Source organism: Lycium barbarum, chromosome 10, assembly GCF_019175385.1.
Source record: "Lycium barbarum isolate Lr01 chromosome 10, ASM1917538v2, whole genome shotgun sequence".
NCBI lineage: Eukaryota > Viridiplantae > Streptophyta > Magnoliopsida > Solanales > Solanaceae > Lycium > Lycium barbarum.
In genome coordinates this window covers 27445329-27589507 of record NC_083346.1, presented here as the reverse complement: position 1 = coordinate 27589507, position 144179 = coordinate 27445329, and the positions used below count along the sequence as shown (strand labels likewise).

Sequence of the window (144179 nt, the reverse complement as noted above, 5' to 3'; positions counted from 1 at the left end):
TCACAAAAATGAGATTATAATAAAAAATTCACAGATAAAATAGTTTCCTGCGAATTTACCTGTCAAGAGAAATCCGTTGGGAAAACCTTTGTTGGTAACTTTTTCTTGCGGATTACCTCGAGATATGTTATCTGCAAATAATTTACCTGGGGATTGTAAATCCGTATGTAGGTTACTTGCGGATATTCCGCAAGGAAAAAAAAAACACAAGTAAATTATGGTAAAAACCTATGAAAGAAAGGAGTTTTCTTGGGGAATTTCATGGGTAAATATCCACACGTATATCCCCCAACAAAACCCCCAAGTAAATTTGCAAGAATTATTCGGCTAAAATTTTGTAGCCGAAAGGAATTGTCCTCGGGTTTGTTTTTTATCAAAATTATTCTGCACAAAATACATCAAAAAAAATGTTTGTTTATAAAAAAAAAATGATTAGTTTTGAAGCTCAATTGAGCTAACATAACCAGTACTACTTTTATACCCCAAATGAAAGTGTCTGAATCTATGCGTTGCACTAGAAATTGAAACAACTCTCTGAAAACCAAGACTTATGTGATTCTCCCTCATGCGCTGCTGATTCAAGATGCAATATGATAAACCAAGATGTTGTAAAAGATACCATAAGCAACAACAATTAAATCAAGCAGCAAATTCTTTTCTGATAAAATATACTAAAACCTGTTACTTGATATGCAATTATTCACTATCAATAGAATAATACACAGTATGAAATTTCTCTCTTCAACTCCTTAACGTAACATTACCAATTTGAGAACACAGATACTACACTAGTCTCTCTTGAAATAGATAGAAATAGAAAAGGTAAAAGACTGCATAAAAAAAAAATCAAGATCATGACAGAGATAAATTTATGTGTATGGAGAGGTACTATTGAAACACCCCCTGGTAAAAAATAAAGGTGTTAATCAGCGAACTCCCAATATCAATATATGGTAAAAGACTACATACTAACTCCTGTTGTCCTGCATATTCTAGGGACACCTTAGCAAGCAGTGACAATTTTAACATGGTTATATAGATAAATAATCTTATAACCATTGTTAAAGCAATCAAACAGAAATAAAAAAGCAAACCACTAGATTTCCTAGAGCGACGATCTTCAATATTTAAAACACTAGCTATTGTTGCTATCTTTAGTAAATGTCTTGGCTAAGAATTAGAGATGGGTGCTCAAAATGAATGCAAGATTAATGAACATAGTATGAGATTAGGGAGTAGTTAGATACGAACTAGGAGATGAATGAAATGAATCAACCCAGTGTTCATTTATTTCCTTGTTTTTCATTCAAAGTCTACTCCATTATTTTCCAAAGAACTTGATCAAGATTGTTATAAACCAGGAAAAAGGATGTATGCTTAACAGATAGAACTTACTGAAGGTTTAGTTAAGAAGATGCAAGATGTTTTAAACTTAGAACTTCTTGAAAACTCGCTAACATTTAGTTAAAAGAGATGCAGGAAATATAGTTGGAACTTACTGTAAATGTACAAAATCTTAGTTCGTTCACAGTGACTTATGCTTTCAAGTAAGAACTTACTGAAAATTTACTAGAGCTTTTGTGACAAATTTAAAAGTGGAACACACTCTTTTGTTGGTGCATTGTAGATGAATGCTGCACCAGAGGTGCTATTACGGTCCGCTGGCACGCTGTGTGGGTTCCGAGGAGGCTGATTAGGTGATGAGGGAGGTGCATGAAGGGATTTGTGGCAATCATTCCGGAGCAGATTCATTGATGAGAAAGCTAATAAGGGCTGGGTATTACTGGCCAAGAATTGAGGAAGACACAAAGGCCTTCATAAGGAGATGCGACAAATGCCAACGCTATGCGCAGATGCTTCATCAACCGGGAGAACATTTTCATCCGGTCATTTCCCCATGGTCGTTCATGAAATGGGGGATGGACATAGTCGGGCCTTTGCCTTCTGGCCCGGGTCAGGTAAAATTATATTAGTTATGACTGATTACTCCGTCCGTCCCAAAAAGGATGATATACTTCATTTGGCACGCACTTTAAGAAATAAAGGAATATTTTTTAATCTTGTGGTCTAAAATAAGCCAAAGATATTTGTGTGGTTATAATCATCTCATTTTGCGTAAAAGGTAATGATTAAAGTTAAATTTTTGCCAAATAAGGAAATGTGTCATTTTTTTTTTTGGGACGGACTAAAAAGGAAAGTGTGTCATTCTTTTCGGGACAGAGGGAGTATTTTTCTAAGTGGGTTGAAGCAGGTGCCTACAAGAAGATCCGAGAGAAGGAGGTGATAGATTTCATATGGCAGTACATAATTTGCCGGTTCGGGATTCCAAAGGAAATAGCCTGTGACAACGGCCCTCAATTCATAGGGTCAAAAAAGATCACCAACTTTCTGCAGGAACTGAATATAAAAAGGATCAACTCCTGTACTTACCATCCAAGTGCGAACAGTCAAGCAGAGTCAACTAACAAAATTATTATATAGAATCTGAAGAAGAAGTTGGAAGATGCGAAGGGTTCATGGCCATCTAAGTTACCAGAAGTGCTTTGGGCATACCGCACCACGACGAAGTCAAGCAGCGGGGAGATGCATTTTTCCCTTGTGTACGTTGCTGAAGCCCTAATTTCGATCGAAGTAGGCACTCCTAGCTCATGGTATTCCCGAGCAAATGAGCAATACAATACAAACGCGTTGTTGATTCAATTGGACATGCTCGAGGAACACTGGTGCCTTGCTTATGTCTGGATGGTAGCGCAAAAGCAACAGATGGAAAGATACTACAATCGGAGGACCAACCTCCGATACCTTAAGTGTGGGGACTAGGTTCTCCGAAGAGTGACCCATAACACCCAGGATATTAATGCCGGAAAGTTAGGCTCCAACTGGGAAGGCCCATACAAAGTTGTTGGGATCGCCGGCACGGGATCATATCAATTGAAAGATCAAGATGGAAAAAGGCTCTTTAGTAACTGGCATGTTAGTCACTTGAAGATATACTATACTTAGTCAAGGGAGGAAGGATTCCTTGAAAATATCCGATGAAAATACACGCTGCACTCTTTTTTCCTTCATCCAGTTGTTGTCCAAATTGGGTTTTTTCGGCAAGGTTTTTTAATGAGGCAGCGTATTAAAATCATATTACGGTAAAAGATGACTGGTGGCACAAAATCAAGTGTTTGGGTCTTCATTCTTTACACCCAAACACTGGAGGGGGGGGGGGGGGAGAATATATCCCTGCCACTATAAGAAAAGTGTTTATATGGATCATGAAACGATTTGATTGTCATCCTCTTGTAAAGGAAATTTAAGGGTCAGAAAAGCTTCAAGATATAAGCACCCGCATGTTAGGGACTGTGTTACACCTCATATCTTAGAACTAAGGTTAGACTCGTATCGTTATATTTTTAGCGAAAAATTTGAAAGTTTGTACATACTATAAAAGTGGTTGGCAGGCCTAATTCGGGCATCCGTAACCCCTTGATTCGTTGAGAATTTATAAAAGATTCCTTAGTGAAAGTTGTAGTATGTAGAAATACCTTTCCAGGCATATAAGGACCAGGCCAATTGGAGTTCAGAGCAAGGAGATATGATCGTCTCAAAATTGTTAATAGAGAGGTTCTTAGGATTCGGTAGAATCGACTAAGTTTTCGATACGTCTTCCTTCCAGACCAATTTCGGGAAAATTCGTTGATAATTTGTGAAAACTTAAAACATGAAATTGTATCCCTTTGAAATAACTTTCCAACGGTTTATTGTGGAGCCCGAGCAATGCTCTATGCTAGGAGTTATACCCATTTTACTGAACACTATCGACTGCGTGTAAAAATGACAAGGGAGCTCGCCGAGCTCGCCCCAAAGCAAGGCAAGGGCTCGCTTTGGACCGCGCTCAGCGAGGTAGGGGTCCAAAAGTGGAAAAAATTCATGAAAATCATCTAAGTGCAAAATGGACAAGAGAGCTTGCCGAGCTTGCCCCAAAGCGAGGCAGGGGCAAGCCATAGACCGCGCTCGACGAGCCTCGGGGTCCAAAATGCCCCATGCTATAAATTCAACACTTAACTTGAAATTTCAGTTATTAGAGATTACAACTTCGTTCTAAAGCCCTAATCAAAAGTTTTCCTCCCCTCCTCATCCTCCCACGTCAAGGTAAGGTCGCTCTAACGATTCCTAAGTAATTCCAACATTTATTCATTATTAGTAACATGATTCTTCAACCAAAACATAGGATTTCCAAGTAGTAACATGATTCTTCAACCAAAATATAGGATTTCCAAGGTAAATCCTTTTCAAGCGATTCAAAGCTAGAGTTTTGGTGTTCTTCGTCAGAAAAGCAGTTTAGCTCGTTGGATTGGAGCGATTACAGGTATGTGAGGCTAACTATCTACGTTAGGGAATGTCCATGATTCTCCCTACGCCTCATTCTACGTGTTTATCAGTAATTTAACTCAGAATACAGTTTAGCCCTAGTTTCTTGAATAGTTGTAGAACTACTATCTCCTAGGGTTTTAGTTTCATAATTCGTTCATGGTTATCATTTTGAATGTCATGAACTCAGTTACGTAATAATTATAGACTTGTGTATTGACGTCACATGAGTCTCAGTCAGTGTATAATCAGACATTGGCTTAAGTTCCATAATCAGAAACAGTTATCAAGCTATCAGCTATAGCCGAGTCTCAATCTTGTAAATTGTTTAATGTTGAACACATGTATCTGTATTTTTGGGCCCTAGGCCACAGTTTATGCATACGTATTTCTTGGGCCTGAGGCCACAGTTTTGTGCACAGTATTTGGGCCCTAGGCCACAGTTTATATTTACAGTCATACGGGTGATTCTTCATTCAGAAAACAGGGAGTATTCTTATCTTTGCTCCACATGTTCAGTTCAGTTATCAGTTTCATACTTACAGTCTTTCCTTCAGTTTGCTTTACATACAAGTGCAATTCAAATGTGCTGATGTCCCTTTTTAATGCTTGGGGACCTGCATCGCAACGGTATATAGGTTGACGATTCAGCTAGCTAGGACTGCCCGTATCAGCTGCTTGGTGAGCCCCAATTCCTTCGGGGCGTTATCCTGCTTTTAGTCTTTCTAGTATTTTAGATAGTTATCTTTTCATTATTCTTAAAGGCTTTATAGACATAGTCCAATCAGTCAGATATTAGTAGACTTTTGATGTGCTAGCCTTGTGGGCTATTGATTCAGACTTTTACAGTATTTTCGCAATTAATATTATTTCAGTCATACTTTTAGCATATCAGCATGTGTTAGTCTTATTTCCTTATTTTAGTATGTTTTGATATCACATGTTGATTCAGACAACCTATGGATTCGCTTTTGTTACACCCCGTAGTTTTGTACGTTAAGATTTATAAGTGTTGGATGTTTTAAGTCTGGATACTGGAGTTACTTTCAAGGATATATGAGAATATGTGCACCAATTTTTTTGGGTTATGAGGGTTTAAGTTCATATAGTAAGTAAATTAAGGGAATTAAGTTTTTGGAATTTTGGAAAAAAATATGAGGGGCAATTTTGGCCCAACTTTGAGGAAGAATATCTTTTAGTATATGAGGAGTTTTGAAGCAAAACAATAGCCTAAATTGAATTTCATGAAGCCTAGTTTCCAATGCAACAAACTGCTCGTCGATACGACGTCGGAGTAGAGAATTATGGACGTTACAAGTTAGGCAGGCAGAGTAGGGGACTGCATTGCGCGAATGCACGCTGCTACAGTGCTACAGTGCCAACCGACTTTACTCCACTATATAAGGGGAAAAACCCCATTTTTTCTTCATAAAAATTTCCCAAATGTTCCAAAAAATTCAGCAAGCATATGAGGGCATATATACACCATAAAAGTGAGAATTTTGAGTAATTTTGAGTGACGGAGTATTAATCGAGGTCCGGGTAATGTGTAGTTGCGATTATAGTATTGTCTTGTGAAGGAGTTGGCTTGGATTCAAGGTGAATATTGAAGATATTTTTTCTCTAGTGAGGACAAGGTATGAATCTTCCCTTATTGATATTGATTTCAGTTTATTTACGAAGATAGAGTTATTAAATTATCGTATAATGAACTGTTGATGGAGAAATTGAATAAACATCGTGTGGGATGTTTATGGAGTATCTTGGTGTTGATATTATTTTTGTTGATGTTGGTATTGTTGTTATTGTTGTTGGCTGTCGGTATTGTAATTTCGGGCTAGGCATATAAACAGGGGAGATGCTGCCCGAATTTCGGCAGATTCTAAATAGATTTAAATTGAAGGCTTAAGACGAGCGTATGAGGATGAGCCTAACAGTAATGTGAATTGTTTTATATGTAGATTACGAGACTATGAATGATCTTAAGTAAATTGCAAGACAGGAAGTAAGTTGGAAAGTCGAGAAATAAGCGTCCAAGTATGTTAAGGCTAGTCCCTTTCTTTCAAAAGGCATAATTCCTATGTTATAATTCCATACATATTTTCCATAACCCTCTTACTTCTAGAAGTTAGAAGTTCATGATTCTTAAAAGCTTCTTATGATACTAAAGATGAGATGTTTTCTATGATGAACATGATGATGATGATTTTAATTCTAGAAATTCCAAAGCTTATGATTTTAATGCTATTATGAGATTATTGAGCTTATTTCATGATTATCTCGATTTTCTTCATTGTTGTTGATCTCACCTTATGATAATTGTTCCTTCAAGGTGAGATATAGCGATGATGATTGTTCCATAATATAAATCGGATGTCACTGACCTTACGTCACTCCGATGTATTTATAGCTTTTATTTGGCTCTCATGCATGCTTTATATATATATGTATGTATGTATTTTCTCACACCGAGTCGTGATATAGTCGGCCGGGTACGGCACCTATTGTGCAACCACTGATCAATTGGTATGGTATTACACACCGAGTCCCGAAAGGGCCGGGTACGTTACACACCGAGTCCCGAAAGGACCGGGTACGTTACACACCGAGTCCTGAAAAGGCCGGGAACGTTATGATGATGATATTATATATGTGTATGTATGAAAAAGTTTTTTTTTAAGGCTAAGCATGCATGACATCCGCCTTATGAGGCATCCAGATATACAGGTTATCTCTCGTATTCCATGTTACCTTTCATATCTATATTATGTTGTTATTCATGCCTTACATACTCAGTACATTATTCGTACTGACGTCCCTTCTTGTGGACGCTGTGTTCATGCCCGCAGGTTTAGGTAGTCAGGCGAGCAGTCCAGCGCAGTAGGATCTTCCCTCAGCTGCAATCAGTGCGCTCCACTTGGTTCGGAGCCGCAGTCTATTTTGGTATGATATTTTGATTTGTACATATGAGTATGACGAGGCCTTGTCCCGTCCTTCCTGCAGTTTATATTTCCACAGAGGTCTGTAGACATTTGTATATAGTTACCAAGATATGTAGCCTTGCTGGCTCTATGATACTCGTGATGTTGTAGCAAACTTGTTGGTTCGCATATGCACATATATGTTGGATTACCGGATATTTTTATGTTGGGCCCTTTCTGCGTGCAGGTATTCTTTGAGTTATGGTATCTAATGTTCAAGGTAACTGTTAAGTCAGGTGGTTCCCAGCCTATGGGTCGGAGCCCATCATGCCCCTCGTTGGGGTGTGACAGCTTGGTCACATGCAGTTAGGCACCAAGTGTCGTATTACGCCTAGACCATGGTTCGGGGTGTGACAGACTGTCTCGGTAGAACCAAAATCCACACAAATATGTAACAGGACAGACCACACTAGATGGCAGCTGGGCAATACTTTGCATTTGTTTTCACATTTGTAAAATTTTATGAGAAATCGAAAGAATTTCCTATTTATATACCAACTCTAGTCATGGAGTACGAAGTTTGTTCAATATTTTGGATGTTACTCAAAACATACCAAAAACTTGTGCCATAATGAATAGGAGACGTCATCTTCTAAAGCACTGTAAGCATAAGGGCCCTCTCTTATAAAAATAAAAACTTTAGTTAGAAGAAGGTTGAAGCTAGCTGAATAAGCTTCCAACCACCAAAGTTAACCAGTGAAAGAATACAGCCTGGACTCTATAATTTAAAAGGCTACGAAGGCCTAAGGAAAGCAAACAAGCAAGCACCTTTTCAAGCAAAGAGTGTGTCACACCCCACCCTTGGTAAGGCGTGACTGGCACCCGGTACCCTACGGGAACCTAGCGAACCAACTTATAACGTGCATCCTTCTTGTCTCGAATGGTAAAAATAAGGCTAAGGGCTAAATATGAACATAATATCATGTATAACTATATGTACAATGGACCCATGACGCCAACATAACAACCAACATAATATAACTAAGTTGTACACAAAGAACTGTCTGCAAAGCCTCTATGAACATGACTGAGGTATACAAGTCGGGACAGGGCCCCCGACATACCCTTAACATAAGTTATGTATGTATATATATATATATATATATATATATATATACAGACCTAGACTCGTCAATGCTCCAGGAAGAAGTGGAGCCCACCAATCAAAATGGTACCTGAAAGCAGCCTACTGCGGTAGATCCTCATCCCGTCTGTCTACACCTACGGGCATAAACGCAGCGTCCACAAGAAAGGACGTCAGTACGAATAATGTACCGAGTATGTAAGGCGGAAATGTAACATAATCAACGTACGCTGGAAAGAAAGAGGATAAGAATCAACTTGGCACTTCTGACTTACCGATGAGAATCTAGTACGCATGTCTCTTAATACTCTCATATCTTTAATTGCATCTATGGACAATACTGTATCTCTAACTTACTTACTGTCCTAGCGCTAACTGCCCAACTGATCAGTGGTAACTACCCGACCGACGGTAGCTCTGTGGTAATAACTGCCCGTCCGATTATCACCTGACGGTAGAGCGCAACTGCCCGATTGATCAGTGGTAACTTCCCGACCGGCCGTAGCATGGTGGTAATACATAACTGCCCCCAACTGGTCGTAGACCAGTGGTAAATACATATCTGCCCAACCGGCTATAGCACGGTGGTAACATCTACCCGATTGGTCGTAGACCAGTGGTAATTATAATCAAAATCCTAACTAAACTTCTACAAGTAATCTCTATACACTTCCCGTGGTCATCACTTAACTCGTAGGGTCTACATAATCACATAAGACTTATAAGCACAGCTCAGGCCATTAGTACTTCTTCCCGCTTAACTAGACTATAACCAAATCCTATGATACAACATGAACCTCTCTTCGAACATTAAATACCTCATTAGAGATCCTCTACTAGCACTCTATTCATGTCCTATAAAACATTCCTTAAGAACCTATTCCTAAACTCATTGGATAATTATTATAGAACCGCCATCATGAACACGTCTCACCTTCAAGGAACAAAGTCATAAGATGATATCAACATCAATGAATAACATCAATAGCCATGAAACAAGCTCAAGGATATCACAAGAACATCGGGAACTGTAAGCTTTGGTACTTTTAGAAACAAGGTTATTGAAGATGTCATATATAGGTGCACAACAAAGAAATCATGCCTTAAGAAAGAAAGGTTTAGCCTTAACATAACTGGAAGCTTACTTTTTGACTCTCCAACCTACCTCCTGCCTTGCAATCTAGTTATGATCGTTCGTAGTCTCGTAATCTATATATAAGACCATTCATAGTATCGTTAGGCGCACCATCATACACTTATCTAAAACCTTTAATTAAAATCCATTTAAAATCTGCCTAAATTCGGGCAGCATCTCCCCTGTTTATATGCCTAGCCCAAAATCACAATCCAGCAACCAACAATAACAATACCAATATCAACAACAATATTTCCAACACCATCATGTTCCATAAACATCCCACACAATGTTTTCCAAGTTCCACAACTAACCAACTCGTTATACAACTATTTAACAACTTTATATCTGTAAATAAACCGAAACTAACATTAATAAGAAGAGATCCATACCTTACTCCCGCTAGAGCCGCAATATCTCCAATTATCACCCTTAATCAAAGCCAAGATTCCTCGCAAAATGATATTATAATCACAACTATACGCTATTCGGACCTGATTCCGGAGATTTCACTTAATTTGCGCTAAAATTCTATGGACGGAAGTTGGGGGATTGTTCTTGAGAGTTTGGAATATTTTTGAGTGTTGGATGAAAAATGAGGGGTAAAGCTCCTTTTATAAGGTGATAAGATCGTTTCTATACGGTAGTTGTTACTATAGCAAGGCGGTTACTGTAGCGCGTGTTTCTGCTCTGTCAGCCTAACTTGTAACGTCCATAATTCTCTACTCAAATGACGTATCGATGAGAGGTTTGTTTTGTTGGAAACTAGACTCGACGAACTTCATTTTAGGCTTTTGAAACACCTTAAAACTCCTAATATACTAGGAGATATACCCCTCCAAAGTTGACCCAAAATTCTACCAATTTCCAAATTTTCGACAAACTTATTTTCTTCGATTTTCTTGGTCCCGGAACATTTCGAAACTCTCTATACATGATATTTATCATTAATCATACTATACAATATACTTAATAATCCTTCGTTCCTCATAATCCAAAGTTGTTTTACTTAGCCATAACTCGACATACTTACGTTCAAATTTAATAAGTGCTTCTCTGAAAGTACGGGGTGTAATAGAGTGATTCAACAGATAATGAGAATTTTCGCTCAAATGTATTTCAAACATCAAATCTAAAGCCTGAATTAGAAGGTGATAATTGACAAAACTGTTTTCTAGTTTAGAAAAACTGGCTTACTTTTTTCCTTCAAAAGGAGTTTAAGAAAGACTAAAAGAAAGTCATTATTGTCCGAAGTGCCTAAGGGTAAAAGGTTGTCAAGACTTACGTTAAACTTAAAGTCGTGAAAGCTATTTTTCCCTTTTGGAGGGAAAACACTTTCGTTTCATAAATAAAACATAAGAAAGCGTGAGTTTTGTACTAACAAAAATCAACAAAGTCAAAAAAGGCGGTTCATACTTCATTATAATAGTTCGGGCCCAAAAGTGACCTAGCGGGGGGCATTACAAAACCAAAGAGCAAAAAAATGCTTTTTCAAGGAGTGAGGCTGAGGTAGGAATGTCACACCCTAATCTTGATAGGGCATGACGGGCACCCGACTCTCATCAGAGTCGAGCGAACCCTTAGACATTCGCTCTATCAAAACCTGTCATTTCAAAAACTTTTAAAACGTGGAACTTTTTCACATAGAGATCATTATCTTTATAATGATTTTGAAAACTTTCAATCAATTGAGTACTTTAAACCAATTGAAATCGTCTAAAATACATACTCTTTTAAAATCTACAAATGATTCGCACTTCTCGACGCCCTATCCACAGGACACTGTCTGCAAAGTCTCTAACATATACAAGATACCATGACATAAGTACTTTGACCCGGCAACACTCCGAACTGAGATGGAGCTCGCCAAACCAGCTGGTAGCATGAGAACATCCTATAGCCAATGTCTTCCACTCATCTGTATACACCTGCGTGGCATGAAACGCAGCGCCCCCAGGCAAAAGGGACGTCAGTACGGGCAATGTACTGAGTATGTAAGGCGGTAACAAATCATAACCATAGCTTGATTTAGGAGAGAAGAAATCACAATCAAACTCAATACCTGCAGCCTTCGCTGGAAGAAGCATAAATGTATACACGAGGTCTCAAAACAATCCTTAAGTAAATAATGCAAGCGAACACACATTCTTTAAGTAAATGATGCGATCTAACACACATGCCGCTTCCGACATGCTAACAAAACAGTCCCTTCGGACGGCCGCTTCCGGCATAGTAATGATGGCCCCTTCGGCCATGCCGCTTCCGGCATAATAATAATGATGGCCCCTTCGGGCATGCCGCTTCCGGCATAATAATAATGATGGCCCCTTCGGGCATGCCGCGTCCGGCATAATAATAATGATGGCCCCTTCGGGCATGCCGCTTCCGGCATAATAATAATGATGGCCCCTTCGGGCATGCCGCTTCCGGCATAATAATAATGATGATGGTGTCAACACAACTTAATCCACGAATATCATTACAAAGAAATGATGCTATGGAGTGTAAACATGAATCATAATTGAAACGAAATAGTAAAATCTCGCACCCCCTTCGGAGTGGTTTTGAAAATCAACTTTATGTTTCTTTTAGTACAAAACTAATTTTCTCGAAATCATTAGTAAGCCATAAGCACGTTTCAAGTCAATCCGAGTTAGCATAAGAAAGTTATGGACATTATTCATCATAGAAACCTCCATGAACGTTTCCAAAACAATCCGAGACCGTCTACGAAAGTTAGGGACATTACTACTTACCAAACTCTTTTTTAAAAAAAACAAGAACTCTTTATGCTTTGCTTGTTATTCAATCGTACAATAGGCTCGACTATACTAAGTATACTCATATCAAGAAGTAAATAAGAATCATTAACAAGCTCGGAATCAAGAATAGAGTTACCCCAAGATACATATCATAACTTACTTAGCTCTAGGACATGCCAAAAGAAAGAAAGGGTAGGTCTTACATACCTTGTCCACTTCCTAAGCTAATCCGAACTTAGGTCGCGGCTTTTCCAAGATCCTTACTCTTTCACTTCTCAACTTGATTAGGGTTGGTAAATTGCACAAATGAATGCTTTGCTTGAGCCAACCACTACTCCACGTTGTTAGGGACGTTCCAATTGCTTGGAATACTAGAAGAAAATTATTTTTCTTGATCAATCCTATGGCATCATTTTCCTCTAGCCATGGCCGAATATGGCTCTTTCTTTTTCTTGAAGTTTCTCCAAATTTCTTGAGTTGGAAAAGATGACTAATAATCTTGCTTGGTCATCACCCACCTATATATATATATATATACACATGGCCTACACATAATGGACACAAGCCTCACCTCATGGCTTGAGGCGATTGGCCAAGCCATGGCTGGGGACCACACGGCCATGTGCCTTATCATGAACTCTTTTTTTTTTTTTGCATTTCCCATTTTGCCCCTAGCCTTCCACAATATTACCATAAACCACCTTGTGAATTTCCCTTTTTACCCTTAGCCTTTCTCAACATTTCCATACTAATGAGCAACTTGTATATTAAATAACTTTGGAAAATAGTCTTGCCCTCAACTCACCACGACTATCTTGAAATATCCGAATGTATAAAATACGGGTTATAACAAGGAAGCTGAGGAGACGCGAGGGCTTCGGGAGCATCGCCAGTAGCAGACGGATTTTCATGGAGCTCGACCAGGGGAAGGATGTTGCCATCAGTTAAAGCATCATTATCCTCTTCCTTTTCTGGAAAGGGCTCTTCGGGGGTCTCCATTGATTCAAGTTCCAACCTCGAGGCTTGATCAATTTCGGCATCAATATCAACGATGCTCCCCTCTTTCACTGCTTCAAGGGTCTTTCTCTTTATTTTATAGCCATTATGCATCACAGCCAAATTGTGACTATCAATATTGGATTGGATCTTGGCTTCAGCGATTTCGGCAGCATGGATGAGGTTGTCATTGGTTTAGTGGAGAACATCGTTGGTCCTGGAAAGCTCCACATTTGCATCTTGATGCTTTTTATTTTAGGCAGCTATGACATCCATCCGGGACCTCAATGATTCGTTCTCCTTCCGAACAGCTTCTACTTCGGCACTTTTGATTCGGAGGTAATCATCTAGGGATTGCACATCAGCTTCGAGACCGGACAGGCGCACTGTTAGCTCAGCCACAAAATCATTATCCTCATTCCGTTTCTTTTTCAAATCCTCCACCCGGTATTGGGGGATGCTGGCTTGCTGACTATAAGCCTCTTTATCTACTTCCAATTGCGCAAGTTTACTTCCAACTCGTTAACTCTAGCAAGCTTAGTTTCCACCACTATCATCAGCTCCCTGGCAGAGTCCTTATCGAAGGCAAATGCTACCCTCTCCTCAATTATCCTCTGAAGCCCTTCGTTTCAGAGGAAGTTGGACTGAAAGGTAATTTGAAATGTCAGAATGCAAATAGGAAGAAAAACCTTAAAAACATACAAAGAAAAGAGAAAGTTACTCGAGCGGCGGCGTACGTACTGACGTTACTAATGCACTCTGAAGAGACTGCACGCGTCTTCCTTCGGTCCTTCTCCGAAGCCACATGCTTCATATAGTTGGCCACTCTCACGGGCTTGGATAGCAAATGGCACTCGGCCAAAATCTGGAGAGTGACGATCCTGAACTCGTTGGTTTTTCGGTCAGAGTCGGATACTCATTCACCAGCTCTTCACTTTGAGGGGAAGGATGGTGATCTGGGGAGGGTGATCTCCTTTGTTGATCCGAGGTTGGGAGAGTTTGAATAGCTGGGTTGGTTGCTGATACTGAATCCTCAGAATCCGGTATAACAGAAGGAATGCAGGCAACTGAAGAAGACGGTGGAGTATTTAGGATAGTGGCAACGGAGAAAACATGGGTGAATAAAGCTCTCGTCCGAGAGGCCCTGTGGCCCACAACATCCATCTGTGCAAATAGCAAAGACTCTTCGGCCCTTCTCTTTCTTTCCAGGGGCTGATCTTTATCCTTAGGCCCCTCTCTGTCTAAATCCACCACAAGAGAAGATCCGGTGGTTGGAGTAGATACGTTGAAAGCATGGAGAGGGTTCCAATTGGTCCCCACGGGGCCTGTTCGAATGATTTTTTAGGTCCGTTTAGCACTGGAACGGGGACTTGATGAAGAACCCTTGTAGAGACGTTTTCATTCTTTCGCTTTTTGGATGTCCGGAGTGCTTCGACCGCATCATCCAGCACCTCGGTGAGAGGTACAAAAGGAGCAAATTCGGGCAAACGTGGTAAAACTTTATGGTGAATTCTTTTTGGTGTAAGGGGTACCCAGAAGAAAAAAAGAAGAGGTTTACTTACTGTGGTTGATAGGGATCATATTTCGATCCTCGAAAAGCTTTTTCCACGTACGGGTTTCCGGAGTGGAGATGTCCATAATACTCTTAATCCAGTCCACAAGATTGATGATTTCGTGGGGTTCGCGAGTAGTGGCTGACTCCCTTTACATTGTATTCATCTGAAACTTTATAGCAAATACTTGTATTATGAGTTGACGATCAAAGTATATACTCCTTGTATTTTGTACCTCATCTTGATTGTACCATGTATGTATTATTTTTTCAGCTATGGAATATATTTTTGTTGTTTGTATTTTTGTATTGATTGTATTCTCATGGGTGTATTCTTGTTTGACTGTACTTTTGTTGTTATGTACCCATGTATACACCCCTGTATTTTTGTTATCTAGTGTCCTTGTATACACTCATGTATTTTTGTATTTTTACCTTGGTTGTATTCGTTGTGCGAATGAATACAATTGACACATGTTGTATTCATTGCGCGAACGAATACAGTAGATACATGCTCCTGGCAAAGGAAAATTTGCTACGAATGGTAATTAGGCAAACTATAGTTATGTATGTTAATTAGGCTCTAAACTGTAGTGCCTTATGAAAATTCTCTTGGCTTGGGTCTAGGACTCTTCTTAGATCCTAGATCACTTGCAATATACCCCTATACTTATTATGATGTCCAACCATATGGCACTAATTTGTAGTCCCCTTTGGCACGCTAAACGTTAATTCTAACCATCATTGGTGCACTTTAAAATCTCAAAACCGTAACAAAATCAAAATAACAACGAGTCGTGTGAAAACTAACAATTTCAAACCTTAAACGACGATAAATCATAAAGAAAAGAAAGCACATTAAGAGAGGCATAAAACTTTAATATGGTTTTGTCAATTGATCAGCATATGAAAAAAAAAAAACTAATACAAAAGAGAGTCTAAAAACTATCGAGAATAATGTCCCCCTAAACAAGACTCTTTTAATTACATTGTGAATGCTCTTGTGTTGTTGTTTGAGAAGGAAGGGTCTTCAATTTATAAAACTCAAAAAAAAATCCTACCAGAAAGGATTAGTCAAATATGAAAGAAACTTTTTTCACCAAAAAAGATAATTCTACTTATGGTAGAAAATCAGGACAAATCTTAACAATAATTAGAAAAGTTGACATCTATTTAATAATTTAAACAAGCTCACCACATGTATATCTTAAATAATGTGAAGTCATGGAAAAAAAAAACATAAGCACACACCTAGAATAAAATTGACATATAGCCACTTTTACGGTTGCTATTTGAAATAAGCTATGGTTCATCGTTTTTGCTTTTTCTGAATTCCTAGATAATGTGCTGGAGTTTGAACTTTCGACTTTATATAACTTAACAATTAGCCCTATTATGTGCATTCGCTATCAAAAATTCGCTAATTTTTAATGGAATCCGTCGAAAATTGGCTCGCCAATTACGTTTCTGCTTTTTCGTCGGAACCCCCTTGCCAATGATCTAATTTCCGACGGAACGCCCTTGAGCAATTATTATTTTTCTGGTGGTGATTATGCGATATGAAGGAGATTTGAGGGGGCTAAAAAGAGAACAAAAAAAAAGGCTCAAATCATTCCATCCAAAAAAAAATACCAATTAATAATTTGAGCAACGTACCAATGAAACATCTGACGGAAGAAATTACAACGAAAAGGATTAAATATGCCATCGAACTATCGGAAATGGTTCATTTATGCCACTCGTCAATAGTTTGGCTCATTTATGCCATCATCGTTACCAAAATGGCTCATCCATACCATTTTTCATTAACGTCGGTTTTACAATACCAGATATGAAATGTGGCCTCCAACTAGAGGTCCACGTCATTTAATTAAACCAGCACAAATTAAATCTTAAATTAAACTAAAACCCGACCCACCCAAATCCTTTTAACCCTAGCATTTAGAGGTTAAAGTGGTTACCTTTACTAAGAACATACTTAATATATGAATGTTAACTTTAAAGGTTAAACAAATTGTAATAACAAAAATCAATTGTTAACCACTTTAACCTCTAAATGCTAGGGTTAAAAGGATTTGGGTGGGTCGGGTTTTAGTTTAATTTATGATTTAATTTGTGTTGGTTTAATTAAACGACGTGGACCTCTAGTTGGCGGTCATGTTTCATATCTAGTATTGTAAAAGCGGCGTTAATGAAACATGGCATTGGATGCGCCATTTTGTAACAGCAATGGCATAAATGAGCCAAATTATTAACGAGTGGCATAAATAAACCATTTTCGGTAGTTCGACGGCATATTTGAGCCTTTTCCAAAATTACAATTGTTTCCTGACTTCTGTCATTCACTACTCACTACTTCCTCCGTCTCAATTTATTTGATATTTTTTTAATTTCGAGATTCAAACAAATTGTTCTTTGATCATAATTTTTTCATACTTTTCTAAATATTTTGAATTATCAATTATTGTGACTTATAGTAGTTTTTACGTAGTTTTCAAATGTTTAAATTTTATTCCAAAATACTTAAAGATTTCATGTCCGAATTCACGATTAAAATTAAACTGTTTAACTCTCGAAATCTGATTTGTGCAACACAAATTGGGATAGAGGAGTATTAAGAAATGTAATACTGACATCACTTCTATTTTAAAGAAGCAATTTATTAAACTTCAGCAAACAATCCCAAAACTCCAGCATAGAAGTAAAGACCCGACTTATTAAACTTTAGCAAATATGCACTAATTTACAAATTACATTACTAAAAGTTGACTATTTTCCCACTGAGTTTTTTACTGAAAAATGTTTAGTGTCTATTTTCACTGAATGTTTGTGGAAAAAAACTTAGATAATAGTATTTTCACACGAAAAAATTAGAAAGTTTTTCAATATTTTAATGAAGAAATTTGTTTTCACCATGCGTTTTTCCAATGAATTGGTTTGGTGAGAATGAGATAAAAAAGTTATATTTTATTGCATAAATTTTTCACTGAATGTCGGTGAAAATAACCTTTATAGGAGTAATTTCTAGTAGTGTAGAACATTATTTTAAAAGGCGGTGTCAGGACTCGCCCCGGGGCTCGCCTCGAGGCAAGGCAGTGGCAAAATGCCTTGGGCTAACGTGCGCCGTGCGGGGCTTAGTTCCTATGAGGCTTACGCCCTAAGCGCCCAACCGTACGCCCTAAACACGCCTAACACCCAACACCCAACACCCAGGGCTCGCCTAACAGTTCTTACACAAATTATATTTTAAATTCCTTAATTAAAATCATTCACCCTCATAATTGTTTAACAAAATAATGATACTTAATAGTTTTTCATCTATAGAAATAGAAGATTGGGTGTAACTCATATAACAAGTTGTAGTATTGGATATTTACTATTTGAGAACGTCGTGAGGGTGAATATCACTTAATTTAAAAAAAAAAAAAAACACATAGCGGAATTATACATTTTCACTTGTCATTAGTCATAAGTCCTATGTATCAGAATTATCATATAATTTTATTTTTTGTTCATGAAGAAGTTATGTTTTAATTGATAAATTTTATTGATTATTTGCTTATAGTGAGATAAAATGAATAGTATGATAGTAATAGTGTTTTAAGAAACTATGTTTTTTTCCGTGTTTGAAAGTTAAAATGTTAGAATTGATTTGCATTTCATAATAGCTTTTATTTCATTGTATTGTTTATACTTGTAAAATTATGTTATATATAATTATAAGTTATAAGTGGTGTATAATAGATTGCTTTGATATTTTATTGTGAGGATCAAGCGCGCACGCGCGCGCATATATATATATTTCATTTATTTACAGTTTTTTTTTTATTTTTTATATAATTTTACCTATTTAAAAATATTTATTATAATTATATATTTTTTTTAAATACTAAAAATTAAATACCCATGGGGCTTACGCTCAGTGCCTCGCCCCGCCTTACGCCCCGCCTTTTAAAACACTAGTGTAGAAAGGCACCCCAGCCTCACTTATTTATCTTAGCACAAAAGCCAGCACTTTTTACGGAAAGGCATGAAAGTTATCCATACAAGAACTAGCTTAGTGTGAGTGCACTTGGTGGTGAGGAATCTTTGGGATCAGCCTGCAATTTCACTTCTTTCTAGGCTACTGCTTTCTTTCCAACTACATCATCTCAGCATTTCAGTCTTGTTTAGAGGAAAAGATATAATGAAAATAAACTTGAAAAAGGCTAAAGAAATGGGGCCAAGTACAAAAGCTAAAGCAAAGTCATCTACCCTGTTTAAAAGCAATGAGTTCGATCCACAGAGACAAGATCTTTTAAATTTTATTTACCACCTGCAAAATTCAAATTAAAGTAAAGAAATACTACTGATATCATTGACTCATTACACTTTTTTTTCCAAATTATATCTAAAGAAGAGCCCTACCTTTCCTTCCACAAAGCTTATTGCTAAAATGGAAAGAAACAAAACGATGGAAGAGATAAGAATATTTTGGAAGAATTTTCTTTGCCTTTGTATTGACAATATTACCTCCTTATATGCAAGTACATAACCGCCTAAGCTAACCCTATCCTAATAGGATTACGGTATTTCCTTACCCTACAATTTCTATAATATCACAATTATCATAATTACCATATTTACATTTAATATCCTCCTCAAGTTGGAGCAGGAGGATCCTGAATGCCCAACTTGTGAAGAATCGAGGCCTTAAAAGTACTCTACTCGACTAATATACGATTATGTTAGTTTGTAATATCGTTAAGATAACTAGCCAATATTTAATTATTTTTACATTTTTTTATACCCCTCCCCCAGGGGCTCTCTTTTTGCTCCCTTTATGACTCGAACCCACAAATTTCAAGTTGGAGGTAGATAGTGTTTACCATTTGAGCAACCTCTCTTGTCAACTAGCGAATATCATTTACACCCAAAATCTATCTTATGATCACCTAAGCCTTATATATTAACAAATCATTTGTGGTGAAAACAAAATATTTGTTTTCCATGTTTCTTAAATATTTAGTATGTCGTAATCATCAAGAAGAAGGAAGCAGCCTACTCTCATAGCCATTAGAACAAAAGGTGATCTCATGATGATTAGGCTGAGTCGGAATTTTTAATTTATAGATTAGTTATGCCTATTAAATATTGTTTGTTGGCCACTTTTGAAAAGAAAGGTCGAAGGGATACATAACACATACTTTTTCTTCTTTTTAAGAAAAAGTTGATACCTACAAGAGAATAATGATGCGAAATACAGGATAAAGGACATTTAATCAAGACTGTATTCCATTGACCAGGCCCATGCTAACCTTCATGATTGGGACAGAGGAAGTAATGAATAAACTTGTGCATAATCCACTCAATATTTTCAACTTTTTTACATAACAAGCATCAAAGTTACTTAAAATCCACATACCTTAGTCATACAAGTTACTAGGATTAAGTGCTGAAAGGAAAAGGTTGCAACAAAACATCAAATAAGCCCACATATCTGAAAGAATATCATGATCAAGTTTTAACAGCCATGATATTTTATTTTTTCCCTTCCCCGAGGAGTTCTCCCTTTTTTGCTCCCTTGGTGATTCGAACTCACAACCTTCGGACTGAAGGTGAAGAGTGTTTATCATCTGAACAACCTCCTCGTGTCAATACTTAATAGCCATGAACTATATAACAAAAAAGCCAGAAATGATTGACCACCACCACCCATGGTGGCGGAGCCGCTTACCACTACTGGAGGAGAATCCACGCTCCGAGTAACGTGCATAGCACTTGGCCAAGAACATGTCACCCCAAGGTGAGGACTCACACTCGCTTTTCAAATGTCCGATCGCCTCCGACAAGCAATCTTGACACTCACCTACACTCAAATCTTGTGTACACTGTGCTACACCCTGTATTTTCCCGGATCCACCCACCCTAAAATACAGTCCCTCTGCTGATAAGTAGGTCAATACGGCGTCGCGTCGGGTCAATGTATCAGGATCGCCACCACTGGAAGAAGGTCCACATTTGTGCATGACTATAGCCTTGTCTTCAGCACCAAGAAATGAAATATTATCGTACTTGACGAAACATCCATCCAATTGTAACGCGCCACCTACCGTGTAGATGCAGAGAGTACCGACTTGACTCACTGCGTTAGACACACAGTCTCGGCAGTCAGAGTTGCTCAAGTCGCCACGGCATTGGAAGAGGCCATAAACGATGTCACTTTGAGTTGAACCAGGCAGAGATATTTTGAAGTTGTTGAAGTTAGCGTTGGAGGCTGAATTCACTAAGGAAGTGAGGACCGAGTTGACGATTGACTCGTATATTGTTGTTCCAGGGTTATATTTCAGTTGTGAACAACCACCATAAATGAAGGTTGTTATAGAAGCAATTGATGGGCACGTCAAATAGAAGACGCCTAAAGTATGAATAGATATAATAACATGAAGATGAAACATCTTAGTATACAGCTTCATGTTGTTCATCTTTTTCTTGTTACTTATATGTAGGAGTGAGAGAAAGGGAGTTTTACCAAAGAAAATGAAGCAGTGTGAAGTATTTGTCTTTGTATGAATACGTACGCTTTCTGTTTGGCGGAGAGTCTACGTGAGGGAGTGAGTGAATTCTAGAAGCATGTATATATGATTGCTAGAATTATGCTTTTGAACTATATTAACTTTATTTGTTTTAGTTTTTAAATAAATTTTACTCCTTCCGTCCCAAAAAGATTGGCACTTTTCGTTTTTGAGAGTCAAATTTTTTAATTTTGACCGTGTGTTAAAACATAGAATCTTTAAATTTTTTGAAATAAAATTTACATATTTGGAAACTACGTAAAAAATACTATAAATCGCCATAATTAATAATTTAAAATATTTAAAAGACATATGAAAAAATTATGATAAAAAAACAACTCATTTGACTCTCGAAAAGCAAAAAATGTCGAGACTAGGGGTGTTCATGGTCCGGTTTGACTTGGTTTTTGGTTAAAACCAAACCAAACCAAACCAATTAAGTCGGTTTTTTCTAATATTCAAACCAAACCAAACCATCATAGTACAAATTCTATCGGTTTCGATTTTATCGCTTTAGTTCCGTTTTTGCAGTTTTTTTCGGATTTTAAGAATGTATTAATACAAAGAACCTTTAAATCAAATGGTAACTAAATACGGCTTTGACCGTGATCCATTCAAATCTAAGAATCTTCTTAATTAATTCATTAACTTTATTTAGGTATAGGCCTATGGCTTGGGTATAGGAATTACAGAAACATAACATCTACGTTTTCTAGTTACCTCCCTACATATAGCCTTTTGATATTACGCAGCCCCTCAGGAATTTTTGTTATCTAGACTCATCGTGTTTATGAAGCATTGAGAAGAAAGCACAGAAGTTAAAACGAAAAATGATAAACAGAAAGACAAAGTCATCTACTAAATCTTTTTAAATTCCAATTGCCATTTTCTTCCCCTTAATTTGTTACGGATAAAATGCTAGCTTATCAGTAGTAATTCAAATGGCATGTAAATGAAGAACCGTAAAACTGAATAAGGCGAAAATTCTATTTTACCTTTAGCAAATTTCTTTTTATTTTACCTTAAACTTAAATGGGCTACACTTTTCTTACTAATTATTTGAATTTGTATTGGATTTGGAATGAGCCACATTATATATATATATATATATATATATAATATTTTAAATATGTATATATCTATCGGTTTGGTTCGGGTTTTTTTGGTTTAACACCAAACCAAACCAAATGTTATCGGTTTTTTAAAATTTGAAACCAAATCAAGTCAAACCAAACTGGTTTTCGGTTTATTAAGTCAGTTTGATTCGGTTTACCGGTTCGGACCGATTTTTCGGTCTCATTTGAACACCCCTAGTCGGGACGGAGGGAGTAGTTAATAATTTTGTTGGATATTAAGTTTGGGTCGATGGTCACCCACATGTGACCGACCCATTTAGAGGAGATTAAGGGTGGGCATGGTATGGTAGATATCGATTACCATACTGAAATCGAACTTTTTTATACCGCAGTTTCGGCATTATGATATTTGGTGCATTTTTAAAAAGTTTGGTATTTGGTATGGTATTCGGTATTCATAAAGAAAATACTGAAATACCGAATACCATACCGAAGTATATAATTACATCTATAATTCATATATCTTAGTATTATAATACTAACAAATATATAAACTATTATTATTAGAAAATTAATTGTTTAAACGTTGAAACTCTGACTACTCTATCTTGATTTAAATGTCTTTTTTGTGTAATTAATTTACGAAGGGCATTGCTTGTACTTTCTTTTGAATATTTTTTCATGTGTAAGATGTTTAGTACATAATAATTGAGACGTTTCTTAAGTAGCGAAAGTCATAATTCTTCATGATATGAGTATATGTAAGTCGAAGTCGGATAAACTATGATACCTATTTACCGTACCGTAAAATACCAAAACTGAACTTCAAAATACTGAACCATACCGAATTAGTTTGGTACAGTAATGATATAGTATTTTTAAAAACCGAATACCGAAATTACCGTATCGAAATTTCAAATACCATACCATGCCCACCCCAAGAGGAGATAAGCCTAAGGAGGTTACCTAAGAAAGTTAAGCTACCACACGTTAGTGGGAGATAAAGTAACCTATGTAAAGCAATATTTTTCACTCTTAACATTAAATTTGTGGTCTTGAACGGTAACCAGTAATATTAATCATGGCGACAATAATGTCTTTATGTATCAGTTGATTACCGGCGCTTGAGAACACTAATTTGGTCATTAGCAGTAAGCACACTACTTTCAGACTGAGCCCGTTTGGATTGGCTTACAGCTTAAAGCTGTTTGCAGCTTATAAGCTGAAAAAAATAAGTTGGGGTAGTCTAACTTATTTTTTTCGGCTTATAAGCTGTTTTAGATAAACTAAGTCAAATGGATCCAATTATTTTTTTAAGCTTATTTTAAGTATAAAATGACTTTAAGCTGGCCAGTCAAACACTCAAAAAAACTGAAAACAACTTATAAGCCAATCCAAACGGGCTCTAAACAAGATCAGTTCCACAGAAACTAAGGCAAACATCCACACACATGATTGCAACAATAGAAGAACACAAAGAAAGGGTCTTTAAGAAATTGGAAGCACAAACATTAAAAGCAAGATTCAATGACAGTGGAATCACACTTTTTGGGGCAATGGGTGCCTTCTATATTTAGTCGACTGGATTATTATAAGCACATTTCTAACTTTGACACACAGAAGCTATCTTCAAAAGGGTCAATTTCTAATAATGTAAAGCAACAACCACACTACCAGAGCAATAGAAAGTTATAAAAGAAATTAAAAGTTATTGTTTTGTGTATCCAGGGGTGGATGAAAACCAACCTGTTTATTGGTCTCCCCAATATACATTACCCTCCAATTAGTGTTGAATCAAACTTTAAAGGTATCAATTGATACCACTTGAAACAAACTCACAATGACCACTAAACTTGACAATATAGTTATAAAAAATGTTAAAACCATGACATGAAAAAAACAAAGTGAAGAGCTGAAGCCATGGACAAATTAAAGGGGATTAAGGGATTTGTTTTTTGCAAAGTAACCATAGAGAAAATGCAGGCTTTCCCACCCTTTGAATGCTTACAAAATGTTTACTATCCGAGCAAAAAAGATAGGATACTTACAAATGTTTACTATCCGAGCAAAAAAGATAGGATGCTTACAAAATATTCAATAATCCAAGCAAAAAAGATTGCTTACTCCTTTTAACCGAGCTGATTTAGTACGTTTGGGATATTAAACCCAAGCATCCGTACCTACTACTAGACAATGTAGATCAAAAGTTCGCATTTTGTTCAAATTGTGTTTTCTGAAGGTTATATTTTGAGTACGATACTCAAGCTTATATTGGATCTTTTCAATTATCAGTCTTTGTCAGGCATAGATCATTCTTACTTTTTATCGTTGTTTCAACCATTGAGATCTTCTTGATCACAATATTCATCATCATGGTCAAAGTGTGCACATTCTCCTCCCGTCAAAGTTGAGAGAGTATCTGCAAACTCAGCAGATGGCACGATACACTTTCCTGCAGAGCTTAGGTCTTCCTGGTCACTACGCAGTCTAGTTTTGACAAGGTAATGTGTCACAGATTTGTAACCAAGACGCATTACCTTCCTATAAATTGCACCAGTTGGTGCATACCCCTTTTCGCGCCTGCATCTACTGCAATTACATATTCCTCGGCAGACAGGGCAAATCCAGTTTGCATTTGCATTTGCTTCAATGACATTCTCTCCATACCTCATGTAAAGACAATCTCCACATAATTGTCCTTGAACCAGCTTGCAATTGCTGCACTCAGTGTGTTGACCAAGAGTTTTCTGTCTGCACTGATGGCATGACTTGCCATTATCAGGATCATATATGCGCTGGCCATCTTCATCATAACCGTCAGAATAGAGAACCCAAGCATTCTGGCAATCACCTAAAAGCTTTTCATGTTCCTCTGTGTAGAATTCGGGGTTTTCACCTTCTTCTATATTAATCTCCAAATCCTCTGCTGATATCTTCTCCGTCTTGGGAATCTTATGTTCTTTGTAACTAACTGGAGGCTTATCCTTCAACCTAAACACGTAAACATCATTTGATAAAGAACATATCTTTCAGGATTAGAAAAAAGGTTCTACTAGAACGAAAGACCGACATTCCATGAAAAGGTAACCATAGGAAAAAACCATACACAGACTGAACATAAGCAAGCATTTGTTTGGTTTCATGAACTATAAAAACAAAGTTAGGAAAAGTACAAACCTTTGCAATTCTCTTTTCCTTTTTCTCGATGAGTCAAATATATCAATTGAATTTAGATATCCATTGCTAGGAATGTATATCGTTATCGCATCTTAATCAGGCCTCATTGGCAAAACCTTTTCATTTACTGGTTGGTTGGTTGAAATTGTATTCCTCGTAGGAATGTTTTAACACGAAAAGTAAACATTTTCTTCACAAGTATCACAATCTTTTTCCACCCTTCACATAAAGAATGTGGCAAACCTTTGATACTCAAAACTGTCACCAACATCCCCTGCTCAGACCACATCTGGAATTAAGAGTTGTTATTTACATTTATTCCTAGCCAGTCAAATACCAAAATATCTATGACTAAGCATTTTTCAGCATAACTCTTGTTATAGAAAATATTTTATGTCCATAAGACTGCAATAGGGACCAATCTAACACATTTTTTTCTTCTACTTTTTGGAAAATCAAAAGGACAAGATCAGGGGTGTGTTTGGTACAACCGGAAAAAGTTTTCCTATTTTCTCTTGTTTGGTTGCACTGTATATCTCCTCAAAATAGGAGAAAATGTTTTCGTTAAAATTTAGCGGAACACATTTTCCGGATCAATAAAAACACACAAACGCATCCCCAACCCACCCCCCATACTATCCACCCCACCTCCATCCACCACCCTACCCCCCCCCCCCAACCTCCACTAGCCTCACCCCTTTTACGCCATCGTCAGAAGTTGCACTCCGAATTCCAAAACCTCATAGTGTTTTGCTTTGAATACATACAAATGCTCTTAAAATGGTGAATAGAGATACATATATAGACACGGCAAAAGGGTGAGTAGAGAAAAACAGCACATGGATGGCCATTGATAAAGCAAAACGGAAAGCAAGTAAGTACCTAAAAGAGCGGCGAGGTGGGTCAGTTGACAATGTTGTCTGGCGAGGAGTGAGTGGTTTCTTGGAAGAAGGCGCTTTTGCATTTGCAGTCTTGAGGTTCTTGGATAGTTGTACAATCCCAAGTTTCTGCATTCTCTCTTTGTTCTCTTTGATTCTCTCTGCTCTTTGCTTCTCATACACTGCTGCTCCTGCTCCTGCTCCTGCTCCTGCTCCATCATCATTGGCACCTTCACCTTTCGCCTTCACCATTGTTTGGTTTTACCCTTTTCTGTTACTCTGACAAAACCTTGAAAATAATAAGAATTTGGATTTTGGACAAACCCTTTGAGTTCACAAATTCAAAACCCGCCTTAGACGCTAATAATACCGCGCGTTCTAATATTTAGGGGGGAAAACAAATTTTAGTGGATAATAATAACACTTTTGGTCCTTCAATTACGTGTAAATTCTGATTCCGGTCCTTGTGATTTATGAATCGGCATATTTAACTTTCAATTAATTAAGCTTCAGTTTGGCCATAGATTTTGAAGTTGAAATTTGAAACTTTGAGTTTTTGAAGTTGTAATTTTTGGAACTTAAGTTGTGTTTGGACGTGTAATTTACTTGGAAAAAATTGAAGTTTTATGAATAGAAGTCCTCAAACCCAAAAACTGGAACTTGAAAATTTTTTGAAGATAAAATTTCAAAATTTGATCCAAAATTTATGACTAAATAGATTTATGAAGATAAATTTTCAAAATCTATGCCAAATATGTCTGCTGTTAGCCTCTTTATGTAGGAAAATGTTATATTTAGACTATTTTTAGAAGTACATTACTCTCAAATATGGAGTAATAATACAAGTATAACACAACACATGAGTAACTACAATATGAACCAGTTTTTTTTTTTTTTTTTTGATTGAACAATATGAACCAGTTAACACTTAAGAAAATATATGACTAATCACAAGCAAGGGGGTCAAAAATAACGTTCTAAGTAATTGAAAGTTAAATGTGCTTATTCAATATTATAAAGACTAAAATCATAATTTACTAATAACTAAGGGAACCAAAGACTATTAACCCAATTTTATTTTGGCCCTTTATATGTTCCTTTTTTTAGGGCCTGTTTGGAAAGCCACCTAGGTAATTAAAATTGGTGTAATTACACAGTTTGTCCTGTTTGTTTGACCAAGTAATTACTTGATTAGGTGGGAATTGAGTGTAATTGAGAGAGTGTACTTCCACTTTCCAATTCTCAGGGGGGGGGGGGGGGGGGGGGGGGGGGGGGGGGTTAAGAATTGGGTGTAATTACACCCTGTAATTACAAGGTTACTTTTTAATTTCTTTCTTTTTTTGTTTTATTTTAATTTATTTTTATTTCTATTATGTTAACTTCTTTTTTATTTTTAAAATATTTTTCTTTTTATATTATTGATCTTTCATTTCCTTTTTCTCACTCCCAATCTTTATCCTTTTTTCTCACTCCAATCTTTACTTCTTGTGATTTCTATGTAAGTGCACATATTTTTTTTATTCATTTAGTATAACTATGTTATTATTTTAATTTTTGAAACTTCACATTTAGCATTCGAAAGAGTGAATCATTAACAAACTTGGCAATAATGAGTGATGTTATTAAAGTAGAATTTCGTTGTGAATGAGATTATAGAATTATATTTTTTGTTTCTTTTAAACTATATTTACTTAAGTTACGTTAGAACTTACTTATGTAATGTTGAAGTTTGACATAAGAGTATTATGTTAAACTTTATTTTTTGGATTTTGAATTTAGGTTAATATTTTTTATTTTAATTTATTTGCTTTAGTACTATTGACTTGTTATTTCACATTGCATGTTGTTTATTTTTCACTTACAATTGATAGTTTTTTTTTGTCAAACATTTGAATAATGTTATGGCATTATATATTTATAAAAATGTTTTTTTTTTGTCAAACATCCAATCCATGATGTTCTCTCACAAGAAAGTCTGCTTTTTAATTTTTATAATTAATTAAAAGTAAAATATTATTAATAAAAAAATATATCAATTTTTTTTACTTACAAATATATGATTATTAATTAATATATCTTCAAGCAATAATGTGTTGTTAAATGCATAATTTAATATCATTTATAAAGGCACATATTTTTCAAATATTAATTTTAAATTTTTGATAATTAAATTTTATTTTTAAATTAAACTAACCGTGTAATTACACTTGTGCAACCAAACAGCACGCTTGTAATTACACTGTAATTACGTGATGACAAACAAACAGGTCATTGTAATTACAATACTGTGTAATTACTAGGCTGTGTAATTACTACCCTAGTAATTACACCGATTCCAATTACCAGGTGGCTTTCCAAACAGACTATTAATAATTACTTTTATGCGTATATATAAATACAATTTATAGTATATATTTGTTTATATAAATGAGAATTTCATGAATTTATAAATAGAATTAACTCAAATTATCTTGTAGGATCGTAAAAAGCAAGGGCCTATTTGGACAGCCACTCATGTAATTGGAATTGAGTGTAATTGGGTGTAACTCTACCATTTGGCATGGTTGTCAGACCAAGTAATTACATGGTCATGTAATTAGGTGTAATTGGGAGGGGTAATTACACTCTCCAATTCTCGAGGTGTGGGGTGGGGGTGGGGGGTTTACTTTTTAATTTTTTTTCCTTTTCTTTTATTTTAATTTCTTTTCTTTTTAATTTATTTTTTATTTTTACATTTAATTTTTTTTTTAATTTTTTTTTTTATATTATTTATCTTTCATTTTCTTTCTTCTCATTTCCAACCCTTGCTTCTTGTGATTCCATGTAGTTGCTTGTATTTTTTTTTTCCTTATTTTCTTCATTTAGTGTAACTACGTTATTATTCTACTTTTTGAAATTACACCTCCTAATATTATAAAAAATGAGTAATTAACAAACTTGACATATAACGAGTGATGTTATTAAAGTAGAATTCCGTTGTTGGATGAGGTTATAAACTTATATATGTTTTCACTTCCTTCTGAATTATATTTACTTAAGTTATGTTGGAACTTATTTTATGCTATGTTGGAATTTGACATAAAAGTATCATGTTAAACTTTTTTTTTTTTTTAAATTTTGAATTTAGGTTATAGTTTGGATTTTAATTTATTTGCTTTGGTACTATTCACTTGTTGTTTTACATTGCATGTTGTTCATTTTCCACTTACAATTGATAGATTATTTTTTTGTCAAACATTTGAATAATGTTATGACATTATATGTATAAAAAATCTTTTTGTCAAACATTCAGCCCATGATGTTCTTACAAAATGTGTGCTTTTAATTTCTATAATTAATTAAATTAAACATTATTAATTAGAAAAATATATACTATTACTTTTACAATATTAATTACAAAGATGTGATTATTAATTAACATATTTTCAAGAAAAAATATGTATCTTAAATACCCAATTTAATATATCATTTATAAAGGCACATATTTAACAAGTGTTAATTTTTATTTTAAAACCAATCTAATTGTGTAATTACACATGTGCAACCAAACAATATGTTTGTAATTACCATTGTTTTAAAAGGCAGTTCTGGGACTTGCCTCGGGGCGGGGCACTAGCAAAACGCCTCGGGCTTACGTGTGGGGCTTAGTTCTGTGAGGCTTACGCCCGACTGTACACCCCAAACACACCTACTGCCCAATGCTCGGGGCTCGCCTAAAGTACTTACATAAATTATGTGTCAAATTACTCAACTAACATTATTTGCCCTCATAATTCTGTATTAAGTGAATGATGCTTAATAATATTCTTCATCTATAGAAATAAGGCGATTGAGAGTAACTCAAATAACAAACCGTAAGTATTGCATATTACGATTCGAGAACATTGTGAGAGCGAATATCACTTAACATTTATTTTAAAATAAATAGACCTTGTCATTAGTCTTCACATTTTTGTCCTATGTCTAAAAATTATCATAGTTTCTATTTTGCTATTTGGAAGTAATTTTATTTTTATTCATGAAGGAGTGATGTTTTAATTATAATATGATACAATTTATTGGTTTTTTTTAGGGAGGTAAATTGCATAGTATATATGACATTAGCATGCTTTAAGAAATTGTGATCCTTTTATTGTTTGAAAGTTAAGAGGTTAGAGGTTAAACTATTAATATATTTTTTATAATTATTGTGTTACTATACTATTTTACTACATTAAAAATTTAAAGATCCATGGGGCTTACACCCAGTGCCTCGGGGCTAACGTAGTAACGCCTCGCTCCGTACTAAGTAAAATGCCCTGCCTTTTAAAAAACTAGTAATTACACTGTAATTACGTTACGATAAACAAGCAGACCCTCATAATTTCTATACTGTGTAATTACTAGGCTGTGTAATTACTACCCTAGTAATTACACCAATTCCAATTACCAGGTGGCTTTCCAAACAAACCCTAAATGTGAAACAATAAATTTAAAACATGTGATCATTGAAAAGAACATATTGTTTTCACTTTTTAAAATTATTCAAAAAAATAAATTCACAAGATTTAAGTTATATTTAACAAAAAATTGATTTTCTTAATAATGTCCACAAATTGATGTCATTTGTTCGCAAGTGCAAATCTGACTTTTTATGTTTTTTCATTTGAAGTTATTTCATTTTTTAAATCAAACAGTAATTAATAGAATCTTTGAGTGAGAATTATCGTTGTACTTAGAACTGAGATCGAATTATATAAATTATGTGTTTCTTACTTAAATACAAACCATAGTATTAAGATAGAAGTTTAATTGGTATGAAATGACTTTTACTTTTTATACCATCATTGACGTGAAAAAAAGTATAAATGAGTCAAATCCAGAGACAAAATCAAACATGTTAGAAACAAGTCAAGTCCAATACATAACCATATTAACAAGTACGAGCTAAAGTATAAGATAATCAATAATGACGAACCATGACTTTACAATATGTACAATGCGACTTCTCTTGTTTTATAAGAGGATAACACCTCGTACTTTTCTAAATCAATATACCACTTTATAGTTAGTTTGCTCAATGTATAACTATAACATAGAGTCCCCTTACTCTGTGATTTAATCATTTTAACATTTCTTTATATCTAAATTCATTTATCCGCATCTAAAATAATTCGACCATGTACGTTACGTAGCTCAATAACACATCATCAATAAGAATTCTGGTGTTTTCTTTTATTTTATGTGTTTCATTTCTTGTTTTATGTTTATTATTCTTCAGTTCTACCGTCTTTTATTTTAATTCACTATGCTATCAATTGAGAGCCAGTTATTATTTTATGCAAGAATTGAGTAGCGTGCATGTTAGTATTGATTAATGTGCTATTCAAAAACATGATTACTTCTACAATCGAATCTAATTAATAGATGAAGGTCCGGTTGTCCTCGAATTAGGCCAATATGTTGTTATCAGTTCTGCAATCTTAAGATCTGAGTACTGTTCTAGAGCACAAAAATGTCCCCAAAGTAAACACATTACACAAACAAACAAAAGAAAAATAATTACTTGCAAATTCGTATAGTAGAGGGGTTCATCTTTTTTACCTTAGCTTTTTTCCTTGAATCTATTATAAATTGACGTAGTTACAACTGCTAGAATAAGTAAGTATTATTTACCACTGCTAAAGAATAAATCTATTCACGACAACGGCATATACATATACATGGATTTGATTTATGATAGACCTTTGGGGCATTTTAATGTTAAATATATTATATTATATTGCTAAGTTTATAGCATAAGTGTTCATAAAGTTGCAGCATTATCATTCACGTTCTAGGCCATTAAAAAGGATGAATCTCGGTCTTTATTTTCTTTGTAACCTCCTCTCATAACTCACCCACATTCATCCTCTTTATGTGTGTAACTTATGTAACCTCTAAATAATAATTCTTCTATTTATCTACCAACTTTATTACCCTATTCATATCAAATTAATTCAAGGATGATTTTCCTAGCTATAAATAGTTAGTCATCCATAACTTGTGGGGTGTAGAGAAAAATATATATTTTTGGAGAGTGCTTGAAAAGTGAGGAAAATAAAAGAGAGTTTATTAGTTGAAGAAAGGTGTTCTTCTTTTTGGTGGAGCTTTGGACTCAACATCTTGTCCAGAGTTTGTTAAGTTATACGACGTGATCGGGCTGTTATATCCTGGAGGGGACAAGTCAGAAAGATTACTGCTGGACCGGTAGATTTGCTGCAGTGGGCTTGAATCTCCTTAAAGAGAGCGAGCTATTCGCGCCTCAGCCGAAGATATTTTTATTTCTTCATTTTATTTTTCAATTGTAATTGTAGTTTCATTGTATTATCACCAACAATTTTAAGGAGATTCATATGGCTACAATTGAAAAATCCGCGGATGTCAAAGTGGGAGATCTAAACAAGCCATTTCGGTTCAACGGTACTCATTTTAAGAGATGGAAGGGTAAAATACTTTTCTACTTAAGTATTCTCAATGTTTCTTATGTGTTATCTGAGAAGAATCTAAACAAAGGAGATAACTCTTCCATGAATGATGAAGTACTTATTTCTCTTCAAGAAAGAATTGAAAAGTATGATGAGGATTCTTACAAGTGTCGGTATTATCTTCTAAATTGTTTGTCAGATAATTTTTATGATTATTATGATAGAACTTACTCTACTGCAAAGAAAATTTGGAAAGCATTGCAGAGTAAATATGATACCGAGGAGGCTGGAGCGAAAAAATATGCTGCTAGTAGATTTTTTCGTTTTCAAATGGTGGACAACAAATCAGTGGTAGACCAAGCTCGAGATTTTATAATGATCGTTGGAGACCTCAGGTCCGAGGAGATAAAAATTGGAGATAACCTTATTGTTTGTGGCATAATAGATGAACTTCCACCTTCATGGAAGGACTTTCAAAAAATTATGCGCCACAAACAAAAGGAAACCTCTCTTGAGACGTTGATTATGCGAATCCGCATGGAAGAAGAGGCAAGGGGCCAAGATGCACTTTTGCAAACGGAAGAAAGCAACTTACAACCCGTCACAAACAAGATAAATTTAATTACTTCAAATAATGTTGCTCCTAATGCTAACAAAAATACCTCTATGAAGTCTAAGAAGAAAATATTCAAGCAAAATAATGGTAGACCTCCCAAGAAAAATAATGGTGGTAATAACCAAGCACAAAATCAACAAGCACAAAATGGAGGACCATGCTTTGTCTGTGGCAAGAGTGGGCATATTGCTCGATTTTGCAAGTTTTGGAAACGTGGTCCTACACCTCAGGCGAAAGTTACCGAAGAGCCACTAGTGGCGGTGATAACAGACATAAATATGATTGAAAATGTTGATGGAGGGTGGGCTGATTCTTATGTAAACCGTCATGTAGGCTATGACAAAGATTGGCTCAAAGTGTATACTCCATTTGAGGAGCCCAAAACCATCATGCTTGGTGATTCTCACACTACTCAAGTGTTTGGAAAGGGAGATGTCGAGTTGAGCTTTACCTCAGGAAGGGTGTTAACTTTAAAAGATGTACTTTTTACTCCTTCCATGAGAAAAAATTTGATGTCTAGTTTTCTTCTTAATAAAGCAGGCTTCAAACAAATTATTGAGTCTGATCAATATGTAATAGTGAAAAAAGGTATTTTTGTGGGAAAGGGGTATGCTTGTGATGGGATGTTCAAGTTGAATGTTGAAATGAATAAAGTTGAAAGAAAAACTGAATTGTTAGAGTTAATTCATACTGATATTTGTGAACTTGGAGGAATTTTAACTCGTGGAGGAAATAGATATTTTATTACTTTTATTGATGATTTTTCTAAGTATACATATGTTTTCTTGATGAAAAATAAAAGTGATGCTTTTGAAAATTTTAAAATTTATCTCCATGAAGTTGAAAATCAGTTTGGAAGAAAAATAAAAAGAATTAGAAGTGATAGAGGCCGTGAATATGAGTCTAATGAGTTTAATTCTTTTATTAGATCATTGGGAATAATTCATGAAACTACTCCACCTTATTCTCCTGCGTCTAATGGTGTAGCGGAGAGAAAAAATAGAACTTTGGTTGAGTTAACAAATGCCATGCTTATTGAGTCGAGTGCACCTCTAAATTTTTGGGGTGAAGCTATTTTAACTGTTTGTTATGTGTTGAATCGTGTGCCTCATAAAAAGACTAAATTAACACCATTTGAGTTGTGGAAAGGTCATAAACCATATTTGGGATATCTAAGAGTTTGGCTTTGTCTAGCTTATGTAAGGCTAATGGATCCCAAAATAAGTAAATTGGGTAAAAAAGTTACTACTTGTGTTTTTCCTGGTTATGCTTCAAATAGTACAACCTATAGATTTTTTAGTCTTGAAGATAATATAATAATAGAATCAGGTGATGCTATTTTTCATGAAAATAAATTTCCATTTGATTCTAAAAATAGTGGGGGTCATAGGACTGAAGAAAATATTTTGCAACTACCTAGTTCTTCTACTTCTGTTTTGAAAAATAAAGAAAATGATGATTTTGAAATACGAAGAAGTAAAAGAGCTAGAGTAGAAAAATATTTTGGTCCTGATTTTTATGTTTTTAATGTTGGAGATGACCCTATCATCTTACAAGAAGCTTTATCTTCACATGATGCTATTTTTTGGAAAGAGGCTGTAAATGATGAAATGGAATCACTTATTTTCAATAAAACTTGGAAGTTAGTTGATTTACCACCGGGTTGTAAAATAATTGGGTGTAAATGGGTCCTTAGAAAAAAGTTAAAACCGGATGGTTCTGTTGATAAATATAAGGCTAGACTAGTTGCTAAGGGTTTTAAACAACTAGAAGGCCTAGAATGTTTTGATACTTTTTCTCCGGTAACTAGAGTTACATGCTTTTAATTACTATTGCTGCAATTTTTGATTTGCATATTCACCAAATGGATGTAAAAACTGCTTTTTTAAATGGGGACCTAAATGAGGAAATATATATGGAACAACCCGAAGGTTTTGTTGAAGCAGGCCAAGAAAGCAAAGTGTGTAAACTTGCTAAATCCCTATATGGCTTGAAACAGGCACCAAAGCAGTGACATGAGAAATTTGATTCCTGCATGATTGAGAATGATTTTAAAACAAACGAGTGTGATAAGTGCATTTACCTTAAGTCTTGAAATAATTCACATGTTATAGTTTGCCTATATGTTGATGATTTATTGATCTTTAGCTCAAACATGAATGTTATTGGTGAAACTAAAAATATTCTTAGAAGCCATTTTGACATGAAAGATCTTGGTGAGACAAATTTTATTCTTAGAATAAAAATTACTAAAACAATGATGGAATTTTCCTTGACCAGTCACATTATGTTGAGAAAATTTTGAAAAAATATAACTTTCTTGATTGCAAGCATGTTGTAACTCCTTTTGATTCAAGTGTTCACTTGTTTCCTGTTCAAAGTGAAAATGATGTGATAAATCAAAAGGAATATGCTAGCTTAATTGGAAGTTTGAGATATGTGACTGATTGCACTAGGCCTGATATTGCGTATGCAGTTGGAGGACTTAGCAGGTTTACAAGCAAGCCAGGTAATGAACATTGGCATGTCATAACGAGAGTTATGAAATATTTAGTTGGTACAAAATCTTATGGCTTGTTTTATAAATCCTGTTGTACTTGAAGGCTTTTCTGATGCAGATTGGAACACTTTGGTGATTCCTGTTCTACCACTGGTTATATTTTTACGTTGGCAGGTGTTGCTATTTGTTGGAAATCAAAAAATCAAACTATTATTGCTAACTCTACCATGGAGGCTGAACTAATTGCTTTAGCTTCAGCTAGTGAAGAGGCGAATTGGTTGAGAGATTTATTATTTCAAATACCTTATTTTGAAAAACCAATTCCTCCTATTTTAATTCATTGTGATACCACCGCTGCGATTGGTAGAGTTCAAAACCGTTATTATAACGGTAAATCCAGACCTATAAGGAGAAAACACAGTACTGTGAGATCATATTTGACAAGTGGTACCATTAACGTTGATTATGTCAAATCTTCTAGATCCACTAACCAAGGCCTTGGCAAGAGAAAGGGTCTAGAGTACATCGAGGGGGATGGGATTGAAGCCCATAAATTCATGAGTCGTATATGAGGAAACCCAACCTGGAGACTAGAGATCCTATAACCAGGTTCAATGGGAAAAACGAATCATATGATGACTTATTGAGAAAAATGCACTATTTTATTTATTCCTTCCCTATGGTGTGAGTGCATTATTCTGTAACAGTCTGTGAAGGTTGAGTTTATAAACTCTTAATGAAGTTCTGTAGCTCGTGTGAGTGGGTTGTTAAGTTACAGAAGCATCCTTGACAGATTTCACCTATGTGAGTGTGGAAGTAGGCCGCTTCCTATGAGAATTGGGCTTGTTCTCAAAAGCATTCATGAAACCGGGATAGCACAAGGCCGTAATGTGCTGGTTGTGAAAGCTCATGTCAACACCTTGATTATTATGTGTAAGCAATAATTCTTTATTTCCCTTAAGCAGTCATAGTTCAAGTCTGAGACCACTACAGCTCTGGAGTAAAGATTATTCTTTTACTAAGTGGAGGTTCAATACAGAGCACACCTTCATTATGCATAATAGTCTCTCTTCAACTAGTAGGCATAAGTGTCCATAAAGTTGCAGCATTACCATTCACGTTCTAGGCCATTAAAAAGGATGAATCTTGGTCTTTATTTTCTTTGTAACCTCCTCTCATAACTCACCCACATTCATCCTCTTTATGTGTGTAACTTATGTAACCTCTAAATAATAATTCTTTCATTTATCTACCTACTTTACTACCCTATTCATATCAAATTAATTCAAGGATGATTTTCCTAGTTATAAATAGTTAGTCATCCATAACTTGTGGGGTGTAGAGAAAAATATATATTTTTGGAGAGTGCTTGAAAAGTGAGGAAAATAAAAGAGAGTTTATTAGTTGAAGAAAGGTGTTCTTCTTTTTGGCGGAGCTTTGGACTCAACATCTTGTCCCGAGTTTGTTGAGTTATACGACGTGATCGGGCTGTTGTATCCTGGAGGGGACAAGTCAGAAAGATTACTGCTGGACCGGTAGATTTGCTACAGTGGACTTGAATCTCCTTAAAGAGAGCGAGATATTCGCGCCTCAGCCGAAGATATTTTTATTTCTTCATTTTATTTTTCAATTGTAATTGTAGTTTCATTGTATTATCACCAACAATTTACAACTCAAACGTAACACATATTAACAAATAGCTCTAACTCAAACATTGAACTAAAAATATAAATAAATGGTTAGCTACTCCAATCCTTTTTTGTTAAAGCTGTATCTTGGATTTTCCAAGTCTTCTTTCTTCTGAAAGCAACTTGGAAGAAGACTTAATTAGGTAAATGGCCCCTTATCTCATGCGGCCTAGATATCTTTGGGTTTGGACGGCTCAAAAACTGTTTGATGAAATACCTAGTTCATGTGAGCTTTCGTGGAATGTTTATTGTGCTCATATGGGTATATATATATATATATATATATATATATTTTAGGTCAATCGGGACCATCTTCAATACATTTCTTTAGCAGCATTGCTTTGGTTTTGGAATGTTCAATTAGAATTGTAGATCACATTTCAAGACATCGTGACCTTAAGCATTCATTGTGACCCAAATCTGAATGGTGTTTTTATATATATATTTTTTGGGGGCAACATAATCTCAATGTACACTTAGACTATTGGTTTGATACAGGGCAAAATTATATTTCACACCTTACTTGTACTGTTGTGATGTGCATGTACAAGAGAAATTGACACAGTCTTGAGAAATGTGTCAGGCTCTTATGGCACAATCTAGAAGTGCTTAACTTATTGACTTCAATTCCCTTCGTGCGATTGTAACGACCAGTTTGGTCGTTTAGGATTTTTGACCCTTTTATCCCTATTGACCTTTTCCCTAGCTCTGTTAGAGCATGTTCGACTTAAAGGGATGGGTAGCGCAGTTCCCTAGGCGATCCAGATTGGTTTTGAGGAAATTAGAAGTTTAAAGTGAAAAATCGTGTACGAATAGTTGACTTTTGGGTAAACAAAACTTTTTGGAATTTCTGTCGATTTCATGAGGTTTGGAGAGTCGTTTATAACTTGGTGGGGTGATTGGTTTGGTTCCCGAGGCACTCGGGGGTATTTTGGACTTTTGGTTGGAAACTTGTTTTGGGGCTTGATCGGGTCAAAATGATCTATGTTGGGAATTTTGAGAGTACGGGAGAGTTCGTAGTGGCATTTATAGTCAGTTTGCATATTTGGTTTGTATCCGGAATGTTCTGGATGAGTCTCAGGATTTCGGCGTGTTGGAGTCAAAAACCAGATTTTCTGGTTTTAGCAGTTGCTGGTGTCCTTCTTCGCGATCGCGAAGAAGGCATCACGGTCACAAGCCTGAGGGAAATAAGCCTTCGCGATCGTGTGGTGTGGTCCCGCGATTGCGTGGAGGCGCGTGTGTGAGTGGGTCAGTCGCGGTGTTTTGCGATCGCTGGCCATGATCTCGCGATCGCGATGGTTTCGTTGGGAAGGATCAGATTTTCCTCTTCGCGATTGTTACGGTTCACTTTTACGCGGGTGCATAAAAGCTACTTCGAGGTTGTTGGTGCTATAAATTGGATTTTAGTTTTTAGAGTCGCCACCTAATTTATTAAGGGAAATTAGGAAAACCGGGTAAAAGATTTTTCAAGCAAGAGCGAAATCTTTTAGTACCAAAGTTCGAGGTAAGGGTTCTGGTGATCCCCTAGGGCAGGTTTTACGTACCCTAGTATTAAAGATCCATAGAATACGGTTGACCTACAAGCTTCAATGTGTGATTAATTGTGAATATTTCCAAAAGGGTTTCTTTTCTTGCAAAACTGTCATTTATTCATATCATTAATCCGAGAATGTTTTGGCAAAAAAGTCCCCTTAGAAAAGGGGTTTTTGGGGTTTGAAAATCCACGTAAGTATTCAACTCACTTAATTGCCGGACTAGGTGTAACGACCCGTTTGGTCATTATTGCATTTCTGACCCTTTTGATCCTTTCTCGAGCTTGGTTAGCTCCTTTTTGACCCGAGGGGACCGTTGACATGCTTCCCGAGGTGTTTACATTTAGTTCAGGCGACGTTTTGTGAAGTTTGAGCTTAAAGTGAAAAAGAGTTGATTCAAAGTTGACTTTTGGGTAAATGGACTTTTTTTCGAAAATTCGTCGATTCCGAGAGGTCCAGAAGGTCATTTAGAACTTGTGTGTATATCTGGTTTGGTTCTCAATGCACTCGGATGCATTTGGGACTTGGGTTGGGAAATTAGAATTAAGGTATCAAAGGTTGACTTGGTCAACAAGACCTCCGTTGGGAATTTCGAGGCCATGAGCACGTTCGTAGCATGTTTTTATGTGTGTCTATGTATGTGGTATGTGAGCAGATGGCCTCGGGAATTAGTCAAAAAATCGGATTGAAGTGTGAAACTTGGTGTAGTTTCTGGTGTCTGGTGCCCGCTTTGGCGGCACCAGCACCGCAGCAGCGTTACCGCTGGAGCGGTCACCATGCCGCTGGAGTGTTCATCCTGCCGCTGGAGCGGTCATGGCCATTGGGCTTAGCGGTCAAGGCACCGGTAGGGCGGCGCCACTGAAGCGGTCTGAGTGACCGCGGAAGCGGTGATCGGGCAGTGATTGGGGTATTAAATGATATAAAACCACAAGTGTTTTCATTCATTGTTATTCCGAAAGTGGTTCATATTGGGAGCATTTCTAGAGGATTCTTAAAGGAGATTCTGTGTGGTAAGTCCTCCTAACCTTCTTACTAATTCATTATTCCTAATCATCTTAGAATTCCTCTTTCCTTGTTAGTTCCTTAGTAATGGAAGATTAAAAGTGGGTTTTGATGGATTTTCTATCTAGGCTTATTAATGATGAAATTGTTGGAGTTTATGCAAGATTATGATGTATCCACGGTTTTTAATCATATATCTCCCATTATTAGTGTTGGATTCTTGAATCTAAGAGTTAGGGGTTATACCCAAAATTGGGGGTTTTACTTGAAATTCAAAATTAGATGAATCCTTGAGTTAAATTAGCAATTAGTTGTTGGGTTATGATCACCTAGTGCTTAATTTGATATTTTACTCCCGAATTTCCCGTTTTGACCTTGTGGCCCCGTTTCCCCAAATTCTAGGGTTGGATTTGACCTAAATTGAATGATAGCAATATTAGTATCATTCTTCATGATTTCTAATCTAGATTTCGAATATGCCTAGACTTCTTTGATATTGAGGCTCAGTGGAAGGGCAAGGCTAAAGAGTGATTGATTGGTGTTTGTTGTTCGGCCATCCAGGTAAGTTATGGCTTACCCTTGGTGAGACTTCGTGTAGCGAAGAATATATTTATATGATATTGTCGGAGAAAACATGTAAACCTTCGGGTATGAAGTTGGGTTGGATATTGTCTTAGGTTGGGCCCTGTTGCGTGATTGGGGCTAGTCACCCCGTTGTGTTGTGACTTGATTGTTCTATTGTGTTGGCTTAATGCCACGTGCTGTTGGTAGATATTGGATTTGTTGTTCCTTCTAGATTGTGATATTATAGCACCTTACGGGTTGACGTTGATATGAGAATAGAGTTCTATATGACTTGTGTAGTCTTTCATGATATTGTTGGCGTACCCATGATGGTACTTGTGACACTGATATATTGTTGGCGTACTCATTGTTGGTATTTGTGCTATTGATCTGATTATTGATGTTGATACATGCATTGCACACACTCTCATGATATACTGTTGATACATTGTGATGAGTTGGGCTCGGTTTTTAAATGAGAGTGACGTGAGAGTCTGATATCAGATGTTAGTCACGGAATCATGGATTAAGTGAGTGCATGGACTCCGCGGGTCCCCCAGAGTGGTGCCGGTGAGAACCTCCCTGGGCAAAGATCCGGGTCTTGTCTGTCTGTTGGGTAAAGATCCGGAACGAGTGGTACTTAGAATTCGCGAGTCACCTTGGGTTGTGCTACCCAGACGTCGATACTTCCGTCTGGAGTACATGTGTACACAACATTTGCATGGCATTGCATTGCATTCATACATTATTGCATTGCATTGCATCACGGCTTACATTGAGATGATTTGGTGTTTTTACTTTTGATGTTGGATTTGGATTTGACACATTGAGACTTGGCACATTTGGGATTAGATGCTCTACTTAGGCGATGAATTGTACTTGGCTTCGATTATGTTTGATTTATACTTGTTGATTTATCTGCCTATTTTGCTTTATTGTCTGAATTATGTTAGCTATACTTAGTCGGCCTATGATACCTACCAGTACTGTGGTTTTGTACTGATCTGCACTTGCTGCATTTTTTTATGAATGCAGAGTACCAGGTTGGGTCTTCCTCCTTCTCCTGTGGCTGATAGTCGCCTTTAGTTTAGCATCGAGTTTCCAGGGTGAGCACGAGTCGTTCGCCGCCTTGAAGACTCCTCTTATTATTATGTCTTACTTTTCTACTCTGAGACATAGACAGATTGATGTATTATTACATTATTCCAGACTTGTATTTATTTCTTCTAAATGCTCTTGTATGAGTTAGATCAGACCCTGGGGGTGTTTCCTTATTTCCGCACTATTCTATTATATATTATTGTGAAACTTACGTAATTATTCTTTTCCACTTGCTTGATTTATTATTCATGTCTTTCGTTATCGTTGGGTTGAGGGTTCTCTTACCGAGGTGGAAAAGGTAAGTGCCTGCACGACTTAGTCAAAATGAGTCGTGACACTAGGACACCCCTGGGATTTCTCCCAAGTAGAGTCGCTACTATTCTAGTCCTAATAAAATTAGTTTAGTTCTTATGGGTTTTTAATTTATATGAAAATATGAAGTATTCTCCTTTGTATATATATATATATATATATATATATATATATATATATATATATATATATATATATATATATATATATATACACGTTTTATATATAAAAAAGGAGAGTTTTTCTTTTATTTATACCAATTTTAGCATATTTGAAGCCATAAAGGTCAAACCATATTCTACACTCAAAGTCCATCATACTTCATTTTGGTCTAAATTATTCCTCTCATTATTTCAGTCCAATAAGGTGTTGGGCTTCCAGGCCCAAAATCTTTTCCAAAAATGAGTCCAAATCAGTCTTGATACGGTCCGCATGTAAAGTTTGGGCTTCCTAGCCCAAAAGTGTATCTTCCTCCAACAGTTTACAAATCTTTGGTCTTTACATAGTCCAAACTATTATAGAAAATCTTTTCAAGGCCCAAATCAGAACCAGTCCACTTTTGTATCATGCAAAATTTAAAGTTATGAATTAACTAAAAATCAGAAATTTGCTCCAAGTCCCGAAAAGGTTTTAACCAAAACAATTTTGTTATCCAGTTCGTCTATGAGTCAAAAGCCCATTTTTATATTTGGTTTAAGTAGACAAAAATTCAGAGGTTAGGCCTAAGGACAAAAAATTAACCTAGAAATTCATTTGTTTTATCTTGGTCAGAATTTTTTTTTTTAAAAAAGCGAGGCTAAAGGCCCAAATTCTTATCGTTTTTATGTTGAACCAGTTTTACAGTGAAAAACAGTATCAGTTTCATGCATGGATATAGAATTAAGCGAGTTTGAAATTCGATTTAGGCGACTTCCTAAAATACTAAGTGTGATTTTTCTAGGTTCTACACATGCATAGGGGTTTCACTGTTTACACAGTTTGTTTACATATACAATACATATACATAACAATATATAACATAAATGAAAGAAGAAGATTGAACTGGTGGGCCTACCAAGCCCACCAGCCTCCATTTTCACCCATGGATGGGCTTTCAGAAATATTAGCTTCCTTTTTACTTCTCCTCCGGACTCGATCAGGAATGGGGTTGGCCCTCTTGGCCCAACAGGTTTTAATGCAACGAGACGACCCAAGTGGCCCACGTTGAATCACATAGAACACAAAGAGGATAAAGATTAGTGGGTTTCTAAATTCACTAAGAATGTTTAAGCAAACCTAAATAAACATCAAACATAGAAAAACATATATGTTTAACATAAAAGATGTCACAAGTTTCCAAACAAAAATCAATATGATTCAAAGATTGGAAACAGCAAAAGCAATGCCCATATAAATCCAGTTTCCACTTAAACCACATTCAGACACTGGCCCGTATGATAACATGTCTGGACGAGAAAGAAAAAAAGATAGGCCCAACTCATTGGCTTTCATAGCAAGTGCCAGAACCCAACCCAAAGAAATATATGAGGTATACTTCTTGTATACACCAAGGTGTATACAAGACAAGTATATTCCATATACTCCCCATATAACAGCAACTGTTTGCAACACATAGCAGTAGGAAAATATAAAGTTTCAGGAAAAAGAGACTCCAACTCAAATAGGATATACCACTCATAGTTAAAATGCTACAATCCAGACCCTATGGCACAGTAGTTTTAAAATCATTTGAAGAAGACGGTCTTATATCCTAAGAATGGTTTGAGAACCTAAATTATTTTTTACTAAATTTCTTAACTCTAAGTGTGATAATACAGTCATAAACCAGTTGATATGCTAAACCAAACTCCTATGTGATAATATGATTAAGCCAAACAGATTCTTCAAGCATACAAAACACCATTTTTAAGGCAGTATCTCTAAGCCATTTTTACCAATTAGCAGACAGTTGTATCATGAATTTTACACATACTTCTACTCATTCTAGTCTCTAAGGGTCCCATGAGGTGTGTTCTTACACAGGGGAACCCCAACAACTTGAAAGGAGGATGACTAGGCTGAGTTTAGCTAGAAACTCCAAGCTTTGTCCACTCTCTTTCTAGTCCTAGGTAAGTCACACCCATGATCCAAACAAACCTCAAGTGACAGCCTTTAATAAGAGCTTAGGACTATAACCAGTTCTCTACACATGACCAGAATCTTAATCACTTATTTAAATATCCTAAACTTACAGTGTTTCAAAGTTCTAAGTGGATGAGGATACATTCTTTTCAACAAGTTAACACTTTAACATAATACTAATCCAGGTTTGAAACAAGTAAACTCCAAAGTTAATATACTGAGGTTAACTAGAGCAAGCTAGGAATTGCTGGTCCTAACAACAAACGGTAAAAGGCTGAAGACACACAGAAACATTTTTTAGTTTTTAGAGGCAGTACTTAGTCTCAAAATAGGGGAAACATGTTGGCAGAGAATATAGGTATCCATATTATGTTTCAATATACCAAACAGTACCAAACAGGAATAAAGAAACCAAATCTTCCATATTTTAAATTAAGTAGAGCAAGTATCACTTTTAAAAGTATCCAGGGACAAAATTATACAGATTCAACCATAGTTATCACTAGTTTTACAATGATGTATTATATTAAGGGGGTGATGAACAACAAGGTCAATGACTCATTAAGGAAAATAGGAGCAAGATTAATCAGTCAAGCACCAACAAGTTCCAATGCATAACGTAGTGTCCCAACAATTATCAAACTCAACTTCTCAAATAAATAAGTAAGGAAAGATGAAATGATACTACACAGCTTGACAAAGTATCAATACATTTTAAAACAAGATTAATGTCTGCGGCATATTTAAGCGAAAGCATCCCCTAAACAAGATTTAACAAAGGTATGAATATTTAACCTTAATAAATCATACAAAAAATAATTAATTACTAATCTAAACCAGAACCAAAACTAAACAAAGGGATAAACATTAAGCAAAACACAGATTATCTAAAAATAAAGGCAAATTTGAATTTACAGAAATTCACATAAAAGACTGGAATAAATCACACATAACAAAAAATGCAGAAAATAACAACAATAATCACATGTAACAAAAATGCAGAAAATAAAAAATTAAACTAAAAGGGAGTAAGCAAACCTTTTTGATGTGCAACCTATTGTCGAGAATGGACTTTGGAAGATGCCTCTTTCTCCTCAAACACTAAATTTCTCACAGCCACATAGACAAAAGAACAGAAATAATATTTAAAATTTAACTTAACTCAAGAAAAGTTAATGTTTTTTGACAGCAAAATATGCCAAAAAACTTAAGTGTTCTGAGTTTCTTTCGTGAATATTGTGATATTTGATGTTGCGAACTTGTCAATAATGTGATTTGGGGGTTCTAAAAATCTCAAAACCCCATCTTTTTCAATCGATGTGGGATAATCAACAATTGTTTCCTCACACCGTTTCAAGGGTCACGATTTCAACATTCAAAAGTTTCCACGGCCAGAAATCGATCCAACAAACATATAGAGGACCAGATTTGACCCCAAACTTGGTCAATCCAAGAGGTTCTTCATGAACTAATGAAAACCAAGCATTTCAAACACATGCAAACAAAACCCATTAAGATTTACAGAATTTTAGAGATGTTGAAGTGAAAAAGGTGAGAGAGAAGGAGGAATAACACCTTGTTTGGGCGGTGTTTGGTGAGACACGAGTAGAGAATTAAATTTTCTACTTGATCTGGTCACACCAGGCCTGGAGAATGGTTAGTCCACCTGCAAATTTGCCGGAAATTGCAATATGACGAGGAAAGAGAGAGGTCGCCGCCTGCCGGCTCAAGGTTTCAACAGAAACCCTAGCAAACGAAGTGGAAATGACCCTATAGGGTCTGTATGGCCTCGTTGAAAGGGTTTTTATATTTAGGTGTTTTTGGGCCGGGTCGGTCTCCAAGTGGACTGGGCCTGGTCCGAAAAAGGAAGAAAAGAAAGGAAAGGCGGGCCTAATATACATGTATACTCGTGATATACATGTGTATATGTATACACGAGTGTATGTCCATGTATATATGTATATGGGAAGGATATTGGAAACATTAAACATATAGCCAAAATGTCTATTTGCTGGACACTTCAATTCTAGCTATATTGACCCAATTAAAAACTAAATTTGCAAAGATGGCCTTAATTAAATTTAAACCATAAGTTGGACCAAACTTAATTATGTTCACAATTAAAATAAATAAAAATGACTTAAGTTAACTAAATAATGAATTTTAACTATTTTAATTATGGTCCTAATTGGCTAATTAATTGATTATTTCAAATACAACCGTAATTAGATACCAATAGGAAAAATTTGCAAATATGATCATAATTAATTTACTTTAAATTAATTATGATTAATTTGAAACTTATGCAAACTACTTAGTTATGCAGAAAATCCAAGTTTAAGGGGTAAACAGGTTATTTATTTTAATTAGCCAATTTCCTTGAATTAAATGGAGTAAAACAAATGCTTGCTAATTTAGGCAATAAGATAAGTGTTATAATTTGCAGTTAATATTTGTAACAATATGTAAAGCATTTCCCAAGCGATCTATAATATTTAGAAATTATTTTACCAAATGATAATGGTAAACTATTATCTGAATATTTTTATAAAAATCATTTTGGCTTCAAGGAATATGTATTTCAACTCCATTTGATATTCAAGGATTATGGGTTATTACAATAAATTATGGGAGGTAAAAGATTAGGTGTTAACAACTGCCCCTTTAGTGTTCGAGGATGGCAAAGTCGTCCTTGAACAACGAAATTTGACTAACCCTAATTTTTGACTGATCCATTTCCATATCACCTCTAGTTTTTATGCAATTTTCAAAATATGTGGCCAGATCCTGGTTTCTGGGTTTCGTACATATCTAGGTTGCACAAAAAAAGTAATGCTTGTATCAATTCAAAGGCCAAAAAGATTAAAAAGTCCATTGAGGGTGCGTGTCTATATAAGACTTGAATTTTGTGACCTTAAGTATGCCAGGTTATATGAGAATTTAGGCCACTTGTAGTTCGACTTAATTTATACGACAAACAGAAAAATGCAAATTTAAGCAAATTTTGGCTTGTTTGGTTATGAGACCTGGAAGTCCAGTGTAACTAGTTGGAGTGTGACTGGCTCTCTGATTTTGAGTCCGCCTACATATCCCTGGTCTTGGGAATCATGTCACTTGTAGTTCGACTCGATCGGAAAAAAAGGGTATCCCTTATGCGGGAATGCCTTTGTGGGTGTATCGGTTTGTGTCCGACTGATTTGCGGAAAACTTAAAAACAAGCAAGTAGAAAGTAAGTAAATAAAACAAACAAGCAATTTGTGTGGCTGAGTATAAGCGAGAGAAATCTTCCAAGTCCTGGCCGAAGAGCTTCACTCTCATGGGCACCCTATCTCGACCGGTTGTGTAAGAAAAAGTTTCACGTTTGCTCCACATATGTCTAGATCCAATTTGATCAGTCGGCTCCATCTGGCTGCTGTAAATATGCTTCCACCTGCTGAGCAATGTTGGTTGATTTTGATGATGAATACTGCGATCATCTGACCGGGTTTACATCGCCTTTAATCTTTGGAGCGAATACTGCAGCCGTCTGACTGGATTTACATCACCTTTAATCTTTGGAGGGAATACTGCGGTCGTCTGACCAGATTTACATCGCCTTTCCCTCCTAATTGTGCCCCGTAGCTTGTATGAATGACCCTCTCGGCATGTTTGTACGCATATAGCCCTCTTGGCATGTTTGTACGAATGGCCCTCTTGGCCTGTTTGTATGAATGACCCTCTCGGCATGTTTGTATAAATGACCCTCTTGCATGTGTGTATGAATTGCCTTCTCAGCATGTTTGTCTGAATGACCCTCTTGGCAGCAGAAAAATAGATATGCAATGACCCTCATGGCAAAATAAGAAGAAGTGATGGCCCTCTCGATAATAGGAAAATAGATATGCAATGGCCCTCATGGAAAATAAGAAGAAGTGATGGCCATCTTGGCAATAGGAAAATAGATATGCAATGGCCCTCATGGCAAATAAAAAGAAGTGATGTCGATAGATATGCAATGGCCCTCATGGAAAATAAGAAGAAGTGATGGCCCTCTCGGCAACAGAAAAATAGATATGCAATGGCCCTCATGGAAAATAAGAAGAAGTGATGGCCCTCTCGGCAACAAAAAAATAGATATGCAATGGCCCTCATGTCAAATAAGAAAAAGTGATGGGAATGACAGACATGGCCCCTTCGGCTAAATCGTCTTTCTTTCATCCTTTATGCCGGTTCTGACCCTCTTGGTCAGGTATGCCGTATTATTTTACTATGACCCCATTGGCCGGTGATTTTGCCATTATGGCCTTTTGTTCTTTGTGGGCCCTTATGGCCAGGTGTTTTCCCTTTGTGACATTCACATATTTTTATAGCCCCCGTGGCTGGGTATTTGCTTTTATGGCATTCGAATCCCTTTATAGCCCCCGTGGTTAGATATTTTGCCCTTGTGGCTTTAAACCCCTTTGTATCCCTCGTGGCTAGATATTTTTTCTGAAAACCTGATCTCTACAGCGGTCTTGACCTTCTTTGGTGAACTGTTTCCTGCACATGAAGCAAAGTTAAAAAAAGGATTGCCTTCCGTCGTCCTGAGGACCTGTATTAGAAATGGGTTAGTTTTTCCCTATTTAAAGTTGATTAGTGTCTCCGGCGCTGTCGCATCTTCGGCTTTCTGGACTCGAAACCCCTTTGGCTCCTGTATTCGAAAAATGAATTTATTTTCGTTATGCAGAAAATCATTTTGTAAAGTTACCATAAAGATATCTAATTTATAGGGAACTAAATGCGTTATTTTTTTGAAAGTTGTAAGGTTAATTGTCATGACATGTGCTTGGAATGAGGGATATCCCTTCTTCTGTGACTGGGGTTCTTTGCTTCTTCGCGCGGAATTTTTGAGACCTTTTCTCAAAATGCTGCCCCAGTTTAAATCTCGATCGACGATCTCTCGTGTCGATCTTCTCAAAATTTTGTCCCACATTATTAACTGTATTGAATAAATGAGAAATTTTGGGATCTTCTCAAAATTTCTGCCCCAGTTTAAAACTCTGGGTTAGCTGACTCTTTGTAGCAGATTGATGGCGTGAATTTTTGAGATCTTCTCAAAATTTTGCTCCGGTTGGACGTGCGGCAATCCTTGCGTCCTTTGTGAAGTCCCTATCTCTGAGGCTTTCTAGGGGTTTCTTGGGTTTTTCTTTTGGTGCGACCGAGCTCAAAGAGCGCCTACTTATCCTGTCGCAGCAGGAATCAGGTCGAACGTAGTTCAGAATAATTGTAAACGAGTTTTTGGATTTTACTAATAATGCGACTGGTTTCCAAATGGACTGCCTACGTATCCCACTATAGGGAAGTCAGGTCATTGCGTAGTTCATATTACAAAGTTGTTTTGTTTTTCCTATCTATTACAAAACGATTACAAGAAAAAGGAAATAGTTAATACAAGCAAATAACATAACGATTATAAGAAAAAATACTATCATAGACTAAACAATCTTGTCTTCATGCATAGTGGCGCTTGATTGCATCTGAATTGATTGGCTTTGGCCACTCTTGTCTGTCCATTTCTGTCAGTACTACTGCTCCTCCGGAAAGTACTTTGCGGACCACACAAGGACCTTGCCAGTTGGGAGCGAATTTCCCTCTGTATTCATATTGATGTGGGAAAATTATTTTGAGCACCAGCTGCCCAATTTGGAAAAGCCGAGTCCTGACTCTCTTGTTGAAGTCTCTTGCCATCCTTTGTCGGTATAGTTGACCATATGACAAGTTGGTATTTTACCAACTTATTTCTCCTTTAATATTAGATTGTTGCTATGTTTTGGTTGACAAAATAGTGCATTTAATGTTGTTTACTTCCATTTTATAGGTTCATATGATTGAGAAGAGGTTTGGAAGAAACCAAGTGAAAAATAAAGTCAAAAAGAGGCCAAATGGAAGAAATGACAAAAATGGACAATTTTGCCAAAACGGGACAGGTTTGCAAAAAATGAAAATCAGGGACTGTTTTGGTCTAATTTTGAGTGGGAAAATTTTGGGACTACAAAAGCAAGACTTGAAGGCATTATTTTTCATCTTTGACCATTTTTACACAAGTTTGGGAGCTAGGGTTTTGCTCCACACTTTGGGGTTGAAGATTTGAAGAATTGGGTTGAGAGCTTTCTTAAACTTTTCTCCATTTCTTTACATTTGTAATGAATATCTAAATGTGCAGTATTTATTTTCTTCACTTGAATCTTGTTTATGGAAATATTTTATGATTAAAGTGTTGGATGAAACTCTTGTTTTTCTTATGTGTTGAATGATTTTTATTGCTAATGAAGCAAGTTAATGTGGTTTTAATTAATCTTGTTCTTTAATGTTTCTTAAGGGATTAGCTAACCCTAAGACCCGCCCATTTACTTCGATTTGAGCACGAGAGAGGAAGATTGAGGTTGGGAAAGATTAATTGATAAGAATTTGGGCCTTTAAAACCTATCTAATAACTTGAGCTAGAGATAGGAAAGTTATTTGAGATTATATTGATTTTCATATTTTGCACATTCTAAGGCTTGAGAAAGCTTAGTAATGAAATTCATCAATTTGGTGGAGAGACTTTCGATGAGATTTTAGAAATCATTATCTAATTAGCATAAACTCACTCATAGTTGTAAAATCGCGAAATACATTGGATCCTTACTTGAGCGTAATTTCCTTTGTAACCATACTTGTGGCCATTGATCATTTTACCCGCTTTCTCGTTAGTTTTATCTTTTTTAGTTATTAAAACAAAATTAAATATTGAAAAAGTGTTTGGCTTAGCATAGTTGGTGATAATTCTTTACTCGTTTAAATCGCCTAGTATATTAATCCCTGTGGGATCAACCCCGACTCATAGTTGGGTAAATTATATTGCATACGACCATGTACACTTTCTCTTTGAGGAGTGGATTTGGACGTTATCAATTTTGAACTCTCTCTCGCCAAAATTGATAACGTCCAAACCCACTCCTCAAAGAGAAAGTGTACACGGTCGTATGCAATATAATTTACCCAACGTACACGGTCGTATGCAATATAATTTACCCAACTCTGAGTCGGGGTCGATTCCACAGGGAACAATCTACTAGGCGATTTAAACAAGTAAGGAATTATCACCAACTACGCTAAGCCAAACACTTTTTCAATGTTTGATTTTTTTTTTTTAATAACTAACAAAGATAAAACTAACTAGAAAGGGGGTAAAATGATCAATGGCCACAGTATGGATAAAAAGGAAATTACGCTCAAGTAAGGATCCAAAGTATTTCATGATTTTACAACTATGAGTGAGTTTATGCTATTTAGATAATGATTTCTAAAATCTCATCAAAAGTCTCTCGACCAAATTGATGAATCTCATTACTAAGCTTTCTTAAGCCTTAGAATGTGGAAAATATGAAAATCAATATAATCTCAAATAACTTTCGTATCTCTAGCTTAAGTTATTAGATGGGTTTTAAAGGCCCAAATTCTTATCAATTAATCTTTCGCAACCTCAATCTTCCTCTCTCGAGCTCAAATCGAAGTAAATGGGCGGGTCTTAGGGTTAGCTAATCCCTTAAGAAACATTAAAGAACAAGATTAATTAAAATCACATTAACTCACTTCATTAACAATAAAAATCATTCAATACATAAGCAAAACAAGAGTTTCATCCAACACTTTAATCATAGAATATTCCATAAACAATATTCAAGTGAAGAAAATAACTCCTATACATTTATATATTCATTACAAGGCAAGGAATCAAAGAAATGGAGAAAAGTTTAAGAAAGTTCTCAACCCAATTCTTCAAATCTTCAACCCCAAAGCGTGGAGCAAAACCCTAGCTTCCAAACTCGTGTAAAAATGGATAAAGATGAAAAATAATGCCTTCAAGTCTTGATTTTGTAGTCCCAAAATTTTCCCACTCAAAATTAGACCAAAACAGCCCCTGATTTTCATTTTTTGCAAATCTGTCCCATTTTTGCAAAACTGTCCAGTTTTGGTCATTTCTTCAATTTGGCCTCTTTTTGACTTTATTTTTCACTTGGTTTCTTTCAAACGTCTTCTCAATCATATGAACCTATAAAATGGAAGTAAACGACATTAAATGCACTATTTTCTCAATTAAAACATAACAATAATCTAAGATTAAAGAAGAAATAAGTTGGTATTGGTAAAATACCAACCTATCACCGTGACGTACGACAACCATCCTTTTCTCATCAATTAAAACCAATTGCTCATATCGAGCTCGGACCCATTCAACATTGTCCAATTCTTCTTCTTGGATGATCCTTAAGGAAGGTATCTCGACCTCGGCGGGTTTAACCCCTTCAGTACCATAGACCAGCAGGTATGGAGTTGCTCCTATTGAAGTTCTGTCCTTAGTACGGTATCCCAGTAATGTATAAGGCAATTTCTAGTGCCAACCTTTGTAATTGTCTGCATTTTCTCAATATCCTCTTGATATTCTTGTTGGCTGCTTCTACAGCTCCGTTCATTTGTGGCCGACAGGCTGTCGAATTTCGGTGAGTGATCTTGAATTGCTCACAAATATCCTTCATCAGATGGCTATTCAGATTGGCCCCATTATCAGTTACGATGAACTCGGGTACGCCGAATCGGCATATGATATTGCTTCGCACGAAATCGGCTACCACTTTCTTTGTTACTGACTTGTGTGATGTTGCTTCCACCCATTTGGTGAAGTAGTCAATGACGACTAAAATGAATCGATGCCCGTTTGAGGCTGCGGGTTCGATGGGTCCAATGAGGTCCATGCCCCAGGCAACGGAAGGCCATGGTGAGCTCATAGCATTAAGCTCACTCAGAGGAACCTTGATTAGATCACCGTGGATTTGGCATTGATTGCATCTTTGCACATATTTGCAGCGATCACTTTCCATGGTCATCCAATAATATCCAGTTCGTAGAATCTTCTTTGCTAGTACAAATCCATTTATATGGGGTCCACACGTCCCAGTATGTACTTCCTCTAGAAGTTTGATGGCTTCGCTGGCATCTACGCATCGAAGCAGACCCAAATTCGATTTCCGTGTGTACAACACTTCTTTGTTTTGGAAGAAACTATTTTCCATTCTTCTGATAGTTTTCTTTTGTCCGCTCGTGACTCCCTCGGGGTATTCCCATTTCTCCAGGTATATTTTGATGTTATTGTACCATGGCTTGCCATCCGGCTTTGCTTCTACATGGCAACAATAAGCATGCTCTTCTTTTAAGCTTATCCTCAGCGGGTTAATGTGACTGCTTTCGGGATGTTGGATCATTGACGCTATTGTGGCCAACGTATCAGCAAACTCATTCTGAGCTCTTGGAGTATGTCGGAACTCAATCTTTTCGAATTTCTTGCATAGTCTTTGTGCCAAGTTTACATATGGCAAGATCTTTTCATTTTTGGTGGCCTATTCGCTTGTACTTGATGAATTAGTAGGCCGGAATCTCCAATGACCAGCAATTCGTCGATGTCCATAACCAGTGCCATTTTGAGACCTAGAATGTAGGCCTTGTATTCAGCCATGTTGTTGGTACAACGGACCTTGAGCTTCGTGGCCATTGGGTAATGTTGCCCATTTTCTGATATTAAAACTGCTCCTATCCCGGAACCTTTGTAGTTGACTGCTCCATCGAAGAACAATTTCCTTCCTGTGTATAGTTCCGTTTCTTCCTCTTCTATGGCCAATATTTCTTCGTATGGGAAATAAATGCGGAGGGTTTCAAGCTCTTCATCCACAGGACTTTCAGCTAACAGGTCGGCCAAGGCTTGTCCTTTAACGAACTTTTGTGCTATGTATACAATGTCTAATTTGCTCTACAGCATTTGCCATTTGGCCAACTTCCCGATAGGCATGGGCTGACGGAAGATATACCTTAATGGATCCATCTTGGATATGAGGTGGGTGGTGTAAGAAGACAAATAGTGTCTCAATTTATGGGCCACCCAAGTTAAAGCACAACTGGTTTTCTCTACTAGCTTATATCTTATCTCATAGGCAGTGAACTTTTTGCTCAAGTAGTAGATGGCACGTTCCCTTTTCCCTTCTTCATCGTGTTGTACTAACACGCAACCGAAAGCATTTTCAGTAACTGATAAGTAAGCAACAGTGGACTCCCGGGCCTTGGTGGTACCAAGACCAGTGGATTGGACAGGTATCTCTTGATAGTATCAAATGCCTTTTGGCACTTTTCTGTCCATTTTGAGGGAACGCCTTTCTTTAAAAGCTTGAGGATGGGCTCCACAATGATGGTGGATTGAGCTATGAATTGATCAATGTAATTTAACCTTCCGAGGAAGCTTATGACTTCCTTCTTGGTTTTGAGAGAAGGTAATTCTTGGATTGCTTTGATCTTTGTCGGGTCTAGCTCTATGCCCCTTCAGCTGACTATGAACCCCAGTAATTTTTCGGCCGGTACTCCGAATGCACATTTAGCCAGGTCAATTTTAAGTTGAACTTTCGAAGCCTATCGAAGAATTTCCTCAAATGAGTAGTATGCTTCGAATTTTCCTGTGACTTGATAATGACATCGTCCACGTATACTTCAATTTCTCTATGAATCATTTCATGGAAAATGGTGGTCATGGCTCTCATGGTACACTTCAGAGGTTAGGCCTAAGGCCCAAAAATTAACCTAGAAATTCATTTGTTTATCTTGGTCAGAATTTTTTTTTAAAAAAGGCGAGCTGAATGCCAAAATTCTTATCGTTTTAACCATTTCGAAATCCACTTATGTTGAGCTAGTTTTACAGTGAAAAATAGTACCAGTTTCATGCATGGATATAGAATTACGCGAGTTTGAAATTCGATTTAGGCGACTTCCTAAAACACTAAGTTTGATTTTCCTAGGTTCTACACATGCATAGGGGTTTCACTGTTTACACTGTTGGTTTACATATACAATATATATATCTAACAATATATAAAACGTAAATGAAAGAAGAAGATTTTACTGGTGGGCCTACCAAGCCCACCAACCTTCATTTTCACCCATGGATAGGCCTTCATAAATATTAGCTTCCTTTTTAGTTCTCCTCCGGACTCGATCAAGAATGGGGTGGGGCTTATTAGCCCAACAGGTTTTAATGCAACGAGACCACCTAAGTGGCCCACGTTGAATCACATAGAACACAAAGAGGATAAAGATTAGTGGATTTCTAAATTCATTAAGAATGTTTAAGCAAACCTAAATAAACATCAAACATAGAGAAACATATATTTTTTCACATAACAGATGTCACAAGTTTCCAAACGAAAATCAATATGATTCAAAGACTGGAAACAGCAAAAGCAAAGCCCATATAAATCCAATTTCCACTTAAACCACATTCAAACACTGGCCCGTATGATAACATGTCTGAACGAGAAAGAAAAGAAGATAGGCCCAACACATTGGCTTTCCTAGCAAGTGCCAGGACCCAACCCAAAAAAATATATGAGGTATACTTCTTGTATACACCAAAGTGTATACAAGACAAGTATATTCCATATACTCCCCATATAACAACAACTATTTGCAACACATAGCAGCAGGAAAATACAAAGTTTCAGGAAAAAGAGTCTCCAACTCAAATAGGATATGCCACTCATAGTTAAAATGCTACAATCCAGACCCTAAAGCACAACAGTTTTAAAATCATTTGAAGAAGACAGTCTTATATCCTAAGAATGGTTTGAGAACCTAAATTATTTTTTACTAAATTTCTTAACTCTAAGTGTGATAAAACAGTCATAAACCAGTTGATATGCTAAACCAAACTCCTATGTGATAATATGATTAAGCCAAACAGATTCTTCAAGCATACAGAACACCATTTTTAAGGCAGTATCTCTAAGCCATTTTTACCAATTAGCAGACAGTTGTATCATGAATTTTACACATACTTCTACTCATTTTAGTCTCTAAGGGTCCCATGAGGTGTGTTCTTACACAGGGGAACCCCAACAACTTGAAAGGAGGATGACTAGGCTGAGTTTATCTAGAAACTCCAAGCTTTGTCCACTCTCTTTCTAGTCCTAGGTAAGTCACACCCATGATCCAAACAAACCTCAAGTGACAACCTTTAATAAGAGCTTAGGACTATAACCAGTTCTCTACACATGACAGAATCTTAATCACTTATTTAAGTATCCTAAACTTACAGTGTTTCAAAGTTCTAAGTGGATGAGGATACATCCTTTTCAACAAGTTAACACTTTAACATAATACTAATCCAGGTTTGAAACAAGTAAACTCCAAAGTTAATATACTGAGGTTAACTAGAGCAAGCTAGGAATTGCTGGTCCTAACAACAAACGGTAAAAGGTTGAAGACACACTGAAACATTTTTTAGTTTTTAGAGGCAGTACTTAGTCTCAAAATAGGGGAAACATGTTGGCAGAGAATCTAGGTATCCATATTATGTTTCAATATACCAAACAGTACCAAACAGGAATAAAGAAACCTGATTTTCCATATTTTAAATTAAGTAGAGCAAGTATCACTTTTAAAAGTATCTAGGGACAAAATTATACAGATTCAGCCATAGGTATCACTCTAGTTTTACAATGATGTATTATATTAAGGGGGTGATGAACAACAAGGTCAATGACTCATTAAGGAAAATAGGAGCAAGATTAATCAATCAAGTACCAACAAGTTCCAATGCATAACTGAGTGTCCCAACAATTATCAAACTCATAACTTCTCAGATAAATAAGTAAGGAAAGATGAAATGATACTACACTGCTTGACAAAGAATCAATACATTTTAAAACAAGACTAATGTCTGTGGCATATTTAAGCTAAAGAATCCCCTAAACAAGATTTAACAAAGCTATGAATATTTAACCTTAATAAATCATACAAAAAATAATTAATTACTAATCTAAACCAGAACCAAAACTAAACAAAGGGATAAACATTAAGCAAAACACAGATTATTTAAAAAAAAATGCAAATTTGAATTTACTGAAATTCACATAAAAGTCTTGAATAAATCACACATAACAAAAAATGCATAAAATAACAACAATAAATCACATGTAACAAAAATGCAGAAAATAAAAAAATAAACTAAAAGGGACTAAGCATACCTTTTTGATGTGCAGCCTATCGTGGAGAATGGACTTTGGAAGATGCCCCTTGCTCCTGAAACTCCAAATTTCTCATAGCCACACATACAAAGAACAGAATAAATATTTAAAATTTAACTTAACTCAAGAAAAGTTAAGGTTTTTTGAAAGTAAAATATGCCCAAAAACTTAAGTGTTCCGAGTTTCTTTCGCGAATATTGTGATATTCGATGTTGCGAACTTGTCAATAATGTGATTTGGCCAAATCTCAAAACCCTAGCTTTTTCAATTGATGTGGGACAAATAGCAATTTTTTTCTCACACCGTTTCAAGGGTCATAATTTCAACATTCAAAAGTATCCACGACCAGAAATCAATCCAACAAACATATAGAGCCAACAAACATATAGAGGACCAGGTTTGACCCCAAACTTGGTCGATCTAAGAGGTTCTTCTTGAACCAATGAAAACAGAGCATTTTAAACATATGCAAACAAAACCCTTTAAGATATGCTGAATTTTAGAGACATTGAAGTGAAAAAAGTAAGAGAGAAGGAAGAATAGCACCTTGTTTGGGTGCTGTTTGGTGAGAAACGAGTAAAGCATTAAATGTTCTACTCGATCTGGTCGCACCAGGCCTGGAGAAGGGTTGGTCCACCTGCAAACTTGCCAGAAATGGAAATATGACGAGGAGAGAGAGAGAGGTCAAGCGGCACAAGGTTTCAACAGAAACCCTAGCAAACGAAGTGCAAATGACCCTATAGGGTCTTTTTAGCTTCGTTGAAAGGGTTTTTATATTTAGGGGTTTTTGGGCCTGGTCGGTCCTAAGTGGACTGGGCCTGGTGCGAAAAAAAGGAAGAGAAAGAAAAGGCGGGCCTAATATACATGTATACACATGTATATATATACACGAGTGTATGTCCGTGTATATATGTATATGGGAAGGATATTGGGCACATTAAACATATAGCCAAAATGTCTATTTACTGGACACTTCAATTATAGCCATATTGACCCAATTAAAAACTAAATTGGAAAATATAGTTCTTAATTAAATTTAAACCATAAGTTTGATTAATCACAATTAAAAAAAAAACAAATGACTCAAGTTAACTAAATAATGAATTTTAACTATATTAATTATGGTCCTAATTGGCTAATTAATTGATTATTTCAAATATAGCCGTAAATAGACACCAATAGGCAAAATTTGCAAATATGATCATAATTAATTTACTTTAAATTAATTATGATTAATTTGAAACTTATACAAACAACTTGGTTATGCAGAAAATCCAAGTTTAAGGGGTAAAATGGTTATTTATTTTAATTAGCCAATTTCCTTGAAATAAGCGGAGTAAAACAAATACTTGCAAATTTAGGAAATAAGATAAGTGTTATAATTTGCGGTTAATATTTGTAATAATATGTAAATCATTTCCCAAATGATCTATAATATTTAGAAATTATTTTACCAAATGATAATGGTGAAATATTATCTGAATATTTTTATAAAAATCATTTTGGCTTCAACAAATATGTATTTCAACTCCATTTGATATTCAAGGATTATGGGTGATTAAAATAAATTATGGGAGGTCAAAAATTAGGTGTCAACAGCGATCGCGAAGGCCTCACTGTAGCAACAATGGATTTAATCCCTAGAATCCGAGAGTTCATTTCCATTTCCAATTTCTATGTTCTTGAGTTTGTTTTCAAGAATTTTCAAGAGGCTTCTACTAATCTAGGCTTTGGGGTAAGTTCCTACTCCTAATTTCATGATTTTTCCTTAATTCCTATCATCATTAATGTTTGTAATCGTGTTTGGTTGGGGATTAGAGAGTTAAAAACCCTAAGTTAAAATTGGGGATTTTGGGATATTAATGAAATTGAAGGCTTTATTGTAATTAGAATTTCATGAAATTAAGGATGGTGATTATCTAGACTTCGGGTAGTGTATGTTTACCTTTAATTTTCCATTTTACCCTTGTGGGCCCGGGGTCACTTTTTTATGGTTTGTTTTGGGATTTTTTTCGATAGCATAGCAATATCAATATCGTTAGATTCGTAGTCTAATATAGATCATTTGAATCGATAGACTTTGAGCGTTAGGAGGTAATCTGAAAAGGGAAAGCCCAGGTCTGACCATTCGAGGCTCGTATTCGGCAATCGAGGTAGGTTATGGCTTACCTTTGTTAGACTTTGATTAGTGAATCGCATGTGTTATGTAGTTTTTGATGGGGAAATCATGATAGGCCTTCAGGCATGGTTGTGGTGTTAAATCCACTAGGTTGGTATGATTTCTGATTATGTGGGCTTGTCTCCATTGTTTATGCAATTATTGGCATGTGGTGTACTTGACTATGTGGTTGTGGTGATACGGGATGTGTTGGTTTTACTTGTTGTAATTGGGATTGATTTTATGATACGTTTCCATGGTAGTCTTGTTTATTCGTGCAAGGATTGAATTGGTTGTTGTGCTGTGTTGTGAATATCGTCTCATACTTATTGGAATTATTACATGTGATACTTCATTCTTGCACTGATACATGCATAATGATGAAAGAGTTATGAAAATGGTTTCGAAATTAAAAGAGTTATGGAAACGGTATCGAAATGGAAAGAAAGGGAAAGATGAAAGTAATATGTGATTATTACTATGATCCGAGGTTTATACCGGATATGTTGATAAAGCTACAGCTTGTAGTCCATCCGGGGTGGCTACTACATGGACTCCGTGGGTCCCCATGGGTCATGACTGTTGAAGCGACAAATGCTTACAACATGTGTGTACAGGTTTGAGTATTGGCCATTGCATTGCACGACATCCCACGTCATTGCATTGCACTTCTTATTATCATATCATACATTGATTCATTCAATTCGTTGATATGTGCTTATGTTGTAGCCTACTTTGAGGAATTTCTGACAACTTGGCAGACTTATGGATTTGAAGCTCAACCTTAGGCTGAGACTTGGCTATTTGTGATATTTTGTGTCTGTTAATGATTGTTGATTGTCCTATCTGTTGACTTGTTGATTTTTATATTTCATATGCGTGAACTAATCTTAGTCATATGCGTGAACTAATCTTAGTCAGCCTATGATGCTTACGGGTACGTGTGTGTACTGATACTACTCTTGTTGCACTCTTTCTGAGTGCAGAGTTTGAGGCAGGACCTTCGTCGAGACCCCGATTCTAGCCCTGAGGCTATCTTGCTTGAGATTTCAAGGGCGAACCACCTGCTAGCCTGCAACCCTGGATTCCAATCTATTATTGTCTACTATTCTATTCACTAGACAATATTTCTTTATGTCCAAACTGATGTATTATTCCTAGACTTGTATTGGATTAGTTGTTCTTGTACTGGTGACTTCACATCCTTGGGGAGATTTATTTGACTTACTATTCCACACATTGAGTATTTATGATATGATTTAGACTTATTAATGTTTGCTCGTTTTATTTCTATTTGATTCTTAAATTGATTAAGTATTGATTAAGGGGATGGTTCGCCCACGAGGGAGGTTAGTGTGGTGTAACACTCCGTAAATCTGGGTTAGGTGTGAATGTGTAAAATTGGTATTAAGGTGAATTTTTAGCTATATAAATTCTTTCAGGATTAATTTGGGTGAAAGATAGTCGTTTTGAAGTAAAACCAAATGGTGAAGCTCGTAAGAGTTCTTAAATTCGTCTAAATCTGAGGTAGTCCTCACTTATGCCCAGTGTTCGGGTAGTTACATTAGAAATATGAGAAAACTCAAAGCATAAAAGTTGTATATCTTTGAAATACCTTTCCAGTGATGTATGGTGGAGCTCAAGAAGAGCTATGTGCTAGGAGTTATGCCCATTTTACTGAACGTCATCAGTGTAGTGGAAAATTTAGGTGTGCGCGTTGCCAAATTTTCAGAAAACTCAAAATTGTTACACCGCCGAAAAATATGCCATGCACGGCACGGGCCGTGACGCTCCACGCACCGCTCCAGGCCATTTTATGCCTGAAGCGATTTTTCTCGAATTTTATAAAAGCCTAACTTCTTAAAACCTTTCCCCACTTTGTTTTGGTCGACTTTTTGAGAGAAAAAAACCCTAAGGCTTCGCTAAAACATATAAGCTAGGTTCTTGATCGATTTCCATCATTGCAACATTAATCTAACATCAAATTAACCTAGTTCGATCACAACCATGGATTCTTGAAAATCGAAGAAAGAGAAGTTGAAGGAAACTTTGGAAAATTTCTTAAAGTTATGTTCTTTGATCCTGACTGAGATTATTTAGAGAATTTGGATTAGTTTAGGGTATTATAAACAATAATAATCCATGGGTGATTCATGGGGGATTCAAGAACACGTTTTGGGGCACGAAAAAAACCCTAATTTTTTTGATAAGGGTAGGAACTCCAGGAATTTGGTTAAAGTTCTAAACTTTATCATTAATAATCATTGTAGAACGAATTGTTGAACTTGAACGAATACGTTGAGCGGGAATTGAGGTATTTCTACTTTTGGAAACCATCTTTTGATGTATGTCTACTTTTGAAAACCTACTTTTAATGTATGTCTACTTTTGAAAACCTTCTTTTTGATGTATGTCTACTTTTGAGAACCTTCTTTTGATGTATGTCTACTTTTTGATGTATGTATGAATAGACTTTAGAAATCTTCCTTGAAGTATGTATATTTTCAAATCTTCTTTTGAAGTATGTCTACTTTCTTTTGAAAACGAATTTGGATGTATGACCATTTTCGAAATCTTTGAGAATCCTACTTGATTGTTTGTATAAGTTGAACCCTAGTTTAGTGGTAGATCTTTTTTGAACTTATTTTTGAATTAAAGGTGATATTTAAACAAGGTCATGCGTGTGTAGGATCAAGTCTGCATCGAACCTTATACGAATTATAATATTGTGATAAATGTGTTTTGCCTTTGAATGGGTTTTCTTGAACTTGAAATTGAATAAGTGATTTGAATAAGCTTTCTAAATTAGTACAAACTTGAAATACCTCTATTGTGAGAAAATGACTTGATAAGTGAATTCGGCTATAAGCCATGATTGATTATCTGGCCGATATGTCATGACTTGTATTTGTTTATGTTTGGGCCTGTATGGGCAAGCTGTTCTAGTCTAGAGGACGATTAGTCGTTATCGATCCTAACGTATCGCTTTTGAGTATTGTTGTGCTAGTGCGGAGGACGATTAGCCTCTGTGGGAACATTGCCCCGGTGTATCTATTGCTGTGCTAGTCCAGAGGACGATTAGCCTCTGTGGTATCGTAACCCCGGTGCATCGAATGGTTGTTCTCCTGTGAGTTGGCATGTGATATTCTTCAGTTGCCCGTGAGGTGGCATGTGATATTTCTTTGGCTGCCCATGAGTTGGCATGTGTTGATATTTTGGTTGCCTATGAGTGGCTTGTGATGATCTTGAATTTGTAAGTGAAAGCCTTGATGTGGCAAACGGTAAATGAGTTAAACTGAAGTTATTCTTTGTTATTAGTTTCTCTCTGATAATTTTGGTTAAGTTTGATGTTTTACTCTGCTTCTGGATTTTTAACTGTTACACAAGTACTGCTTTACTGAGTTTTACTATCTTATTTTGTTTATTAACTATTGCTCCTTAGACACTCACTAAGTACCCCAAACTCAAGCATACCATTGTTGTTTTGGATAGTATGTTAGCTAACGAAGAAGAGCAGGTTCGTGATATGCGTACGGAGTAGGAGAACTTGCTGCTTTTCGGACTTATTGGTGAGCCCACATACTTGTTCGTGGGACACCTTTCTACTTTAGTTCTTGTTTTGAGTTTTCGGGCTACGTCCCGAAGTTAGATTATTCATTTATTTATCCTAGAAGCTCCATAGATAGTTGTCAGAATTGTGGGTAGATTGTTGAAGTCTCGTATGACTTGTTGGGGTGTTTGCCATGTTTTATGACATCTTACTCTATTAAAATTTCGCTAATTTTAATAAGTATGAGTATGCTTTCGGTTAGCCATAAATGACTGTTTTAAAAAAAATGTCGAAGGATTATAAAAAGAGATTAGACATTTATCGATTTTATAAGGTGCTTCCGGTGTTGTCATAGCATCGAATGCCGTTGCGCCCAGGGTGGATTTTGGTCCATGACATGTGGGTGCCATCACGACTGTGATTTGGGTCGTGACACAAATAGACCACTCCCGTTGTTGTAGATATTGAGAATACCATACAAGACAATTTGGAAAGTATCTTTCCCCATTGTGCTTCTTCTATAGACGTGCTTAGATCATCCACTTATTATAAATCAGAGAGTTGCTCTTTGTATATTACGGAGCTGTTGCAATAGCGTCTGAAGCTATTCCATGAACTTTAGCCAAGGACAGTGGTGTGACTGATCCTTACAATGACTATGTTGCACTGGAAAAAAATGCATTTTGTGCAATTGCATTACCATTATGAGTAGGATTTGAATTTGTCTTGAACATAAATGGAACTAATGTAGCTAAGCACTATGTTCTGAGAATGCTCATTGGAGTTCATATTTTGCTTGGTTTACTTGTTGCATCATTGAAACAATTTATTGCAACTGGCTAAAGGTTGAATTGGAGAATGCAAAAATTTCAGCAGTTCAACTCTTTTCATTGCAGAACATTGAACTGTAAGTGATGTTGCACTTGTGCATCATGAAGCTGTTTGAAATTTTCCTAGCTATAATCACTATAGTTTCATTTCTGAAAACTTGTTTGACTGGATAGTAGATCAAGTGAACAGAGAATTTGCTTTGTGAATTGAAGCTTCTGGCCAAGAATTCATTTTGATTGATAACGCAGGCATAAAAGAACATGACAACTTTAAGATCTTAGTCCTTTCCTGCATTTGTAAAATTTTACTAGTTTAACAGATAACTCTGTCATGTTAATGGATGGAAGAGATGAAAACATAGTGGAGAAGCTCTAGCCAATCTGCCATAAGTAAACTACTTTGGAATATTTGCACCAAAAAAGACAAATTATGGGTGAAGTGGATCCACTGCTATTATGGGAGGAATAGAAGCTTGCTTCAGGATGTACCAAAGCAAGCTTCATGGATAGTGCAGAAAATCCTACAATCTACTAATTATTTCTCTTAGGCAGGGTATGATCTTGATGATATATTGCATATAGACCAGTTTTCAACAAAGACATTCTATCTTAAGCTAAGGGGCTAGTTTCAAAAAGTGCATTGGAGGAGACTGATTTGCAACAATTATGGCTTACCAAGATGGGTGTTCACACTTCAACTGGCTGTGCAAAATAGATTATCAACCAAGGACATATTGTTCAAGTGGGGGATTATTACTGATAAGACCTATTCTCTATGTGAACTGCATGATGAGAATATATCTCATCTATTTTTCTCTTGTGATTTATCTGGCCAGGTGTGGAGGAAGCTGTCATCATGGGTGGATTTGAATAGGGGGTTGTTGACTTGGGAGGAGGACCTGAAGTTGGCAACACAAAATGCAAATGGAAGGCCTGCACAAGCTGAGATTTTTCGAATGTTGTTAGTTGTAGTTGTATATCATGTGTGGACTGAAAGGAATAGCAAGATCCTTAAAAACCAGAGGCAATCACCTGCTGGTATACTTAAGAAGATTATTTAGGATGTGCCCAGTAAAGGAAGCAAGTGGAGAAAAATTGCCAAGTGGCTAGATGATCACAATTTTTATGCTTAGCTAGGTTGCTATTGTAGTTGGTGGTGTGCTTTTGTTTTGAATGAAAATTAGCAGGCCTGGAAGACTGGGACTTTTTCCAGTAGCTAGGCCATACTCTGTACTCACAATGTTTTCACTTTGTAATACAATGACTTTATTTACCAAAAAAAAAAAAAAATGCTCATGGTTTTGGAGAAAAACTAAAATAAGTCCATAGAAACGTTGTTATCCACAGACTCCTATGTATATAGTTACATCTGAACAATACTATTTACCACTGCTAAAGAATAAATTTATTTAATACAACTACATATATATATATATATATATATATATATATATATATATACACATCATGAATTTGATTTACAACTCAAAGATAATACAAATGAACAAATAACTCTAATTCAAACATTGAACTAAAATAACAAATGGTCAGCTACTATAATCTTTTGTTTGTTAAAGTTGCATTGGATTTCCTAAGTCTTCTTTCTTCTAAAAGCAACTTGACGAACCTTTTCAAAGCTTCTTCAGTCTAGCCACAATGTTCACATGGTTCAAGTAGATCTGTATGCAAATCAATTCTTGAAACTGTTTTTCTCAGCAGATTCATCTAATTTCAACTAATTTCTTCATGCAAACCTCTGTTAATATGTCAACGGAGAAATCTGTCCACCCTGTGTGTCATCCTGAATGTGAAGGTAATAATTTTCGGAATGAAATGCTTGGAGGGGGGCACATTATGAAAATTAACCATACCATCAATAACGTGAGTAAGAAGGTCTAAGATTGGAGGTGAACCACCATAGATGAACCATTTGCGAAGACCCCATTTGGTTGTTGTTTTAGCATTGTACTTCGATTTCATCTTTGCTGATAATCCTGTACCTAATGAGATCACTAAAAATCGACCATAATCCTCCGGCTTTGCTGGAAAGAAATTTGAGTTCCCATGGATAATTTGCTTGGTTACTTCGGTTGTTGTTATAAGGGCCTACATATATACATAACAAATGTGATCAATAGTTAGTCCTAATTACATGAATTAATCATGAGATCGAATTAAGAAGATCAGAAAAGATAATTAGATTTTTACCGAATTTTGTCTTGCAACTTCACCATCTACAAGAATTCTTGAAAGTTTCCATCTTTGTTTTGGTTCTTGAAAAATGAGCTGGAAGATACGTTGGCGTTACGGATGTGCTGATGCGTATATCTGATAGTTAGACATCCATTAATGAAATTTCTTTGGACTGCACGAAACGTACATATTAATGTATAAAAATTACATAGACTTGAAGTCAAGGATGAACTAGCTAAAAGTAAGAATGTTGTTTCTTTTCAAGAATCACATCAATTATTAACATAAATGAGAGAATACTTATATAGCTAGGAACCATTCTCAATAGTAGAGAAGACTGTTGACTGCAAATTCTTGATATCAAAAGTTGGAATAACAATGTTGGTTAAGGTTTCAGGTAGTCGAGTCTCACCTAGTTTCTCCTTTATAACTTTGTGAAAGTATATTTTTCATACTTTGGTCTGAGTAAAATTAGTGGTCAAAAGCCAAATTTTAGTAAGAGGCCTTAAGTAACATACACAAAAATGATAATTACTGTCAGTTCTTTTTTGCATAGTTGTTCTTAGTGTAGTATTCTTAAAAGACATTAAAGCATTTAACTTTACATAGTAATATTATTATTTATAATAGTAAGGACTAATTCAAGTTGGTAAGATGTTAGCCATGTGCTTGCAATATATTACCTTAGATGTTGTTTTGTTTTATTTTTTAATTAAAATGAAAATTTGGGTAGTTTAATTTAAAGTTCTAAAATTTTTTTGTTAAAAAATAGATAAACTTTTTCCTTTTTCATTTAAATTTTGTACTTTTTTCTTTTACAATCTTCAATATTGTCTAAGTGAAAATAAAATCATAAACTTTACTATTCAAAATTTTTGGAGACTCAAAATTTAGGGAGCCTAAAGCAAAGGCTTTACTAGCCTCACACTTGAGCAGCCCCTAATAATTTTTTCAAAGCTACAAAAGTTATATTACAAATATCACTTGTCTTAATTTACTAGCCTCACCCTTAACGCGCCCCTTATATTTTTAAAAGTATAACAGTTATATTACAAATATCACTCGTCTTAATTACTCAATTTAGAAACTAAAGAAAAGAATAATAATGATATAACTAAACAATAGGCAAGCATTAGACTTTTAAGACCCATTAAATTCATATCACAGTCAGTCGTACTCCGTCCGTTCATTTTTAATTGTTTAGATTTGGTACACCTCTTAAGAAGCAATAAATAAAGTGACAATTTTACTATATCACCCTAATTATTATAAATAAATTAAATAATTAAAATCAATCAAACATACTTTAAAATTTGTGCAGCTACTAACAGTTCCTTGAAGTTTTCAACCCAATAATTAATCTAAAAGTAAAATAGGTATAAAATAATAATTATCTCTTAATTTTTCAAACTGAACAGTAAAAAATGAACATCTATTTTAAGTATACTGGACAAGTAAAAATGGATGGAGGGAGTAATAAATAGGGGTTTAACCAAAAAAAGCATTGTACTCCATCCATTCACTTTTACTTGTCTACTTAGGACTTTTCACGCTATTTAAGAAATAATAAATGAAGTGCATAATTTACCAATGTGCCCATATTAATTAGTGCATATTTTTATTGGATTTGAAAAATGATTTGAAGTGAATAATTAATACTATGGGTAAAACAGGAAAAATAAAATTATCTTCTCTTGATATGCTAAAAGTGACAAGTAAAAGTGAAAATCTATTTTTGGAATAGTGGACAAGTAAAAGTGAACAGAGGGAGTAATAAATAAGGGTGATATCTGTTGAATGAAGTGTTCCTTCTTGACTCGTACAATAATCATCTCTCTTTTTTTTTTTTTTTTTCCATCAGGTATCTGGTATCCGTATTGGGCCCGACTAAATTTGGATTCGCGCCGGAAAGTCTCAAATTGGGGGTAAAGCACTCCCTAACAAAGGAGACTCCTTATCCACAGAATCTCAAACCCAAGACTATGGTTAAAGATGAAAGAGTACTTCCACTCCACCACAACCCTTGTTGGTAATCATCTCTATTTCCGAACACATAATGTTCAATTCCACTATATAATGCTTCTGTCATTCATTTCTTACTAAAAAGATTCTATTATAATACTTACAGCGTCTCGAAATATTTCTTACTTTTCTCTTTTGAAAAGCTAATTTGACTAATCTTCGAAGCTAAGTTGAATTTGATCAACTAGATATTTTGAAATCAAAATTTAGACATTCAAAAGGGTTAATTAATACATCGACAACCCCTTGAAGTTGTTGGTAAATTTCATTTAGACATTCGAATTACAACTTGTTCCAATGGGGCACCTGAACACATGATAAAGTGTACCTATTAGACACCTTCAGTTCAAATTTTGAAAAATAATTCTTATCGTGTTTTCCAGTGTCCATACATAGATAAGTTAATCACGCAAAATATGTCACATCCTTTAATTACATGTATTAACCTCATAAGGTTTTACGGCTTATTGAGGCCGTTGTGTATAATAAAAGGAGGTAGCACATTTTATGTAGTTAACTTAACTACCTAAAAGACCTTTTTTGTTTAATTTGAACCGAAAATGTTTAATATGAACACTTTATCATTTGTTCAGTTGCTCAATTGGAACAAATCGTATAGTTCGAGTGCCTAAAAGAAATTTATTGACAAATTTAAGGGATTGTGGAATTTAGCCCCTTAGATCGAAGGTGCTGTCGAATTTCCATATGATACTATAAATTGAATCTTTTCATGTCAACTTAATGAAAAAAATACACTTTACAATTAAATTGCATTCTCCAGTAAGCGGCAAAATCAGGCGGACAATTATTTCAGCATGAATATTTTTAATTTTCTTACTTGCAAGTTTCATGAAATAAGAAAAGATAACATGATTTTTTTCCGAATGGGGAAAATCTGTGAACGTAGGTTTGATCATTTTCCGCATGTCTGCCCCTCTCCAAGTATTTAGCTAAACAAAATAGATACAATTAATAATATTTTAACGGTTGGTTTTTGTGTCGCAACATAATATGGATATATTAAAAGTACATCAGATATGCTAAGAGGAAGAGCGTGTCATGGCTGAACTATCTTTGGTTGACCAATCACCTACATGAAATAGATTCTTCTTTAATTTTTATAATCATCATTTGAAACGGCAACAAACAATTAATCTAAGACATACAAATTACTCGTTATTTACCTTCTCCAAAAAAAAAAAAAAAAAAAAAACATTTTCTTTAAAACAAGAAATAAATGAGTGGGTGGAATGGAACTGCCGAATTTGTGCCTTACAATTCCAAAAATAGTGATTAAAAATTACTGCATCACGTTCCACATAACCACGTTACAAAAAATGCCATGCAAATGGACTTCTAGAAAAACGTACCGAACTTATTATATACGAAGTAATAAATCAAGAGAAAACCAACATATGAAAGAAGACGATAACTTCACGCCAAATTACCATTCAAGACCATCCAATAAAACCGCGTCTTAACAAGAAATCTTTTAATTTTATTAAGACATCACGTACATAGTTTATTCCACCTAATGCCATCAATAGGTCATAAAAATTGATCACGCTTATACATACACCCTCACTATATATATGTTTCAACTATTTCATTTTTTCCAAACATTCCTCACAAAATTTCACGACAATGGAGATTTTTTCCTTGAAGATGAACAATATTACTAAGGTGGAAAAAATATTTCCAATGTTCAATATTCCAAAAGCTGGAAAGAACAAATTGAGAATCACATCAAGTATTCAGGCTGGAAAATCCAATAATTTGTATGAAGTTCTCTCCCTATGCTCGGAAAATGATGTAGGAATTAATGATATAAAGAGAGCTTATAGATGCATGGCTCTTCAATATCATCCTGATTTTTGCCATGATCATTCAAACAAACAAGAGTCCACGAGACGATTTATTGAGTTGCAAAAGGCCTATGAGACTCTCTCCGATCCAATTTTACGTGAAAATTATGATTATCAACTAAGCTTGAGGGATTCTAAAGGAACAGGTGGGAGAAAGTCTACAGAAAATAGTAACATTGTTCATAAGGATGTGTGGGAAGGGCAACTCAATGGGTTGAGAAGAAGATCTTTGCATATGGTGGAGAAAAAGAGAAGCAGCTAATTGTTGAAAGAGGCCATCATATCTTGGACCGATCGATATCAATTACTCCTATATTTTTTTCTTTCAATTTTTGGTCTTTCTTTATTTGATTAATCAATTCTTTGATAATTTTCCGCCACTCTTATTCTTTTTTAACGAATAGGATTATCAGGAGCTCATTCTTTCTAGCATGTATTATTGTCATTTAAGAGTGGTTATTCTTGAAATTTATCTTTAAGTGAATCGTGTTCTTTCACTTCTTTTACTCCCTTTTGTTGTGAATATTACCAAATGTATTTTAGATCATAACTAAAAAAGAAAAGCTCTACTTGTAAAATGAAAATGCATCTAAAACTTGGAAAAGGAATTGTCTTTGGCTATTGTCTAGACTCCCAAGAAAATATAGCGGCATATATATATATATGTATATGTACACACACACACACACACACACACACATATATATATATATATATATATATATATATATATATATGTTACATGAACTCTAATAAAGATCTCTTTATTTTTTTGTGGTTAACTGTTGTAAACTTGTCAAGCCCCGAACCATGGCCTAGGCGAAACACAGCACGCGGTGCCTTACTGCGTGTGACCGAGCAAATCACATGGTTTGCTGAATCATCATGAGGCATACATGAGCGGAATATATCATGACACATGATGGGCTTTAAGAAAACACATGAATTTATAATAATTAATAAAATACTCGTTTAAAACATGAATGCGGAAATACTACGAATTAAGCCAAAGATGGCTAAACAACTCTGAATATCTGACATAACATAACTGATTAGTCTATGAAACCTCTATCATGAGTCTGGATCGTAAAACATACTTGCTGGGACAAGGCCGCCAACATACCTTTAATGCATAACTAAGTAGAAGATAAATGGCTGACTAAACCCCGAAGGAGATGGGCCTCACCAATAAGCAGATACGAGTGAATCCTACTAAGCAGATGCGTCGTCCTGTAAATCTGAACCTGCATCGTGAAATGCAGGCCCCCGGGCAATAAAAAGAGACGTCAGCACATTGAATGTACTGGTATGTAAGTCAACTGAATGAAATAACATGGGACATGGAAATAACATGATAAGAACTGAAGTTGAAACTGAAACATGATTATGGACGTGAATACATATATATATATAACATCAATAAAACATTATAAGTAGGGAGAGCAATAAATATAACCGATAACATGGTCTGGTACATGCATCCTACCAGCAGAACACTCACACCTTGTCAGGGAAATGAGATTTAATTATAACATGAAAGGATCCAATCATTATGAGAAATCGTCCTTAACATGGGCGGAGCGATCCTCATCCTACGGGGGCTAACGTAGTTTCAGGCTGCTTGAAGCCTTCTTGGTAATCTATGCAACTCCCAAAAACATGAACATGATATAGTTTGCTAAGAAGCCTATGGGTTTCATGAAAGCATGGATTGTATTTAACATGAATGTATCTTGTATCATGGCATGAAAATAATCATAATGTAATTCTATGAAAACTGGTAGACATGTAGGATATTCATGAAATAAGCATTATATTTAAAAACTTGCATGTAAGAACCCATGGATTGCAAAGTATGAGTTTTCATGGATTACGGACATATTCTCAATAATCGGAATGATGTATCAAGAACACAATAATGGATTAATAATAATAATTCAACACATAGTATAACATAGTACATGGACCTAGGGTTATCATGAGCATGGCTAAAACCTTAGTTTTTGGAGAACTTTCGTATAGTCATGGAAGAATGTGACGTGGGGAAGAACAAAGATGTTCCCACACACAGATAGTAACCCTACATACCTGGTACTGCTCCAAACTTGTATTAAAATCTAACTTTGAAGAAGAATTCCAAAGCTTTAGTTTTGAATTCCTTTGAATGGGTTTTCTTGAAAACCCTAGGTTAATAATGATGAATTCTTGCTTAATGATCATGAACGCATGTTGGAATTGACTTGGAATGCATGGAATAGGCTTACCTTAGAGTATCTTGAAGGTTGGGAGAGAAGAGCTTCGTCCTTAGGGCTTGAGAGACTTCTTTAAGGTTCTTTTCCTAAAAAAAAATTGGTTTAAAACGTAGTGGGAATGAATATAACGAAGTTAGGCTTTTAAGAAATCGTGTTTGGTGCACGACCGAGCAGCTGGAGGCCCACTTCGCGCAAGTGATCGCGCAGCTGAAGGGCACTTCGCGCAGACTGCGTAGTATCCAGTAAAATGGGCATAACTTCTAGCAGAGAGCTCCATTTGAACTTCATAATATATGGTTGGAAAGCTATTTCAAAGACCTACAACTTTTATTAAGGAACCTATTCCAAATTATCAACGAATCAAGGGGTTATGGGTACCCGAAGTAGGCTTGTCAACCACTTTCACAACACGCACAAACTTTCAAATTTTCCGCCAGAACTCTAACGATACAAGTCTAAACTTTGTTGTAAGATACGGGATGTTACAATATCTCCCCCTTGGGATCATTCGTCCTCGAATGATCCGTCTTGGTTAATAATGGGACTGGACATGGCTTTGAATACATGATCAAGAAGGAAACATGACATAAAACATAAGAGCTCGATATGATTATGTAACATCCCGTAAATCCGATTTAGGTGTGAATGTATGAAAACTAGTATTAAGTTGATATTTTAGCCATATGAATCCATTCGAGATGAATTCGGGTGATAAACAGTCGTTTTGAAGTCAAACCAAAAAGTGAAGTTCTTAAAGCCTTCTAAATTCGTCTATGTCTGAGACAATCTGTACTTATGGATAGTTTTTGGGTATTTGCGTTAGGAATTTTAGAAAACCCAAAACATGAAAGTTGTAGTTATTTGAAATACCTTTCCAACCATATATTATGGAGGTTAGAAAAAGGTCTGTACAAAAAGTTATGACCGATTTACTGAAGACATGCAAAATGAAAATCCCGATTCTTGTAGGATTAGGTTTTAAAGCCCAAGCCTTTATGATAACTTATAAATACAACCCAAAAACGTCTAAAGAGAGGGGTTTTCGACCAGAGGCTTCTACCAACCCCCTAAGGTGAGTTTTTACTCAAATCCCTAAGCCAATTACATTAACTTAACACTAGATTAACATCGAATCATTATATGAAATTGCTAGATTGTGGAAACTTCATTAAAGGTCAAATATGGGATGAAGCTTTGGGATTTCTTCAAAAAGGTAAACCCCTAACTTTGATGGATTATATGAAATTTTTATTATGTTTTAGACATTGAATGGTGAATATAATCATGAAATAGGATTGATTTAGATGCACTCTATTAAAGACAAAACCCTAGTATTTTTGTTGTAGAATTCCCTCTGACCAGTCAGCTTTAATTAGTGTTTCCTGCTTATTTAACCGTTGGATCGAGCCCAAATTTTAACTGAGTGGTTACCACATATAGGTCTTAAATTTGAACGGTGTCGATCGGATTTGGAGGTCCGTAGAAGTGCGTTTTGAGCTATGAACAGTAGCTACGAAATTGATAAAACCCTGTAAATCTTAGTTGCACAATCATCAAATTGGATGTAGAGTGACTCTTTGAAGTGCAGAGGTTAAGTTTGGAATATATGAACGGTATTTAAGGTATGTCTCTTTTTAAACATACTCTTTTGAACGGTTTTATGAACTCCTTGGTCGTGATTTGTGTGCGTGAGGGACAAGCCCACATTAAACCTTGGTTATACTATATTATATATACATATTCATGATTGTATTCCTCTCTAAAGGATGGTTGAAAAATTGAGATATAAAACTTGGTGTTTGAATTCGAATTACCCCATGAGGGATGTTTAAACTTGACAATTGGAAAGCTTGATTATCTCATGGGAATGCTCTATAATAGATTTTGTTGAACTTGAAACTTGGTTTAAAGAAATGAATTCGGTTTCTAAAAAATTGAATGACTTGATGTACCCCTATAATGGGATGATGAAAATGATCCTTAATGAATAATTTGACTATCATGATATGACTTGTGATTCGGCTTCCATGCCATGATTTGAGATTCAGCTTCTATGCTATGATTATGAATTTGCTGTTTTGCTATGATTCTCTGTTGTTTGTGTTTGGTCATCCCTTCGTTTCACTTGTTTGGGCCTGTATTGACATGTGTTATACTTTGATTAGCCTGTGAGTGGATTGTTTCGTATCTTGTTGCCTGTGAGTGGCTTATTGATAATAATGAACTTGTTCGCCTGTAAGTGGCTTATTGATAATAATGAACTTGTTTGCCTGTGAGTGGCTTATTGAAAACAATGAACTCGTTTGCCTGTGAGTGGCTTCTTGAAAATCTTGAACTCGAACTAGAAAGACTGGAATTGTACTTAATGACATAATGAGTTGGAACTGAATTGTATACCGATTTATGGTTTCTCTATTGATGGTTATGAAGTTGTTGGTTTATTCTTATCCCTGGATTTCCAACTGTTTTTTTTTTCTATTGAACTTGTATCACTGATCTTATAGAAATACATATTTTGTTATATTACTTATTGTCCTCGAGACACTCACTGAGTACCCAGTACTCAGGCATACCATTGTTGTTTTTGATGGTATGTTAAGTAATGAAGAAGGGCAGGTACAGACAGATCTCGCGGATTAGGAGTACTTGCTGCTTTCCAGATTATTGGTGATTCCACACACTTTAGTTTCAAGTTGTGTCCCGAGTTAGTTTAATGTTCATAGAAGCTTCATAGACAAGTGTCATAATGTGGGTAGTTGTGAAGTCATTGCCTGACTCATTGGGTGTTGCTACGTTTGATGATAACTTATTTATATTAGATTTCCGCTGATTTTATTTCATAATTATGATCACGATTTGTTTAGCTATTTATGACCTGTTCAATTAAATAATGAAAGATTATAGAAATGGACTTGATGGTTATTTATCTATAAGGTTCTTCCGATATTGTTCACGACGCCGGATGCCGGTCACGTCTAGGGTGGGTTTTGGGGTGTGACAGATTACGTGGGAACATGATCATGAATCATGAGTACTGAATACGTGATTACATAGAAACATACACATGGGAACATGAAATTGAGTAGTACCTACATGAATGAGAATCACGAAACATTTGTCCTCGATTTATGAATAGTGGTGAAGAATTACTACTAACTCTGAAATTTTCAAGAATTATGGCCGGACTTCCTTCGTAATTCAGACTTTCACAACATTTCTCAAACGCCTTCCAACTAACTAAAGTACCAACTTAAACCTCATAGGGTATCTTAATACGCATGACGTGATGTAACGTGATTACTGAATCTTGAATGTGGCTAACATGAATATTGAGCTGGCCTGAACACATGGATATTGGCTGAATGATTACATGATTACTATATATGGGGTTTGGAAGAGAATTTGTAGGCACGAATGACATGATTACCGGAAAGTAGGCACGAACATAACATGATTACCTGGGCGTGAGGACCAGGACGTGGGACATAAATACATGAAGACTGACTGGCATGAATACATGAGTGCTAAACTGTCATGAGATACGAATACGTGTAAACATGGATATCATAACATGAGATCTAAATGTCAAAAACATAATTGTTACAACATGAGGGTTTAATACTAAGCGCGGGTAGGATCTGAACACTTAGAGACTTGGTCATAGATATTCGTATATCACCATCAAGATAGACATATGAGATATGAGTACGACTTAGGCTTGAATAAAAGTGCAACCTGATGTGAATGAGACAGACTTGAGTCATATAACATGAGTATGATCCTAACATAGGTATTCATGAAGCTCTAGCGTAGGCATGACATGAATACATCGAATCTGAGTAGAATACTTCTGAGATAAGTACCATAAAATACCTGAAAGGATCTTACTTCGAACTTGGAACATACCTTACTTCGAACCTAACCTTGTTTGCTCTGAAACATAGATATGAATACCTTGGCTTACCTTGCTTATTATCGTGAAAGGATCATAAAGGAAAGGAATTTGTTCATATGAATCATATGAGACACTTCATTTCAGAGCATAAACGTGACACAGGTACATTGAATGATAAAAGACGTAAAACGGAACATATGTATATGAGAACGTGGTTAGTATGGCATAGAATGTGAATACGTGAGTAGAATGGCATGGTGCATGGGGACATGAGAAACATGGCATTTACATGAGTACTTCGAAGTTATATATCCTGGCGTTTGGACATTAGGTCATGAGTATTGAAGTGAGAATAAGACATAAGTGTGACTTGCATAGAGTACAATTTGTAGGCTTCACTCTTGGGTACTTAGAGACACAGGACACGGATAAGGTATCACCTTTGGAACTTAGATGTACTTACAGAATGGGACATGGTTCAACATAGCTTACTCTTACCACTGTGAGTAAACGCCCTCATTATAAAATAAGGTTCATGGAGGAAGGGATTATAGGCATGAGTACTTCATGCATCAAGCACCCAAGAGATGAGTATAAAGTCACCTTGAATATAAACATGGCATAGGTACTTCGGAAAAGAGAAGGGCATCCTTTGTGCCAAGCTATGGGTTGGTTTAAAACATTAGCCAGAGGAACATAAGCACGAATTACATCGAATCGTGGGTAGGTCATCCATCTTGATATACTTTCATCATTACCTATCACAATCATTGTTACGATACCGCTACAAGTGGGATGTATGAAGAGATGAATTGGGGTACGAGTACGTGGCAACGTGGATAGCATAATCATTGGGGTCAAAATAAGACATTTACCTAAGGCATTCTCCTCTTATTCAAAGGATAGGTGTAGACCGCATAGGACTTTTTGCCTTTAAACACTGACATTACCTTCTCCCTGATCCTTATCAAAATCATCATCATATTCAAAAATCAATTAGAAGCTAGAACATGGACATATAAAGTACGATAGATACGTGTGACATGAATATGGTCTTTAACTTTGAACATGAGTACAACCTGATGTGCGAAACATGAAAGGACGTTTCCCTTGCATCGTCTACTTTCGTACGGAGTCTTAACTCTTATATCTAAAATGTGGAGTGTAAAGCTCTAATAAGGGCATGATATAGGTATGCTAGGCATGCGTAGAGTACGTCTGGGCATTGGTACTACATAGTGCATGAATTATTCTGGAATTGGAAATGTTACACTCTTAAACCCCCCATTCGCCATAAAACTTGATCTCATAACATCTAATACTAGATCTCAACGGCGTGACAAAAGACGAATTCTACACGTTTTATCTTAACTACATGAAACTGTGTTCCTCTGACACAATCCTCTAACGCCTATCAACTTATGAAACACAAAATCTATATCGACACCTTATCATATGATCTACCCCTTAGTTCAAAAGAAGACGTCTAAAGCATGTGGATCCCTTAAGTTAGCGAAAAGTGGTCATCTAATCATTCCGCTGGTTTTCTCTAAATTTTATCCTGCCTCTAAGACTATCTCCATAAAACTTGTCTCATTATTTCCTTACCTACCTCATCTATTACCTATCATAATAATATTCTTATGGTAACTTACAACCTGCCCTCTAATTCGGCCTAAACCACATAAACAAGCTAGAACTATGTCAAGAGACTCGATATTATCTGATCACATCTTCTCGTCGAACACTACCATCTTTCAGTCACTTACCCAGTCACACTCTACATCTTTAAAGGAAAGATTAAAATACTCTACTCTGACTAACTTACCATTCCCTTTTAAACACCTACTAGCATCATATTTTTTTATTATGTTTTGAACGCTAAAGTGAAACGTTGATTATTCCTAACTTCCCTCATCATATGACCATATTCTGCGGTGGTACACTATCTTTTCTGTCCTATAGACATGGATCACACTTAGGTAACTTTCTTCAGTCTTAAATTATAGATTGGAATACTTAACCCTGAACTTTCTATACACTTTAAAATCATATCACACTAGACACATCTGGGGGTAAACACTTAATCACCTAACCTTAGAAGGAACTATCACATCTTATCATCTTATAGTAGTATCTACACCTTGCAGTAACTTACTAACGTCCTACTCTCTAGGGCTGATTTGAATAAGTTTAAATAATTTAAAACTATCCCAAGAAATTCAATATCGTTTGCTCGTGGTTTTCTTATCGTACTTAGTCCCTTCTTAGTCATGTGCATAGTGCATATGGCAAAAATATATTTATCCTTGAAAAAGTCAAGACTTTCTAATATTACAGGTGGTTGGCTCTTAGGATATTTCCTGCTCAAAACTACCACGGACAATTTATATTTATTGCAGCTAACTTCATAACATGTTACCCTGTAGGGTCTTAAATCTGAACTATCATCCTTATACCATAGCTTCATGGTCAGATAATCCAAATAAACTTATTTTGTAATGTATAAAACCTACGTATACTATCACTACAAAAAAATGCTTAAATTGCAGCGGTTTAATAGCGGGGGTCAGCTACAACCCCCACAAATTTCATTAAATAGCGGGGGTTTACATGTCCGACACAAATAAAAGACACTAGCGGGGGTTTGGAACCTCCACCATCTGGGAAAAAAAATAGCGCGCAACTTTTCCCTCACTTTTTTTTTGGCTCTTTTTTCTCTGAAATTTTTTACCTTATCTTTTCCCTCTCTCTCAAAACCCTCTGCCTCTCTCACTACTTTTTATTTCTGCAAATATGATACAAATTTCGAACTAGACCAAACAGACTCAACAAAACCATTAGACTCATTCTAATGAATTGTATTTGTAACTTTGAAATATCCTTTCTCAAACGTCAAATGAAATTGGTTCAAACATGGGTACGAAATTAGTTTTAAATAGAAGCTGGAGTTTTTGAACGAAATTGGTCCAAACATTGATCTCAAAGGTAAATTTTTCCTCAAAATTCTCAATATTCTCAACATTCTACAAACAAAAGGGCACGCAACTTTTAACTCAAATTTCTCAAAATTGATTTTTTTGTGTGAATTTTTCTAATGTGTCCCTCACTTTTTTTCCACCTTTGTCTTCTACTGCTACTACTTCTACTAATCTATCTATTATCTCAAGTATCTTCTGATTTTTGGTATTTCAGTATATGGGTTTTCCCCTTTCTTAATGTTTTCATGTGATTATATGTTCAAACACCTATGATTTTTTAAAGATTGACACTTCAATCGCTGATTAATGAATAATATGAGTTCACTAATTTTTTGGGTTTACCAGGTTCTTCTTCACATTTTGATCGTTTTGCTGCGTGTCTTCACTACTCAGTTTAGGTGATCTACACAGTTATTAGGTGAGATTTTTTCCCGATTTCCTCTTTATTTTCCATCTTTTCTGATTATCAGTGTTATTTATTAGATTTGTCATTGTGCTGAGTTTTAAATTGAAGAATGCTCTTTTCTGTGTTTTGAGTCTTCCATGGAAGATTTAGCTTACTTTCACCTAAATTTTTTGGCTAATTGGTGATAAATCTCTACACCTCTGTTGTGCGTGTTCAGCTGCTTCGCTGTTTTCATGGTTTATTCTTTATTTTAAACTGTTTTAAGCTTTTCAAAGTGTAGTAAGAATGGAACTGCTATCAAACTTGCCTTGGAGGTGTTTGACAAATTGCCTGAAAGAACAAACTTTTCGCTGTGTTAGGACCCTCTTAAATCCAGATTGTTTAACCAAAAATAGCTTTGAATAGGATATTTTAGAAGAGAAAAAGGGACACGGAAAAGAGAAAACTTACATCTATAATCTTCATATTACTATATTCTCCCCCAAAAAACCATGAATTGGAAGGGAAAAAAAGATGCAAAAGAGGGAGGAAGGAAGAAAGAAATACATAAAACATACCAAAAAACCATGTTAGATTATGTATGTTCTCTGTTAGAATTAATTATTTTTTCATTTTCTATTATGTTCACTTATGGTAATAGGCAACTCATTTTCTTTCTCATGAATTCTTATAGGTGATATTGTTACACACTAATCTAATTTTTTAATGGATAAATCTTGGATTGGAATGCCAAGGAACACACCAGAGTATGTGATTGGTTTGAATCAATTTCTGAATTTTGCATTTAACAATGCAGCTATAGGAGATAAAATAAAATGTCCATGTCCTAAATGTGGTTCTAGGAAGTGGCAGACCAGGAAAATAGTGTTTAATCATTTGATTGACAAGCCGTTCCCTAAAAATTATGTCACTTGGTTTATGCACTGGGAAATGAATGTATTGCATAATTCCAGAAATAGAGAGGTCACTCAAGATGTACCACCCACTGAAAATCCTGTAGAATTATTGATTAATGAAGTATTTGGGGGCTTAAGGCATGAGGGTGTTGATGTAGGTCCGTCACAAGTGGTGGGAGAAGAAGAAATGTTACATGATATGCCTGCTTCAAATAACAAAGATTTGTTTGAGTTGCTTGGAGATGGACGTCAAGAATTGTATGAAGGGTCTAAGTACTCAAAGTTGGAATTTTTATTAAAGCTTTATCATATAAAGTGTTTTTCTGGGTTAAGTGACAAGGGAATGACTATGATACTAGATCTACTCAGAGATGCATATAAATTTGCAAAGATTCCTAATTCTTTTTATGAGGCCAAGAAAACCATCAAGAAGTTGTGTCTTGATTATGTCGAGATAGATGCTTGTCCAAATGATTGCATGTTATACTGGGAAGATGATGTTAATGCAGAAACATACAAGTATTGTCACACTTCTAGATGGAAGCCCGAGAATGAGAGCAATAAAGATCATGCACCTACTACAAGTAAGAAACAAAAGAAGAAAAGGAAAAATCCTGCAAAAATTTTGCTACTTTCCATTAAAACCAAGATTACAAAGATTGTTCATGTGCTCTAAGATTACTGAGCATATGAGCTGGCATGCGGAGGATGGTAACAAAGATGGAACCATAAGAAATCCTAGAGATGGTGAGGCATGGAAGAGGTTTGATACAACTTTTCCTGAATTTGCTTCTGATCCTCGAAATGTTCTATTAGGTCTAGCTAGTGATGGTTTCAATCCTTTTGGGATAATGAGTACTAATTATAGCATTTGGCCTGTGGTTTTGGTTCCATATAACCTTCCTCCTTGGTTGTGTATGAAGCAACCAAATTTCATCCTCTCAATGATCATTCCAGGTCCACGTACGGCAGGGAATAACATAGATGTATACCTACAACCCCTTATTAAGGAGTTGAATGAGTTATGGAGGGAAGGTGTGGACACTTTTGATTCATCAAAGGATGAAATATTTAGAATGCGAGCAGCTCTTATGTGGACAGTTAATGATTTTCCTGGACTTGTTATCTTATCTATTTTGAACACACATACTGGCCTTGCATGCCCCTCTTGTAATTTTGACATAGAACCTTGTCGCCTTCGTCATAGTAGAAAGTGGTGTTTTATTGTCAATCGTCGGTTTTTGGGATGAAACCATAAATTTAGACTGATGAGGCATCGTTTTGATGGGAATGTCGAAGAGAGGACCCCTCCGAAGAAGTTATCAGGGTCAGACATCTTGCAACAAGTGAAAGATATCAGTGTCACATTTGGAAAACAAACAGAATTGAATGGTAAAAGGAAACGAAATGGGAAAGGGAGTGTTGGAGAAGGTGCAACTCAACAATGGAGAAAAAAAGGCATATTCTTCGATCTTCCATATTGGGAGTTTAACTCGTTGCGCCATAATTTAGATGTTATGCATATTGAAAAAAATGTATTTGACAATATTATATACTCTTTTCTAAATGATAAAGAAAAATCAAAGGATCATGTTAAGGCTCGAAGAGATCTACAAGATATGGGTATAAGGCGTGATCTTTGGCCGGATGAGAATGATGAATGTAGGCTTGGTGCATTTACAATTCCAAAGGAGAAGAAAGTGACCTTTCTTAAGACTTTAAAGAATATCTCAGTGCCGGATGGTTATTCAAGTAATATATCTTGTTGTGTTTATTTGGATCAGAAAAGGATCTTTGGACTAAAAAGTCATGATTGTCACATCCTTATGGAACAATTGTTACCGATAGCAATTCGCAATGTGCTTCCAAACCAGGTTGTTGCAACTTTGGTAGAGCTTTCCTCGTTTTTTAGGCATCTTTGTTTGAAAAGCTTAACCCTCGCAGACCTTGAAAAGCTACAAAATCGAATTGTGGAAACTCTGTGCCATCTAGAGATGTTGTTCCCTCCATTATTTTTTACTATAATGGTTCATCTAACTGTTCATCTCGTGGATGAAGTAATACAAGGTGGCCCGGTGCATTATCGATGGATGTGTTTGGTTGGAAGGTAAAATATTTCTTATTCAAAATATTTTAATCGATCTTGTATGGTTTCTTAATTATTCTTACGGTATGTATATAACACCTAGTAATCCTATATCATGATTATAGTCTGTTCTTGTGTATCCTGTTTGTTTGATTTTGATTTCAATTTATCAGTTTTATGTTTTATTGCTTTTGAGAATATGAATTAGTGTCAATGGAATCGCTTCTAATATTATATAAAAAAAACGAATTGAAAAAATCGAAACCCAACCGAACCGAACATTAAAAAATCGAAACCGAAAGAACCGAACCGAAGTAGTTGGGTTCGGTGTTCGGTGTCCACCTTCAAAAAATCGAACCCGAAATATCCAAACCGAAGTTTGATAAAACCGAAGCGAAAAATCGAACGCCCACCCCTAGTCACAACTATACGCGGTCAAGACCAGAATTTGGGAATTATACCTGATTTAGGCTAAAAGTTGGTGTTGGGAGTTGGGAGGAAGTCTCCAGATTTTTGGAGAATGTTTGGGGCCTGAATGAGGGAAATAAGAGAGGTGCCCCCTTTTTATAACGGTCCAGGTTATGCCTGGACCGACTTAAAATTTACTCAGAGCGTTCGTGCCACCACGTGGCGCATTCGTTCTGGGTTGCGGGGTCTTGCCCTGCGCGTTCGCGCCACCTTCTGGCGCGTTCGCGTAGGGTTAATTTCCTGCCTTGATAGTCGATCTTAAAACGCTCATAATGTGTGATTCCGATATCGTACGAGGGCCCACGACCTATGTTTAGAAATCTATTTCAATTATCTACAACTTTCATTTTTAGTGTGCTTCCAGAATCCAAACTTAATGGCGTTTTGTCCTTTTCAAGTCAGATCGTCCGAAACCATCTCCTTAAATTATCCCTTTGGAGGGCTTATGCCCATATTTGGCTTAAGGGCCCTTCTTAAGACTCGCTCAACTTCTCATGTACTACTCATATTACTTTTCATATGTCCTTTATAAAACCCCGACATGTGGGACCCACCTTAACTCTCTGATTTCCTTGTCCTCCAACCCTTCTATGACCGCTCACAATAGTCCATCGAGACCACAACATCGAAATACAATCTTCGACCTTTACTTCGCAAAATTACAAACACACGGAAAAGAGTATAATTTTGCCATGGACAGCAGCACCTATACATATTTATCACTAACTTTCCAGCCCTTCAACGTGAACAATTAACCCTCAAATACCATAAAACAATAACGACAACATTAATCAAATCTAATCTACCATTGCTAAATTGGAACAACACCAACACGGTCCAAACAGAACCTTAATGTTAACGTATATAATTTTTTTGCATCCAATTCCACTCAATAAGGGTTAATCTCTCAATTACAATACATCTACTCCAACTACACCATAAGAGAAAGAAATCTTACCTTAATTTAATTAGGACAGATCCTATATTTCACTATAAATGCTTCTTCTAACACCTTATTATTTTGTTTATAGATTGTTAGGTCATTAAAGTCCCTTGTAGGGAACATATCACAACTAGAAGGTTCCATAGCTGAAGGCTACATAGTTGAAGAAGCTCTAAATTTTTGTTCTCGTTATTTTGAGGGAATTGAGTCAAGGTTAAATTGTCCTAAACGTGTAAATGATGAACCAAATTGTAATGAGGCTTCTGAAAAGTCATCTATGTTCCCCCAACAAGGTAAACCTGTTGGAGGTTCCACAACAGAACCATTGACTCTTTTGGAGAAAACACAAGCTCATCGATATGTGTTACTTAATTGCGCAACAGTGAAGCCATTTGTTGAGTAAGAAATTTAAATTGATTTGATTTATAAGAAACATTTAGAATAATTGGATTTAAATTGATTCATATAACACCTTTGTAGTGAATTTAGACATCACATCAGAAGAAGTAGAGGCCGAAAACTTTCACCAACAGAGGTAGAGAGGAGAGTTAGTAAAGAATTCCCTGATTGGTTTCCTAAGAGAGTAAGTGAATATTATTAGAATGTTTCCTGATTGGTTTCATAAGTTTTCTTGTATCAATTTATATTTCTAACATAAATGTGTTGTCTATTTAGATAATGAATCCGGATATAGCAGACACTATCTCCGATGATATGAAGTTCTTAGCACAAGGTCCAGCACAAGATGAAAGAAGATTCATTGCTTATAACATTAATGGATTCAAATTTCGGACTTTGTCTAGAGAACAAGAATTAAAAACTCAAAATAGCGGAGTCTTTCTTGTCTCTGACACTTCTTGTGTTGCATCTAGTGCAGATAGATATGCAAGACAAGCAGACCTGCTATATTATGAGAGGTTGGAAGATATTATTAAGCTTAATTACTATGGCCGATTCAGGGTTGTTCTCTTCAAATGTCAGTGGGCTGACACTACTCGAAACAGAGGGTTCAAATCAGATGTTTGGAAGTTTAATTGTGTCAACTTCTCTAAATTGATTCACACTGGTGATCGTGAGGATGACGATCCGTATATTGAAGCATCACAAGCAAATATGGTCTATTATGTTGATGATGAAACTGATAAAGGATGGAGTGTGGATGTACATCTAAAGCCAAGATATTTGTTTGACATGGGAGAGGTTGATGAAGAGGAAATATACGAGAATGAACCATATCGACAACAAGAATTTGGACAATTTTTTTATGTTGATTACGAGAATATCCAAATTGCAATAGAGGAGAATATGACTGAATAGATATATCATTACTTTTTTAGTTCCCTTCGTCACCTTTTTTTCCCGCTTGATTAGGAAGGTTTCATTAGTGTTTTTTCCGGAACTTACTATCTTTTGGTTAAGAAAGTTATCTTTATTCTTTATGGAATTTTTGAGTTGCTTGTTATTTGGGTTCTGCATAGGATTTAGAAAGTGTTTGACCAGCTGTTATATTGTGGATCTTAATATGTTCAAACATTTCTTGATCTTTCTAATTTACTACTATTTTCAGCAGCTATATTCAATCTTGACGTTTTGCCGTGGATCTGCTTACTAACTTCATTGCTTCCTGCTGCAGGATTCATTATTGAATTGTAGATATGCCAAGGTTCAAGCGTTTGCAGAAGAAGCAAAATTCAGTTCAGTCAGTATCTCATCCAGTTGCTGAATTAGGACCTTCTTTTCTTCAATCAACGCCATGCATGCCAACACATCTGACCATGTCATTTCGGGCAACAACACATCTGGCCCCATCATTTCAGCCTACATCGCAGGCAACTCCAACATTTCAGCCGACATCACAGTCGTCTCGATCAGTTCACTCAATATCCCATCTAGCTCCGATGGATCAGGCCGCACCACAGCCGGCTCCAGCAGTTCACCAAGCATCACAACCATATCAATCAGTTCATTCGACATAAAATTTGGCTTCGACAGATCAGGACTCACCACAACCATCTCTGTCAGTTCACTCGACATCACATTTGGCTTCGACAGATCAGGACTCAACACAGCCAGCTCCAGCAGTTCAGCCCGCATCCAAAAAGCGTTCTAGGTCGCATTGGATTGTAGACGCAATAGGTAAATACTTTTGACTATCAGTACATATTCAACAGTCCCTTCTAAGTTGTTGTTCATCTCTCTCGTGGCTTCAACTGATCTCTTTTCTTATTATAGATTCAGAAGAAAATATCAGGAAACTCAGAGTGAAAGTTAATGAAGTGATCAATTTAACGTGTGAAGAACATATTGTGGTTGATTTTGATTACTTGGATGAACCATTTGGAGATAGACGCGGGCTTCTTTCACGCTTTTGTGGAATTTTGGCGTGTGACTGCTCTTTATTTCCAATCAACTTTGAGAAATGATTAAGTTTACCTATTTCATACTTCAACCGCGTCTTCGATCAAATTATAAAGGTATAAGCTCTATATTATTACAACTATATCACTGTCTCTTTTTTGGTGAGAAGCACAACTATATCAAATTATAAAGGTATAAGCTCTATATTATTACAACTATATCACTGTTTCTTTTTTGGTGAGAAGCACAACTATATCAAATTATAAAGGTATAAGCTAACCAATGTTTTATTCTTGAAGCCCAAGTTCTTCTTTAGGACAACCGAGTCAGTTGCAATGGGACATGTCTATAAATATATTGGAAAGAAGTGGGCTGCAAATAAAAATAACTTGTGGAAGACACATGAAGACCTGCTTAAAAGTAAAACTGAGATTATTGAAAGTGTGCCGGATGGGATTCCACGTGATCAATGGATTTCTTTTGTTGATTACCAATATAAAGATTCAACAAAGGTACTTATGTAACTGCTTATACTAGTCTTTCTAATTATATAATTATTTGTTTTTCTAATTGAGTTTCAAGTATATTTTTATAAGGCAATGCGATTAAGAAATGCTGAAAATCGAAAGAAACAGACTATACCACACACAGGCGGCTCCAAAGCCAATGCTACGAGAAGGGCTGAAATGGTGAGTAAATTAACTTGTTATGTAATTATTTCTATGTAGTAAATAATTCTGATTTGATTTTTATTTATAGATGGCTCAGACTGGACAAAGGCCTGGACGAGCACAAATATACCTTGCTACTCATAAGAATCAAGATGGAGTATATGTTAATGAAGCATCAAAAGAAATATGCGTAAGTTTCTGTGAATTCTCAGCTTATCTCAAGAAACAAATTGTCACACCCCGACTTTACTAGGGTGTGATGGGCACCCGACCCCATATCTGGAGCCGGGCGAACCCGCTGACTCTTGTTACGTATAGAAACCCTTGAATCAGTAAAGAAAGAAATACATAGTAAGCTCTCCAATATTTTTTTTTCTTTTCATAAGTAAGCTCTTACATCATGTAAGACTCGTGACATAAAACATAATAGCATATCGGCTGCTGGAGCCGCTTACAGACTGACAACCCAATACCCATTGCTTTGTCTGCAAAGTCTCTAACATAGAACAGAACATCATAGCATATACTTGGACTTGGCAATTCTCCGGGACAAGTGGAGTTCGCCATCTCCGCTGGAACATCTTTAGTAAGGTCTTCTAATCATCTGGGAGTACCTGCGTGGCATGAAACGCAGCCCCCGAAGAAGAGGGGTCAGTACGAGTAATGTACAGAGTATGTAAGCCATGAATAGTGACATAATAAAGGAATATGCAGTATGAATAATAACAGAATAGACATATGGAGCTTATCTTGGAACAGAAGTAACCTGTACATATGAATGCCTTTCTGCGGATGCCATGCATGCTTAGTTTCTTTTTCAGAAAAACGGTGCTTCTTATTTACATGTACAGAAAACAGAACATTTCAGAAAACGGTGTCCTTTATTTACATTCACAGACGCCGAGTACATCGGCTCTCCCACCCCCTCCCCAACAGTGTCCCAACATATTATATATATATCACATATACAGACGCCGTATCCGGCTCTCCCATATCCCGCGTCCGGGAATCCCGCGTCCGGGACGAAATCCAGCTGAATCAGGTGGTGATATAACAGTGGCCCTTCCCCTTTCCCCATATACATATACATATACATATTCACATTCATATACATATACATATGGCATACAATTGGCATGCATGAGAGCCCAAAGAAAGTCATGTGTCCATCGGAGTGACGTAAGGTCGGTGACCTCCGATTACGTTATGGAATAATCATGGTCACTTTGTCTCACCTTAAAGGAACGAGTATTTTAAGGCGAGACTACCAACGGAAAATAGCCTTAAGAGAGAGCATAGAATGAAATCATGGGCATTATATCCGTCAATTCATATGCTTTGAAGTCTTTTAGAAACTAGTGTCATAGCTACGGAATAAAATTAAGGTTCAAGAACTAGTATAACACTTTCATATTCACATTGGATTTTTAGCTCAAGGCTCTTAGTCGTGGAATCATTCTTGTCGTACTTATCATAGGCATATTCTCTTTTCTGACATCATCGTTATCATTATCGTCATGGAAGTATTCTCGTTGGGATAGGTACAGTACTTGTCATTTGGTAATGGAATAAGGATCGAAGGTTTTTTTTGGATTCAGCTTCAAAGTAAGTCAAGCGGAACAATAAGGTAAATCCGGGAACCAGTGGGCCCACCTCGGATCAAATGAGGCGGCGTACCAAATTTACATATGTTACATGTCATGGCGTTACTTGTGAGGGTTTTAGGGTAGTCGGGTCCTATTTATGCGAGTTCTAGAGGTTTAGGAAATTCTTCCAACATTTTGCACACTTTTTAATTCAATTCTACTGAATGAAAAAAGGGATACTTTAGGCGCGGATTCCGGAGAATAGAGTTGTCCCCGAGGCTCGTATTCGACCTATTATGTCTAAGACATGCCAAAGAAGGAAGGGTGAAGCCTTACATATCTTTTCCGCTCCTTTTGCTTCTCCAAACTCAAGCTCCAAATTCACCAAAATCTACAAATTGGTCACATTTACCAAACCTTAATTAGAGCATTTAGAAGTGGGATTTTAAAGTAACATTTGTCTGCCGAAATTTCGGCAGCATTTCCCCTGTAAATACATCGTCCCCAAGAATCTATCTTGGCCAATTTCAATCAACAACAATCCGGGAATTCAACCCGACCAAACTATCAACACAATGCCAACAATCATACCAACAATTTCAATAATTTTACTCAAAACACCTTCTAACATTAATAACTCGTTTCACATAATTCAACGGCGTTTTGTTTAGATTCCAACCAACTACCACAACATAATCTGCAACCTTCCAAATTAAATGAAACATCAATAACACATTTCTTACCTTTAACTTCAAGAACCACATCAACAATCTACACGTCGACGACTTCATTTCAAACTACCAAACCATCATTTTCATCAAAGAATCCACATTAACAACAACTAGAATATCAAATAAAATCAATTTACCATAGCTACCAAAACAGCCCCTTAGTCGGCCACAACTACATCATGCATATTTCCATGGATTTTCATTTTTTTTTCATGCATTACAACAACAACCAACCTACTACATAAATTTAGTTCATTATACTTACATTCAACAACACATACAAGGCCACACACACACCATGCTCGGCTACAATTTCAACATCCATATTTTCTTATGAATTCTATTCTTTCCCACATACTACAACATACCAAACCATTCATAACACAATCAAGGAGATGAATTCTTACCTTTCCTTCACAACTTCTCAACTTAGCTAAGGTTGGAGTTTTGCACCAAAGAATAATTCTCTTGCTTCAACAATTATACCATGTTGGAGAGCATCTTTGAATTAGTAGAAATACTATGAGAAATAAATTTTTGGGGCAAGATTTTTGGTCTTCTCTTTCTCCTCCTTCTTGGCCGAATTGGCCCCTCCTCTTTCTTCTTCTTCTATATTTTTTTTCCTTTCTCTACAACTTCTTGATTTAAAAAGATGACCTCTCCTATCTATATATATACTTGGCTTCTTCAAGCATGTGAGAAGCACATGCTCTCTTTATTCATTTTTTTTTTCTTCTTCTAGAGCTTTCATCCTTTTTCTTGAATTCTCTTAAATAAAAGATGACTTACTTGTTTCATTTTAGCCACCACTTCTTTATATATACACTTAGGCCCATTAAGTAAGAATGTGGACACTTGGCCATCCTTTCTTTCTCTAGAGAATTCCCTTTTTTTTTTTTGAATTTTTCTTAGAATAAAAGATGACCTAATATCTTACCATGTACACTTTGGTCCCTCAAGAACTTTCTTGAATGCCTTGTGAAATTCCCATTTTGCCCCTCGACTTTCCTCAATATTACCATTTACTATTTTGAAATTTCTCCTTTTTGCCCTTAACCTTTCTCAATATTTCCGTCCAATAATATTCATAACTAACTTGTGCACAATTTTTTTTTTGAAAATGGTCTCGCCTTTAACTTTCCACGACGACTTTGAAATATCCAAACGTGCAAAATACGGGCTATAACACAAATCATGAGGATTGGGGAGTAGGGCAGATAATTGAAGTGAGCTAATGCTGATTTTTGTATATGAAAAACTGATCGGTGGTCATCTGATTGAAGTTTTTTGTTCAAGGTCTTTAAGCATAAGCTATAGCTATGAATATTAATAAACTGGAGTAGTATTAATATAACAATATGATCTGATTCTATGCTCTCTGTTTCATTGTTTGAAGTTATTTTTTTCAAATGTCCTTAGAATCCCATCTCTTTGCTTTGTATCATAAGTTTAAGGAATCAAGTTAAAGTTTTACCATTTTATGGGTTAAAAATTAATGAACTCACATATTCTGCTTCATAGTTAAAAGCCATGTCTCTTAAGTTCTGTCTTCTTTAATTTCATGCGTTCCTATTGGTTTATTTGTGACAATGAGTTTTGTATGTGTAGGAAAAAATTGAGTTAGCTTTAAGCCAAAGCACCGTAGACGAGTCTCAAATTTCGCGAAATGATGCCGTCGGCAAGGTGCTAGGAGAAGAGCACTCTGGGAGGGTGAGGTGCTTGGGATTAGGACCTGTCCCCAGTAAAGTTTTTAAACAAGCAAGACCTCGTTTCAGCGGTACAAGTGCTTCAAGAAGTGAAGGTTCATGTTCGTCCCAATGTCAACAGAACCATAAGAAAATGATAAATGCTCAGGAAAAAATGATGAATGCTTTCAAGGCATATATGATAATGAAAGAAGGGACGATACCAGAACAGTTTGCGGGGTTGTTTGCTTCTTCTTCGGCGGTTTCTCCTACAACAGTAAGTAAAGTTCTTCATTTCTTTTTCATTTAATTGGTCTGAAATTTTTTGGATTTGATTTCTCTTTGAAAAATGACGAGATTGCTGTGGCTGTTATTGTATGTTGGTTTATTTTGTGTCCGGAAAAACAGTATCGGCATTCAGATGATCCAATTGTAATATGATGGTCCTTTCCTATCCACTGTTGGGATGTATGATTCAACTGTGTACAATCCTTTCTCAATGCCTGCTTAAGGAAATCAAGTTTTTAGTGATTAGGAAAAAAAAAAAAAGGGAGACTTCTCTTTGTGTCAATGAAGTCTGGTTTGTTGTGTAACAAATTGAAGCTGTATAAGAAACAAGAAAACAGAGAGTAAAAACAGAGTAGTACATTCTGGTTTGTTGTGTACTAAAATAATAGATAAGAGTTCCTAGTCCTGAGATCACTCACTAAAAGTTAGATGTTAGCAATTCCGACATCTCAGCAACTTGTTCCTAGTACTAGTGTTGTTCTTGGATGGATAAAGAAGAAAAACACTGCTGATTTGACGAATTGGGAAGCAAGAAAAGGTGTTATTGAGAGGAGAAAGGGATTTAGAGGAAGTGAAGAGAGAGCGTGAAGAAGATAATGATAAAGCCATTGTTCTTCCTAGAGCCCCAACATACGAATACTTCATTTCCCCCCTTTTGGCTAACGCATCTGCTGTTAGCTGCTGTGAGTCATGTGGTTTTTGTGGAGGAGGTTTTGTTTGCTCGTATTTCACTCACACTTTTGGAACGGCTAAGCAGTAAAATTAATACTATCTCTTTTGGCCACCAAATAAAAAGTCAAAAAAACTATACTGCAGTAGTATACTACTATTTTGTTAGATAAATAAAGATAATTTTACTGTCATGTACCAAAATAAGACCTAATTACCTTTTTTTTTTTTTAATAGATACTGCTACTAGTAGCAATTTAAGAGAATATATGATAGAGCTATTTTCACCCAATACCCGAATTACCAAACCGAACTGAGAATTTTGGTAATTCGATATTCGGTAATAGTATTCGGTGCGGTATTCAGGTGTAAAATTTCAGAATTATGGTATTCGGTTTCTGGTTCGGTACGAGATATTAATACCGTTTGGTATTTACCGAATACCGAATTATTTATTTAATAAAAGTCCATCCGTAATTGTTACCCATCTATTTAGATTTGATTTTGAGGTTGTTTAGCAGTTGATCATTAGCTGTTTAAATTGATTCTTGGGTATAAAGTTTGATGAACAAGTTTAAATACTATATATTAAAAAATCATTAGTATGTATAGAAATTTGATTTTGAGGTGTATGGTGTAGTATGAATTGATTCTTGACCTTAAATTTTGACGAACTACTATGGATTAATAAAGAAAATAGAATCATTTTTATGTTTAAAGATTTGATTTTGAGGTGTTTAAAGATTTGATTTTGAGGTGTTTGGCTACTGACTTATTTTCTGTTTGAATTGATTCTTGACCTTAAATTTTGATGAATTAATATAGAAAATAGAATCATTGTGTAAAGATTTGAACCTCCTACTGACTGTTCATGGTACTGGAAGAAGATATGCTCCATTAGAGATAAATTTAAAGCTGGATATGCGGGCAATGGGTGGATAACACAGAGTGGTAGCTACAAAATTCATAGTGGCTATCAATGGAGGAAAGGAGACCAAGAAGCATGGTATTGTGAGAGGTGGTGTGGAATAAACTCAATATACCAAAACAGAGTTTCATTTGCTGGATAGTAGGATATGACAGGATCCTTACAAGATCAATACTACAAAAAATAGGGGTGTGCCATGATAACAAGTGTTTCATATGTGAGGAGCAGGAGGAAAAAACTGAACACCTCTTCTTTCAGTGTCATTTCTCACAGGAATGTTTAAGGCTTATACTTTAATGGTTGGGCCTCGGGGTGCAAAATCTGAACCTTCGTGGCCTATGGAGGAGAATGGCAAGGAACATTAATGGGAGGAAAGGCAGGGCATTTGGGACTGACTAACAAGGAAAGAGTGTCGTATAAATTTGGAACGAGGGAGTAGTATTTATATGAAACTGATTGTAGCTAGTGTGAGATGAAAAAGAGGTTTAGTTACTTTTGAATGTGATTGATGCTTAATTCTCTACTATGTTTTATTTTCTACTGTATGAGCAGTTGGATTTTCAAATTAAACTTGAATAAAGAGTTGTGGTGTTATCAAGATAGTAGCTAACTCTATTTCTATGCTTTTCATTATGCAGCCAAGTGATGCGGCGAGTGGATCCCTTTCGCCCATGGACGCAAGAAGATCATGCGGTGATAGTAATCCTAGTGACAACCGTTGATTTCATTGTATTGTTTGGTAGGAACGGGTGTTAGAATGCTGGAGTGAATGTATTGTGTTTAAATTTAGTTTTTGAGTGATCTGATAATGCTACTTAAATTTTTAGTTTCAAAAACTAATGGTACTTTATGATAACATTTGTGATTTTACGATATGCTATCAATGCCTCTTAAAGTTTTAACGTTTTTTTGCTTTGATTATGATTTCTAGCTTAATTAGTGATTTTGTAATCGATAATATATAAAAAAAAATCAATGAATTGTTGGGGGATATGAGACTGCCAGGACCTTTAAATATAAGCTAATTGTTTTAAATATATATATATATATGTATTGCGAAGGTTCTAAGCCGCCGCAATTTGTCATTGAGAATTATTTTTAAAAGATTAAATTTTAAAATTACGGGGGTCAACTGCCGTAAAATAACCGCCGCAAATTAGTTCTGGCGGTCAGCAAAAAACCGCCACTAATTGATTGCGACAGCTGTTATTGTGGGGGTTTGACAACTGCCGCAACAACACATTGCGGGGGTTTCAAACCGCCGCAAACCTTAAAAATAACCCCCGCAATTTAAGCGTTTTTTTGTAGTGTATCATACCAAAACTTTTCCTTAAAATGGTACTATCACCTGATAAACACACCATGCGCCATTTAGCGAGTCTTGGTCTCAAATTTTTCTTCTCGCCGCTTACACAGTCGATACATTCGGAATTCGATAGAAAGAGGATGTTACTTATTGCTCTAAGCTTCATGGCACGAGTTAGAATAATTCCTGATGACTCCATATGAAAGCAACACATTGATAATGATTAGCTTTACATCTTCCTCATCCATTGAGGCGAGGCATATTCGGTAGAATGGAAAACAACACACGAGTTCAAGTGATTTCTTAGAACATAGCTTTATTGCACGATCTAGAGTTGAAAGAAGTGAGACAATTCTATATGTCATGGTGATCAACTGTTTACATATGTGGTGCGCACACACATATAAAAGTGACCCTACTGGATACGATTTCATAGACTCCCTAAGACACTTGAACCTAGTGCTCTGATACCAAGCTTTGTCACGCCCCGAACCACGGCCTGGGTGAAACATGGCACTCGGTGCCTTACTGCATATGACCGAGCGAGCCACATGACTTACTAAATCATCATGAGGCATACATGAGCGGAATATATCATGACATATGATGGGCTTTAAGAAAACACATGAAGTCATAATAATTAATAAAATACTCGTTTAAAACATGAATGAGGAAATACAACGAATTGAGCCAAAGATGGCTAAACACCTCTGAATATCTGACATAACATAACTGACTAGTCTATGAAACCTCTATCATGAGTCTGGATCGTAAAACATACTTGCTGGGATAAGACCCCCAACATACCTTTAATGCATAACTAAGTAGAAGATAAATGGCTGACTAAACCCCGAAGGAGATGGGACTCACCAATAAGCAGATACGAGTGAATCCTACTAAGCAGATGCGTCATCCTGTCAATCTGAACCTGCATCATGAAATGCAAGCCCCCGGGCAATAAAAATGGACGTCAGCACATTGAATGTACTGGTATGTAAACCCACTAAATGAAATAATATGGGACATGAAAATTACATAATAAGAACTGAAGCTGAAACTGAAACATGATCATGGACGTGAATACATATATATCATGAATAAAACATTATAAGTAGGGAAAGCAATAAATATAATCAACAACATGGTCTGGTACATGCGTCCTCCCAGCAGAACACTCACACCATGCCAGAGAAATGAGATTTAATTATAACATGAAATGATCCAATCATTATGATAAATCGTCCTAAACACGGGCGGAGCGATCCTCATCCTACGACGGCTAACGTAGTTTCAGACTGCTTGAAGCCTTCTCAATAATCTATGCAACTCCCAAAAACATGAACATGATATAGTTGGCTAAGAAGCCTATGGATTTCATGAAAGTGTGACTTGTATTTAACATGAATGTATCTTGTATCATGGCATGAAAATAATCATAATGTAATTCTATGAAAACTGGTAGACATGTAGGATATTCATGAAATAAGCATTTTATTTAAAAACTTGCATGTAAGAACCCATGGATTGCAAAGTATGGATTTTCATGGATTACAGACAGATTCTCAATAATCGGAATGATGTATCAAGAACACAATAATGGATTAATAATAATAATTCAACACATAGTATAACATAGTACATGGACCAAGGGTTATCATGAACATGGCTAAAACCCTAGTTTTTGGAGAACTTCTGTATAGTCATGGAAGAACGTGACGTGGGGAAGAACAAAGATGTTCCCACATATAGATAGTAACCCTACATACCTGGTACTGCTCCAAACTTGTATTAAAATCTCATCTTTGAAGAAGAATTCCAAAGCTTTAGCCATGAATTCCTTTGAATGGGTTTTCTTGAAAACCCTAGGTTAAGAATGATGAGTTCTTGCTTAATGATTATGAACACATGTTGGAATTGACTTGGAATGCATGGAATAGGCTTACCTTAAAGTAACTTGAAGGTTGGGAGAGAAGAGCTTCATCCTTAGGGCTTGAGAGACTTCTTTAGGGTTCTTTTTCTCAAAACAATTGGTTTAAAATGAAGTTGGAATGAATATAACGAAGTTAGGCTTTTAAAAACTCGTGTTCGGTGCGCGGCCGCGTACCTGGAGGCCCACTTCAAGCTGGTGATGGCGCAGCGAAGGCAGTAACACTGCCTCTGGTGCGCGATCGCGCAGCTGAAGGGCACTTCGCGCAGACTGTGTCGCGTCCAGTAAAATATGGATAACTTCTAGCATTGAGCTTCGTTTGAGCTCCATAATATATGGTTGGAAAGATATTTCAAAGATCTACAACTTTCATTATGGAACCTTTTCCAAATTCTCAAGAAATCAAGGGGTTATGGGTGCTTGAAGTAGGCTTGTCAACCACTTTCACAATACGTACAAACTTTCAAATTTTCCGCCAGAACTCTAACGATACTAGTCTAACCTTTGTTGTAAGATACGGGATGTTACAAAACTAAAGGGAGCATACATTCTTTCCAAGACTTGACTAGGCAATATTAATGGAGAATTGACATATAGGTACAAGTTTCAGATAAGATTGTAATTTTTTTAACCCAAAAGTATTTAGCAAAATTTAGGCCTAAAAAATTTGGTATTAGCTAGCCAAATTTTCCTGCCAGAGCAAAAATAGGGGAGAATATCTTTCTCTTTCCTTATCTCACGTTATTGTGTCCTTAAAGGATGTAATTTTCCCCCCTATCTTGTTACTGGATATCCCTAAAATTAGGGATACAGTTATACAGGAACCCAACAAATAAAAAATCTATTGCAGCAATTATTATTTTAAACCAAAACTTATTGGAGAAAAGTTTTTAGTTTTATCCAAACCCGAGAGCTACTTTAGATATAATTTTTTCATGACAATTTTTTTTTTTTTTTTTTTTAAAATAGATTGAAATGTCACTAAGCTCTCAACAAGAACGACAATCACATTTTAGTGTTAAATAAGCTGAAATTAATCATATGAATCGATAATGATCCTATTTTCTGATACTTAAGTTTTATTTTTCCTTATTCACATTAAATCCCTAAAACTAGGGATTCAATTATTTTATTTCCCTTATTTCACGTTTTGCAGCAGCATTGAAATTATTTCTATATCAATAAAGTTTTTTCTTTAACTTCATACATTTATATCACGATTTGTGTAGAACTCATTCTGCATATTATTGTATATTACGCATTATACTAATGTATACACGTGTATACGGACCATAGATACTAATGCATATCAATTTTTTTAGGTAAATACAAACCAATGTATACCAATGCAAACAAATGTATACAGATTTGTTAAGTGAATACTGATCAATGTATACTAATGCATAATTATAAAGATACTAATGCAAGTAAATGTATACAACTTTTATTAGATGAATATATGTATACAAATACACATGTATACCAATTTATTACATATCAATAGAAATGTATACAAATTTGTTTGGTGAATACGAACCAATGCATACAAATGCAAACAAATGTATACAGATTTGTTAAGCAAATACAGATCAATGTATACCAATGCAAAATTATATAGATACCAATGCAAGTAAATGTATACAAGTTTTATTAGATGAATACATGTATACAAATACACATGGATGCCAATTTATTAATTGAATACATAACAACGTATAACAATACAATGTATACAAAATTGTTAGGTGAATACGAACCAATATATACCAATGCAAACAAATGTATACAGATTTGTTAAGTGAATACGGATCAATGTATATTAAAAAATTATAAAGATATTAATGCAAACAAATGTATACCAGTTTATTTGATAAATACAACCCAATGTATACCAATGAGATCAAATGTGCTCTTCTCCAAACATGAGTAAATACACGACAATATTCCAAAATAGAAATGGAAATGTGAAAGTAATCTACCAAGAAACTTAAAATGGGTATTCTATTATATGGATTTCTCTTAAAATGAATGAAAGAATTACTGGGTTCTCGCTATTGGATGAAGAATGCGAGCATTATATTTTAACAGAACACCAAATTTGGGATGAAACCAGAAATCACAGAAGTTCTGAAGAAAAAGAAAGGAACAGAGCGCCAAATTTGGGTGCGCCGTCAGGATTTGAAGAGACGAAAAAGAGGAGGGCAAAGAGGCGAGATTCGAGGTGAATTAAACTTGAGAAAGCCGTCAGAAAAATTCGAAATCTCGCAAAACTATTGAAAAACTTAGAATCTATATATCAAAAACACAGTATCAACAACATTGACATGGATATAGCGTAAAATTTTGGATATATTTTGATGGGTTTACGGTTTTGATTGAGAAATTTAAGGAGAGGTAAGGAAAGAGAATGTAAAAAATGAAAAAATGAAGAAAGATGCGTCAATGTGAAACTTCAGATATTGAGAAGTTTATGGGTCATGTAATATAAAAATTGGAAAACTTACACAAATACAAGATTTAAATATGCAATTTTCAAAAGTTACAACTACTTTCAAAAAATTACATTAACTTTAACTTTAATATACTATCTTTCATAACCCTAAAATATATCTCCTAATTAAGTACACAATAAAATCTAATTCTCTCACCTAAAAACTTATCTTATCAATCAAAAGGTTGCTCTAATCTTCAATTTCATGCCTCTCCTTCCATATCCATCTCCTCAAACTCTTGGAAATACAATTTCTCAAACTTTGCTTTTATATACATAGTCAAAGTCTTATGATCTGCACTACTCAGTATTTCGTATTTGTGGTTTTTTACTTAAGCTTTTCAATTTTTTTTTTCTAAGCATGTCTTATCACCTTTTCACACTATTTTATATATGGTATATTCAAATTGGCAAGTGTAATTGAAAAGATGATAATAAAATATTTTGTGGGTATAACAGTAATAATTAGTATATTTATTATATATATATATAATATACTACTCAAATTGGTAAGCGTAATTGAAAAGATGGTAAAAAAATATTTGTGGGTATAATAGTAGGAATTAGTATATTTAAGTTTGTAAATTATTTAAAGTATATACTATATAGTATAATAATACCTTCTGTATATATGTAGTACACGATATTACAATATAACTAATAGAAGATAGAGTATATGAGCAAATTGTTCAATTCATGGAATATTTAGAGGATTAGATGATAATGTTTCCTTATTGATAGGTAGAAAAGGATAATTTGTAGGGACATAGTACTTAAATAAAGGAAAAAATATAGCCTATCAAATTTAATTACCTTATTTACACGAAAATTACCATCTCTAAAAATTTTCTCCTTTACTCATTTATGAGGTATATATTGTAGATTCTGTAAATTAGAAAATAGTTGTAGATTATATAATTTAATACTTATTTTCTAGTAATTGTGTAAGTTCTCCTATAAAAATAATAGCCCAAAACGTGGATTTTGGCTATTTACTGCCAAGATTTGAAAGTGTTGCTATTTGTTGCCAATAATATCCTTACGTTGATACGCTGTGCCAAATTCCCAATATTATTAATCTGTCCTCTGCTATTTTTTCTTCTGTTTTTGTTCCTAAACCTTAAAGAGTTGGTAGGCCATATTCACTCCTGACAATAGATTTGGGAGCATATTTTGAAGATTTATTTTTAAATCTTTGTTCGGTCATAAAATTTTGACATATTTTGAAGATAAATCCTCAAATCCTAAATTCTGGCTCAAATATATTTTTGGGTCAAGATCTATGTTTGACCTTTTTAAAACTACCCCAAACTTTTATATTTTATAAAAAGAAAATCATTTATTTATGACCAATTAATTCTATCTATCATGTTCCTCCATTAAAGCCTTATCTACCATATTTCCACAATTAAAGCAGTCTCTTTTATAAAGTGAACGAGCTAAGCTAGTTACTACCGTTGTATTTTTATCTTGAATGGATGGATTTTGTATTGTAATTTGAATTGTAATAGCTAGTAAGTGTGTTATTAGCAAGTGTTATTAAAATATTGTGTTCTGCATAATTTGAGATTTGCATGTATGTTTTGTATGGTTGGGTAGTCTTAATAGTTTTTAGAACTTATGGGTATAAGTAATATTTCATGTTTTTCAAACCAAAAAGTGAAATATATTTTGTAAAACTATGGCCAAACACATTTTCAAAACTTGAAAAACTTCACCCAAATCAAGTTTTTCAATTATTTTTTTTGGGAACCTATGGCCAAACGCTAGCTTAGAGTCTAGCCTTCTCATATTGGATTAATCTGAATCCAATATTTTTGATGTGAAGCATAATTTATGTGTAAAAGTCAACTCAAATTGCAACAAATAATTGATCTGGATCCATAACTTTAAATATATTAATTTAATACTAAAAACCTTAATAACTGAAACTCATAAAAATTAAACCTTAGATTGAGCAGTCTTCCACTATTGTAAGTAGAAGCAATTTATGCCCTAATGAAAGCACATCTGTCTAACAAAAGTCCATCTAAGGCTAATAGCCCATTCAAAATCCGGCCCATTAAGTCTTGATTAGCTTTAATTCCCGAAGCTTACATGATTCAATGGATGAATTGTTATTCTAGTTTCTACTACGTAGAAGAGCCAAGTTGAGGACGATCACGGGCAAAAGAGTCATTTTGCTGTATTACTCCAACACTCGCTCAACATATGTTTAGAAACATCCGTCTCTTTCAATTTTCCAGACTTCTGATGAACTTTATCTTCACAGCAGGTTACAATGTTAGGTCTGCTAATCTTTAAATTTTTTTCCCAATTCTTCTTCTTCTTTATTTCCTTCATCTTTTTTCACTCCTGGCCTTTTTGGGTTATCTTCAGATTCCCAATTTCATGATTGTTATCGTTCTGTCTTTCCATATATGGCGAAATAAAAGGGAAGGCTTTGTTATGTACAAAATGTAAGAGTGTGACTGGAGTAGATAAAGATAAACAAACAAAACAAAAAAGATACTCCTATGTGATAGCAGTAATTTCATTTGCTTTAGACTTCTTTTTAAATATCCGAAAGTGTCTCTTCATTTACTCAGATATGCATCTTAATTCTAGAAGCTTGTCCTTTAACCAGAGGTAAAAATGTCTAGGTTTCTATCTTCTCGATCATCCCTCTCAATCTCCATCTCCTTCAATCTCTCTTCTATGTCGGTGTCATCTAGATTAAAGATAATCATGTGCTCTACCTTGACCCTCCTTTTCTTCTTTGTTCTCGAACTTACTCTGTTTTCATCTCCTTTGCTCATTATTACTGATCTATCTATTAAATGGGATGCATTGGCAATTGATGATAGCGACTATGACTCTTTGATTCTAGTTTGTGGTGAGCTCAATATGCTTCTTCTATTTTGTTTTAAATTCTTGATTTAGAAATTTTTTGTGGCCTTTACGTTCTGGGCCATGTTTGCTCAAAACCAGGTCCCTATGTCGATTTTCTTTGTCTCCTTCTTTCGATTAGTTTTATTGAACTATACTTTCTTTCTTATATCTATTAAGTGAAAAGAAAACTCGAAAATCCATCTAATAACAAAAGATTTAGAGCTTTCATAGGATAGATGTTACTGACTACTTATTGGTGATGTCTGTATTTGCACTTTGCTACCGTAAGCTCCTCAACATAGTTTAGTTTCTTTTTGGCTTAATACCCAGATGGACCCTTAAACTTGACATGTTTTGTAAGATAGGCATATAAACTTATAAGGTGACCAGATAGACACTTAAACTTACTCAAAGTGTATTTTTTAAGTTTTTCAGTTGTTTTGAAAACAAAAACTATATTTTTCAAACACTCACAATTTTCATGGCCAAACAAGCCCTAAATATATCACAAAATATTTTTTTTAAAATGCAAAAATAAGGCAAACGCATATACATGAGACTATAAATGTGCACTTAAATCAATAAATACTCGCTAATCGCAATTTTGCAGCTTTCAAGTAACTCGGTTTTTTTTTTACACTTGAATAATTAAAAAACAATAACTTTAACCAATAAAAATCCTTAAAAAAAAGAAATTTCAAATTAAGAAATTTCTTTTTTTTAAGGATTTTCTTCTCGGCTTTACAGTTTTCTTAATTTGAAATTTCTTTTACACTTAAAATACTGAACTTAGAAATTTCTTAATTTGAAATTTCTTTTTTTAAGGATTTTTATTGGTTAAAGTTATTGTTTTTTAATTATTCAAGTGTAAAAAAAAATCCGAGTTAATTGAAAGCTGCAAAATTGCGATTAGCGAGTATTTATTGGTTTAAGTGCACATTTATAGTCTCATGTATATGCGTTTGCCTTATTTTTGCATTTTTAAAAAAATATTTTGTGATATATTTAGGGCTTGTTTGGCCATGAAAATTGTGAGTGTTTGAAAAATATAGTTTTTGTTTTCAAAACAATTGAAAAACTTGAAAAATACACTTTGAGTAAGTTTAAGTGTCTATTTGGTCACCTTATAAGTTTATATGTCTATCTTACAAAACATGCCAAGTTTAAGAGTCCATCTAGGTATTAGCGTATCCACAATTTAAATTTTATGAGTTCAACCTTGAAAGTTCTTAGCAGTAACTCATTATATCTTTAAAGTTATGGGTTCATGTTTCTATTTATTGGTCATGAAAGTCAGTGCAATATTGGTCACTTTATCTTTGAGCAAAATCTTTCTTGCCAATATATTAGCCGTCAAAATTTCATGATGCAAAATCAACCACCAATTCTATCAGTTCAATTGTACTGAAATATAACTCAATAAGTATGTTCTTCATCTATGTACTAGCCAATAATAATTAGACCAATGAGTCAAGCTTGTCATAAATTCATTGATCGAGCAATGATCTGAAGTTCTGATAATAAAATGGGAAAGCCAATTAGGAAGTCCTGAAATAATGTGAGATCTCACTTTTGTTTATTTATACAGAATGATCCACATCAAGCCTTTGTTCTGTCAGAGGAAAAGAAAATGCACTTTTAGACAAATGTGGAACTTCTCAGACCAAGTAACCACAATTTCCATATGATTTGGTAGTGTAGCCTATGCCCTTAGCTTACTGAATACTATTACGTAAAAGATATTGTTTCAGTTGTCTTTTTCTAAGTTTCTCCAATCACGCTGAAAAGGTTTCTATTCTTGCCTTACTGAAGTCTGGTTGTGGTAACCGTGGTACATGTGATATAGGAATTAACAAAAAAAATTGCAGTACTCAGTTCATAGGCTCTATGTAATGTGGCTAAGATGCATGTCCATCAAGTTACATCCTAGCAGAGCTGTCACCTTATATTTATCAAGTTGTCTTGTTCTTATGATGTTCTTCATAAGACAAGTTTCTTCAATCTACTTTGATTTGATGTTTTCTCTGCTATTGAAGAGTTTGTTATGTTACCACGATCAAGCTAATCATGTATAGTTCTCATTGCTGATTATTTTGCCGCACAGATGGCTCAAAACTAACAAAAGTGAATTATAGCTCACTCTAATGAATTGATTCTTGGCTGTTAATATGGAGCAGATATGCAGTTCTTCTTGAAGTCAGATGTGAAGAGGTGTTGTTTATGAGGAGCCAAAAAAAGTGCATTTGGAATTTGGGGTCGAGGGCAAGAGTTGATCACTCATGAACTCAAGAAGAAGAAGAAGGAGCTCAAAAGAAGGACTAAATATTGAATGGGCTAGTGGCAAGATATAGAACAGAAGTAAGTGGTGAAAGCTATGAACACGATTATGTAGAGGAATGCAAGGAAGAGGAGGCGTGGGAGCAATAGTTCTGACTTTTATATTAGAACATTGTTATTGATGAGCCCTTCTTACATAAATACAAGGTTAAAAAGCTTTGATTTAGAGTATAAGGAGGAGAAGAAAAGAAGACAAAAGATTTATTGGATAGGGAGTGGAAAGGAAGAAAAAACACATCAAGTTGAGGATAATACCATTGGTGATACTTCCAAAGGAGACAAACTGATGGTAAATCTACGACTACTACAAACTTTGATTAGAGTACTAAGAGGAGGAGAAAGAAGACGATGAGTTATTGAATAGGGATTTGGAAAAGAAGAGTAAAACACTCAGGTTGAAGATGGGTCTGATGTTATACCTACCGATGATACTTCAGTAGGAGACAAACAAACATAAATCCACTTCAAGCGATGGGACTGCCCTGACAGTTTTTTGCTAACACAGACAAAAGGCAAGGAATTTTTAAGCAGTTGCTGAAAGTTCTGCTCTAGATTTAATTATATTGCTTTCAATTATCAATGATAGTACCATTTCTCAAGGAAATTATGCCCTGTACTTAACTGTAATTGCTCAAGGTCGTCACAAGTTGTTGATACCAACTCTTTTCAACTCAGCGTGAAGGAAAGTGTTTCTATTTTCAAAGCCCTTCATACATACAACAATACATTCTAAGAGCTAGAATACATAGAATTTTTATCCATTCATTGGTATGTCTCCTTGTCTCTGTCTTTATGTTCTTTTCTGTCGACCTATTCCATCAAACATGCACTTTCAAGCTAAAATAGTACAAAGTTCATCTATTATTTCTACTCGCCTGAATTCCTTTGGATTTCTACTTTATCATAGTTGTCTTAGAAGGAGTAGATGATATATTTTCATTGATATTCCAAAACTTTTCAGACTTTTCTTTTTGTTTCATTCTTCAAGTAGTCACTGTGAATGAACTTAGTCTCACTTAAATTCACACAATCATGCTAGTTGAATGTGCGATTCAAGTAGTAGTTGAAATTTGCTTGTGTTAATAGTAGAGAATGGAAAAGCTACATTCTAGCCAAAGAAGCATTGAGCATCAAGGAAATGGTCGCCATGTCCTTTCCGAGAAGATTAGAGAGATTTTAATACTGTCTTATAAAGATCGAGAGAGATACAAACATATGAGATCTCAACTTGTCAAATGAAAGCAAAATAGTACAAATTTTACTGCATGTAATCTTTATCCAAATGGATTTTCAGTGGTGTGCTTCATTATTACTTATGTATGAACTACCTCATCCGGAAATGGTAGTGATTTATGTGCTCATAACTGAGCCAATCTCAAATTCGTTACTAACATCCCAGATGACCAAATGATTGATTGTTGTAATGTACCCCAAAAAACCTTCAAGAGTTTATAATGTTGGGCCCGTGCTCATGACTCATCTAGTCTAGTAATATAAATCAAGCACACATAAATACGACTGGATTGAAAATATAACCCAGAAAATTCATCGATTTAATAGCTGAAAATACTATAACTTTATAATTACATGAAAAATGAGCTTCTATAAGTACTCATTAGTAGTACCACACTATATAAGCAAAGATGTGTCTTAAGTAATTTGACATATATACATTGAAGAAGCTCATCGGTCAAATATAGAACCCAACAAGGTTGGGGTTAAATCCCATAGAGAATACAATGAAGAAATGAACTTGTTAAGTGTAACGCTCGACCATTAGTCTATATTTCTAAAGAAAAAGGTATGAATATTGTTTGGTTTGTAAATTATCACACTAATTGCTAGAGAAATATTTGTTGATTGTAACTACTTGATAAAGGGACTAGGGTTGTGGTCCCAAATAAAAAGTAATGCAATTGTGTATCGACTCGACTCACTTATGTGCCCAGATGTAATAAACAATGGGTTAGTTTGACCTTACCAAAAGTTTTCCAACAAAATATTGATAAATTTCATTGCTAAGGTTTTCCAAGCCTTAGAATGTGAAAATAGGGACACCCATTTAGTCTCAAGTTAGCTATCCTATTTCTAGTTCAAACTATTAGATGGGGTTTAAAGCCCCAAATCCTTGCTATTAAATTCTTTTCCTAATCTTTACTCTCTTTTCCAAGCAAAATAAAGATACTTAGGTATAAATAATATAGGCCACCATTAAGAGTCATTAAAGTATGAAGAGTTAATAGAAAACATCCATGACTCATGAATAAAGCTTGAGTATAAAAACTCAATCACGTAACAAACACATTTTTGGTCCCACAACCTTAGCTAAAGGGATTAGCTAGTCATTCATTAAACTAAAGACAAGAAATGATAAAGTATTCAGGGTGCTTACAAAGTTGTTGGAGAAGATGACAAAAAGAGGAATCTCAATTAAAAGCTTCACCAACAATATTTTGTCTTCAATGCTAAGAACAATAACTAAAAGTTTGGAATCTTGAATAATGAGCTCAAGACCCTAGACAAAGTATTTATAGTCTGTAACGACCCGCCTGGTCGTTATTGGACCTTCCGCAGCCCGTGTATGAAAACCAAGTGTATCATCATAAGATTGCTCCACGGGGGAGTTTTAAGTGTAATACTTAATCGTAATTGAATTAGATGAGAGTTAAAGAGTTGTGGGCCTGGGGAGGATGTCTTCGCCGCTACGGGCGAACGACCGCTATAACGATCCCACTGTAGCGGACTATGCAGACCAGTACCCGCGTTTAATGACTTTATTTTGGGATTTAAACCCTTTTGCCCACAAAACCCTTTTTCTAAGCCATCTTTAGGGTATTCCCAGAGTAAAACACTTGATGACTAGGGAAAAGTATCCATTCAAACATCCTTCGCGTTATCTGCCTTAAGTATTTTTCTATCACGGTTTCTGGCTCAAAGACGGGATGGTGGATATTCCATGACCGTTCGTGATAGCTGCTCGGCAATGAGGTAGGTTATGATTTACTTGAGTTAGATGTTGATTTGTAGATCGTACATATGCCATAGAATTGATGGAAGAAAGCATGATTACGTCTTCGGACACAGAGTTCGATTGAATACTGCTTAGGGTAAGATACATGCTAATTTCTGTAAGCATCGTGCCATTAAGTAAATAAGTGAACGAAGATGCGTAATTAATAGGCCCAAACAGGGAAGAAAAATGGTGAGTGTGGTTTGTTATTGATTCTAGTTAGCGTGGTGGGGTATGTGCAATTACTGAGTTGACCATAATGGAGCTCGTTGTAACATGGGAGGGGGCGACCTGTTGCTAAATTATAGGTGTGCTCATTTGGCAGTCATGTTGTCGTTATTCTATGTACCAAGCATGCGGGAACCGATATATTTACTTCCTTGTTGATTCGGAGTGATTCCTTATTCACGTTATTGATCAGTCGAGTCCGAGTCATGGTATGGCTATTGTGTAATGAATTGTATTCTTATTGTATGTATCTTCGGGTAGTATCCACAATGTTAGAAGGTTGGTTTCCTAAGTCTTGTTATGACTCGTGACATGGTGACTTGTGTTCCTTGATATTGATTATTGATTGTTCACATTCCTTATTAATTGTGGAACGGAAATACATTATGATGAGAAAGATAATATAAATATGAAAAGGCATATTTGACAGGGGGTGAGGATGTGGCCTAGTTATGGGCTCGTGATCGGAGGTCAGTTTCGGAGCGAGTGGTACATGGACTCCATGGGTCCCCTGCAGGTCATGGCTATTTGGGCAAACATTACCATTTATCATGTGTGTACGGATATGATACTAACATTGATTGCATTGTAATTGTGTGTTCATGTATTGTGACGATGCCAGAGCTGATTCCGATTAGATGACATATAGTCATAGTTCATTTTGGTAAGTTACAATTGATTTCCTCATGATTGTAGAGATGAGACGTTTACAAGTAACCTCATAATCCGTTGATAAATAGAGGAAGGTAGGTTGAGTTGACCACATTAATGTGGCTAAGTGTTTGGGAGTATGTTGATTTGCTATCTGTTATATCCTATTTTAACCGAAGTCAAAATAGTTTACAACATCCCGGTAATTCCGGGATTAATTAAAGTCAAGGAGTCGCCACCTAATTATTTATGGTGAATTAGGACACCTAAAGTTCATTAAAGTAATTTTTAAAGTTCGTTTTACTGTCTGCGAAACTTAAGATTCTAGGTAAAGGTTCGACTAATCTAGAGGGAAGGTATTAGGCATCATCTAAGATCCATTAACAATGGTTAACCGACCGGACTTATGTTAATTAATTAAGGCTAAAAAATGTAGATGTAGCATTTTACAATGTTTAAGAAAATATCTTTGTAAGTATTGCTAAAGTTATTGATAGACATATAAGAATGTTATTTAAAATAGGACTTGTAGGGAAAATAAAGGTATGAAGTACTCTTGGAAAAGGGTTCATCACTATTAGAAACGACCATTTATTGCCTTTAAATAGAATTGCCATAAAACTAAAAAAAGTTTTATAAAATAATGTCAAGTTATAATTTAAAGTAAGTGGATAGTTTGAAATCGGATTTAATTCCTGATCGGATGACTCAATCCTTTTAGACTTGTAAAAGCAATTTAAAAGAAATTTTGAACTGACGAAATAGGCTAAATTATTAAACTATGAAAGCAAATTCAAACTCTAATTATCTATTATCACTAAACTATCCCACTAATTCTATTAGAGTTCATCTAAGCTAAGAAAGACAACATAAAATAAATGTTAGGCAAGCAAACAGTTACACAAAGATAGAGTAACGGAAACACATGTGTTAAATGGGTTTGGCCCATTCAATATGCTACCCTATATTCTGTCATTTGGGCCTCAGCCCAACAACATTTTTTTCTTTTACCGCAGGCTGCGGATTGGGCTGACACAAGAAGAGAGCTTCGTTGGGCTTTAGCCCAACATCGAATGCGGGAGAGGACGAGTTCCTCGTACTCGTATGCGATGGTCATGCATAAAAATGAAGGAAAAAGGATTAGTATGTAATCAACAAATAAGGCTAAACAAATAATTCTAATCTACTACAATTTTGAAACGGCTAAGCTGCAGTTAATACTTAAATTGGTACAAGGGAAGACTATCCAATTCAGACTACTAGTACAGGGGAGGGGATTGTTAATAAACAGAAATAAAGGAGTTTCAAGCTAGAACATTATCTAACACCCAAAGAGTTCCATTTACACCATCTTATATTTTTAAAAGTAGCTTTGGGGAATAATGATCCCTAACTATAAATTCTCTACTGCAACACCTATAGTAGGTTTACTTTTAGAAGAACAGTTTTGAGAAAAAGGTTTCTAGATATTCAGATAGCATACTCTTTTATCTTTACACGCACAGTTCTGAAGATAACTCAGAGAAATCTATCCTTTAGTATAACTGAAAGGCAATAGCAGATAGGTTCTTACTTAGAAGAAGATGGACTTTCATAAATCTCTAAATGAGCATATACGCCACAGGTCCAACAATTGTGAAGGGGTACGAAGAAGGAGTTTTTGAACCAGGTCTTTGGGGAAATATAATGCAACAAGGAGGATAAACATCACAAAAAAGACTCAACCCCAATCCCAATATGCTTGCAACCCAACATAATCACAAGACAAACATTCACCACACTTAACTATTCCCAAAACAAGAAGAAACAAGTTTTATCTTAAACATCATGTAAGTTACACACACAGAATGATACTAAAGGCAATTCAACTACATGATCAGATCAATAGACTTATGGTTTTAAAACAACAGTCATCCGGAATAGTGAAGCAAAGGCCACAACACTGCACAGAAACGAATCATTGCTGGTCTAGCTTTCCAAAAGGGAAAAGGAAAATGCAGACAGGTCGATAAACTTTTGGACAATTCAATATGAGCAAATCCAGTAGCATCAGACCAAGCCTTAACTACAAGTTTGTACTGTAGAAAACCAAACAGACCTGTATACACTGTTAAACACCAAAACTATGACCACAAGCCCCATTTTGCAGCTGAGTCACTAACCAGATTAGAGTTTTGGTAAATTATCCTATTTAGACTAATCTCATATATATATATATATATATATATATAGGGAGAGAGAGTATTAGGATGTAATCAGTTCGTACTTTCTAAAACTAGGAACTGGAAGACAGAACTAATTATCATTTTCAAGCTAAGGTTAACTAAACTAAACTCATACAAATTTTGAACCAAAACTGGAAGAAGAAATCCGAGCGTCTTAACTTTAAACGAAATCAGAATTAAATTACATCATACAAACTAAACAAAATTTGTGCCACAAACTGATCATTATGAGGAAGCTAAATATTTAAACGAGAACGAAATTAGGTTGAACAGGGACTAATTTAAACTAATTTTTAAACACACATGGAAATTGTTAGACTGACCATGTTGAACTCTAAATAAAATAGAAACGCAGAGTTAAGAAATTAATTGAAGGTATTAAGCGGCAACAGAACTGAAAACAAGATAAAATGCTAAGTATTAGATTGAAACATAACTAAAAGAATGAGGGAATAAGGAAAATCGCTTATGTTCAAATAACACATTGTTCATCATAATTTCATGAGCATACCACATACGGTTTCAAGCCTAAACATGATTTCAACACAACATTATCGGGCAAAAGAAACTGAGCAGGAGATGATATTGCCTTTTTGTGGTACACTGAAAGGGGCGTCGAGGTCTCGGATTTACGCTCGAACGAATTCGAATAAGATCGAAACAGACCAGAACAATTTATGTAGGGAAAATGTTCAAGAGTAAAAGGTGATTGATCAAAAGCGTATGAAATTTTGAGGGTAAACTATGGACCCAAAAATCCTCCCCTTCGGCTGAGGACTTGAGATTATTTATAGGTGAAGCTCAAACTCTAGGGTTTCGTTTGGGCGGGATTTCAATGTGAATATCTGTTTGAATTTTGAACGAAATCGTTTGTGGATTTTCAGATCGAAGAAAAGTAACTTGTCCTCTTGCCCTTAATTGTTGAAGATAAGAGAGAGAGAGAACTTTGTGAACGTTGAGATAAAGAGAGAGGAGAGATTCGTATGAAAATAGCACGGCAAAGTTCTGCCATGGCTGAGAAAGATTCGGACCATTCCTTGAAATGGAAGGAGGAAGAAGACGACAAGAGGCGCGTCTGGAGATTATTCGAAAAATGGAACAACAAAAGCTTCATTTTCGGCTCAGAGTTTGGCCCGCTTCTGAAAAAGGAAATGGTGAAGGGAGAGAGGAGAAGATGACAAGGAGAAAGGAGAGAGAGAGAGAGCAGAGGAGGAGAAAGAGAAGTGCGCCTAGGTTTTTTTCCCTTAGGTTAGCTGATGAAAACGTAGAGGTTGGGCCGTCGGGTCGGGTAGTTTCAGTTGGGCTGGTCGGGTGAATTGGGTAGTGGGCTGTTCCGGGTGAAAGGTAATGGGCTCAGTTGGTCCGAAAGTGTGGGCTGGTGGAATTAATGAATTTAAAGTGTGGGCTGATGGGTTTGGGGCCTGATTTGGCTGAAATTGTTGATCCTTCCTCCTCTATTCAATTATTTTTTGGGCTTCTAATTTAATAACTAGTACAATATATACTATGATAATTAGTGGTTAATATGTAGAAAATAAAGGACTTGATAAAGTATAACTAATTTAACGAGCACAAAATCCGAAAATAAAATGATGACGAACCATTTTGAAATTTGTGATAAAGTAATGCTAGTAATGTTGATAGTAAAATAGTGAAAATGAAAGTAACGATATTAAGAATAGTAGCAATAAAAATAATAGTGAAAATAAAGTGTTTATCTCGTTAATAAATTTAGAAGCCCAAGGAAATAAATTGGAATAATGGAGGGACGAAATTGGGTGTCAACACTATCATTGACTGCATTGCCTTACTTGTTCTTACTTGATACTGGATAAGTGGTGTGAGTCTGGTGTCCATTGCGGGCTGTGTGCTGATTGAGTCTAATCGTTGAACTACGAGTATGTTAAAGTAAGGGGGAAAAGGTAAGAATTAGTGGTCCCACTGACTGTCGGTGGATAGGTAGGGCGAGGTCTGTTCTTTATCATTTGTCGGGGTTTAATTGGTCTAGGAGTTGTCTTGAATGTAATTGTTGTTTTCTGTTGGTCCTTAATTCTTAGTGTTGCATTAACATGGTAATGGGATATGAACATGTTATGTCAGAATTGTTTAAGTATGGGTAGGATGTAAAAAGGTGTTACCACTGTACCCATTTTTTTATTCTGTTGATTTTATATCGTGTTGCGTGAACTAATCTTAGTCGGCCTATGATGCTTACCAGTACACGTGGTGTACTGATACTACTCTTGCTACATTCCTTTTTGGGGTGTAGATATGTTTCAGGTTATTGGTTAAAGGTCTCACTTAGTTGCAGTGGCGAAGATCTTCCTACAGCTTCTGTGTATCTCGCTCCAAGGCAGAAGTTGTGTCATTTTATTTTAAGCCTATTCCTCTGTATTGTAGAAGCTATTGTACACGTCTAGACTAGGTCCCGGGAAGTTGTAATTTTCTAAACCTTTAAGGAAAGACAGTTATGTTTTATACTCACTATGAATTATTGTCTGTTGTACCTTGTCAAATGATTTATTCAATGGGTTGGTTGGTAAGGGTTCGCCTACCAGGAGGTAATCGGGTAGGTGCCCGCACAATCCATAATTTGGGTCGTGACATAGTTAAAGGACAAAAAGTACAAAAAGCTGAAAGTTACAATATGCATCGATCAAAATGCGGTCGCATCTCTGGCCACATCTTGAGTATGCGGTCGCATACTGACGGCATTCCGCAACCCTAGATCTTGGATCTTCTACTTAGTGGTTGATTCAGCCATGTTTGTGGCGTCGCATTTCCCGTATGCGATCGCATTTTCCCATAGACGCCGCATTTCCTGCGAATTTGGGTTTCTCTGTGTGTTGCTCAGGCTCTAAGCATGCGGCCGCAATCAGAGTTTGTGGTACCTCATTTGCTTCGTATTTGGCCGATTTTGGAAATCTTTGTGATATGCTTATGCAATCGACTTATGGTCGCATTTGAACTTTGTGACATCGCATCTGATGCCCCATTTGCGCGATTTCTAGCCCTGTTTCTGCCATTTTGTTCCCTTTTTATCTCTCAATTCCCAAAAACCTAAAAAAAATCAGAAAATTACACAATAAAAATGGAGAATAAAAATCAACGACTTATCAATTTCTTTTCAAGGATCCCAGCAAGTGTCAGAATACATATGTAGCTAGGAACCAACCTCAAAGTAGAGAAGACTGTTGATTGCAAAGTCTTGATATCAAAAGTTGGAATAAAAATGTTGGTTAATGTTTCAAGAAGCCGAGTCTCTCCTAGTTTCTCCCTTATAACTTGGTGAAGATATTTCCAGTTATACCTTGATCTCACGAGAGATTTTATTTTCTTTCTTAGTGATCCAAGTAATCCTCTGTCATGAAATTAAGAAACTTCAATTGTTAGTAATTACATTAAATCAAATCGAATAGTAAATAAATTAATGAAAAGGATCATTCTTAATTATCCATTATGTGGAAATATCCTTGGGTCATGTTCAAGATAAAAGGGTGTGATATCCTTAGTGGAAAAAAGAGAACATCGTTCTTCATTTGGTGAAGTTAACATGGCAATTACGAATCCATTCGTGCTCGTTATGTCGAAGTAATTGATGAGTCTTGCGCCCTCCCCATCCAATTCCTATCATCCAAATTAACGAAGAACTTGTAAATTTAAGTTGCCAAACTTTAATATATAGTTCTATCACTTTCTAATTAATCTAAAGAAATATAGGGAATATGACATTACTTCAAGTTGAAAGACTCGCCTGAGGTTAAGATTCAAGATATTCAACAATTGTGGTAGGTATGATTCCCTAATTCCTCCTCCATAAATACTAAGAATGGTCACAAGATTTCCATTTATCAGTTAGAGACTCATGAACATCTAACAATGTTGTCTTCATGATTTTTTTTCTCAATGCCCATGAGTGCTTAAACAAAATAATGTATGACAAAAGAAAGCTGGCTTTTACAGTATTTTGATTTTTGTTGGCTTTTATAATAGTTTGATTTTTGTTTTTCTTTAGAATTCTGTAGAAGTGGTACATACACCTACGTTTTTCTATGTCTAATTGATAAGTAAAAGTCCTTTCTATAACGATATGGGAGAATTGGTTGGAACCAAAATTTAATAAATGATTTATTACTGCGCGTATAAGTCCCGTTTTCGTTTTGGGAAGTCCCGTAGTAATTGGGGGAGGATCTTTCAAATTAATAAAATGTTAGCCATTTGTTGCAATACAATACCTTAATTCTTGTTGTCAAAAAATCTTTTTGGTAGATATCAAGATTTAAGTAGTTTAATTCAAAGTTCTAAAATGTCAAACAAAGTTCTACTGTCGTTTAACTAAAACACTTCAAAAATTGAAAGGAAAATTTACTACATTCCTAATGTCACAACTATATAAAGAAACAATGAATGTATCTAAATATTAATTGTAATTTTTTATACGTATAGTAATTTGCTAGTGGTTATAAGAAGATTTTTGCTAAAGAATTATAATTAATATTGACTTCAGCTATTGAAATAAAACTTGCTAATATTGAAGAAAATTTAATTCATCCATGTGTCACTATACAAGAAAATTATAATTTTTATATTAAAAAGACTTGAAAATAATTTTTAATTCTATATAATATATATGATTTTTCTGATTATCATAAATAAAAGGTTTCATTTTTTAGATTTTTAGTTTGGGTTCTTCAAATGACTGAGCAAATCAGGTTAAGTTTCTATCTCTCATTAATTAGTACACATACCTATCTTGTTGGATCTGATTGTTCCTTCTTTTGTACATCCGTTTTTTCTTCTGTTTATGACCGTTTTATATACCGTTTTAAACTCAGTTTTTTGAATCAATTGTTTTTATTTGTCCGCAAAAAGGAATAGTTGAATGAAATAATTCTGAAAAGGATAACTTGATCTAAAAGTGTTAAAAAGGGTGAATTTTGAAGAAGAAAAAAATACACGAATTTCATTTGAAACATTTATGATATCTTGTTAAGCTATGGCTCTAGGCCACTGATTACATTGAGCCGCCCTTGGTGATGATGAATTAACACGACTTATTCAAGGGTAGGTATGATGGTGTATGTTATTTGCATATGACATAGTATTGATTGACGAGACATGTGGTATAGTTAATGATAGACCGAAAGTTTAGAGACAAACCCTAAAGTCTAAAGGTTTCAGGTTGAGCAGGACTAACACATAGTATATGAAGTGCAAGTTTCGTGATGCATCATATGAGGCGGATGTGGAAATGAGGATTGATACACAGGTAATCCCCAAGAGAGGAAGCTTCAAGGTATCTTGGATCAATAATTCAAGGAAATAGGGAGATCGACGAGGATGTCAAATCATATTAGAGCGGGTAGATGAAATTGAGGCTCACATTCGGTGTACTATGTGATAAGAAGGTTCCACTGATACTTACAGGTAAGTTCTATATAGTGGTTTCTAGACCAGCTATGTTATATGGGGCAGAGAGCTGGCCAATCAAACTTCACACGTTCGGAAGATGAATGTAGCGGAGATGAAAAAGTTTACATGGATGTGTGGGCACACTAGAAGAGATAAGATTAGAAACCAAGATATACAGGGTAAGGGGGGAGTGGTCTCGATAGTGGACAAGATGTGGAAAGCCAGAGTGAGATGGTTTAAGCATGTAAAGAGAAGGAGCACAGATGCCTCAGTGAGAAGCTGCGGGAGGTTAGTAGTGATAGGTCAAAGGAGAGGTAGAGGTAGACCAAAGAATAATTAGGAATAAGTGCTTAGACATGACATGACTCATCTTCAGACCCGACATAGAAACTCATGAAGGTCGAGGATTAGGGTAGAAGGCTAGAAGCTAGTCAAGCATATCTTCCCTGTGAGAGAACATGGTTCTAGCTTAGAGCACCTTGTCTGATCCTTCTCTTAATTACCAGTATCATTATTGTTGTTCTACAACTATCTTATTCTTCAAATGGTGTTACTATTGTTATTTATTTTAATTGGGCTATCTTTACTGTTTCCGTTGTTAGTACTTTTATTTTCTACAATATTTTCACCGTAGTTTTTACTTTTGCATTTGTCAAACAAGTTTTTGAAAACACTTTCTTGAGCCGAGGATTTACCGAAAACAACCACTCTACCTCACACAAGGTAGGAGTAAGGTCTGCGTATACCCCATCTCCCCAGACCCACTTGTTGAATTACACTTGTTGTTGTTCTGATAGATATTGTTGACGTGAATTTTTTTTTAAGTCGAACTTCAATTTTTTTTAAATCCATTTTAATCATTAACTTGGCTAACTCTCTTGTCTAACCTGATAAAATTAAATAGTCTAGCTAAATATATAGTGCAGGGGACCTGTTTTTTTTTACATATATCGATTCCTCTCCCCTCTCTCTCCATGTCAGAATAATCATGGATTTATCTTTGTCTCTCTTCACTACTGAAAATAGGATGAAAATCGAAGGCCAAAACAACTCGGCTTTCGACTAAAATCAAGGAAAAAAGGACAGACTTGACAATGTCGAAAAATAGTGCATCGGAAGGAAAAAATCGATGGAATATCTCAATTAAACCGTGGGATGTCTGTCGGTTATATAAAATAAGTAAATATCGTTTTTTATTGAAAAACTGATATAAAATAAATAAAAAACTATTTCTTAGAAATTATAAAAGAATCACCAAAATGAAATGTTTCAACTGAGAATCAAATCTAAGTATGTACCATGGCATTAAAAAAATTCCACCACCTACCTCTCATACTCTTTGGTTAAGTACTACAGTTATTTTTATTTATACTTCAATTTTAGTTTTACCTTAAAAATTGATGGACGTCCGTCAGTTTTCGTAAAAACAAATAAAAATTGACAGACTTTTGTCGGTTTTCTTTAAAAAAATAAATTTAAAAGCAATTATAGTTTTGCATATTTTGCGCGAAAATAACTGAGGAAAGTACCCCGATTTTCTTAAAAAAACATTCATTGACTTTCTGACAGAGTCCCTCAATTTTTCCGTCAGTTTAATTAGTCCGTCAATGTTTCGCCTTGTTTTAGTAGTGAGCTCGTTTTAGGTCTATTTTTTCGTCTTTGTCCTTGGTCTCTACTTACTTCTTCCTAAACAAATGTATATCAGAGGAGCAAATATATAGTTATATATATTCGACTCATTATCGAGTCAGATAAGTGGAGCGGGTCAATTTACTGGTTAAAATAATTAGCCTTTTATTTTATAAAAGTTGGACCAAAAAAAATTCCATGTCAAATATGTGTGTGTATCAAAAATATCGGTTGAATTAGTTGAGTGACTTTATACGTCAAATGACAATAATTGAGTGACTTTTCTGTTATAAAACAAAGAAAAGTGACTATGAGATAATTACTATTAGTTGAGTGACAGTTTGAGAAATCAGCTCTCAAATAAATCGGTTGAACTGTGATTCATAATGAAAGAAGTCGAGATTGATAATGAGTTGTTTAATTATCAATTTTCTAACCAATCTACAAAAATCATTTTCCATCTAATAGAGCCCTCTCCAAGTATTTAGAACTCGTTTGGATGGGCTTATAATTTATGGCTTAGGGTCATTCGCACAACTGCCCCTATTTCGGGGTGGTCTTTAATGTTTGCCCTTCAGCACTTTTGGCGCGGTATAACTTAGATTTCGTTCGGCAAATTTTACGTTTAGCTTCAGCATATGTATCATAAAACATGTCGCAAGTTATGTCGGACAAGGCAAAACTTTCAATACACAACATAAACTGAAAAACGACATAAGTTTCAATTTCGCTCGACTGAGTTTACATTTGACTTCGGCATTATGTAACATAATATTCATATAAGTTATGCCGGAAAAGGCAAAACTTTCAACACTCAACATAATCTGAAAAATGTTACACAATTTATACCGCATAACTTAATTCTTACAGAACTTGTGCTGAGCAAGGCAAAAGTTCAGTTTCCGAAGATAAAAATGGTACAGAACTTATGCCGAGCTAAGCAGGCCTGGATATTTTCATTAAATAAGTAACATAGGCAAAAATTAAAGACCACAGATATGAGGGGGGGGGGGGGGGGGGGGGAATTAAAGAACATTAGTTTAAAGGTTAATCTGTGCAAAAACCTCTACGGCCTATAAGCATAAACTATAAGTAAGGAATCTTAACTTATGATTTTTTACTTAAGTACCTCAAATTATTTTTTTACCTTACCCAATAACGCTTAAAAGCGCCTAAAATAAGCCAATGGCTAAACAAAACAGATACTATAATCTTATAATGGTTGATTTTTGTGTCGCAAACATAGTCTGGATTTATGAAAACGTACATTAGATATGTTAAGAGCAAGAGCATGTCATGGCTGAATTAATATCGTTTGCTTTGACCAATCACCTACTTGAATTAGATTCTCCTTTAATTATTATAAATATCATTGAAACGGCAATGTACCAACAATCTATAACATACAAATTACTCGTTATTTCCCTTCTCAAACAATAGTTATTTCCCAAAAACAACAAAATAAATAGAGTGGGAGAATTTGAAAGTCCTCGTACAAATCGAGGTAGAAAATCGGACCAAAAACAAAAATCAGGGTAGAAAGGAAATTCATTTCTTTTATGCACTTTTGATTAGAATTACAAAGTCCCACAGTAATTAATATAGTTACTAAATCTAATGTAATATCAAGAGGAAAAACGACTTCAAGTAAGTCCACTAATAAAAAAATTTACCCCTATCCCAGGGGCTTCCCTCCCTTGGTGACTCGAATCCACAGTCTTCGGGTTAGAGATTGAGGGTGTTTACCATCTGAGCAACCCCTCATATCTAATAATAAGACTTACTAATAAAACAAAATTACCCCTCCCCTAGGAGCATCACTCTTTTTCCTCCCTTGGGGACTCGAATCCACAATCTTTAGATTGGAGGTTGAGGGTGCTCACCATCTGAGCAATCCCCTCCCGTCTAATGATAAAACAGGCTCCTTCTCCTCGCGAATAGTTAAAATATACTGAAATAGTGAAATTGCACAAAAATTTTACTATGTAAATTTTAAAAACTCCCTTGGATACTTAAAGTAATTAATTCCTCCCTCCCTCCTCTTCATCTTCTCCTATTTTTTTTTTCTTCAGCGACTAAGACAGCCAAACTTATGCCTTACAACTCCAAAAAATTGATTAAAAAATTACCGCATCACGTTCCACATAACCTAAGTTAAAAAAGTGCCATGCAAATAGAAGAAGGTAACTTGGGTAAAATCGTTCTTCTAAAAAAACATGCCGAACTTATTACTTCCTCAGTTCTAAAAAGATTGACTTATTTTTCTTATTAGTTTGTCCCAAAAAGATTGACACATTTCTATATTTAGAAAAAATTTAACTTTATGAGATGATTTACGGTCACACAAGTACCTAAGGTTTGTTTTGGACCACACATTTCAAAAGTTTTTTTTATTTCTTAAATTCCGTATCAAGTTAAACTAAGACAATTTTTTTTGACACGGATGAGTATAATTTAATAAACTAATAAATGAAATGAAAACCAACAAATGAAAGAAGACGATAACTTCACGCCAAATTACCATTCAACGACCAACCAATAAAACCGCGTCTTAACAAGAAATCTTTTAATTTTATTAAGAAATCACATGCATAGTTTATTCCTCCTAATACCATCAATAGGCCACAAAAATTAATCACACTTATACATACACCCTCACTATATATATATATGTTTCAACTATTTTATTTTTTCCAAACATTCCTCACAAAAATTCACGACAATGGAGATTATTTCCTTGAAGATGAACAATATTACTAAGGTGGATAATATATTTCCAATGTTCAATATTCCAAAAGCTGGAAAGAACAAATTGAGAATCACATCGAGTATTCAGGCTGGAAAATCCAATAATTTGTATGAAGTACTCTCTCTATGCTATGAGAAGAATGTAGGGATTAATGATATAAAGAGAGCTTATAGATGCATGGCTCTTCAATATCATCCTGATGTTTGCCATGATCACTCAAACAAACAGGAGTCCACAAGACGATTTATTGAGTTGCAAAAGGCCTATGAGACTCTCTCCGATCCCATTTTACGCGAAAATTATGATTATCAACTAAGCTTGAGGGATTCAAAAGGAACATTTGGAAGAAAGTCTGCTGAAAATAGTAGAATTGTTCATAAGGATGTGTGGGAAAGGCAACTCAATGGGTTGAGAAGAAGATCTTTGCATAGGATGGAGAATAAGAGAAGCAACTAATTGTTGAAAGAGGCCATCATATCTTGGATTGATGATATCAATTACTCCTACATATTTTTTCTTTCAATTTTGGTCTTTCTTTATTTGATTAATCAATTCTTTGATATTTTTCCTCTACTCTTATTCTTTTTTAACGAATAGGATCATCAGGAGCTCATTCTTTCTACTATGTATGATTGTCATTCAAGATTGGTTGTTCTTGAAATTTATCTTTAAGTGAATCGTGTTCTTTCACTTCTTTTACTTCCTTTTGTTGTGAATGTTACCAAATGTATTTTAGATCATAACTTAAAAAGAGAAGCTCTACTTGTAAAATGAAAATGGATTTAAAACTTGGAAAAAGAATTGTCTTTGGATATTGAAAGAATTATTTTCCGTAGTCTCCTTTCATTCCTTGATTTGGTTAAGATACAAAAATATCCTACCTAAAATAGGAGAGTATAAAATATTACAAAATATTCTAACCCACAATAAGAGATTACAAAATATTTACATAATCTATCACACCCCCGCAGTCGAAACGGGAGGTTTACGAACGCTGAGACTGTCACGAAATTCTTCAAAAAGGACCTGAGGAAGACCTTTAGTGAAAATATCTGCAATCTGATATCGGGACGGGACATGAAGGACTCGAACTTGTCCCCGCGCAACCTTCTCACGCACAAAATGAATGTCCATCTCAATATGTTTGGTGCGTTGATGTTGCACCGGATTACCGGACAGATATATGGCACTCACATTGTCACAATATACCAACGTAGCCTTGCGAACCGGACAATGTAGTTCCAATAAAAGATTGCGAATCCAGCAAGACTCGGAGATAACATTAGCCACACCTCGATACTCTGCTTCAGCGCTAGACCAAGAAAGAGTTGGTTGTCGCTTTGACGACCAAGAAATCAAGTTGTCACCCAAAAATACACAATACCTCGACGTAGAACGACGAGTGTCCGGAAAGCCACCCCAATCTGCATCGGTGTAGGAGACAAGGTCGGTGATCGATGAGGGGTAGAAATGCAACCCATGGTCAAGAGTGCCCTGAACATACCGCACAATCCGCTTAAGAGCATGCATTTGATCGTTCCTCGGATCATGCATATGTAAGCACACCTGTTGGACAGCATATGAAATATCTAGTCTCGTGAAAGTGAGATACTGAAGAGCATCTGCGAGACTACGATAATGAGTGGGATCTGCATAAGGAGCACCCGAAGTAGCACTGACCTTCGGTTTTGTGTCAACCGGAGTGAGAGAGGGCTTGCAAGATGACATACCCGCGCGATCAATGATTTCCTCGGCATACTTACGTTGAGAGAGGAACATCCCCCCTTGTGACGGGTCACAACAATGCCAAGAAAATAATTCAAAAGACCTAAATCCTTCATAGCAAATTCGGAACCAAGCCTATCCATGATGGAACGACGGAGAGCGTCTGAGGATGCAGTGAGTATAATATCATCAACATATAGTAAAATGTATGCCATTTCAGTCCCTGTATGGTAGATGAACAAAGAATTATCAAACCTGCTATTAGAGAAGCCAAGGGAAAACACAAAATCTGCAAATCGTCTATACCAAACACGGGGAGCCTGTTTAAGCCCATAGAGAGACTTACGCAATAGGCAAACATAATCAGGATGTGTGCGATCCCGAAAACCCATCGGTTGATGCATATACACAGTTTCCTTGAGCTCACCGTGAAGAAAAGCATTCTTCATATCCAGTTGATGTATAGGTCAATGCTTTGACAACGAAAGACTAAGAATAGTGCGGATAGTTGCCGGTTTCACCACCGGACTAAACGTCTTACCACAGTCAATGCCAACCTGCTGAGTTTTTCCATCACCTACAAGTCGGGCTTTATGCCTCTCAAAATCACCATTAGACTTTTCCTTATGAGTAAAAATCCACATAGAACGAATAAAATTAACATTAGGTGGACGGGGGACCAAATCCACGTCTTATTCCTAACAAGAGCATCAAATTCATCATTCATAGCCATTTTCCAATTCGGGTCACGAAGAGCGGCCAATGGGTTACGAGGTAGAAGAGATTTCGTAACCGTGGTATGTAAGTTAAACGGACGTTTAGGCTTGACAATACCTCGTTGGCTGCGGGTGACCATGGTGGGACGGGGAGTGGGGATAGTCGGCTGGACAATAGCAAGGGGACGGGGGCTGGCAGTCGGTCTAGCTGGGGCTGCCTCACCGTGGGACTAGCAGTGGTGACGGGAGGCAGTGGAAGAGCAGTGGTCGGCTGGGCAGCGGGCGGGGAGGGGGCAGGGGCCGATTCTTGGAGGTGATGAAAAATATAAGGGGAGATCCCTTCATCCAAAAAATCGTATGTATGGGGTTGAGGAGTAGGAAAGTTAGCAAAGGGAAACTGAGTCTCATCGAAAACAACATAACGACTAAGGATGATCATATTTGATGATAGGTCATAGCATTTGTAGCCTCTATGGTTGGATGGGTATCCCAAAAATACACAAGGTGTAGACCGGGCCTGCAACTTTTGAATCATAGTTGACGGGAATAGAGGGTAGCACAAACACCCAAAGACCCGAAGGTGAGAGTACATAGATTCCTTATGATATAGAGCATGGAGGGGAGACGTATGGTTCAATAACTTGCTTGGTAAAATATTGAGTAGGTAAGTTGCCATTTGCAATGCATGATGTCAAACGGAAGGCGGAAGAGAAGCGTGGGCAAGAAGAGTTCGCACAACATTATTGATAAACCGAATCTTCCTTTCGGCCTTCCCATTTTGTGAGGACGTATGAGGACAGAAAAGACGGAAAGACATCCCATTCGACTCACAAAGACGCCAAAAATCATTATTTTCATATTTTTTCCCATTATCACATTGGACATTTTTTATTTCTTGTTCAAAATGCGTTCGGACATGGGCCCGAAATTCTAAAAACTTAGCAAAGACATCAGATTTCCTAGCTAAGGGAAAAGTCCACAAATATTTTGAGAAATCATCCAAGAAAAGAACATAATAACGATGACCCATGGAACTTAAGACAGGAGAAGTCCATAAATCACTATGAATAATATCAAAAGGCATACAAGTGTTCGAATTAGACGGAACAAAAGGCAACTTAATATGTTTTCCAAGCACGCAAGAACGACAAATACTAGAGCAACTAGAATTATTACATTCAATGCTTTTATTGATCCTAAGAGAATTCAAAACTGACGCTCCCGGGTGACCCAAACGATCATGCCAAAGAGAAGAAGACAAAGCAGCAAAAGTTGATGGAGAATTGGTTGTGTTTGTGATGGTGGTGGTGATGGGATATAGATCGCCCCGGCTATCACATCTCAATAGCGGCATCCCCGTCTGAAAATCCTTCACAGAAAAACCCATATGGATCAAAATTAACAGACAAAGAGTTATCAGTAGTGAACTTTCTAACAGAGATTAAGTTTTTAATGAGTTTTGGGGCGTGGAGAACATTTTTCATCGATAAAGGAGGGTTTGGGGGAGGCAAATGAGTATGACCACAACCGTGAATTGGAATTGAATGACCATTACCAATAACAATACCATGATGATGATTGCTCAAATTAGAATAAGACGAGAGATTATTATTCGTGGATGTCATGTGAGATGTGGCACCGGTGTCCATGTACCACTTCTGGTCCGGAGGATTCATAGTCATCGTATGCATTGCTGATTCGATGTCCGTGGGAGCATAAGACGGGGCATACATCTGCTGATACGGGGCAGCAGCATACGCCTGCTGCGGAGGCTGGGGAGCAGGGCCGAGAATGCCCGACTGTTTGGCCGAGGGGCCTTGCGAAGACGTCGGCCAAGTGGACGGATACGGGCAAGGTGGCACGGCCCATTGTGGCATCAATCCCCAAGCATAATTTGGAAGCTGCCACGGGTGAGGAGATGGGTGACGCGGCCAGCTGCCTGGCGGTGGCTGAGAATTTCCGCCGCTGTGATCGCGGCTGCCGCCACCGTTTCCACGGCCAGCGCCGTTTCGACTGCCAGAATTGCGGCCTTTGTTGTTGTTATTTTTGCCCCTGTTATTCACAGCATGACCAGACGAATTAGTATTATCAAAATAAGAAGTCGAACCCTCACCACCTGTGGCAGCCACCATCGCCGAAGGAGTAGAGTGGGCCGCCTGCATCGCCTATTCTCGTTCCTCCAGAACGAGTGAGGAGCGCGTCTCAGTGAAAGGAGGCAATGGTTTGTTGTGACGAATCTGCGTTCCCACACCCTTGAATGCGTCGGTGAGACCCGAAACAAGCTGAAGAACAAGGCGGGAATTGGAAACCGGAGCCCTCACATTTTTTAACTGATCGGAGATGCTTTTGAGCCTTTGACAATATGCAGACGCGTTCTGGAAGTCTTCCATCCTAGTTGTGGAAAACTCTTGTTCGAGCATAACGGCCCGGGAGTTTTGATGGTCCTGGAAGATGTCACGCAAGCGATCCCAGGCTTTCATGGCCGTTGCTCCAGGTTCAAGAATGTAAGGAGGTTATTCGAAATTGTGGAATAAATCCACTGGAGCACAGTCGCATCAAGGGTCGATCAAAGTTCTTTGTCGTCATCGGAGGGAGGGGCTGCCTGCGTCCCTTTCTCTGGTCCGATGATATGGTGTAGGACCCTATGGGATTTGGCGTGGATTTTAAACAATTCCGCCCATGTACCGTATTGTGCATTCTCCATTTCAAGAACCACAGGAATGTGATTACGGATGTTGGAGACGGCGAAAGCGGGGTGAAAGGAAGATTTGGAGTCGGACATGGTGGCGGAAAAAAAATGGCAGCCGACGGAGCTAGGGCAGCGGAGAGGAGAGAGGAGAGGAAAAAAAGAAAACCCTAGACCTCTGATACAAAATGTTACAAAATATTTACATAATCTATCAGATATTGTCTAGACTCCCAAGAAAATATAGTATATATATATATATATATATATATATATATATATATACCATGGCATGGTGAGAAAGGAACATGTGGCATTTGAAGGAGAAACGATGCTTAGTCGTATAACTTGGTCGGAAAGAGAGACTCTGGTTAACCCCGAAGCAAACTTGCCGAGTCAATTTTTTTGGGTCATTAATTAAAGATAAACGTTGTGTGACCGGTCCGGGCTCGAAACAGATGTTACGATTTAGAATTAAAACAACATTTATTGTCTATTATTGCTCAATATTAAAATTTAACACAGCTTAAGTGTTGATGTATTTGTAGTATAAAAGGAGCCTGAAGGCCTCTCAAAATGATCATCAAATAACAGCAACTTACACACATTCATACTATCCAATTTCTAGTAATTAAGTTTATTTTATCATTCTTTTGTACCGAGTTACCATTAGTTTAGCAAAGGCGAAGCAAACAGCTGTTCCACCGGAGGAAAGCCTATCAAAGGATTCTCTCCAAGGATTAACAAAACCCATGCTTATTTAATTCATTATTGCTTTACAATTACTTTACTAATTTATTCAATTTCTCTAGTCATTATTGGATTTATTATTTACTGTTTATAACAAATCAATTCATGTATCCTTTAGACCTCAAATAAATTTAACTGCACTCTTTTTTAGGGTAAACAGTTTGGCGTCCACCGTGGGGCTAAAGATAATAGTGATATTATTTTGTTGCTCTAATTACTTTACTTATTAATTTTTAATCTCTGTTACCAGGTAGTTCTAACAATGACAAACACTGGAAACCAAATTGTTGGAGTATTAAACAACACGAATACACAAGAAAGAGATCCGGCAACATGAGAAGTTAGGGCGGGGAATCCTCGAGACCAGATTTCTCCTCGTGGATCCAAGCATATGGGAAACGATGTAACTCCCAATGATGAGCACGAAGAAGAAGTAGCAGCTAAAAACCCAAGGTTAGCAAAAATCCTGGACCTACTCGAAAAGCAGCAAAAGGCTATTGCTCGAGTGCCTCATTGAAATTAAAAGAAAGCCTATTAGAATTTCACCCTACAAAATAGGTGGATGTTCATAACAGGTATGAATAAAAAATTCGAGTGGAAGATGATCAGTTTGGATTGCCAGCTGGATCTATTGGCAGGATCGGAACCATGACAGACCAAGAAGGAATGCTGATCACGATCCCAGATATGGAAAGAAAAGTATCAACCGTATGATCAACAGGAGAAATCCTGTTCAAGACCAAAACGAAACCAGAATAATCAATATGAGAGGCCAAATTCTGACAGAAAAATCGACTCCACTCAAAATAGATGAGGATTGCAGTCCAAAACGCGACAGTGGATTTAGTTACAAACAATATTGAAAATTCGAGGTTGTCGGAATATAACTTCAATGTTGATTTGGTGGAATTGGTTGCAGCAATAAATAAGATTGACGGTGCGAAGCAACCCCTACCGATGAGGTCAGATCCCAGCCAAAGGGATATGAGCTTATTTTGTGATTACCATGGAACCCATGGTCACCGGACTACTGACTGCAGGCACCTCAGGGACGAGGTTGCACGGTTGTTAAAGGGTGGTCACTTAAGAGAATTCTTAAGTGATAGGGCCAAAGATAACTACGGAAAGCATAGGGATTTGGTCAAGCAAGAGTTTCAGACCGAACCATGTCACGTTATCAACATGATAATTGACGAGCTCGGAAAAACCAAGAAAATCCCTCCGAATAGAAATGATGAGGTGACGGGAGTTTGTGGAACCCTAGATCATAAACAAAAGAAAGCTTTGTCAATTGGCGACATATGTGAAGAGGAAATTTCATCTCGACCTAGTGATTTGGTGATTTCTCCTTTGATTAATAGTTGCGTAGTTTCCGAAGTCGCAGTTGTTCCGAGAAGTGCAGTGAACATTAATCAGTGGGGAGTCATAGAAAATTTAGCAGTGATGGGTGAAATAGTGTTACCTGAAGGAGTTGAGAAATGAGTTATAGAGTTATTAGTTATCACCGAGGCGGAGAGTGGAATACAAAGTTTCAAGTAGTAAATGGAGGCACAAATTTCAAGGTTATCTTAGGAAGAACTTGGATTCAAGATACGAACGTTGTGATCGCAGCTCCATTCAGACGGTTAGAATTTCAAACACCAGAGGGAGTAGAGTTTGTCCCGACGAAAAGCTTCGACGAATGGAATGTCTAGTAGCAGCTTCGGCAAGGAGAGTAAAAAAAAATAAAAAAAAATAAAAATAAAAAGAACGGTGAAGATGGAAGAATAAGCAGAAGGAATAAGTGAATGAGTATTTGATCATATAAGATTACAGGGAAGAAATTCATACCAAATGATTGAATGTCAAAATCATTCGAGGTAAGTTTAATTATTATTTTTTGAATGCTTTTTCTAAGGAAAATTCAACACTTATTGCAAGATCAAAAGGAAAAGCGGATTCAAGCAAGAAATTAGTTCGGAGGCAACGGAAGATTACAAGATTACTCAGAGAACTTAGAAAGCACGTGTTGTACTCTATTTCCCTTCGATCGGTTTTTATCCCTGTAAGCAAGCAAAGGATTTTTCCGGTAAGGTTTTTAATGAGGCAGCAACAAACGTGTTACCTCAAATAAATTGGATCGATCTAACGTCAGAGGCCACAGGAAATCAAGAATGATTCAAAAGGTTTTTTAAAAGAGGAAGCAAGACAAGATACTAGAGACTGACGAAGAAAATGTCATAGGAAGTCAAAGCTTTTAATGTGATACAGTTTTCTTAGGTGGCTGTTAGCCAAGCTATAAGCCGGCCAGTCAAAAAACTGTCCAAGTTTGATGGATTTATTTCCTAAAATTTTGATGTTGCAATAATAGAGAAATGTATCAGTCAAATAGACTTTTTCTCTCCAAAAAGAAAAAATTGTCATTGAGAGTTATGCATACTTGAATTATACACAAATTATAAGTTTGCATTTCAGCAAATAATACCCAAATGAATTAGAGACATCTAATTCATAAGCATAGTTATAAGGCCTTATTCATGAAAAGAAAATGGAGTCGGAAGTGTCATTCCTGGCCGAGAAAATCAAATTTAAGGATATATGAACCCGAGGAAAACAAATTTGAAGGGTATATAAGCCCAATAAATACAAATTCAGAGGTGTTAAAACCCAAGAAAGTTTAGCACAATGATGTTTAAGCATGATGAGATTATTATCCATTTGGAGAGATTTAATCCGGATGATTATAAAATACAGAGAACAAAAAAAACGAGGAAGTTATTTATCCAAATGCACTAAAGGTGAACATAATTTGCACTTATATGTTGTTCCCAAAATAAAAATGGAAGAGCCCATTTGCCTCAAAGAGAAAAGGAGTTCGGGTGAACAGAAGATTAAAAGCTAACTTCCGGTACAATGCATCAGGGTAAGCTTAGATTATTTGCGTATCTTTACTTTTGCATTAGAATAAGGTATAGTTGTTTGAATTATAACAATGCAGAAAGGTGAACAATTGTGTTTATTAAGATTTATAAATACATGTTGGGAAATTGAAAAGATACAACAAAAAGCCCAAGGCAAGTATAAAAGCTGAAAGGGCTACAATATATCAGCAAGTTGCTAATTCTCAAACTAAACATCGATCAAAACATCCATTGTTCTCATCACAATTGCAGTAAAAATGAAGTGCTGGTATTACTAGAAGATATAAAGACAAGCTCTGGCTGAATCATTTCAATGGAATAAAACTTGAAGAGTGAGTGACACCACAGTAAAAATTCTCCTTATAGTGAAAATTCTTCCTATATGATTACGGTGAAGTTAGCCTACGAGCTTCTTCTTCAAACCTCTCTGGAACATTCTTCGAGGATAAGCGGGGAACAACTTTGCAAGACCATCAGTAGACATGTCAAGAAGAGCATCAAGAAGCTAAACTTCTTAAATATTCTCTTCTTTGATTGTTCCCTAGTAACCTCGCTTTTGTGTTCTGTTGAGAAAAAACCTGAAGAATAGAAGTGGCAACTGTGAAAAAACGGAATAGGTGACTGTACAAAGTACCGGAAGTAAAAGTGGACATTTGATTAATGAAAGCAAGTGGTTATCAAAAGAAAGAAATGTGCCCGTAAGCTATGTTACAGACCCACAAAAAAAAGCCGGTCTCATGGTTTGCTTAGGCTTACAAATAAGACTTGGAAAATTCCATAAAAAAATTGATAATCATTCAGAACAAATAAAAAAAGGAATGGAAATACCAATTTTAAAGCTTAGAGAAAGTACGAGAGCTAAGAGTTCAGTGCAGCTCCGGCAGCAGGTGGTGACTCAGAATCTTCACTCCCGGTTTGTCCATTTATGGATCCTAGATGTCCTCGAGAGCCATCTCTGCAGCCTCCAGATCGATTTCAGCATCAAGAAATGACGTAGGAAGATCAAAATCATGAGCACTTTCTTCTTCAAGTGTGTCCCTCCGAGTTTTTAAGATGGCTAGATCACGACGAAGTCATAATTTTTTGCATCGGGCTCGAAGGCTGTCCCGGGAAACCTCCATACTGAAAAGTTGGCCCCAGATGTTGCTCAAATCCCCCTCAAACCTGGCAGCCTTATTCTGAAGACCTACATAAGAGAAAGTCAGAATCTGAAGAGAATTCTCCTAGTCCCTTAGTGAATTAGCAGCCTCTTCCAAGCGCATTCTCAGGGAAGCTTGGAGAGAATTCAAGTCTCGAATCTCAGCCTGCAGCCTCTTAACTTAATTCCTTAGACGATCATTAACTTCTTGGAGCTTAACTTCTCCACCGGAGGGAGCAATTGATCGTACAAATACAATAGTAGATGTGGCAGCCACATGACCCTGATAGAGGAAAAATAAGAGTGTCAACTGGAAATACCATGGAATTGTAGGTGAATTTACGAGGAAGACAAAATAGGCACTTGAAGAAACAGATTAGCCTGGTGAGCCAAGGAGGATTCCAAACTGATCACCGGAGGTATTGGACGAGGAGATGAGCCCGAGGTTCCGGCTTCAACCAGTGGAATGAAGCTTCTTTATGATGGTTCACAGACTGGAGCAGCAGGATTTCCTGGACGCAATTCAGAAGGGAAAACCTTTGGTTCCACGGATGCTTTGCTGGAATCATCATGCAAAGGGTCCTGGGGATTGCCAACTTGAGGCCACTTGTCATTATCATTAATCAAAACCACCTCGGGCTGTGCATCCTGTTGTGTTTTGCACCACGCTTCCATGAGCCGGCATCGGGTTCGCACTTTAGAACCAATTTTTGTCGGAGATGTTGACGCATCCTTTGGCTTACGCTTTCGGATGGAAGAAGCAACATTGACAATATTGGACAAGGCAGTTTTTTGAGTAGGGACTCTTCGGGAAGTGGTCTGCCTCACAGGAAGACCTACAAGGAGAGTCTTAATAAGAAAGAAAAAGGCAAAAAGAGGAGGTGTGAAACCATATTAAAAAAAGCTGGCATACCGTGGCTTTTTCTCCTCCACCAATCGGAGGTCATGCTTCTCCAAGATCTAGTTATGTTAGGAGTAGCATGTAACAATGCAACGGCCCACTCGAAAATCCCAAATAGGAGTTCAAGCTCTATAGGAACCGCTATGAAATAGCATACGAAAAGAGGGATTAAGTAAAGGGAAAAATGATATTGTAGGAAGAAGAAAGGTAAAAATAGTAAACAAAAGGCTGACGAGTTTTATTCCATGCCTCCGAAAACGATGAAGATGACAAGTCTGGATCATTGCAAACCTATGAAGCCATCCCCGGTCAAAATCATCCTCCGGGCTGACCAAACAACGTCATTCACGAGGATGTAAATGAACCAACCCTCTACGGAACACCCGGGGAGCGTACAAATGCATCAAGTGGTCTAGAGTGAATGCAATACCAGGCTGGTTTGCTAAAATTTGAATACAGTAGACCAGGCGCCAAATTTGAGGAGCAACTTGACCGATACAAACTCGGTATCGGCGGCAAAAGTCTTCAATAATTTGGGGAATTGGGAGATTGAAACCTATCGCAAAGGGATAGGTGTGAACCATGGAGAAACTTTCGAAGTGATGGTTCATCCTGGCTTCAGAGTTAACAGCAGAAATTTCAACTTCGGGAGTGAAGTTGCAGTTCTCTTAAACTTTGGGGATAATATCAACATTTATGAAGGATTCGATATCCTCGACAGATTGATGGCGGTCGACAGCTCTAAAATCTTCATGATATTTAAACACAGTAGGGAGGATATCGGCGGCAACGGAATTAAGGTCGACTTCTTAGCTTGTTGGTAAGATTGAAGCTTTCCCAGAACGAGTCCAGGAGGTGGAGTGTTATTTGGGGATGAAGAACCAGACATAGTTAGAATGTTAGCAAGAAAGGAAAGGATAAAGATAAGGAAAATTTCAAGAGAAGTTTCTCTCGTTTTAGGAAAGGAAAGTTTTGGTTGAATTTGGGCTTGATTTCTTGCCTTATATACACTTAATTTAGGAAGATGAAACATTTGACATTCAAAGAGGCACAACTTTTCAGAAACGGTAGCTTTATGTCAATCATCGTGATTGAAAAGCTGTCGGCGCTTCGCTGCACAAGCATTGAATTCAAAGTTCAATGGTTTTCTTTTCTGAATGAACCGATAGGACGATTCATTTTCCCGCCATTAAGTGGAGATAGGCCCGGTGTCGTTTTAAATCCACTCCCCAGTGTTATTACACTCCACCGAAGAGTTGGGGGGGGGGGGGGGGAGCTATTTGTATACATGATAAAATATAGCTTGACACATGGCATGAAGAGAAAGGAACACATGGCATTTGAAGATGAAACGCTGCTTAGTCGTTTAACTTGGTCGGAAAGAGAGACCCCGGTTATCCCCGGAGCAAACTTGCCGAGTCAATTGTTTCGGGTCATTAATTAAGATAAACGTTGTGTGATCGGTCCGGGCTCGAAGCAGACGTTGTGATTTAGAATTAAAACAACATTTATTGTCTATTATTGCTCATTATTAGAATTTAATCACAACTTAAGTGCTGATGTATTTATACTATAAAAGGAGCTTGAAGGCCTCTCAAAAGGATCATCGAATAACAACAACTTACACACATTCATAATATCCAATTTCTACCAATTAAGTTTATTTTATCATTCTTTTGTACTGATTAACCATTAATTTAGCAAAGCCGAAGCAAACAGTTGTTCCACCAGAGGAAAATCTATCAAAGGTTTCTCTCCAAGGATCAACAAAAGCCAGGCTAATTTAATTCATTATTGCTTGCACAATTACTTTACTAATTTATTCAATTCTCTAGTCATTATTGGCTTTATTATTCACTGTTTATAACAAATCAATTCACGTATCCTCTAGACCTCAAATAAATTTAACTGTACTCTTTTTTAGGATAAACAAACAGTCCATCTAAGGCTAGTAGCCCATTCAAAATCCGGCCCATTAAGTCTTGATTAGCTTTAGTTCTCGAAGCTTACATGATCAATTGATGGCTAAATTGTTATGCTAAGTGAATATAAAAAAAAAAAAAAAAAAAAAAAAACATAAATACGACTGGATTGAAAATATAACCCAGAAAATCCGTCGATTTAATCGCTGAAATACTAATAACTGTTATAATTATATGAAAAATGAGCTTCTATAAGTAGCTAGTGCCTAGTCATTAGTAGTACTACACTATATAAGCAAAGATGTGTAATTAATTTGACATACATAATGTGAAGAAAGTAATTAAGATTGTTTGCAACATATTATAAGGAAAACAAATTGCAACCACAAATAAAATATGAAGAAACATATATTTTATTGATGAAGCGGGTACAGATCTGTCTATTCCCTTAATTCTTCTCTCTTAGATTTTCTCCATGATTCAAGGTCCGTTAGTAGCGTATTTCTCAAACATAGGATGACCTTCTTGATGTACTTGATCTCCAAGAACGTCGGGCAACATTTCGTATTTTGATTTGAATGACAATATTTGGTGTCTCGATCTCTTTGTGAATACTCATGAGTTATGGGATATTCAAGATGTCTTTCTTAGGGAATATGTGTCCCTTTATATAGGCTTGAGCTAGGGTTTAGGGTAGAGTAGTCTCCAAGAAATCCTAATAGATATTAGGCTCAACTGGTAGAGTCCTACAAAATTTCGATGTCCATTCTCAGCCTCGGTAAAGTCCATCTTGTTGCAATAAGAATGAACAAAAACAAATAAGTTTTGGATAATGTGATAAAGATACCAATTAGTGTTGCAAACACTTTACCCCTTTTATTTATGCCAAATAGCTCAGGAACAAATATGTACGGAATAGAAAGATTCCAACTTTGGAAGTAAATAATGATAGAGATCATGGAATATTAACAGAGCAGAGAAGGTTGGTTTAATGGTTTTGCATTTTTCCCTTCATTTTCGTTCCCACCCCCACCCCCCACCCCCCCCTCCCACCCTCTTTCTTTTGCCTAACAAAGGTAATTGTTTCCCTTCAAGGACAATGGGCAAACCACTAATTTGAGCGGGGCATATCCAAGGTTCATCCGAACCCCCTTCATTGAAAAATTACACTGCGTATATGGGATTAAATTTTTGTTTTATGTGCATATCTTGAATGTAGAACCCCTTAACACAAACCAAAAGCTTAGCTCAGAAGTAAAGGTGAAAAAGAATATTTTATTGATAAATTCTATGAATCTCTAAATACTCTCTACAATCTCCACGATATAAAATAACTAGCAGCAGCTCTATTTATAATAGTATAAAACCTACTTTAACTCAAAATAGGAAAACCTATTCCTATACTAATTTGACTATAAATCCTAATTAGACGTGAATTAAAATACCAAATCCTAACCAATTTTGGTTTGCTACAATTTGAATTATTATTTCCAACATTCTCCCGTAATTCAAAATTATGTATCTAATTCTTGATCCACTTGTCACCATCTTCAATTTGCCGAGGCACTTGTTTCCAGTCCATCAATTGTTGAAGCACTTTCTCTTCAACCGCCACTCACTATCTTCCAATTTGTTGAAGCACTTTCTCTTCAACCTTCACAATCGTTGGAGCACTTTCTCTCCAACATTCCAATTTGTTGATGCACTTTCTCACCAACCTTCAATTGTTGAAGCACTTTCTCTTAACCCTCACAATCGTTGGAGCACTTTCTCTCCAACATTCCAATTTGTTGATGCACTTTCTCACCAACCTTCAAAACCTTTTTTTTCTTGGTTTCTTTCTCTCTCTCTCTTTTGAACCTCTCTCGAACTTTTAGAGAAGAGTTTCTTCCTTCCTCTTGTGCATGTTTTCTTGCACCTCTTTGAACTTGCAATCTTTCTACCAATCATTTAGAGCATGATTATTTTGCTTCCTATATCATTGGCCAGACATTTGCTAACATCATCATCATTGGCCAGACGGGCGGCATATATGAGTCATAGCCGCCCGCCGGCAGCGGAAGCTTTTTGATTTTCTACCAGGATCATAGAAGCTCTGATACCAATTTGAAAAAGAATATTTTATTGATAAATTCTATGAATCTCTAAATACTCTCTACAATCTCCACGATATAAAATAACTAGCAGCAACCCTATTTATAATAGTATAAAACCTACTTTAACTCAAAATAGGAAAACTTATTCCTATACTAATTTGACTATAAATCCTAATTAGACATGGATTAAAATACCAAATCCTAACCAATTTTGGTTTGCTACAATTTTGAATTATTATTTCCAACAAAAGGGGTTCAAATTTTCATAGAAAACCTAAGTACGAGTTTTGCACAACAGTTTCTTTGATCTTTTGAACCCCCTTAGCAAAAATTCTACCTCTACCACTAAATTTGAGATTTTATTCTCACACCATCTAATTTATATTCTATCTATAACAGACAAATTCATTTGAATCAAGAAATTATTTTTTACCTCCCAGCCCGTAGAGGCTGATGGAATTATGGGTTCAATTGAATCCTACTCTTTTCGGACGAAATATAAATATGAGGAAAACGCTAAAATTTTAATAAATAATAAGTTTTGAATCACTAATTATAAGTCTGTGATGGACACAAGGAGAGAAATATTAAAGATCAAACTATTCGAGTTTAATCTTGAATCTGCCTATGCAGCCTTGTCGCCGCGTAGACAAATCAGCTTTGCTTATTATTTTTGTGATCACTTAAGAAAAATATTGTGTCTTATTTCCCTTTCCTTGAGCACTAAAAAACTTGGTTATGTTTTACATATTTGGTCGTCATAATCCTGTTGTGATCTATGTGACGAAAATAGCGTTATCATCCCGCTTCATTTTTTCATTTCAATCACAAAAATTATGTCACATCCAGGTGTTAGAAGGTCATTTTGTCCGAAGTTTGATACTTTGGGGGCAAAATTAGGAGTAAAAACGTTCCACTCTAGTTCTAATGCCACTCATCTGTGCAAAATTGGAACTAAAACCTAACCATTATAAATTAGTTACATTACTTTGAAAATGTCACATAACCTATATAAAATTTCATTTAGCAAGATACTTGAGTTATTTTTGCATAATCATGATGTCGCAACTCAAACTGTAATATCAAATATATAAAAAAAAAAAAAAAAAAAAAAAAAAAAAAAATCATGAAAACATTAGCAAAATATTCAAGCACTGACTCACGTGAATAACGCAATCACAAAGTTTATGCTCCATATTAGAGAAAAGATTCAAAATAGTTCATTTAAGTTTGGACCTTCATTTAAAATGATCCCTAAATAATACGATGGAGCAGTGGAGCACTGATGATTTTTAACATTTTATTTAAAGAGTGGTTAACTTTTGGTCTTGATATGACTAAATTTACAAACTAAGGGAATAATCAAAGTGTAAATCACGTGGCTCGTTCCCAAGTCCCAACTAACGTGAAATGGATATACAGAGAAAATATGGGTCTGAGAAAGTGTAATTCTGGATGGCTTCTCTGTTTTTCTTGCCTTTCTTTTTTACCTTTTTTTTTTTAAATGTTTTCCTTTATTTTTGTGTATTCAAGAGAAAGCATGTAAACGTTAAATTAAAAAAAAAACTACTTTTGAGGTTTGATTTCTTTTTCTCGTTTAAAATAAAATAAAAATGTCATTCTTTTCTTTCCATTCTTCTTCCTCTCGCGCATCTATTTTTTGTATTTTTTTATGGGCAAAAAACATATATGTACATGGTAAGAGGGTATATTTACAGAACATGACGATATTTTTCAGTTTACAAAATATATCAATAGACTTGTTACAAAATCTATACGAATTATGTAAATTAAAAAGAAGCAAATGCAACACATTAAATAAGGTAAGGAAATCATTTTAGTTATTTTATCCACTTTTCTCTCTCCATTCAAAATTTAGAGATATAGTTCCGTGATTTTCTCCAACTTTTGCTTCCTTATTTCATCCACTTTTCTCTCCCCATTCAAAATTAAGAGATATTGTTACCTAATTTTCTCCAATTTTTACTCAAAAAGTCCATTATAATCGGTAATTTTATGTAAATATTTCATATACCAAAAAACATATATGTATAATTTTCATATTCAATATGTATAACTGTATAGATTTTTATATATGAAATATGTATAAAAATTGTATGTGTATTTTGATTATTATAAAGTACATATAAATAGTATAAAATCTAATCAAAGTATGTATAAATTTTGAGAAAAATATGTATAATAAACTTGTAATTGATACAAACCAGATTACATACAAAGTTCATACACCAGAAAATAAATATATTTTAATTTTTGTATGCAATATGTATAAATGTATAAATTCGTTATAATTTCTACGTATGAAATATGTATAAAAGTTGTATGTATATTGTGATTATGATAAAGAACATATAAATTGTATAAAATTTAATCAAAGTATGTATAGATTATGAGAAAGTATATATGTATAATAAGTTTTCTAATTGATACAAACCAAATTCCATCCATATTTCATACACATATCAGTTTTCTACATTTTTAAGACTAATTGATATCGAATTTGTTCGCATTTCATACACATTGTGCTGCATATATCTAAAAAATGGCATATAGCAGACTCCGTACACACTTCATACATATGTTAGTTTTCAACATTTTTTAAAACTACAGTTTATATAATTTATACAGATTTTCAAAACACATAATGATCATATATATCTCAAAACGATACAAATCAGTTTTTATATACAATTAATACACAAGTTAGTAATCAAAAATACTTTGTAATATTGGTTTGAAAATTTATACTAGGAGAGAAGATGAATTTTAGGTATGAAAATGGTGTCTATCATAGAGGGAGAAAGAGAGAGAAATATTTTTAAAAAGAAGAAGAAGTTGAATGGTAAGTATCCTAGAATTAAGTCCACGTTTAAAATCAGATTTTCTTCCTTAAAAAAAGCCTAAAATCGGGGGTATCTCATTAAGCTCAAATCTGGTATACTTTATAATTTTATTAATATGTTTTGTAAATAAGAAAAAGTATTCTTATGTTTTGTAATATGGAGTCTTAAATAGGTATTATTAGGTTATTTTCCCTTTTTTTATTTTGCCAAAATGGTTCTGGTTTTGCTGCCTCTCCTTGTCCAAAAGTTTATAAGGGAAAACATTGGATACCCGATAATTAATTAATAAATTAATCCTTTTATATATATTTGAGAGAAGCACACAATCATCTTCTCAGGACTTTAATATTATTATGCATCCTTTTAACTGAAAAAAAAAAAGTCTTCTTAGTACTTTGGGGTTTCCGCTTTGCCAATTGAAGTCTCGCTGACGATTCAAATTTGAACATCTATTCTATTTTTAAAATGTGCATATTGTTTAGTATAATCTATATTTCCTATTTACTTTGGATAAATAGAAAATGAGAAAACAAAACCCACAGAGAGATATTGAGAAATAAGTAGTTATAAAAGTTGTTACATCTTGTTAATTCGCGTTCGGCATAGTTAATAAAAATAATAATTTAAAAGAGTAGTTTGGACAAGATTTGAAATCATGATATGAAACCACTGATTTGAAATCAGGATGATTTGAAGTTGAAGTTTTGTTTAGACATGCAATTTAAATTTTTTAAGTTGTATGTTTCCTCATAGACATAAAAACCCTCACAAGTTGTGAAAACCATCGAAAACTTTCCCAATTCTTATACATTCTTGCCAAATGAGCAAATCACAATTCATAAAAAAATTAATAAGCTACTAGAAGACCTTTCTAAAAAATACAACATCAATTGATCGAACTTTAATTCAATAAAAAGGAAATTTGAACATGAATTGTAGTGTAACTACTCTTTAATGCAGTTGGTAAGAGTAGATTTGTTATAAATATACTACCAACTTGCAGATCCTTTTTAATATTTGATATAAATGATTGGTAAAAATATCTACGCACTTATGTTTTATAAAATATAAATTTATGGGTCAAATCTTATATTTAAAAAAAAAAAATCATCATTTGGAATCGCAAATCATACTTTTTTGGAGAATTTGGGATTGGAAACCATGATATGAAGTTGCAGTTGAAATTTTGTGTAAATTGCATAAACAAACGCTGATTTGCAATCAAAACATGAAATCATGATCTCACATCGCATAGCCAAACGCCTACTTAGAAATAGTCACAACATAATATATTAGTTTTCCTATATTTAGTTTCACTAATGAGCAGTATTTTAAAAGGTTTTTCTGGACTTTTTTCGGACTCGACCTAGGGCGGACTTATAAAACGTATGAGGCTCACATATGGGGTTTTGTTTTGTGAGGTTTATGCCCCAAACATTCGATTGTACGTCCTAAATGGCCTTTAAAGACACTAAGTGGTGAGCTTTAATGATAAAGTGTGAATTGAGAAATGGAGGGAAAGAAAATTGGAAAAATTACTTTTTCAAGTGAACTTTCTCCCAAATTGGTGAAGGAAAGCAACATTTGTGTGCTTATATGTAGAAGCACACCTTCTATCATAAAGAGTTGAAAAGCTGGTCTCCCCTCTGACCATCGTCGTTGTTGGATCGGCTTCAGATTTGATCAAAAAATCTGATTGATTTATAATATTTTTGGACCGTATTTATTTTTCATTTCCATCATTTAATTTCCTTTTTCTAATATTAATTCGTACAAAATTTAATTCTTTCATTTAACGCCAAATAATTTTTCCCAACCGTCATTTATGAATTTAAACATTCTTGGCCAAAACAGAAAGTCACCTTCTATCCGAAAAAGTACATTTGCACCTGTTAGTTGGTTATTAAAAAAGAAAAAAAAAATAGAGGCTTCGCCTCATTTCACACACCAAGAAATCACGAAATTTACTCTCTGAAAATCAATCTTCTTCTCCCCTCTTTTGTGCATCGGTTTTCAAAAACAAAAGTAAGTGTCCTGTGATTTCCTACTATTTGTTGAGTTCGCTGAAGTTCTGCAATTTCGATTGCCAGTATTGAAAAATAGAGTTTCATTCTATCCTGGAAGAAACTAATCCAAACCTTGGGCAATTGTGAGGGGATTAAATTCCTTAAGGAAACACAGTTTTCTGTTGGCTCGAATCTAAATCATTTTCTATTTTTTTCAGTATAGCGTGAATATAGGGATAGTATTAAACACGTCTAACACCAACGCTCGGGGTTCGCCTTACTGTTCACAAATCATATGTAAAATTTCACAATTACTTAATTAACATTGTTGACCCCCAACATTCTTTAACAAATAATTGATAATTTTTTTATTTAACTATAGGAGTATGAAGATTGAGAAGGAGCCATACTATTGCATATATACTAATTGAGACAATGTGATGGTGATTTTTTTTAAAAAAAAGTTAATTATTGTATGGTGGCGTGACCTTTATATCAGCAAATCAGAAATTACAAAGCTGAGAAAAGCAAAAACTCAATCCTCCATTCTAGTTTGTGGCCGATGACCGCCAGCCAAAAAAAGAAAATCACAGGCTAAAACTATATAAGTTTTTCACAAATATACAAGTCCAGCGTGATAGACAAAAAATAACTTACCATCTAAATTGGTTAAGAGGATTATAACTTCCACTCTTTACATGTAATGCTTTTGGCTTTTCATCATCTTTTGAAGTAGAACCAGAAGTATTCACGGTCATGGAGCTGAAGGAGACTTAACAACAAGCTTAGATGGTGAACATCACTTGAACATTTCTTCTAAAAATAGATAATCAAATTAAAATTTACATCTTCACTTGTTATTAGTCTTCTTGTCTAAATTCTATATCTTTAAAATGATCAAACTTTTATCATTTTGCTATTTGAAAGCAAAGTATGAAGGAGTAATGTCTTAAATTATAGTAGTATTAATAGATTTTATCAGTTATATATTTTTAGGAAGGTAAAATGCATAGTTTGACAATATCTTAAATATTTATTTATTTTAATTGCTCCAAAGTTATGATGTTTTTAGTTGATTTCCACCTCATAATAACTTTATAAATATTGCATTATTTATACTTGTAAAAACATGCTACATATTTTATTTTCTGCTAGTTTCTTTAATCCTTTCATTTTTCTTAACTTTTAATAAACTTTCTATATTTTTGTGTTATTTTTCTTTTTGATTAATTCATAAATTTAAAAAATAAAGCCCTTTCTTGTCCCCTTTTAACACATTGCTCATGAAAAGTAAAATTTGAAACTTTAGCTACATCAAAGTTGGTGACGATAAAAGAAAAATATCACATGATAAACAGACACTTTCATAAGTACATTTCGTGTAACACTTTTTAAATGTGACGAAAGGCATTTTCATGTAGTGAAAAGTCCAAGTAATAACACAACGATGGATATAAATAGCGAATACGGAAAGCCTTATAATATTATTCGTTTAAGATTTCATTTGTACGTAATAACTCATACCTTCACTTCGTGTAAATGCAAAGGGAAAAGAAGGCAATTCTAGCTATATAGTCATTATACTTTGCAAAAGATTACAGATATTTCTTTCAGTATTACTCTATTATTTTTTGCTAATCATTAAGGAATATATATAAACTTAATCAGGTCGATTACATATTAAGATGAAGAGTTGATGTAGTTCATCCATAGTGGAGATCTGTATAGAGACTGAAATATGGGGAAGATTAATTAGTAGTAGATCATGAATAGGGAAAGGCAAACACCATTATTTAATGGAGGATAAGGAAAGGCTGAGAAAAGCACACAACATGAAGTGGAATAGTTTTTACTCTTTTTGGAGGAACCAAACGAAATGGTCAATTAGCTACTATTCTTAGATTCTTCTTCGTTCTAAACCTCAAGAAAAGAATACCACTGCAATCATGAGGGTACCTTATTTTCTTAGATTCTTCTTCGTTCTAGTTGAGTCAATCTCACATCTCAAATACGATTATCTCCTTAGCACCTAATTAGGTTTCGATAAAGAGACCAAAACCCTTGGAATGCGCACGAAATTAAATCTTCATCAAGGGTGCATAGTGAGATGGATGGATCCCTCGTCCCTCCATATATCTTTAATCAAAGGTTTTAAATTTAAACTCTAAAAATGAAGAAATTCTAAGTAAGGAGGGAGTAATTTCCCCTTAAATGAGTCTCATACTTTAAGAAGTCTGAATTAATCGATTCAGAAAGTTTCAAATATCATATAATAATTTATTTATTTTTTAAAATGAACCCTCCAACCAACCTAACCAAAAAATAAAAGTTTAGATGATCGTCCTAAATTCACCTACCCCACAACCAACCTAACAAAAATGGCTAGTTTTGCTCTTTCTTAGAAACGTGAAAAAGAATGGAAAAAAGTGAAAGAGAAGGTGAGAACCCATGGGAAAACTCAAAGTTCATTCCTTTGAAAGGTTATTGAACTATTGGAAACAGGTGAATAGGGTTTTTTTTTTTTTTTTTTTTTGTTTGTTTCATCAAAAGATTACTTTTCTTTCTTTTGTATCAGAAACATTACATAATTTTTGCTATTTTATTCAAAAGATGATTTCTCTTTTCTTTCTTTTGTATCTGAAAAGTCACATAACATATGCTATTTACTCAAAAGGTGACTTTTTTTTTTTCTTTTGTATCAGAAACGTCATATAGTTTTTGCTATTTTACTATAAAAAAATCACTATGCTTTCTTTTATCATAATTATCACATAATTTTTGCTATTTTACTTAATTTCAAGAAATTCGTTATCCAAGAAGTATTGCTTTAAAATGAATTGTTTATCTTTGGTCATGACTCATGAGCATTCAATATGAGGTTACCCTAAATGTGCAATCAAAATTTTGGACGAATCCTCAACCCCACGTGACCACGTCAACTCAACCAGAAAAAAAATAGAATAGTATTTATCTTTCTTAGAAACATGACCAAGAAAAAAAAAAAAAAAAAAAGGATGAACGAACCTTGTCCATTAAACCCTCACCAACTCAGTCACTGGGATTTTTTTCAAAAAATAAATAGAGAGATATAACCGAGGAAATAATTCGGTAAATCTACTTAACTGTTATTAAAGAAGAAATGCTTCTACTTACCAACTGCAATTGCACTAGAAAAAATTAGTGCTTCTCTTTTTCTGGAAACATTATTATATTCCGTCGATTATTAACCTCGTGCATGTTCCTCTAAGATCATGCTAATTTAACCGTGACATATCACATCATGACCAACCTTAAAGCATTCACTACTTTGTATAATCAACGCATAAATAATGCATTGTTGATAATTGAATAGAGCCTGTAAAATAGGCAGTGTGGTAATAAATCTTGTATATGGACGGGATATTTGGCTAGATAAGTAACATAGGGTTCACCAATTCCACTCAGTAAAATAGGTGTCCTCTGACAGAAAGGTTTCAATAAATTATTATTAGTACTTTATTTATTCACTAACTAATAACGTCATATCAGAACATTGTGGTCCCTGGGACCCAAAAAGAGTTGATTTTAGAACAATTTCTGTGTAGTAACAAGTGGAGCACAAACAGCAGGCAAATTTGAAGTGCTATACTGTTTGTCCTCACTAATTGGTCTAGCAGCTACTTCCAAGAAAACTGCTACTCTATTTGAATGAAGCTTCTGGTTATGCATGTCTATTCTGACTTTAAAAGAAACAGCACAAATCGATCTGTGTACCTGTTAAAGTATTTAATCTTTGTGAAACCAACTGGTGAGGATATTATTGAAGATATAATTAAGTAAATAGAAATATACTTCTCTAATAGCAAGTTTTCATAAATTTGATTGGTCTCATACAGTAATATGTTATCAGGGATGGTAGAGGTCCAATTTATACCTAAGAATTTTGATCATTATAGTCTAGAGCAATATAGCTGTTGTGAAAGATCGTGGACTAACTAGCACACAATCACACCAGAGCAAATGGTGAAGAAAAATAATATAAGGATTTAACAGGGTCCTGCTAAGCCTAATCCTCGCGGCAGAAGCAGAGAGAATTTTCCACTATAATAAGAAGAATTGTACATAATCCCTAATTACAACTCCTGTATATAGATCCTATATATCCGTCCTAATCCTACAAATTGAGAATGCTTTCCCAAACCCACTAGGAAATCTGATATAATTAGGATTTATAGAATTCAAGAGACAATTAACAATAACAAACAATGTTTCTATTGATTCAATGTATGGCATTATATCTATCATCAGTGCAAATACTTGCTCTTGGCCCTTCATTGACTGCTTACTTTTTATGAGCAAGTTAAGGACATAAACCTGAAACTAACTCTCCAGTGCATGCTCATCTGTGCTGAAGATTGAATGAGGAAATGGTAGGACTAAAATTGAGAATAAGGACCTCCAAAGAGATAAGATTTTAATGATGTCCTTTTCATTTGCCATGCTCAAATGAAAGAAGCTAAACAATGAAACGTTACATCAATATCCCTGTGACCTTTGCAGTGACCTTATTGCATTCTAGGTACTATCTAAGTTATTGGTACCATTTCTATATTCTGATTAGCATTTTTTGAGTGGGAATATTTCACTTTTTTTCATTAAAGAAGTTGTGCAAGACATTTTATAAACTCATTTACAAATAGAG

The 144179-nt window shown here is 35.6% G+C and overlaps 3 protein-coding genes, 2 long non-coding RNA genes, 1 other non-coding gene and 1 pseudogene across 7 annotated transcripts; 2 read left to right on the top strand and 5 right to left on the bottom strand.

Moving 5' to 3' along the window:
* Positions 1–871: 871 nt before the first annotated feature.
* Positions 872–980, bottom strand: LOC132616403 (small nucleolar RNA snoR83). Its single transcript, XR_009573184.1, has one exon. It is a non-coding gene; the product is annotated as a small nucleolar RNA snoR83 (small nucleolar RNA).
* A 9992-nt stretch (positions 981–10972) lies between these two features.
* LOC132615898 (uncharacterized) lies at positions 10973–15148 on the bottom strand. Of its 2 annotated transcripts, none has more exons than XR_009572884.1 (3): positions 14039–15148; positions 12529–13961; positions 10973–11487 (listed from the first exon to the last, which is right to left on the bottom strand). It is a non-coding gene; the product is annotated as an uncharacterized LOC132615898 (long non-coding RNA). The 2 variants fall into 2 exon arrangements; XR_009572885.1 differs by having other exon boundaries at positions 14059–15148.
* A 5040-nt stretch (positions 15149–20188) lies between these two features.
* LOC132615867 (plasmodesmata-located protein 7-like) lies at positions 20189–21489 on the bottom strand. The gene has a single exon (XM_060330462.1). The coding sequence runs from the start codon at positions 21331–21333 to the stop codon at positions 20524–20526; it is 810 nt and encodes a 269-aa protein (XP_060186445.1). The 5' UTR covers positions 21334–21489; the 3' UTR covers positions 20189–20523.
* A 2981-nt stretch (positions 21490–24470) lies between these two features.
* Positions 24471–26916, bottom strand: LOC132615811 (uncharacterized). The gene is made up of 2 exons (XM_060330400.1): positions 26559–26916; positions 24471–25490 (listed from the first exon to the last, which is right to left on the bottom strand). The coding sequence occupies exons 1-2, from the start codon at positions 26804–26806 to the stop codon at positions 24833–24835; spliced, it is 906 nt and encodes a 301-aa protein (XP_060186383.1). The 5' UTR covers positions 26807–26916; the 3' UTR covers positions 24471–24832.
* Positions 26917–65682: 38766 nt separating this feature from the next.
* On the bottom strand, positions 65683–113856 carry LOC132612876 (patatin-like protein 2; annotated as a pseudogene).
* LOC132615537 (uncharacterized) lies at positions 100628–104655 on the top strand. The gene is made up of 2 exons (XR_009572735.1): positions 100628–100970; positions 103731–104655. It is a non-coding gene; the product is annotated as an uncharacterized LOC132615537 (long non-coding RNA).
* A 5911-nt stretch (positions 113857–119767) lies between the features above and the next one.
* On the top strand, positions 119768–120250 carry LOC132612875 (chaperone protein dnaJ 20, chloroplastic-like). The gene has a single exon (XM_060326953.1). The coding sequence runs from the start codon at positions 119768–119770 to the stop codon at positions 120248–120250; it is 483 nt and encodes a 160-aa protein (XP_060182936.1).
* Positions 120251–144179: the final 23929 nt, after the last annotated feature.

Coding starts and splice junctions, on each gene's coding strand:
- LOC132615867 (XM_060330462.1), bottom strand. CDS start 21,333: ATGAACAACATGAAGCTGTATACTAAGATGTTTCATCTTCATGTTATT.
- LOC132615811 (XM_060330400.1), bottom strand. CDS start 26,806: ATGGTGAAGGCGAAAGGTGAAGGTGCCAATGATGATGGAGCAGGAGCA. Junction 25,491..26,558: donor CCACCTCGCCGCTCTTTTAG/GTACTTACTTGC, acceptor TTACGTGTTTAG/GTTGAAGGATAAGCCTCCAG.
- LOC132612875 (XM_060326953.1), top strand. CDS start 119,768: ATGGAGATTATTTCCTTGAAGATGAACAATATTACTAAGGTGGATAAT.